Raw genomic sequence first — 142,802 nt, forward strand, 5'->3', positions numbered from 1 at the left:
TATACTATAAAGAACAACTATTAAATTGTATTGATTTTTTTTTTTTTTTTTACAGTAGACTATGTAAAAATATATAAAGCTTAAAGCTACACTGTGTGTTTTTTACCCCCATCTAGCGGTGAAAAGGTATATGACCATCCAGTGAATATTAGTTTCTGTTCCTCTCAATTCCGATTTCGTTTTAACTCCTACGGTGGCCAATGTAGTCCAAGATTAACATGGCTTCCAGTTCGACCTCGTCCATTGTGTTCCTTCAAGTGATGAGGTTACTTTAGAAAACTATTATAATTTGCAGTAATTTAATTTGTCAGTTAACATATAGGTTATGACATCTATGTAAAATGAATAATAGTTTTATGTTTTCGTTATTAACATCAGCTATCAGGTAACTATTGGAAACTGATACAAATTTTCATGATTCTTTGATTAATAAAAAATTAAAAAGAAAAGCATTTATTTACAAACTAAATATTTTGTAACATTACACACGTTTTAATGTCACCTTTGATAACTTTAATGCATTCTTACTGAAAAAAAAAAATCTGACTAACCAACACATTTTTGAACGGCAGTGTACATTCAGTAGGTTATTATTTATTGCAATATAAACACTGTCAGAGTGATCAACAAGGTATCTCTTCATTTACCAGTCGAAGACGGAGCAACTTTCTGCTCTTATGTTTACTCCGTGCACTGTCAAGGTCTTCATCATATTTGTCGTGGTACCGGTCTTTGCAGCATTATTTTACCGCAAATACTGAATCGCGCGCTGTTGGCATCGAGCCTGGAGAAATGTACCCACACTTTTGATCGACTTTTCCACATCTTTAAGGTATCATGTCAGTGTGCTCGCGTCTCAAATGAATATGTGCGCGGATAATTTGTGTGTGTGTGTGTGTGTGTGTGTGTGTGTGCTCGCGTCTCAAATGAATATGTGCACGGAGAATTTGTGTGTGTGTGTGTGTGCTCGCGTCTCATATGAATGTGCGCGGAGAATTTGTGTGTGTGTGTGTGTGTGTGTGTGCTCGCGTCTCATATGAATATGTACGCGGAGAGTTTGTGTGTGTGTGTGTGTGTGTGTGTTTCTCGCGTCTCATTTGTCTTGTTGATTTGCCTGTTGCGTTGCCGTCTTAATTCTCTTTTTCGCTTCCTTGGCGACTCTGATACATATCCTCGAGAATAAGAGTAATCCTCCATCAGCAACAGACTTTCAAAAAGGCTTTCAGGTTTTTATATAGCAGCAGTCTCAAGCAATCCCCCTCTTCACATGTGCCGACACGGTGCCGTTCCATCGAGTGTTAAAACGCGAAAGGCGAAGCTTGAATTAACGGGTATGTCCCTCTTTGGCATAATGTACTTTCAAGATGGAGGGGCAACATGGCGACCGGCATTCGAACCCCCCACCCGTATGTATTTTCAATGGCATATTATACACTCACGAGAATACTTTATTACTTGAACGACATTAATGAGCACATATATTTTTGAAAGAACTAAGTGTTTTTAGCTAAGAATAAACTAAAAAAGTTACACAGTGTAGCTTTAACAAATATTTGGACCTGTGGATCATGTAGAATTTCGAAAGGAACTATTTAAAATATGTGTACGCCCATATATATATTTAAAAAAAAAAAAGTTTTATGTGGAATAAAGTGGCATTATAAGTGGGTTTTTCTTGTTTTTTTACTGCAGTACTTTCATTTCCTCTGAAGCTTGTCCAGACCAGAGGAAACAGAGATATTCAGGTCTGTCATTAAAGCAGTGTTCATCCTTTGCCTTAAGCGAAATGACATGTTTTTCCATAGTTCACTGAAACCTCTCTGCTTATGACCTGGACGCAGCTGTTCCCTGACACCGCTGGTTAGAAAATGAAAAGGATCAACCAAATACGAATTAAACCCAAAAGACTTAGGTGGCAAAATATTAACAGAAAACACAGTAGCTTATTTGCATTGGATATTTCCTCATTCATACGGTTGATCTTGTTTGCCTCGCATGACAGAAGTTGATCGTTGACGCATTTACAATGAGGCATGCTCCAATTAAATATTTCAGCAGAACACGCTTCAATTTGATAGCCAACCCAAACGGTTATGTCATTCTTGGAAGACCAACCTGAATTATCATTTAACTTCAGTTAAGACAAACCTGTCTGAATAATTTCCATCTAGTTAGTCAGCATAGCCTGAAGCTAATTCCCACATACAATAGTTCCCACAATCACAATTACTCTTACACTTCCCCAATAGGCATGCTAATACTGGTTTATTTAAAAAAAATATGGTCTGCTAGTATGGATTTATAAAACAAACAAAAAATCTAGACAGATTTTGCTTCACAAAAACAAGAAATGAACCAAAGTGACATCTTGTGGCTACATACATAAGCACTTTACTACTCAGTAAACATCACAGATCAGCATGATAAACACTATAGATGCTACTAATACATGTAAGGAATTATGTATTTAAGATAAGGATAAAAAAATATCATGTGGCATAAAAAAGCAAATGATAGATGTTGTGCTAGAGGCGTTTTCTAAGGCAAGCAGCTCGAATCTGTTTTTCAAAACCCCTAACCGTAAGCAATAAACTTGTGTTGGGCATAAATCACGCCTCAAATTGTGCATTTAATTCAACACAAATATTATTGATGATAATTTCATCATGACGACATTGCAGTGAACTATACTGCCCTTTTTTGCACACCTAGCACAACTGTCAAGCATTATAAGGACAGATTTGTTGTTGTTGTTCAGATGAAATGAAAAGCTTAATCCACTTATTAACTTTAGGCTAATTCATGACTCATGCTAAAACGAAAACAGGGCAGGGATTTCAAATACAGCTACTTGGAAGTCACACCTTAACAAACTAACAGATATGGAAATTGTCTCAGATTGTCTTTGTCTAATTGTCTATGGATGATTTATGCATTTTAAACAAAGAGACCAATTAACAAAGAAACCCATTTGACACGTTCCCTAACCTTAACGTTTTTACATTTACAGGTGACAATTGCTTAGAGAAGCCCATCTTTTCTCAACAACCTGCATAAAATTGGAGGCATCATATCCGTATCCCAAATAAAACGGGAAGTGAAGCTTATTAGGAACTAACTCTATGCACATTAGTAATTTGTTTGGAAAGTATGGATCCTAAATCTGCCACAAAACACTCCAGGGCCCTGTTGACTGTTTATCAAGCATGTGCATCAGCGATCACACCCAACTGAGGGCACGTCATCCTTTATAAGCACAACTGATTTGCATAGTGCGAGATCTAACAGTGACATGAAGATTTGAAATGCTAATGGCAGACCCGCTGTAATCCACAACAACCTCTTATTGTCCTTCTACAGACGAATCATTGCATGCCAGCGTGTCCCAGCGACCGCTTCAGCACAAAGCCACTGGGTTTGTCCGCCTGCCATGCTGAAAACAGTGGAGTCTTTCTCTGCCATGTAAAGCAGTGTGACGGAAATGACCTAGAAGCATCGCGCCCCCAAGAGCTGTTTTCACACTCATTTCAGATTGGCAAGTGTTGCTCCACAAAGTCTCCTAAAAGAAGGACAATGTGAAGACTACAACTTATTATTTGCATTTTTTGCCTTCTAATGCATGGTATCCACTACTGTTTGGGCCATTCAGAGTGCGATATGATATGTAAATTACTATGGATGATTCTCACAATTCTACAGTGCATCTTTATACTGTATCATTGTGATTTTTATTTATGACAGCACAAATACAGCAACATAGCAACAACGTTGTGTCGTTAAGTTTTTGGTTTTAGGCCGTTTCCTTGAACTCTTGGATTGTATATTCTTGTTTTCCTATTTTTGTTTATTACGGTAATAAAGTCTACAGCATGAATACGTGACAAACATGGCATTTAGTGCAGTCAAATTTATTAATCGCATCTAACATCAAAGTTTGGGTTTATATAATATACATGTATGTGTGTGTGTGTGTGTGTGTGTGTATATAGATATATCCACAGCATGTATTATATAAACAAACTTTTATGTTAGATGCGATTAATCATAATCACTATATAGGCCTGTGTGTGTGTGTGTGTGTGTGTGTGTGTGAGTGTGTGTGTGTGTGTGTGTGTGTGTATGCACAGCATATATTATATAAACAAACTTTTATGTTAGATGCGATTAATCGTAATCACTATATATATATAGGCCTATATACATGCATGTGTGTCTGTGTGTGTAGATATGTATGCACAGCATATATTATATAGACAAACTTTTATGTTAGATGTGATTAATCGTAATCACTACAGGCCTATATAAATGTGTGTGTGTGTGTGTGTGCACTGGCCACTGTGAGTGCCTGTACCCATGACAACCGGTGTAGAAAAGCAGAGCATGCAGCATGTTTTATAAGGGTAAAGGCTTTACTAAGCATTTCTGGGACTATCTAACTACTACATGCTGATTTTTCTCACAGAAGGAATGTTTACAGGATGTAATCTGTCCGTGTGCCTGTCCCTCATCTCTTCAGTGGGCTCAGAGGAATGCATGCAGGGGATGGAGTTAATCTGAAGGGGGAGTGCCGCAGGGCAGAGTCTATATATATATGTGGACCCTGGGAGGCTGCTGCTTTTAGGCACAGTTGGACTCTGTTGGAACATAGAGAACACATCTATACATTTCACCAGACTAACGGTGAGTCTCCTTTTTTGTTGCTCTTTGTCTATTTCCATTCATTATCCATCCCTTTCTCTTTTTTCATCTTTTGTAATTTTATTTGCACAACTTCAAAAACTTCATAGAGCCAAGGATACTCAAAAATACTCAAATAAAAATAGCTGGCCAGTGATCTATGCTTTTAATTATCATTTGTCATGAACAGTTGGAGATGGCACTTTGTGAGAATCATTGTGATGTAGATGATAGTCAATATTGACTTAAGCACCACATCCTGCCATATTATGTCCAAATAATACTGGATGTTGTGCGTAAGTCAATATACTGCCACGAAGCAGCATTAGGATAGAAAGAGACGTGGCTATGAACTTAAACAGTTCCTCTTTTTCAGAATCAGTTGGTTGGTTCCTTTCCTTTTTTCACAGAGTAGAACGATCAAAAACAGGGTCTTCTTGTACAAATTGCTAGACTGGATTACTTTTAAACTATTTTCCTACATTTTCATTTTGTTTCTGAAATCGGATACATCCCGGAGTTTTAATTTCAAAGCCATCTTAATTATTCTTACAAAGGAGGACTTGAAACAATCAGGATCATTGTATTGTTCAGTAAGTATTGTTTTGCTCCTAATTCCATTGAGATCAGAATGCTCTTTTAAAAGATGAATTGTTGAGTCATAAATTCCAAATATGAGTTCTACATGCTTATCCTTCATAATAATAACAACTGAATTCTCATAATTGTTCACATAATCCACTAAATCATTATGTAAGACATTATTGAACAGGAGCCAAATCTTTGAAATATCAAATGTCAGCTTTAGTTTTGTTTATTTATTTGTGCTCATTTATATGAGAAAATCTGAGTCATTTTGTTGCCTGCTGTAGAACATGGTTTCACCGCAGGACAAGTGTATTGGTTTCAGATTTTCTCAGATCAGGGTGTGCCTTTTTTTCTGTATATATTGAGTCTTGGGAAATTAGATACGAGTGTGAGATCATCTCCCTTGTGTAATCAAAGTGCCCAGAAATTTCCTGAAATGCTAGCTAAAGCCATCAAATATATTCTCCCACCCAGTAACCCCTCCTGAAAACATCTGCTTTGCTAATACATATGGGGTTTAAATGCTGAATTATTCTCCAAAGAAGAAGAGAGAGCAGCTCTCCTGTGTGCGACTGTGTGCTCATAATAATAATAATAAACTATACTTTGAAGAACAAAAAACTTTTAGCATATTTGCTTTTAATTCTTACAGTAGACACCTGATCTTAATGACCTGCCTTTATTGTTGTATAATTTGCCGAGACTTAGCTGGCGGGTTGTAAGGTGGAACAGGACATGCCCGAACAAGACTAGAATTTTTTTTTTTTTTTTTTAAATGGCTTGAGCCCATGGAAAACATGTATAAATGTACAAACACTCTTATATTTCTTCCCCTGTGGTCTGGCTGTTCAATTCATCTCAGGTTACTGTTAAGGTCTCAACCTGAGCAAACAAATATGACCCTTAGAAATAGCTGCATTGATTTCAGTATTGATTTTTATATTGTGGCTTCCACTTTATCATATATATGCCTTGATCTGTTACAGACAAGGGTAAGAAGGATAAGAAGGCCTGTCTGCTTTGATCCAGGATGAATCGGGTGGAAGAATGGGTTTTGGAGAACAAGGACAATATCGAGAGAGGAGTGGAAATCATGGGGCAAGGTTGCGAGGTTTTAGCAGCCACTGTGGGACAGTTCCACCCCATCCTGGAGGCCGTGTTTTTGGCCTCGGCCGAGATCCTCGGCAACCCGGATGGGAAGGAGGCCAAGTACCTTGCTGAGCAGTTTGAAAAGATTAACCAGAAACTCGAAGGTATTCAAGATGAAATCGACCAAATCGCTTTGGAGATGCAGCGGACATCCATGAACAAGCAGAACTTTGACCGCGAGGCGAAGATAATCAGTCAGTATGAGAAGTTTCAAGAATTTGTCAATGCTAAGCCCAAGTTCAAGGAGAAGAAGAAGGAGAAGTTCCTAAGCCAGTATGAGAACACAGGTAGCGATCTGAACATTGATGCCTTGTACAATGCTGTAACTGGAGAGAATATGTCCGGAGATGCCATACTGGACACGGTGGTGACCACAGAGCAAAGGAGCAGAAAGCCAGTGGAGGAGTTCTGTGCCAGGCTAAAGAAGATATTTGTCATGGGAATTATAGCAGTCATGGGTCACGCCGCCCTGAAAGAGGGAGCGGTAGGCGAGGCCATGGTGAAGAAATGGCAGGATCGCATGGAAGACGTAGAGACACGCATGAAAGCGGCGGTGGATGACTGCATTGAGAATTTCCCCTTGCAGGCCAAGACGGATGTGGAGCATCAACTTCTGGAGCGACAAGCCAACGTTGACCCAGAGTTCGCAGGATTAATACTGGATCTCCTTGAGAAGAAATACTACTGGGTTTCTTGGTCAGTTCGGGTGTTCAACCACAGTGGCATATTCTTCTGGAATTGGCTCGCTGGCAAAAAGTACCATGGAAGCGGTGGAGGTGGCAACTTTTTTGATCTTCTGACCCCAAACAGCATCAGAATCGTGGTGTCTTTTAGTGCAGACCCGAAACCCCTCAACAAGAGCCAGATGCTAGATCAGATAGAGGCACAGAAGCTGAAGGGAAACATGCAGTCTGTGGCTCAAGAGCTGTGGAAGACTCTTCCCGACACTTTGGTCCACGCCATTAGCTGCTATAAGAAAGTAGAAGAGAAAAACAACTTCCAGCCAGAATGTTTCTACTTTGCGAGGCACAAAAAGGCATACCTGTGCATTCATTCTGAATAGATGTGTGAAACGGCAATCAGTCTTCTCTATATTTCTGATTTAAACAATTGTACCAAATTATCCAGCATTAGGTAAAGCAAACTGATGACCCAATTGTTGTTGTGGACATACAACGAGAAAGTATATTATTGCTGGTTCTTCACTTTATTTCTGCATGTCAAGGCAAAAAAAGGAATATAAAGATAAATATATGTCTGTGACCAAACATAAATGCATTGATTTCAGAAGTAAATTGTTTTTTTGTACTTCAGAATGCTTTTGAGTGGCGAAAACGTCAACGGTAGACAGATTGTGGGGGTTTGTTGTTAGTCGTGGTGTTTACAATCAAAAATCTTTTCATTTAAACTTTAGATTGTAGTTTTTTCTGGAGAAAAATTATTTCCAAATGAAAGATTATAGTAAGTAATCTAGTTATTCTCTGTAACCCAAGAATCATGTCCATTTCATGTTTATGATATTATGTATCACAAATAAAACAACTATGATCTAGAAATTTGTTTCAAAGTATCAACAGTTTTTTTTATTAAAGTTATGGACCTTAGATATTCTAGCCTACTTTTTATTAAATGTACTATATTTCAATAAGTCAGCCTTGTTTTCACTTGCAAAAATAAAATGTTTAGCTGAATAAGGTTCATATTTAAAAGGCAATGTAGGCTATAGGAGACTTATACAAGAGACTGAATATTTTAAATACTTTTCCTTTAAAAAAAACTTACTATGGTAACCATAGCAAAAATGAAAGGACAATTAACTTAAATTCTTTTTACAATAATAACAAAAACGGAACTATGGACTTTTATGTGTTGGATACTGTGGTAAATTCTAAAAAAATAAAGGACAATAGCCTACTTCATTCATTATCTTACAATAGTAGGCTAACAAAAATTTTACTATGGTATTTTAGTTTAAACCATGGTACATTTTGTTAAAGGTCAATATTTAAATATTTCTCTTACACCATAAACACAAAACATACACAGGAATTTAGCTGGAAACAAAAATGGTTAAATTTGTAAGGGGTAAAGGACAATACTTGAAATTCCTTCAGTGTAGTAGTTGAAGGGTGTGCCACGAACTTAGAGAAGGACCAGCACATGATCAGACGTCGAGCCAGACAGATCAGCGTGAACTTTTGCTTTATTTTATCCTATCCCATTTGTGACCGATTGGAAGGTAGAAGGTGAGTTTGGTTCATAACAGTGCTAATTTGTTAGTCTAGTCTAGACGTCAGTTCAGTTTAACTTCGGTTTCGTTGGTCTCTGTGCGTCGGGGTTTCAGTTTTTGCTCATGAAAAGTATTTAGGGCGTTTCTCTTCACAGTCTGCTGTGCAGTCCAAAGACATTTTCACCAGCTCGACACATCGGTTTGTTTTAAACACGAGCGAGTTGCTAACCGATCGATTGTTCAGGCAAAAAAAGTATCTTCTCTGTAATTTAAACTCATTTGTTTTCGTTCAGAAGAACTCCGAGGGTTTGTTTGACAGTGATCGGTGGGCTGCAGTCTAAATCAGGAAGTGTTTCTTATGTCAACAATCATTGTATTAACTTTGCCAGCCTGATATTTGTACCTACATTTTATCTTAAGGGAACATTTCTGCATATGTGCCGGTAGAAATGTGGTTATGATATAAGTGACTAAATCTGTATTCTGAGGGGAAAACCGAGAACAGATTTACCTTTCTGTCAAGCTTGGTGCAGGTACGGGACATCTTTGAGTCAGTCCGACGTTATCGCAAAATAAAGGTCTCGTATCGTATCTTCATTAAGCCGTTTATTTTGCGAAAATTACCAACTGTCATTATAAGTTTAAGTTTCACTGTCCCACGTATTAAACTAGGAATAATATTAGCTACTTGTGAATATTCGAATCAAATTATTTGTAAAGACGACGAAAAGCACAATTAGAAATCAGAAATGTAATAGAAGAGCAGTCAGATAGATACCCTGAAAACAATATTTGTTTGATGTTGAGTGTAGGCTACATCGGTTGTAGACTCGTTATTGCGGTGCATTGTGGGATGGAATGAGTTCACTCAATAACGTCCACTATGGTTTCGATCACCACTACAAATGGCTGTCCCCTCAAATAGTGCCCTATTTAAGGGTATAGGGAGCGATTTCGGACACGGCCCATGAATAAACCTACACTGAATAAAAACCCAGACAGCAACATAGTGTTGGCCCACATCTGGTACACGTGGATTCCACATGGCCAGCACTATGTAGCTGTCAATCAACTTGGATGTTTAACTAATTTGAACTTAAATTACATTTAACAGACTTAAAAAATGAGTTGGATCTTGTATAACTTGTAAAAATGTTGCTTAAAAATGGCTTAACGTATTTTGATTAGTTAAAGCAATATAAAAAATTTGTTGTCATAACTTATTGATCATATAATGGTTTACAGATTAGTTTTATCTGATGTCTTATAGGTATGCGAATGTTCTTGTAACATATTTTCAACTACACTAACTATAGCTATAACGATGAAAAACGAAAAAACTGATAATTGGAATAGTGCTATTTTGATTTGTAACCCACAGGACTTTTCATATGTGTGTTAAGAGTTCAGGTGAGGATAAAAGCTAATGGCCCCACTTAGTGTATTAAATTAGTCATTAATTTTTTTATGATCCATTGCATGCCAACATATCTTTACAATTGTAAATAACATTTTAAATATGCATACAAGTCTATTTTGGTTTGTAAGCAACATAATTGCTTGAATTAGTGATATTTTGTAACACTGGAATTTTGTAGCTACTGCCCAGTCAAAAAGAGCATAATGTGTGTGTCTGGCGAGAAGCTGACATGGTGTTTTTCTTGTCTTGTTTCCATGGTTACTGCTGAGGTGCTTTGGAAAAAGGTTCTTGCTCAGCTAGTTGAACTACCCTGTTAATTATTCCCACACCTGTGTTGGCACTAGCCAGAAATGTTAATGGAAAATCATCAGTGGTTTTGCTGGATATTACCTAAAGAATCTTGCAAGCACTTAGCTATTTTCCCTTTACTTAGATTGCACAACAATAGTGATTACTGATATAAATGCAAATAAAGTTTTTACTCAGGTTTTATGTAAAAATACAATACAATACAATATACAATATATCTTACAATATATCCACCGCTCTGTATTGTATCGTAACTCCTGTATCGTGATACAAATCGCATCGCCTGGTTCTTGGTGATACACAGCCCTAATTAATGTACCATTTTATGGTATATCAAAAACGTTTATTCAGGCAACTTTATGTAAGAGAATAGTGTATCAGCATTCTGTTTATTTAATGTTACACAACCAGTCAAAAGTTTGCACTAATTTTTCCACGTTCTGAAATAATGCAAAAAAGATTAAACAACAAAATGCATTTTGTTTAATAAAACAACTCATGTAAAGCACAAAGCTTTAGATCACAAGACATTAAGTCAGTCAAGTATGTCCAAACGTTGGACTTTTAGGAAGTTATAATATGACCTAACAAGCTATTTAACACAAATAGTGTTGCATCATCATTATTATGGAAAAGGGGAAATTCATTCGAACTGTTTCCAAATGAAATGGTTGTCCTCTCTGTTGTTGCGTACTGTGTGACTAATTGTTCTTGCATTATTTGCCAGTTCGTTTAGTGCATGTTTGAATTGAATGAGTGCATCTGGCCCATGTCTTTTATGTAAGTGAAGGTGTGGTTGTCAAAACGAGCGAGCTTCTTTTAGCATGTGTACATACACCTGGTGTGTGTTGTTGAGGTTGTGTTGCTGCTTTTATGGTTTGTATAAAACATTTTGTAAAGTAGGAAAGAGGCCGCACTATGCATAAATACTTTTATTTGCACAAATTCCATGTTTGGAAATAAATTCCTCACTTACTTATTGTATAAAACATTTCTCATTTCCTTTATCTTTTTTTAGCAAGCCCACCCTGATTCACACTGACGTTTAAAGATTCAGAGGAAACGAAGACTGACACATGTAAGTTTCTTTCTGTATACCAGTCTCAGGAGACAAAGACCGTTATTCACTTAAGGTTTGCATGTATAAAAACGTGCAAACTGGATAGCATGTGCACAAATGTCCAAGCTTAGTCTTTCAAATGAGAAGCTATGTCATATCCTGTTTTTGACCCTCTCTTTTGAACACCTTTTAGATGGGCATGCCGCATTCAATATTTGGAAGTAAACGCCCACTGATTGGTTAACAGTTTTGCATAATAAAATCCTTTTCAACATCCCCGCCATTACACGTGTGGAATTGTTTTAAAAACTTTTAATGTTGAAAAATCTTGGTTGTGGCAAATAAATCACATAAATGATGAAAGAAAGGAAAGAACAGCCAATCACAACGATTCACAGTTTGACTGCAGCACTACTGTATAAATACTCAGTACATATCAAACAATCTGTATCAGACAAAGCAATAGTGACACATGGTAAAACACTGCTACTCACACTTTTGTGTTGCGACATTACTGTCGGATCCAATGTAGTCTTCACTGCATCATCTTTTATTAATTATTCATTCATTTTTTTATTCAGTCTCTCTGAAAAGCCTTTAGGATCACAATGAAGGCAATGCCAAGACTTTGTTTTTGCACAACTTGCCAATTCAAAACGTCTTGTAATCCTCAGAGGGGTCTATATTGTTTTGTTGCTAAAGTAAATCCTGTGTTTGCGTCTCTCGTATTTACTACATGACATGCGTGAATCAGTGTGCGGGCCTAAGAAGCAATGACGTAGAAGTAGGCGTTGATCTTCTTCCACAGAGGCGGTCTTTCGTTGTAATAATGTGACAAAATCCAAAACAAGTCGTTTTCTGAGCTTGGCTTCAATAGAAGCTGTTTTTTGACTAACGTGGAAGTTTTAAGTTTGGATATTTTGTAGTTGAATGTTCTCTTTGAATGTTGAATGATCTCTTATATGTCAAAAGATCAAGGAAAATTAGATTTCTCAATTCATGACCCCTTTAAATGGTACATTTCTAATTATGTACTGATCTTATTTTACACAGAGACATCTTGCTATTGAAACTGAAAGATGTCCGAGCAGCTGCAGAAACTTGTTGCACAGAAGAAGGATGTTGTCGAGACCGTGATGGAAGTGTTTGAGCAGGGCGCAGAAGTGTTGGCCAGCATTGCTGGAGATCTCTTCCCTGTGTTCTCCATCGCAGCTCCGATTGTGAAGCTGGCGCTGGATAACGTGGAAAGCAAAGAGGCCGAGTTCATGAAGGAGCAGTTCCAGAAGGTGCGAGAGCGCCTGGAAGTTGTTTCTGAAGAGGTCCAGCAGATAAACCAGGAGATCAAGAAGAGCGGGATAGATGCCACCTACTTCTCCGTGGAGGAGAATCTGACCAACCAATTCCGCAAATTCATGGACGTCCTGAATGCGAAACCTAAATTCAGAGATGTCAGAAAGAAAACGTTCCTGGAACACTTCAAAAGGACGGGGGGCGACAAAAACTTGCACACTCTGTATAATGCCGTAACCGGAGATAACTTCTCAGGAGAGTCTGTTCTGGAAATCACTCTGAATTACGAGCAGAAGAGCCGCAGGACGGTGGAGGATTTCTGCGCTACGCTCAAGAAATTGTTCTGCGTCGGTTTGATCGCCTTACTGGGACACGCGGCGTTAAAAGGCGACGACGACGAGGAGAAGTTGCTTCAAGATTGGAGCGAGAAGATGAATGTGGTCCAGTCTAAAATGAACGTCGTGATTGAAGACTGCATCAACAGCTTTCCGTCGCAGGCCGAGCTGGACGCCAAACGCATAGTGAGAGACCAAAGCGACAAAAGCAACCAGCAACTGGCCGACATGCTGGTAGAGCACCTGAAAAAGAAGTACGACTGGGTGTGCTGGTCAGTCCGCATCTTTAACTCCCCCACGGGCCTGTTCACCAACAAGAAAGACTTCCAGGGATTGACGGGAAAGAGTCGCTTTCAGGTGCCGGCGTCGGATGACAAGCTAAACGTTGTGGTCTCCTACAGCGCCTCGCCTGAACCCGTCGATAAAGCCCAGATACAGAGCCTGGTCTTGGAGCAGAAGAAGGTCACGATGACGCCGATGGCCGAACTGCTTTTTGAGACAATCCCTCTCTGTGTGGTCCACACAGTCAAGACCTCATGCAAAGATTTGGGCTTCTCCAACAGCTTCTCTGATGAGCTGCACTTCTTTGAAGAGTTCAAGAACTTCTATGTCTTTCTTCATTCTGCTTAAACTAGGCAGGGAAATAGAAATACTATGATTAACAGCTAAACAGCTGTTGGAGGATATGTATACACACACTATAAAGAGTGTTTAAACTCTCTAAGGTTGACTTTTAATGACCAAAATCAACCAATGTACTATTTTTATGTATTTTTTCCTAGTCTTAGCCTTTATCTAAGATATAAATGGACACTTAATATATCGAATTTGTTTTAAATATCAAATTTGGGCTTTTACTCCCTTGTTAGTGTATACTGGGTAACATAAGTAGAGTAGACTGTCCACGTTCCCTGATTGTATGCAAAATGTTTGCACAAATGTGTTTAAAAGTTATGAACACTTTGAGAAAGAACTAATTACTAGATTTGACAAAGTTCTCCTAGTATATAGCCTTCACATCTTTGACAAAAACACTTAGGTATCATCTAGATATTCTTAACCTTGAGCTTATAAGGTTAACCTTTATATCTGTTTTGTTTTTTAAATACTTTATTGTAAGTTTTTAACATAATGTACAAAGCAAGGAACACACAAACATATCAACACAAATTAAAAATATTGTAGCTAAATAAATGAAATAAAATAAAAAATAAAGGTGGGCTTACATAAGCAAAGCATAGTTTTGTTTAGTTTTTTTCATCACAGGAAGAACTTTCTTTTTTTGTTTGTCTGAAATAATCAGTACTATTTTATTTATTAAATTTTTTTGGACCGGATTTATGATTGCTAAGTCTGAACGCAGTGTTCTGCTTATTTTGAATGTGTTTTCTTTGTGCATTAAAAAAAATCTGATGCAATCTATTATTGTGCTTTTTGCTGCCTTCAAGTGCAATCGGAATTATTGTAAATACTTGTTTCCTAGGTAAAAACCGGACATTAACACCATCTCAAGTCATATTTACCACTGGGAAGCTCGGGGATCATTTTGATACCCAAAGTTTCCGAGTTGGGCGTGCCATAACTTGAGAACGATGCTGTCGCTATTGTTTATTAGTTCTTTTTTTCCACAACAGCTACATCGCCTTGTCTTGACGTTAAAGTGCATATTTATATTTATGAATAATCATTTGAAACGTATTGTATGTTTTATACATAGTGAAAATAGCCTGTATTTTACTGAAATTCCAGAGTTGTCCGCAAGCTGACAATGTCATAGCAACAGTCATAGCATTTGTTACGACAACAAAACATTTGAATGCGACATGCTTGGACGAAATGGGAAGTAGCAGGACATTTCCAACAGCACTTGAAGGCAGCATAATCTATTTCAGATTTACTGGCCCCTAAACGACATGTAGGCTACATGTGGGTAAGGTCTCGTTCTGTCTAGCTCATAAGTTGCCAAGTAACTAGACACAAGTGACAGACTCTGTTCCTAAACTGAAATGTTAAAAACTGTGGGATCAGTAGTCTACATTTTTAAGAAATTAATACTTAGCAAGAATGTATTAAATTGATCAAAAGTGACAGTAAATACTTTTATAATGTTACAAAATATTTATATTTCAAATAAATGCTGTTATTTTGAAATTTCTATTCATCAAAAAGCTGCAGCACAGCTGCTTTCAACATTTATAATAATCCGAAATGTTTCTTGAGCACCAAATCAGTTTATAATGATTTCAGAAGGACACTAAAAATCCAGCTTTTAATAAATACGGCCTTTGTGAAAATAAGAGACTTCTTGCAAAAAAAACATGAAAATCTTACAGACGCCAAACTTTTAAACAGGGGTGTGTTTGAATGATAAATAATCTCTGCTTCTTCATTTTAGCGCTGAACAGCAATAACATTCATGTAGTCTAATAAAATGCCGTCAAAGCATCAAAGTCGACATGAAATCAAAATGGACTCTATACTTCACTAGTGGATGATTCCAAATGAAACTGTCAAAGTAAAATGGGTCAGATGTTTTCTATGGTGTCTACAACATAGAAACATATAGAATATATAAAAACAAAGCATTTGGTTGAGAGCACTTATTGATGACATGTAGTATACAACCTACATTTTTCTTCTGATATTGTTTAATAAACAAACAAACAATCCATCAATCAGTCGACTTTTTTTGTATTTGTGTTTGACGTCCTCACTGTTCAAACTTTTATGGCAGAGATACAGAATCCCCCCTCCAGCCACCACCACATTATTGGATTTGGACACATCAAAGATTCTGTTACACACTGTTTCTGATGAAATCTGATCACTTGAGCTCTCACAGATAGCGAAAATATTTCTATACATAATCTGTTCTGCATTTCTTACAGTCTTTGGAAGGCATGCACTGATGTTACTCGAACATTACGCTCAGGGTTTGTTCTTAACCAAACACCAGGAAGTGTTTTGTAGATTGTTTAAGTCTTTGATGTGCTGTATTATTGTTTTGTACATATTTATGGAAATATTTGATAAAAGTTTGAAAGCCTCCCTTAGACTGCTATGTTCAGCAGTTAAAATTTAACTAGAGTGATCATGACCTGCATATGAATAGTTATTGGTATTGTATTTCTTGCATTGAACTATAGCCATCTTTACACTGTACAGTGACTCTACAGTTGATTCCCGTGTGCAGCTGACTGATGATGTGAAACGATGTGGCATTTAATTTACACAGAGCTAAGGCTGACATGCAAGCACTATTCTTTTGCTGTCTTCACAGCACTGTTACATTTCCTTCTTAAAATGCCAATCCAGTTCAGTTGAAGTCGCATCAGTTGTTATACACGAGACAATAACGATTAAAACTTCAGTTTTTCATATTTTTCATATTTTCTTTTAGACAACAAACTAGTCGTTGCTGGACAGTTGTGATGTTGTACGTCCTCCTTTCAACTTCACGTTTCACTGTAGAAATAGATTTACTGTGAAACATCAAACCCTGTAATTATGCAGAGGAGCCACACAGATCTATTATTATCTCAGGATTTGTCCCACCCTGTAACAGTGGTAGAAAACAAACCTAGAATAGAAAACAAAAATTCCAAAGCTTTTTATATTTAAAAGCAAAGACAATATTATAACTGAACAACCTACAAATGTATGAAAACACTGCTAAATAACATTTAATGTATAGACAGAGGTGTTGTAAAGAAGACCAAATTTCTGAGACAAGACCAGATAATTTAAGACCCAAACCAATAGCAACCACCCTGTTGAGGCCCCGTGGGTCTGATCTGGGTCTGCTCTTTGTCTTAAAGGATCTGGTCTTGGTCTCAGATGTTTGGTCATGAGTCATGACTACAATAGATAGGAAAATGTTCTAAAATACTTAATTAATGATTGTGAAGAAAATCAAGACAAAGCATAAGCAATACAAATATTTAACAAATGCACACCTTCAAATTGAAAACTGAAATCGAACTTCAATCAAGGCAATAATTATGATAACTATTATGCACACTAAATTGTCGACGTCTCCTCGCTGAAAAGACCTCTACCCTATTGCACAGCTGCTTCATTGGTCACAGAGGAAGACATCTCCTCGTCGTCATGCACATCTGGAGGGAGAGAGTAAATACTGTAGCAGATGTAGCAACTTGTGTTAGTGGTATTATAGCCAATGGCCTTTAGTTTACGTCACTGCCCAGCAAAACCACACTTGACAGCTTGTACCACGGACAGAAGCTATGAAGATACTTTCAAAATCAATAAATCCCATCCATTTCCTTCTCTAAAGACACACCAACAATCCATGATTTGCCATTTGCAATTGCTTGTCAGAAACACGTGGTATTTAAAATGTAGGCTGAGGGACAATCTTATTATAGAGTGCACTTTTTTTGACTAAATATTTTTTATTTATTTGGTAACATAGGCAACTATCTTCTAAGGCAGCATCCAAACTGCCATTAAAGGGATAGTTCACCCCAAAAATGAAAATTCTGTCATTAATCACTCACCCTTATGTCATTCCAACTTCCAATCTCGTAATACTTTCGTTCATCTTTGGAACACAAATCAAGATCTATTTGATGAAATCTGAGAGCTTTCTGTCTCACCATTGACAGCTACGCAACTACACTTTGACACTCATAAAGAGATTGTAAAACTAATCCATATGAATTGAGAGGTTTAGTACAAATATTCTTAAGACTCGATCGCTTTATATGATGAAAAGATTTAATTTATGGGTTTTATTCACATATAAACATTAATCAGCAAACATAAACAGAAGCTCAACCGAACCTGCTTGATGCGCGAGAACAAAACTCATTGGTTCTTGCTGAAGCTCAAACGTGCTGCGTAACACGAGAATGAACCTCATTGGTTCTCGCTGAAGCTCAAACGTGCTGCGTAACACGAGAATGAACCTCATTGGTTCTTGCTGAAGCTCAAACGTGATGCGTAACACGAGAATGAACCTCATTGGTTCTTGCTGAAGCTCAAACGTGCTGCGTAACACGAGAATGAACCTCATTGGTTCTTGCGGAAGCTCAAACGTGCTGCGTAACACGAGAAATAACCTCATTGGTTGTCGCTGAAGCTCAAACGTGCTGCGTAACGCGAGAATGAACCTCATTTGGATCTCGCACGTGCTTGAGCTTCTTTTCACCACAACTAAATAGATAGTTGATGAATGTTTACATGTGAATAAAAATCTTTAAAAAAGATGCTTTAAAATCCTGTCTACATAGGAAAGCTCAGAAGATTTTAGAACAGAGCTACAGTTTTGTATCTCAGTTTATTTCAAATTAATTTGTGTAGATCCTCATGGTGAAAAATAATCTCAGGTTTTCACATTTAATTTTTTTTCCCTCAACTTCCTTTCACTTCTACTCAGCTAAAGGGTATGTGGGATCTCAGAGGGACTTATGGGTCACTGGTTTATTTCTGTGCAGTCTTGCATCATTATGCAGGCTTAGTAAGGGTGACTTGCTTGTTTTCAGGCTTTATTGGAGTTCCACACAGTCATAGTGTTTGGCTCCATTGGCAAGAACACAGGGCCTCAATATGACCTCTAGCAACAGAACGGCAGCAGGCAACAATATAAAAAGTTATGTTTAGGTTTTTTTTTTTTAACCAAGCAAGTCAGGTAATATAGAGTCATTTTTTAAAGAAAATGGACCTATTAGCAAAGTTCTTTCCTCTAGAAATATGCCCAACCAATCACACAGAAAGTGTCTGACTGCAGTCTGCTCAACCTCGGGAGGAGCATGAACTTAGTCTCCTAGTAAATAGCTTAGGAGACTCTTTTAATCAGAACAAAATGACTTTTCCATGAATATGATTTGGCCACAGTGCCTCACATTGAGTCCGGCCCCATCAGGTGACCTCAGGAACGCAGAAAAACATCACGTGCGTCAGGACGGTTTCTCGTGAGATGCAAAAATACATTGTGCAGCCATTTATCGTCTCAATGTTACCTTAATTCTTCCTTAATGCGGTCTCCATTGAAATAATTTCATTTTGGACCAATTTCACCCTGAAAAAGATCCAATAAATGTTTATTAGGTGAGTGGCTCCAATAGCACACAAGCTCACCCAACAGGAATGGATGCAGATGTGGAAAATCCTCAAGATCCTATGATTCTTCCTGGTCTAATAAACTGAATACAGAAAGGATAAATGTCTACATAGAGAATAAACAGACAAATAGAGAATAGAGACAATGGCTCTTGTTCAGAGTGATATAGCATGTAGTCATCAATAGTGAATAATTAATTTTACACTGGAATATCAAGTTCAACATGTCAGTAGACCAACAGTAAATAACCAATCCATCCTACACACATTCTTAAAACCACCCACAGTTCACCCAAAATAAAAATGATGGCATTATTTACATTATCATGATGTTCCAAACAGAAAATGTATATGTCATGAATCAAAAATATAGAGACAAATAATAAGGCGCCAAGCACCAAAACACCCATTTAGAAAGAAAAAAACGAACCTCATTGTGCAATTTAAAAAGTGCAATATGTAAACTTGGCAAATTCATATTTATAAAACAAATGTATATTTATACTATCTGAAAGTCCTCGTACCTTTGAAACTCACCGTGCACACACTATTCTCTGTCTATCATTGCTGTCTTTCCAAGTACTGAGGTTTGGCACAAAGTCAGAAGCTGATTCTGATTAACCGAAAGGAAAATGGCCTTTAAAATAAGCTAAGAAAAACAAATAGTTTCTTGATTCAAGCATTCAACAGCTTAAAATCCATCTGGACTATAACAAGATCACAGAGCACACAGACTGTGTAAATCATCACATCATTGCTAAAATGTAGAAGTGACAGCTGTAAATGAACTGAACTTGGAAAGCACATCAAAGCAAGGAAAAGTGCATTATGAAATCACTATATTCTGAAGCTCTGACTCTTGATGACAGTTTCAGCTGTTATGAATTAGTGAATCTTCTGCAAGGAACAAAAGTGTCAGCCAGTGATTCAGCAACACTGTAATCCGCAGACGTACCTGTGGAAGGAGATCCGGAAGGACAGCTGCATTAATTCCTGTTTGTTCCTGGTCAAGACTGCTGACATCCCAGTGACATAAACTAATGTAAGCGAGAGGAAGCACAGGTAACTGATTTCTACAGCACGCCTAATTATATCCCTCTTATATCATTTCAGTCTTCTCACAAAAATAATTTCAACTCATTCAATATTCTTTTTTTTTCATCTTTATTTAGTGTCAAGTCATCTGACAGTCAGACAATTATTATAGCAAAAGAAATGTGTCCATTTATTTTTTAGTGCAATATAGAATAAGGTGCGCATGATAAGTAGGTGCTGAAATGATAAAATCACAAGAATTGATTTGCTCTTAGCATATTAATCTTGTCAAAATTAACAAGTAAAAGTGGAAGTAAACGTAGTAAATGTAAGCCCAGTCTTGAAGGAATTACATTTACACACCATCAAATAGATCCATTATGTTTATAGCTTTTCAATTTTGATATTTAGGGTTTCGAGCTCTTATGGGGGAAGTGTTCATGGTGAAAGTTTTTCCCACTTTTATAACATATAGCTTAAATTTCTTTACATTAGCATTGGCACAGCTATACCCTCTCTTAATGGAAATGATTTGCACAACACTTGAGCATTTTAACACCACCTGCTGGTGGAATCAGCAAATAGCCAAATATATACTGATAAATCAGGTCAAGTCATTGCTGTTCTGAATGTGTTGTATCTTTGCATAAGTAAAAGGGTCTTGATTTCAAGATCCTCTAAAAAATGAGAATTGATTGAAACTTGCAATTATTTTAAACTTAATACAAAAGGAACAAATATATATAAAAAGGGGTGATGCCAAAAGTTCTCACGTCATTTATTTCAAAAAGCATGCCTTATTTTCTAGAAGTAACCAAAAGTTTAAGGAAAACACCTTATAAGAATAAACATGCATCAATGTATAATCTGCTTTGAATCATCCGAGTACTATATTGAGAGGCGGTGTATATGCTGTATATATTTGTGGCTTTGCATGTTCTCTCTCTCTCTCTCTCTCTCTAATATGCAAGAGCGACAGCGGCATCTTCCAGGAGCGGCTTGTGAAGTTCTGGATCCTCCACCGACTGCAAAACCACAAACAAACATGAACACACAGAGCAGCTCTCAGAATCGGTCATGATCACAGTGGATTTGACTGATAGCGATGATGATGATGATGATACAGTACCTTTGCATCTTCATCCTTCTTGCACAAAGCTTTCCCAGTCAAAACACAGACACTGATGGTCACACAGAGCTGAAGGACCGACAACACTATCATCATGATATCTAGTCCTCCGATGATCATCTAGAGGTGGGTAAAGATCAGTGTCACTTGAGGAAAGAAATACCGTAGAAACACAAACATTAATCCAGTTTGAAATACAATTCATTCATTCAACAACCCTCACCCTAAATTGTAAATATAATCATAGTTGTATATTTTCAAATATATTACCTCTTTACCCACTTGAAGTATAGATAATTACTTTGTCAAAATATTAATTTAATTAACTACTTTAGTAGCTTGTCAAATTACGAGCCTCTCCAAGATTGGAATTTAGATCTTCCACCATTTAATAAATAAAACAAATAAAATAATTACCTGAATTAGATATCTGTAGTGCATGCAGATCTCTGTTCTCCTTATCTTTTCAGCGGAAGGTGTTGCAGGGGTACTGTAAGACGAATAATAATAATTGTTCTCGCAGTATGGATTATTTCCCTTAGCCAGGTCCACTGAATACAGCACAACAGCTGTGATAGCCAGTGCACCACTGGCGATGTTCAGAATCATTGCAATAACCAGCTGTAAAACACAAACAATAAACTGGTGACGCTCAAAAGTATTTTTCTAAACCAGAACAGTCCAAAAACATGGATGAAATGTATGATATGGATTTGATAGACACTTACCAGACAAGGACTGGGAAACTTAGCTGCAAGAATAGTCACGATTCCAACTCCAAGGACCTAAACAGCAAACAAATAAAAAGCACAGTGCATCCAAACACAGTCATTCAAATGAAAGGTAGAATTCAGGTTTAGTGACCCACCGGATATTCATGTTCTCCTGAACAAAATCATTAAAATGCAGAATTAAGGACATGCAACACAAGCAATTACATGACAAAACTATTTTACTACACATGAAAAGATTTAGAAACATAAGTAAAATTATTCTTACCACACCACCGATCCAAAAAGCAGCCCTACTATCTGTAATGATGTTCCATGCCCAAACGCTTTGAAGCAAAATCCCAAACACAATATTGATGACTCCAACTATTATCTGCATAGTCTACGGAATAAAAAATAAACAATTTTGTTTGCACGCCTCGATTAAAAAAAAAAAAACTTTACATGCAAAAGTCTTCATATGAATACATCTTAAATATGTTTGATTCACCCCAAGAGCTGTGTGGACGTTCGTCAGCTTTCCTTTCATATTCTGAGATACGAAACACACTGGACTGCAGCACAGAGAAGCCAGAATCTGACACAGTACGGGCCATTTGCTCTTTGGGTTTGAGGAGACGGTGATGACCGTCAAACCCTCACCCTTACACACTGTCAGAGACATGATGCAGACGGAGGAGATGGACTTCAACCTTCCTACAGGTGATAAAATCCAAACTTCCTGTGTAAAGAGAGATAAGCAAATAATCATACTAGTAAATCATATTTAGTATCAATACATCAATTCAAACCAAGCGTTAGAGGAGAAACAAACAAAGATTGTTCACCCAAAAGACACCTTAAGTCTTGACAATGTTTTTGCCCAGGACAAAAAGATACAATTCAGTGCACAAATTATGACATATAACCCTTAAGGTGTTCCAAACCTGTATGAGTTTCATTCTCCTGCTGAACACAAAATATGTTTAGAAGAATGGAGGGGGTTTGCTGGCATTGTTCAATCTACTAAAATTCATACAGGTTTGGAACAACTTTAGTGTGAGTAAATTGTGATTTTTTTTATTTTTGGGTGAACTTTAACATTTTAACTGGAATACATTTATGATAAACAAAATTCCAAAAATGGAACGGACAAGCACTATTTGTCCTACATAATTTTCAACTAATACACTGTATTCAGTTATAAAACAGAGACAACCTGCAAGAGACGAGTAGAGTTAACGTTAGTGTAACTGGACTTTTGCATCCAAATGTGTCAACTTGTCCTAATCCTAATAGAATTCCTAGTTAAGAACATTTCCCACCACTTTTGGTTCTCCTTCCCAGACAAATTCTAAAATGCATTGGATTATTGGCACAGCTGTAGTTTGTTGTGTTTATCGACCAGAATTGAAAACTGCGTACGAACATCTGTTTTACTCCCTGCGTGACGCAGAATTTATAATTTCTTTTTAAATATTATTTCAGAGAGCTCTTAAGAAACAACTCAGACTTACCCTGTGACTAACAACAGTCCAAAGTGCAGGAACTAGATTTTAGAGAAATGTCGAAACTTAAGAAAAAGTGTTCGACAGCATAAATGAACTCTACAGTACTGACCCAAAAAAACAGCGATGTCGGTGAATCGTTCGTTTGAGTCGGATCTTTTTTATGAATCTTCTGAACCGGTTCACAAAAACGATAGTAGCAGACAAAGATTCATTCACGAATCAGACTAAACCGTCGAGAGTCTTCCAAATAAGTAAATAGTCGTTTATTGCATTTTATTTGAACACAAGAACAAAAATATTTTCATCCAAGAGATGTACATTCATTTTAGCATTGTTTAATGTGAATACAAATTATATTTAGGTTGTATGTGGGACGTCATAGATCACGTGCTGACGTAGAACGCGATGACATAAATGAATCACTGAATCTTTTTTTTTGTGAGCCGGTTCTTTAAAATTTACTGTTCGAAACGGAACAACTTCCCATCATTACCATGATCATTACCCTCCAGCCTAGTTTTTCCCGATATGGGCGGAGCTGTTTTCCTGACAGTGTTCTTGCTGATACCAAACTTAGGATGGCATACGCACCAATGTAATAACTACGCCTCAATGCTGTAGGAAAAATAAACAGTAGGCCTAACAATAATAAAAAATATAGCCACATAAAGGTCGTGACTCGTAAATGATTTGAAAGGACGTTTAAAGACTTTGAACATTTTAGCTCACGGTTCTGTGTGGGTGGCAGTCTAGGGCCTACCGTTATTTATCAAACATTTTATTAGGCTCTGTTCTGCCTTCACACTTTCTGCAACTGACTTGTATGTGATACAAGCCACCTGGTGGTGAAATCATGCAAACCTTTTCAGAGAGATTTTGTTTGTTTGTTTGATGGTTTTAGTCTCTAACTTTTTTATTGGCCCCTATTTTAATATAGACACATCATGCCATTCGATTACAAAAAAAACTAAAACTAAAACTAAGCTATGTATATATGTTGTGTTTCGCTGTCATTTACTTGAACTTAAAAAAATTAATTGAGCAGAATGAGAAAGTCTTACACCACAGAGCCAAAAAAGCAGCACTGAAAATTGAGGATCAAGTCAAAAGAATGCAATGCAATGTTTAAGACTCCAATAATTATCTGTACAATCTATAAAATAAAAGAACAATATTTAAGTTAGACTGACAGTTTTATTGTCAGGAATTTCAAATGTGACATCCAAAATTAAAAACACTGCTGAAAAAACCTATGAACGTTAAATCATGTTTAAAACTGACATCAAAGAAAATATCTCATAAGTCAAGTCACATTTATTTATATAGCGCTTTTTACAATACAGATTGTTTCAAAGCAGCTTTACAGAGATAACAGGAAAATAATGCAGAAGAAAAAGTTTGTTTCCAGAAGAAAATAGCATCACAGTCCAGCTTAAGTAAGTTCAGTGATGTTTCATTTTTGTTAAAAAAAAAAAAAGATTAATTTTGTTAATTTATATGTATGTGTCTGACTCACTCCAAGTGCTGTGTGAACATCCACCACCCACCCTTTGATATCCTGAGATACAGTGCAGAACACACTGGACTGCAGCACAGAGAAGGGTTTGAGGAGACGGTGATGACGTCAAACCCTCGCCCTGAGACACTGTCAGCTCTGATCTACAGTAAACTGAAGACTGCAACATATGCCTGTGGAGGAGTTCAACCTTCTTACAGGTAATAATGGCCAAACCTCCTGTGTGTTTATTGCATGAAAATCTATATGGCAAATGTTTGCCCTATTTCTGTAGAGTCAACAAGGAAGTCTCATGAACAAGAAAATCAATTAGTTATGGAAATCTTTAGTTAATTTCACAGATCTTCAGAAACACAGTATCAGACTTGCTTTATGTGTGATTCTGTGCAAGCTAAGACTTTAGATATACCAAGATGGTTATAGATATACAGGGGTGTTGTAAATATGGCCACCGAATGAACAGACTGTCCTTGAAAGGGATTTTGGTGTAAGTGAAGTTTAACTCTCTCCAGGATTGTTGAAGACGGAGCTGACGGTGGTTCTCGTAATGCTCAAGTTTTGTTCAGTCAATCTAAATGTTGCTGTTCTTGACATTTAAAGAAACCAAATTTATTGTCTGATGTCACTAAAGACAAACAACATTGCTGATGAAAACAAATATTTTTCATATATCACCATTTTCAGTACGTTGTGTCTATGGTTATGATGTAACAAACCCTCAATATTAGTATTTTTTCTTTTAAGGTACGTTTACATGACAACAATGTACTAAAAACGGAAAAGTTTTTCCTTTGCATGTTTTGTGTACAGATTACAACGTTGTCAAAATGATCCCAATTCACACGGACCCGCAAAAACGACAAAAAACGCAGTATCATTCTGCCAGGCCAGTAGTTGGAGATGTCACTTAGTAAAAAAAAAAACCTGAACACGTAAAACGTAACATGCATGATGTCACTGTTTTCACAAATTCACATTTTTGTAGATTATGCAAAGACAATAACAGTAAAAACTTTTATATTTTCAGGCACCACAATGCTATTGATGTGTAAATGAGTGGCCAAATGCATTAACTTTTCATTAACTTTGACCTGGTTGTGTAAACGGCCCCTAAAACACATTAAAACACAATAATCAAGTTAGTTGATCAGATCTGTCATGTTAGTTTATGCTGCAAAGCATTGAATCAGAGAGCATGTTTACATGTACACCAATACGCTGATATCGCACAAAAGTCAGCTTAATATAGTATGCATACAAACCAATAACCCGGCAACACATGTAAATCACGTTTACAAGACTATTAATAAATCAGTTTATTTCCCGGTATTAAAAACGTAATCTTGGCATAATTGTCTGTGCATCAGCTAACAAAAAATATTTCAAACAGAATCATTTATTTTAAAGAGCATAAGCACACTTTAAAAGCACACTATTACACAAAAAGAAGTCTGCAAAGTTTTAAATGATAAAACAATATACTGTTTAAAGTGTTTGGATACTTTCTGGTCAATTGATGAATTACACATGTGGCTACTCTGCTTGGACAATTTTAAATGTTCGACAAAGAGCAGGAAGGTTTGACCTAAAAAAAAGATATTAAAAAGGATGTGTGATCTACAAAAGAAAAAAAATGTGATTGATGCCAAAGTCAAAAATATAATTTATTTAAAAAGCAGCCCTTTTCTTTCTTAAAGAACCAAATACATTTGTGAAAATATGTAACTTCACGTCTAAAGGCGGGCGTACACGGTGCGATTTTTGCTGTTTTTACGAGCTCGCAGATGATTTTTTCACTTGGGAGAAATCGAGTGCAAATCGGTGATGCTCGCATGGTCGCGGCTCGCAGCGTGTGAGAGGAATTACGAGCCGAGCACGTTATGAGCACCTCCCTGTAATTTTTAAACATGTTTTAAAAATTCGTGTCGGCCCCATTTTCACCAGCGTATAGGCTGTCCCCTATTGCCAAATCATACACAATCACAACCACACACACACACACACACACACTTTCTCTCTCATGTTTTTATGTTGAACGGAATGGCTGTTATCTGCATTTGCACAAACATTTCTGTCATTTTTCTATCAAGTTCTAGCCTACCTTCTAGCGGTCTCTGTGTTTAACGCGAAAGCTCACGTGATTGCCGCCGGCTCAGGATAAAATTCGTGCAGGAGGACAGTCATGCCGTGTACCAGCTGCTTTGACGCTATTATCAGTTTAACTGACTCATAACGTGTGCAATATCTCACGACCTCCCGAGTGTCCAAACTCGCACCGTGTACGCCCGCCTTAAGGTGCAGATGGCAACATGAATCATTTAAAAAATACAATTACAAAAACAAAGAAATGTGTTCAAATAAAAATGTGTTTGTGTTTATCTTGTCATGCAGCTCCGGCAGTGGCGTCTTCCAGGAGCGGCTTGTGAAGTTCTGGATCCTCCACCGACTGCAAAACCACAAACAAACATGAACACACAGAGCAGATCTCAGAATCGGTCATGATCACAGTGGATTTGACTGATAGCGGTGATGATGATGATGATGATGATACAGTACCTTTGCATCCTCATACAAAGCTTTCCCAGTCAAAACACAGAAACTGATGGTCACAAAGAGCTGAAGAACCGACAACACTATCATCATGATATCTAGTCCTCCGATGATCATCTAGAGGTGGACATCAGTATTATTAAAAAAAAAAAATTACACATTTTTTTTACACTATCTGAAAAAGATAAATAAATCAAATCATTACCCGATTGAGATCCCTGTAGTACAAACAGGTCTCAAAGTTACTCTCTCCTTGGGCACGCTGATAAGATGAATAATAATAATGACCTTCAACACAGTCTAAACTGTTTCCCATTGCCAGGTCCATTGAATACAGCACACCAGCTGTGATAGCCACGGCAGCACTGATGATGTTCAGAAGCACTAGAAATGCAAGCTGTAAAACACAAACAATAGAAATGACTGATGCTCGGTAAAAAACAAAACACAACAAAAAACTCTTGATTCACACTTACCAGCCTAGGACTAGGAAACTTGACCGCAAGAACACACGCGATTCCAACTAAAAGGAACTAAAAGGCAAATAAAACAAATAAAACTTTGGTCCATCCAAACATGCTTGATTTGACATTATTCTAAAGAAAGGGAATTATCAAAATGTGAATTACAACTTCATTCTAGTAAATATCGTATGAAAATAAATGCAGAAATAAATGTAGGGCATTCTGAAAGCCACATGTCCTTTACCAAGATCAATGTAATATCATTTACTTTTTAAATTAGCTCACTCATTGTACTACATGAACTCATTAAAAAACATAGAAATGATCAGAATGAGAAATGTCTCACCACACCACCGATCCAAAAAGAAGAAACAATGCCAAAACAACCCATTGTCATATATATGACACCGATTATCATCTGTGGAATCTATGGAATAAGAGAACAATGTTCGTACCAGTTTTACACATGACAAAACCCCTGGTATGAACCATTTTGTAAATCTGATAACATCAAAAAAAATATCTAAGTATCTAACTCACTCCAAGTGCTGTGTGGGTGTCTGCCAGCTTCTCTTTAATATCCTGAAATACAGAATTCATTGGACTGTGGCATAAAGTACAAAGAATCTGACACCGTATGGGCCATTTGCTCTTTGGGTTTAAGGTAATGGTGTCAGCCGCTCACCTGAGACACTGTAAGACTCATGTTACAGCTGTGAACCAATGGAAATGGATATTGGCATAGTCCACTTCTGGTTTCTGAAGTTTTTTTCTCCACCAACTGTAAAACCATAAACAAACATGAACACAGACGCAGCTTTTTGAAACGGTCATGATCACAGTGGAGAAATGATAGCTACTGTATAATGATATAACGATAACCATACAGCGTCCACACCAACAGACTATAACGTTCTGTTTATTATAAGCGCATACTGTGGTATGTCTTCTGCTGCTTTCAGTTCTCAAGCTCTTTAAAGAGGACCTATAGTGCTTTTTTACATTTTCATCTTTCTGTAGTGTGTAATGTTGTTGTTCCAGCATCAAAAAGCTCTGCAAAGTTAAAGGGATACTTCACCTCTGGAAAGATTAATGTGTATTTAAAATGGGTCATTTATGTAGAAGAAATGTGAAATTATTTTTGAATTTGGAGCCTTCTAGACTGAGAAAAGCCAGAAAATTTATTTTTGGCTTATGGGGATGAAAGACAACAACTCCCAGAATGCACTTGCTTCGCTGCCCTAGGAGGCCACTCCCAAGCCACGCCTACCGGTAAGAGATCGCAGTAAACAACAAGGCTAGGCTAAGGCTACTAGTGAGTCTCCGTGAGTCTGCCCAGTATTTTGATGTCGCCCAAAATGTCCAGGATTCGGCTTTTGCGTTCTATAGTCGCCATTCATCATGTTTACTGCGGCGAGCAGGACGAGACTGACGGCCGCGGGAGAACGACGCGAGGCCGGTGGCGTGATTGCTGATAAGCGGCACCTGTGAGACACACCAATCTCGTATCTCTCACAGAGGAGCGGGAATTTTCTTAGCAATGCTAAAACGCACATCAACCGATCACTTGTTTAGCGTTCATGTAAACACTACATTCAGATTTACCAATCGGAATGAATTCAGTTAGATTGAAACAAAAGGTGTGCGTGTAAACAATGAATGGCGACTGCAGAAAGCAAAAGCCGAATCCCGGGACGATCTCGACGGCCGGACATGTCCGGGAAAAAGAGGATGGTAACCCCTATTACTCAGCTTTCTCCACAGAACAAGAGCCTGTTAGCTTAGCTTCCAAATAAAAGATGGCTGACACTATTTGTACATTCTGTGAGTGAGATCCCACCCTCTATGGGCGGGTTGAAAACATGCGGATCTAGCGCCTTCTACTGGCTGTAGTTTTAAGCCTCTGGCTAAAAAATCCTCATATGACGTATGACGTTTTTATCATTGGGAAAAAAAATTGTTCTGAAAGTGATTCCAACGATATTGTTCCTCTTTGTTGCTATTGATACAGCAGTGGTTTCAGACTTTCCCATTCTCATAGATTTAGAATGATCAATACATTTTATAGTTATTATCGTCATAGTTATTGTGCTTGGTGTGAGCAGGCCTTAATTGTGGTGATGATACGGTACCTTTGCACTCCCACCCCTCTTGCACAAAGATTTTAAAGTCAAAACCAAGAAACTGACAGCCACGGAGAGCTGAAGAACCGCCAACACCATCACTGTCATATTTAGTCCTCCAAAGGACTCCTAGAGAAAAAGATCAGTGTGTAAAGTCATTAAACGAAAACCAATTAAAATACAGTATGAACACTAGCTCTAATCAAGGCAAATATGTGAATTTAAACAATAACATAGTCATTACAAACACCTGTGACTATTTCTTTCAGTGTGGAGTACGAAGAATTTTACAAATAAGGAAAGTAAAGGAGATGTCCTGTCAAAATCCGAAATTTAGGGGGGGGAAAAGTATCATAAATCCAACTAACAGACCAAAAATTAGGTTGTTATTCAGTAATAAATGATGACATTACAACTAGTGGTTCAACAGATCACAAAACTCACGGTTCGGATCATATTACGGTTTTTGAGTCACGGATCATTTTTCAGATCAGCAAATGAACTAATTATAAGCATTGACAAATACAATATAACAAAGTTACAAATAAAGTAAGGTAGCTCGCACATCACGCCCAGATCACACGCACACAGAAACATTCAGTAGCGCAGAAACTTACTGTCAACACTGTTCTGTGATTTATCAATAAAATAGCTTAGAAACTGAAAAGTTCTAGCCTATATTTCTTTGAACTAAAACCCACAGCTTCACTAGTAGAGAGACGCTGCCAGGTATAATTAATTCACTCTCAATTGCTCTCACTAATGCATTCATATAAATGTAATCTTTACTGTGCTACTTTATCTGTATATGATTTAGAACGAGCCGAAATATAACAACGCAAAGACAAAAGAACGTATGTAGCCTTGCGGCAGCCCTGAATCTTACACCATATGTGTACAACACAACCCGTTTTACAGTCTCAGCTCGAGGTTCAGGCTTATTTGCTCATTAAAGACGTCATCAGCGACTAGTCGACGACGACTCGACTTTAATCACATAAATGTCGACTTAAAAATATCTTTGCTCAACCCCTTTTGTGCGGCTGTGCGTAGAGAAAACAGTGCTCGAACACTGAATTGAGTTATTTTTCCTTCTTTCTTGCGCTGGAATCGTTTACATGTGTAAATTGCTGAGACAAAACATGCAAATTATAAATGTTCACTGTATGATGGTTAAACTTTGCAATTAATCAGTTAATCAACAGCAAACTGCAAGCCGCAATTTAAATTGTATTCTATCTCCTAACCTAGCCTACACATCACAGAAAACGTTATGCTTTTTTTTTTTTTACATTTTCAAAAACAAAAAACATAAATTTAGTATGATTTATAAGCTGTTTTCCTCATGGGGACCAAAAAATGTCTCCACAAGGACAAGGATTTCAGATATTCCCATCTTTGTGGGGACATTTTGTATACCTGAACCACACACACACACACACATTTTACAGCATGAACTGATTAATAAACATAAAAATCTTACCATCCTGCTGGCCCATGCAGATGTCATAAAAAAGAAGATGAAGCCAAAACATCCCAACACAAAATTCATGACTGCAACTACTATCTGTACAATCTATGAAACAAGAGAACAATATTTGTGCCAGTTGATGGACCTCCAGCGTTTAAACTTGATATGCCAAATCAAGTTTCTCACTCACCCCAAAAGTTATCTGGGTGTCTGTCAGCTTTTCTTTCATATCCTCAGATACAAAACACAATGGACTGCAGAACAGAGAAACCAGAATCTGACACAGTCCAGGACATTTGCTCTTTGGGTTTGAGGTGATAGTGAGGACCGTCATTCCCTCAACCTGAGACACTGTCATAGACATGATGCAGATGGAAGTGATTCTTCTACCTGCCCGTAAAGACAAGATAAACAAGTAGGCTCATGCACCAGAAATTCACAACCACCCAAATTAAAATTTTCTTATGATAGTTATGTGAATTCATAACATTTAATTTCACCTTCTCAAACAAGTTCTGGAATATTTATAATTATTCAAAAGCATATTGTGACTGTCGGTTTCTCGTCTGTTTTTTTGTTTTTGTTTTAACAAGGAAGTGAACTTCCACCTGCAAATGTTTGCTATAAAAGCAAGCTGTTCAGATTCAAGTCACTGTTAACTTTTTTTACATTGTACTTTTTTAAGTGAATTTCACAGATTTTAAGAAACACACAAAAAAACTCACCTTATGAATAACTTTAGTAGGCTAACTTCCAGTCCAGACTCCAGACTGAGAGTTGACTTTCCTGATTTGATAGAGGTTGGGTTGTTTTGTCCCTGTCAGTGTTTCACATATTCACATTTCCTTGTTCCTCTTGAAATTTAAATAACAATCATGACGTCACTAAAGACATAAAAAAAACCTGTTGACATTAACGAATATTAAGGCCCTTTAAAGTAGTTATGAAACTTTTACTCAGAGGCTCCAATGCAATTCATGTAGCCTACGCATTGAGGCTTGTGCCTTTTTCAAAATCACATGATCTTTCTGTTCAATCACTTGCGCGTTTCTCTGTGGTTGTCGGAAATTACAAGATGCACCTTGCCTCGCCTGAAAAGTAGGCGAGAGTAAACGACTGCACTGCAGTGAGAGGGGAAGTGAGAAAAGTGCAGGCAAGACGAACAGATCTCTCTTCTCGCAGTGGATCAGACACCTGCGAGATCAAAGACGGATATCGCGGGATTCTCTGGATTCACGCCATGATTCACGCTTGTGCACGGTTTTGCTAATGAACTGGATGTAATTTAAGTTCTGTTGCTTTTATAATTATATGAAAATAAATATAATGAACAAGACAAGTACAGTACTTGTTATTTAATTACATACCAAAGACGTGTTTATCAATATTTTTTTTACTTTGATTACAGACATGTTGTAGCCTAGTTTTTATAAATATGACAACAACAATCAAATAACCCAGATCACACTGTCGGAGAGTTTGGGAATAGGCCTACTCACACATACATAAAAACTAAATATCAGAGTTTTTAATTCAAACATTTTAAAAGAGAACAATACACGGTTGTTTAAACCAATAAGCATTAAAGGGATAGTTCACTTTTAAAATGAAAATTCTGTCATCATATACTCACCCTTAAGTTGTTTCAAACCTGTATGAATTTCTTTCCTCTGCTGAACACACAGGAAGATATTTAGAAGAATGTCAGTAACCAGACAGTTTCTGGTTCCCATTGACTTCCATAGTAGGAAAAAAAATATACTATGGAAGTCAATGGGAACCAGAAACTGTCTGGTTACTGACATTCTTCTAAATATCTTCATTTGTGTTCAGCAGAGGAAAGAAATTCATACAGGTTTGAAACAACTTAAGGGTGAGTATATGATGACAGAATTTTCATTTTAAAAGTGAACTAATCCTTTAAGCGGTGTCATCAGAAAGTTTTTTCCCATGGTGCTTTTGATCAGCAGTCTGCACGCGACTGCAGAATCCGACACGGGCGCCTTGGCTCACAAGAGTTATATTAAATTGCAGATTAGCCGCGCCTCCATTCCGCCCCCGTTACCACTTTACTGTTGTGACACTGCATGATGGCAAATGGGAATAGGCCTACTGGTCTGGTACTGTATGTTTGAACCAGAAACTGATACAGAAGAAGAAATGGAAAAGTGAATTATACAGGCTTGTCTAAGTCGATGTATCAGAATGATAATGTGTTTTATCAATCTTGGATGAAGCCTATAACGGTAATTAATATGATTAGCATTTTGCTTTAGCTACTATGTTATCAAGCAGCTAATAATGTGTTGCTAATGTTACACAAACTTCCCATTCACCATCTCAGAGTCAGACAGCTACCTTCTAAAAATCAGCATCTAGAAACGCTTTAAACAACTCAGAACTTCAGTGGAGAAAGGCATAGTTCATCGTAACATCGTAGTATACGTCATATACATAATTCACTCGCTATATTGCTAAATGTACATGATTTTTCATATCAACAGCAAAATATATCGGGATATCCTGGCTTCTCTTGAGACTCCCCAGCTGTTAATGATATGCTAAAGCCGGGAGCCCTCGTGACGTGATTGGTTACAAGGTAGTTTGTGACGTAAGAAACACAGGTGATTTCAAACCGCGTTTTTTAGACTTCTTCTTTTAGTCTTATTTTCAAGGACAACACACTCAGCAATGGTTTTGACTTATGAATTTGCACACGGTTTGTCTTAAAGCATAAACACCACATAGACAAAAAACAACATTAAAAACTTGACTTTCACCACAGATGGCGCTGTTGTCGATGCTCCGTGGCTTTGAATAGTTTCTTGTGTCCTCAGAGCTTCATGAGACATCATTTCCCCATCTAAACCCTGTTCTGGATTTATTTAGTTCATTACAGGGTTTAAACCCACACAACCAAATTTTTTCGCCCGCAAGTTTTACATAAAACATTTTTTAAATAAAAAATAGGTGCATTTAGCCTACTCAATATTTTTATTTTCCATACAAATAAATGGGTATACTATTTTAACTATAATTAAGGTAATCTGTTAATTTTAGGTAATCATGTTAATATTATAAACAAAATATAAATCAAAATCTGGTTTATGTTCAGATAAAATATTTAGAATAATGTTTTTATCCATACAATGTTAGTGGAGTCCAAAATAACATTTATATAGGATTGATTGTCATGGGCAAACAAACATATTTAAAAAAAAGTTTTGACTACATGAGGGTGGGTAAATAATGACAGACTTTTTTTTGGTGTACTTGGTTGCTTTGGTTTGATTAAAAGAGGTACTACAGACTTTAGATATTCTTGAAAGGGACTTTGGTGGTACTTGGCCTGAAAATGTGCAAATTACTGCTTTAGATAAAAGCATCTGTGAAATAAATACATATAGTTTTTTAATTGTTCTACAAAGTGAAAGATATAGGGAAGTTGTAATGAATACACAAAGAGGGTTGATGCCAAAGTGTTCCAATCATTTATTTTTAAAAAAGAACAGCCCTAAAGATCACAACAAAATTGACACCCATAATCTATATAGAAATCAACTTTTTAAAGGGGAAAAAAATAAGTCTAATTAAACATGTCATTTAATGAGTATGTTGCAGATGGAGTGCATCTGCTTTAAATCATTTCACTACAATATTGAGACATCTAATGCCATTCCAATTACAAAAAAGAATAACTGTTTATTACATGTGAGTTATTCTTGTCCCTCTAACATGCAGGAGCGGCAGCAGCGTCTTCCAGGAGCGGCTTGTAAAGTTCTGGATCCTACAAACATGAACACACACAGCGGATCTCAGAATCGGTCATGATCACAGTGGATTTGACTGATAGCCGTGATGATGATACAGTACCTTTGCATCTTCATCCTTCTTGCACAAAGCTTTCCCAGTCAAAACACAGACACTGATGTTCACACAGAGCTGAAGGACCGACAACACTATCATCATGATATCTAGTCCTCTGAAGGCCATCTAGAGGTGGGTAAATATAAAGATTTTAGATACACAAAGATGGTGCACTCATATTATTTATGAATGGGAGAAAGTGCAACATGCAACATGGAGTCAATTGTCAACTGTCCCAAATGACTATAAACTATGCACTTATACATGTACATGCACTATGTACTCAGCCGTGTAATGTATGAATTTTATAAGGTTATTTCGTCAACTGGCATTGGATCAGAGTCTGATAGCCCCTCCCCCTCCGCTACGTCATTAAAGCCAACATTCCACACTTCGTTTTTTCAGTTAATTAAGTGCATTAACTGCATTAAACTAGTATTTAAAGTGCACTTTTTATTTTTGGAATTTTCAGTGAACACACTTACACTAATTATACTACAAAATGGCATATAATAGTGCACAAGTACCGGTATGCGAATTGGGACGCACCTAGTGTTCTGAGTTTAGGACTGCACGTGTGCATTGGCTGGTCTAGCCTGAAGAAATAAGCTTTTTTTAACACTATTTGAGCACAAGAAACAACATTTGTGGGACAGTTAAGGTCAGATTTTGTTGCTTATTTGAAATATGTTTTTTAAATGCGAGTGTTGCATGTAGTTTTTAGAGATTTCAGTAGATTTATGTAAATAGGACTTGGTCTTGGATTCCCAAACTTATAAAACTTTAAAGTTAGACCTAGTGTGAGCTACAAGGTTGTTAATCGATGGTATTTGCTTCTGTCGGAGCCGTCAGCCCACATTATTGCAACTTATTTTGAAAGTAATCGTTTTTAACAGATGAATCCGTGGTGAAAAACTACATTACCTTTGATGACCTATCAGAGAGTAGAAAAAGACAAAACACTCCAAAACAGCTCTTTAGCTCCGCCCACTCCCATGAAGCACTACGAATGACTAAACCGAGTCGGTCTCCCTACGCTCTAAAAAATAATTAAATATGTATATATCTGCATATTTTGCAATAAACTTAAAATATATTATTTTTATTTATATAATCTTAAAGGGATACTCCACTTTTTTTGGAAATAGGCTCATTTTACAACTCCCCCAGAGTTAAACAGTTGAGTTTTACCGTTTTCGAATCCATTCAGCCGAACTCCGGTTCTGACGGTACCAGTTTTAGCATAGCTTAGCATAGATCATTGATTCTGATGGGTCCAGTAGCATTTCTTTCTAAATGACCAACGAGTTTCAATATTTTTTCCTATTTAAAACTTGACCCCTCTGTAGTTAAACCGTGTACTAAGATCAACGGAAAATGAAAAGTTGCGATTTTCCAAGCCTATATGGCTAGGAACTACTCTCATTCCGGCGTAAGAATCAAGGAACTGTGCGGCCGTACCATGGGTGCGTGCAGGCGTAATGATATGACGAAGCACCTGAAAATTGTCCCCAGCTCGGTAACTTCCAACATGACCGGGACTAAGTTTGTGTAGTTTTTAGGTGGCAAATTAGGTTTCCTGTGCGATTAGTCATGGTTCTGTGCGTAGTAAAGGGCTGTGATAGTAATGTCATTTAAATCGTCTCTCACAAATGTCTCCATGCTACAAGGCACGCTCCCTGTGCAAGCAGGTTGTCACGTTGGTTTGTTGACGGCAAGTGCTTCGTCATATCATTACGCCTGCTGCACCCATGGTACGGCCGCACAGTTCCTTGATTCTTACGCCGGAATGAGAGTAGTTCCTAGCCATATAGGCTTGGAAAATCGCAACTTTTCAATTTCCGTCGATCTTAGTACACGGTTTAACTACAGAAGAGTCAAGTTTTAAATAGGAAAAATATTGAAACTCGTTGGTCATTTAGAAAGAAATGCTACTGGACCCATCAGAATCAATGATCTATGCTAAGCTATGCTAAAACTGGTACCGTCAGAACCGGAGTTCGGCTGAATGGATTCGAAAACGGTAAAACTCAACTGTTTAACTCTGGGGGAGTTGTAAAATGAGACTATTTCCAAAAAAAATGGAGTATCCCTTTAAATGAGTAGTTTTATATTTTCTCCACCGTTTTTGATTATACTGTTCACAATGCTTCTACGAATTGTAATTCTTTCCCTCATTAAAGAAGTTAAGAACACAGTCTTGTCCCTTTGTACTTTTGTCTGCTTTTCAAATACTTTTTTTGCTTAAAATCAAAGTTTGTATAATGTTATGATTCACCTCGTAGTTGTTTGACTTGGTTCATGGCTTTATAGCTCTTTAACAAAGACTTTAAAAAATCTGAGAAATTAAAGGAAAAAATACTTCTGGAACCAGTGGTGCTGAAAAAGTGGACAGGCTTTGTTACACTATAGTTGGCCGGAGACATTGCAAAAAGGGCCGCGGAGTAAACAGACTTTCTTTGAAAGGGACTTTGGACTTTTTATTGTCAACTTATTACAAGTAAAATAGAGTTTTTCTATTTTTTTCTTTTTCATCCATAAAGCCTGTAAGAAATTAAAATCCCTATTCAGAAGACCTTGAAAATATAGTGCATAATATATTAACCACTATTATGGTGCTTTTTGTCATTTTGGAGCTTGGCATTACATGGAAAGAAGGGACAAGGAAAAACACTTTTTGGAAAAGTACTAATCCTTAAACTGAGTATGTTTGGAAGAAGATTTGATGAACACTAGCTTGTCTTACCACCATCTAAGGAATCATTACCTCAATGAGATTCTTGTAGTACAGACAGGCCTCAGTTTTACTTCTATCTTCAGGGGTAGGTGTATGGTAGATTCTATAGCCTTCATAGCCTCCATAGTCTGAATAAGAATTGTGGTTTTCGGGACAAGAATTGTAGTAGTAGTCTCCAGGATGATCAGTTACAAGGTCCACTGAATACAGTGCAACACCTGTGATAGCCAGTGCAGCACAGACTACATTCAGAATCATTCCGATGACCAGCTGTAAAACACAAATAATATATTATATTATATATATATACATTTAAACTTTTAGTCCTTTAGACCTATTTAAGCAAAAATGGAACTGTCAAAAACACAGATTCCTTTGATAGAAACTTACCAGACAAGAAGTGGGAAACTTAGCTGCGAGAATACACACGATTCCAGTTACAAAGAACTAATAGACAAAAGCAAACAAACAAAAACCTCTGTGCATTTTTTAAAATTTGCTTAAGATTTTGGATAAATCAAAATAATGATACAAAATGAGACCCAAGTCTTACCATACTGCCGAGCCAAAAGGGTCCCATGGCCATCCTATACATGCTCCAGTATAAGCCAAGGCATATAAACATGATGCCCACCACAATATTAAGGACACCAACTATCATCTGCACAATCTATGGAAAAAGAAAACAATATTTGTTATGCCACCAGCTATCAAGAATCTTAAAATAAGAATATAGCTAGATTATAATGACATTGTAAGCCAACCAATCAAATATTTGCTTTTGCTATGGACAGGCGAATTACTTTTTGGAAAATGTTGTAAGCATTATTGTTTGAATAAATGTATAGCTTGCTTAAATATATTTGCAGATAAAATGTAACTTTTCTAAAAGTTGTAGCTTGGTACTAATAATTCTGACTAATCAAAAAACTGCATGTTATATTTTTGTTTGATTTAGGTGTTTTAAAAATGTTTCTAATACATTGTACATACAAAACCAACTGCAACCAAATCGTGAAATGTTGTAAAACTTTTTTAAGCATCTTAAATCTTAGGTATCTTTCCTATCCCCGGTTTCACAGGCAAGTCTTAAATCTAGTCCCAGACTAAAATGCATCTTTGAGCTGTCTTAACTGAAAGCAAATTGCACTGACAAATCTTAAAAATATACAGTATAGTGCCATTGTTCTGTCTCAAGATGCACACCAGTAATGTTTTTTTTTTCTTTCTAAGGCATATTTTTAAAAGCTACTAAAATGCCCTAACTGAACCAAGGCTTAATCCTGGCTTAATCTAAGCCCTGTCTGTGAAACCAAGCCAAAGTGTTTAAATTAAATCTATCCAAGGTAGGCTAAAATGACAAGGCCTGAAAATCAAGGTGTTTTGCAATTAATCTAAGTGTCTGACTCACCCCAAGAGCTGTGTGGATGTTCGTCAGCTTTCCTTTCATATTCTGAGATACAGAGCACACTGGACTGCAGCACAGGAGTCTCAGAATCTGACACAGTACGGGCCATTTGCTCTTTGGGTTTGAGGTGACGGTGATGACCGTCAAACCCTCACCCTGAGACACTGTCATAGACATGATGCAGACGGAAGTCTTTTCACAGGTAACAATGGCTGATCCTCCTTTTTGTTTACTGCATGAAACAATAAGTACAACAAATGATTACTGGTCTAATAATCTAAATAATTTATGTACATAAATTCATTATATCAGGTTTGGAGGATACAAACAAAGCATAGACAATTATAAAGATGATAGTATGTAAATGCAATAGATTAATATGTTTAATTATCGAAACACATTTAGACCTGAATCAGTTAGGAGGAGGAAACACTGCTTATGTTTTCTATAAGGAAGTTGTGGTTCTGCAGGCTGTTTAACCATTCACAGTTTGTTAATTGATATTACAATTATTAGGGCCCAAGCCCTGAAAGGGCGAAGGCCCTATTGTTTTTCTTCGGATTATTATTCTTCTTTATTATTATTATTATTATTTTACTACCTTTTGGGCACTTTTGGGGGCCTTAACGTGCTCAAAAACTCTTGAATCTTTGCACAAATGTCAGAACCTGCGGCCATCAGGGCCCGACTGAAGCTGGGACCCGGGCGTGGCAGGGGGGCTCGCCAGCGCCCCCTGGAATGGGATTCAAAAACATGTCCATATATCAAACACGCTTGCATGTAATAATATGAAACTCGGTACACATATAGATCTCATCGGGCCGAACAACTTTCGTGCTCTAAGTTTTACGCCAGTCCAACAGGAAGTCGGCTATTATGGGCTGTATGGAAACGCATGTTCTGGCATTTGAAACACTTGTCCTAGAGAATTCATCGGATGACCACGAAACTCGGTGTGCATGAAGCCAAGACATGGAGGATGCTAAATTGCGAGGGGATTTTTGATATCTCGAACGGTTTGGCCGTGGCGAGGAAACAAATTTATGGCGAATATTGGAAACAGGAAGTGTGTTATAACATCCTCATACATTAACTGATCTTGATGAAACTTCAGCAGTGTGTTCGCTGTAAGAGGCCGATCACATGGATGTGACTATTGTGAGTCAAAGTTATAGCGCCACCAACTGGCAGCAGGAAGTGTGTCACTTTCAAAATGCTTTGAAATCACCCTCTTATTTTTACCCGATTTGCTTCAAACTTCATCTGTATAATGTAAACACACGGCAGATGTAGACCTGTGAAAGGATTATTGATATCTTAAATACTGTTGCCATGGCAACGCATCAAACTTTAATATTCTTTTTGGGTGCATTTGAGGCTCTTAACATGCTTCAAATTGCATGAAACTCAACATGCATATCAGATTTATTAGGTACTAGGCATGTGTGAAGTTTCAGAAACGGGCGCGGTGGAGGGGCTCAGTAGCGCCACCTTTAGTCAAAAATGGGGTATTAGTTTTACCTACAGTAACAAAAATCGGTATTTATATTTATCTCCCCGAGCCGGACAACTTTCTAATTGACAGTCATTAGCTCCGACCAACAGGAAGTCAGATATTTTGGTTTGAATGTGATTTGATGGGAATTTTGCCAGTCTCTCTCAGTGTCTGTGTGTGTGAGAGAGGAGGGGGGGCTTTATTTTAACCCTTTCTCTGCTGTGTGGGACTTCTCGGGCACTTTTGGGGCCCTTAACGTGCTCGAAAACTCTTGAAACTTTGCACACAGGTCAGAACCTGCGGCCATCAGGGCTGGGCTGAAGCTGGTACCCGGGCGTGGCAGGGGAGCTCAACAGCGCCCCCTTGAACGTGGTCCGAAAAACTTGGTCCATATATCAAACACGTTTGCATGTAATAATATGAAACTCGGTACACATATAGATTTAATCGGGCCGAACAACTTTCGTGCTCTAAGTTTTACGCCAGTCCAACAGGAAGTCGGCTATTATGGGCTGTATGAAAATGCAAGCCCCTGGAATTTGATATACTCCTCCAAGAAAAATTATCTTATCGCCACCAAACTCGGTCAGCATGAAGTCAAGACATTGAGGACGCTAAATTGCGGACGGATTTTTGATATCTCGAACGGTTTGGCCGTGGCGAGGAAACGAAGTTATGGCGAGAAAAGAAAAACACAATGTGTTATAACGTCTTCATACATTTATTGATCTTGATGAAACTTCAGCAGTGCGTTTGTTGTAAGAGGGCGATCACATGGATGTGACTATTGTGAGTCAAAGTTATAGCGCCACCAACTGGCAGCAGGAAGTGTGTTACTTTTAAGATACTTTTGACTAAAGTGGGTGGGTTATTTTTACCTACAGTCACAAAACTCGGTCTGTATATTGTGCTTATCGATCCGAACAACTTTCTCATTTACAGTCATTAGCTCCGACCAACAGGAAGTCAGATATTTTGGTTTGAATGTGGTTTTGTCTCTCTCTGACAGAGTTCCCCCTGCCATTCTCTGTGTGTGTGTGTGTGTGTGTGTGTGTGTGTGTGTGGGGAGGGAGGGAGGGAGGGCACACACACAGACAGCCCCCCCCTTTTCTGTGTGTGTTTGGAGGGGAGCAGAAAGACTCACACTAGAGTGCGGATCGGGCCAAATTTTTCAGTCCGAGCCCGGCCCGCGTCCGACAGAGCAGTAACCGAACCCGACCCGAGCCCGACAGGCATAAAGATATTTATGTTCGAGCCCGACCCGAGCCCGACAGTTAAAATCCCATTTTTTTCTCATACTAATGACAATTGTACGTTTTTTTGTGTGGAAAGCCCGCTTTTATTAAGCAACTGTAGGAAGGCAATCGGAAATGTCAACAGGACAAGCGCATCAGCGCGCGGAGCAACAAGCGCTCTTGACACCTGGCGCGCGCACATTATGCACGCGTTTCGTTGTCACGGCTACATAAACAAATGTCCGCACACAGGAAGACGGATGTTATGGTAATATTTTACATGTATTTTAATCACAAAAACGAACGTTTGCATCAAGTGAAAGCATCAGGCACATCGGCTACCTACATAATAAGCTGTTTTAAATTTAAAATGTTCAATGCCTTATCGCGCTGATGTGACCGAGCCCGACCCGAACCCGAACATCATTTCTAAATATCTGTCCGAACCCGGCCCGGCCCGTCGGGTACCGGCGGGTCTCGTCGGGCTCGGGTCGGGTATCCATCCTCTAACTCACACTGATGCAAGCTCTAAAGCAGACTTCTTCTCGACAGTCAAAGCGGGGTTACGTTATTGCCCGTCGTGCACAGGAACCCGAAAGACAACGGGGTGGCGGCTTTATATATATATATATATATATATATATATATATATATATATATATATATATATATATATATATATAAATAAATATAGCTGCAAGCAGCGATGGAGGGCCCAAGCCGGTGGCAGCGCCAGCCCGGTGCCTTTAGTGTAACTAAAGGCACCAGGGTGGCGGTGCCACCGGCTTGGGCCCGTAATCGCTGCTTGCAGCTATATTTGACTTTTTGTTTTTGTTTTTAAATTAATTATATTATTGTTCATTATCTTAAGAAACAGAGTGTTAACTCAAACTCACCTTTAATGGCACGTCTATTCGAGTCTCAGTTCAGAATAAAGATGGCATGACTCTCTGCTGGTGTTGTTTTTAAGGCGGAGTTTTGTTTTTTTCCCGTAAGTGACTTCCTCATAGCGTTCAAACAAGTATAACAGGAATGTTCTTGTTCATGATGACTTGAATTAGCCTACTGTTTGATATGGGAGATGTAAGCAATGTTATTAGTGTGTTAATAACCAATGTTACCATCACTCCACAATGTTGAATCATATAAAATAAAGATTTAATGGTTTTAGGGCGAATTTGAAATGCACTGTCTGTAAATAATTGATTATTGTACATTCAAACAGCGCCATCTATCTGCTGTTTATTGCTATTACGGCAGTAGAGCGAGACTGGGGGTTCACAACACATGTGACGTTTCCAAGTGGTCAAAATAGTAGGCTAGCTATAATTTACAAATTAGTACTACATTGGTGGCTACATTTAGCCTTATAAATTATTGCCTTGTTCAAACAATGCATTTAGTGTGGATTATTTGTGTTTTGTGTAAGGCTCACTAATGTGCGCCAAACAATAAGCGTGCGTGCGTGTGCGCGCGCGGGCGTTCGTTCATTGTGTGCCCGCGTTCATTGTGTGTGTTCATTTGCTACCTCCAGTTATTATTTAGTCTATTTTGTTTAGTCATAGTTGTCAGCTTTTTGTTTGTTATCTCTTGTTGTGTGTTTGTGTTGTGTTGGTTCCTTCCCTGCATCCTGTTCTTCCCTGGTCATCGAGACTCCTATCCTGGCGAGCCACTCTAGTGCTGTTTCATCACCTATGCCAAACCTCTGGTTCCTTGAGATGCTGTCAAGTTTCCACTGTTGTCAAAGAGCCTGGAGTTGTCTCATCCCTGACCAGCCTGTGTTCTCCAGTTGTGCCCTCGACCTACCTGTTCTCCAGCTGTGTACCCTGCCCTATTGTTTGGACTGTTCCTAATCCAAACAAGTGGATGCTGCACATTGGTGGTGGTTGAGGAGATTCCCCCTTCTATGTAAAGAGCTTTGAGGTCTCAGATAAAGCGCTAATATAAATGTAACAAATTATTATTATTATTATTATTCATGCCTCTTGTCTGTCAATAAATATCACTCCCTGTTCATTCTGCGCCTGGGTCCTCCCTTCTCTGAATCCTGACATTTCCAAATCGTGCCCCTTTCGTTCATGCATTACTGTAATAAAGTGATGGAAGCTAATACCAAGAGCATGCATTTAAAAACGTAGTTAATTATGGTTTCATGTTGACTTTTCAACAAAAAGCTAATGAGCCATTGAAATTGCAATGCTTTATTTAGTTCAGAAACAATGATCATACACCAAATCAGACAGTAAGAATGTTAAAACGACACACTGATCAGTAATTGTAATCATCAATTAATCAAAATCAAAACTTCTGGTAATTGTTGAGCTGTAGATGTTTTGCCCATGTCTATTTTTTTTGGAGATTTTGTCATCAGTCATCATTTACTCAAGCCTTGTTGTGTTCCAAACCCATGAAACAACAATGATTTTCATCAAGTTCAAGGCTTATTGAATTTGATGACCATTTCAATCAATTTAAAACCTGGAAAATCCATGGCTATGATCCCAAAACAAGGCTTGGGACTCTTTTTAAATTCATTTTCAAGATGCTTATACAAAAAAGGATTAATTTCCTTTGCCAATTTTTTTGGCAATAAACGAAACCCCGTACCTAAGCTCGTGCCACTCGAGTAGCTCAGACTCAGAGAATCCGTTGTTGATTGACAGTGCTCAGCAGCTTCTTCCAGATGCTGTTTAATCTTACTCTCTTTGTCTTTGACTTTAGTTACTTTATAGTCTCCTTTATTGTCAGTTTCATTCAACTTAATACCCAGTGTAAAGGTGTTTTTCTGAACAAAAACAATCTTTCCTCTTACTTCACCAATCGTCGGAATTGACGGCTTAACCCAGATATCTTTATCATTTTTAATCATGTTTTGGACTAAATTCAGAACTTTTCCCTTCATAGGAAAAGTGGGCTTAACTCTGAGAAGCACTACCTCAGTTTTGAATTGAGTTAAAAATGCCCTGACTGTGCTGAGAACTTCTGACAAGGATGTATGTTGGTAAATCACTCCATGCATAATTTTTAATCCAAAGCCAGACACTCTGAGGTCGAAGTATCCCAGCCTTTAGCTGGTTCTCTAGTGACCATGCCTGACATTCTGCTAGTTCTGTTCCATGAAGAGCCAAGGCGTCATGGGTACCAGGAATAGTGAGAGTAGAGATGAGCTTGTTATTGTCCAGAGTTTCCATCCACTTACTATTAGTGTCAGGTGGACTGGCTGTTTTGCATTCACTCCATATTTGTCTTTCGACCTCGTTTTCTTCAGTGTCCGTAAGGTCACCATCTGGTTCTTCTGAATTTTGCCCATTACTCTTGAGCAGTCTGTGGAACAAAACCAGAATATCAAGTTAACAATGTCCTTGTTAAAAAAAAAAATATATTTTTAAAAAGTGATTCTTCATATCAAGATGCATAGAACTACAGTTTTTAACTATATAAGCAACAATGGCCCAACATCAGCCGGTCCCCTCAATGATACACTGCATGATACAAGCATAAACTGACCATCAGTTGTTCAGGTGATAACATGCAGAAATTATGACAGCCACGCCTGTGGTTAAAAGGCATTTGAATTTGAAAGAAATGTCACATGGTCAGATAATATTTATGGTCTTCTTTTATCAGTGTTTGGTGAAGATTAGTTGGAAATGCGAGCCAGTGGTCAACCTCTGCGTAGCCTTGTTTCGATAAAATATTTGTATATATTAATAATAAAAAAGGAATCCTCAATCCTTGTTTCTGTTTGTTTACAAACCAAATTTTTCAACAAGTCTGCAGTCATGAAGCAGACGTACTCCTTATTCGATTTTTTCATACAACAGCATCAGAATACACAGTTTTCCCAGTAATTATCTTCATCTTTACCTGTGATTATCAAAGAATGAATCAATACATTAGTAAAAGGTGTATCTCTATACAGAAAAGTGAATTTAGAAGGTTCCCCAGACAGTAAAATTAAATATACTGAAATTATGTTTCTTAGTTTTTCGCAACTGAGAGAGAGAGAGAGAGAGAGAGAGAGAGAGAGAGAGAGAGAGAGAGAGAGAGAGAGAGAGAGAGAGAGAGAGAGAGAGAGAGAGAGAGAGAGAGAGAGAGAGAGATTGTTTGATCAATGTCTTTATTCCCATTTTGACCCAAAATTTAAATCATATTTTTTTTCTGGTTTATTTTGATGGTCCACTTTAGACATTACTAAAGTAACCTTGAAACTAAATGACAACTAACTCTCATTAGAGTATTAGAAGATTAGAAGATAGTTCGGGTTAGTGGAATAGTTGACATGTAGTTGCAAAGTTATTTGGTTACAATAAGGTTTAGATAATATTAGTTAACTACTAATAATGACCTGCACTTCTAGCATTTACTAATATGTGTCATGTTAAAGGTGCTGTATGGAGTTTTCAGCGGCATCTAGCGGTGATGTTTCAGATTGCAACCAATACGTTTACAAGCGAGTGCTCGTGCGCGTGCTTTATTTTGTTTTTTATTATTATGTGGAGTTTGTGTTGGAGTCTGTGTTGTGCTAGTCGTTTCCTGTTATTAGCAGACTCCATGTCATAAAGTTGCAGTGTCGTCGCTGTTGAGTGCAAAGTCATTAGACGAGGCGAGAGGCGAGTTGCTCGGGAGCGCGCATGCAGGTGCTTTCAGAGGTAATAGCAAAACTCGCCAAGTGGATAATTTTATTGTGAGATTACAACCCCTTCACACACAGGTAATAAAAAATGGATTCATTTTAGTAGAAAAACTCCATACAGCACCTTTAATTTCAACATTAAGTAGGCTAATACATTATTAAAATCCAAAGTAGGCTAGTATTTGTTAACACTGAAGTAACATGAACAAACAATGAACAGCTGGACTTTTATTAACTAACATTAACGAATATTAATAAATACAGTAACATATTGCTCATGGTTAGTTCATGTTATGAATACATCATCTCATGCATTTTAACTAATAAAACCTTATTGTAAAGTGTTAGTTATTTAGTCAGTATAGTCAAAAGTCTGTTGGGAGCATCAAAATAAAGTGTTGGCAGATATTAGACAGAATGAATGCTTGACATATTGCAAAGTTACCAGAATATCTAAAGATACTGAAATCAGTCACCCCTTGTTCTTCTTAACAGAATTTGGTTTGTCAACTCACCTCAATGTATCAAGTGCTATATTTAGCTCTGTTTTAAATACTAGCTATTTATTGAAATGAGAAACCAATCAGAGTAAAAATGTTGGGTAAACAAATGGTACAACAAAATAGAAAAAAACTCACTTAGATGGATAACCAGAAACCCCTTTGAACTTGTTGAGCCGTTGGCACAGCACGGTTCTGATAGTTCTGCATAAAGGACTTATAAGTACTACATTTTATGCAAACATTTGGGACATCCAATTGGCGGTTTTCTTGATATGTTTGAACATTTGCATATTTCATATTGATCCTTTTGATGAATGTGTTCGATCCATTCTAACAAAGTCAACATTTAAACTTAGGCCATATTTGCTTGACAGTTTTATATAGCAACAGTTAAACAGGAGAAAATGGCATATAATTAAATTAATGTAACGTTCTGTTGTCATTTTATACAAGCCAGCCAACTAAATGTCAGTAAATAGGCTATATGAGGACCCTAGTGAAAAATAAATATACAACATAATTTAAATAAATTGATTTTATGCTAAGTATACTATAAATACATTTACATATTTATGTAGCCTACTTAATATAAATACCCTGCAATTGTACTTTTAGTATACTAAATTGGTACACTTAAAGTCTGCTAAGTTGGAACAACTAATTTAGTACTATACGTAATATACTTTAGTTATTCAGAAATAGTGCTGATCCAACTAAAGATACACATGCTGTGGAACTATTGCAAGTATACACTTTAAATATCTTGCATTGAAAGACTGATGTTATAGATCATATCCTTACTATAGATATTGAAACACATTTTAGAAATAATATTAAGAAATGTGCATTGTGCAATAAAGTTTAAATATAACATTTATATCAGTAAGTCTCAAGCGAAATGTAAGTAAATATGTTAATGAGTTTGTAGTTTACTGTTGTACCGTATTATATCAAGTGCAATGCAATTACCCTGACTACTTATCTATTGTAGACACCTTTTTGTTATATTAGCCAATGTACTGAATATGATGCATTGTGCACAATGTTGTTATTTTGTTTCTAAGAAATACCTTATACTGTATTGGCAGAGATGTACAGTAATTGTTAGCTATTTATGTGTGTGTGTGTGTGTGTGCCTATATCTATGAGAAGGAGGAGCAGAAGTGTGATCATATGTGTGTGTGTGCTCAATGACACAAAGAACTGTGGTTCTACTCCTAGAACCTTAAAATGAAATCAGCCATCTTGATTGAGTTTTCTGGAGTGCAAGAAAATGAAAAGGCGGACAGCTTGCACCTAGGAGGCATTGAGAAGGATCTTGGAAACTTTTTAAAAGTTAACTTGCGTCAATCAAGAAGAACCTAACTTCGGTGTGAAACAACAGGAGTATAAAAGACTGATGAGCTGATTGCCTTTTTGGATTCTGATACGTCATTAAAACCCCAACAAGCCCAGAGATGAAGACAAGAAGAATGCCATTGCAATGTGTTTTAAAATCACTAAAAGTGTGTTATCAGTATAATATTAATGTTCAATACTCTTACAGTGTAATTGAATTGCAATTGTAATGTTACCAAAATACATTTGAAGGTTTTACTGAGTGAATTCTGCATTTTAAAACTTAAATACAAGAGTAGGCTATATTTAAAGTGTACCTAAGTAGCCTATACTTGGAATAGTTCCACTTTAGCACAAACAAGTATTAAATACAACTTTAGTTGCACTTTAGCACTACTTTTGGACAACTAAAATGCATTTAGTACAAAATTAAGTTTACCAATACCAAAATTTAGCAGACTTTAAGTATACCAATTTGTGGCATAAATACACTTAGTTATACTTAATAAATTGTACTTAAGCTATATTTTTTCACTAGGGATGTGAGACACATTTGGATAAATTGTATTTTTCACTGACTCTCATGTAACCTAACATTAGCATGAAAGCCACTATGTGATGAGGCTTTCAATTTGCAGATAAATAATGTATATAACATGCAGTTTAGTTTTGGTATTGTGTCCAGTGTTCAGTCCCTATCACCCTCTCTGTTTATTTAAGCCCTGAGTTCTCTCTGTCCTTGTTTATAAAGTCACACCGAAATGTGACAATAATAGCATAATGGCTGCATTTCCAGAAACATTACATCACATGACATTAATAACAATGGCATTTAAACTATTATTTAAATATATTTAATAAGCCAGCTTTTATTTAAACTGGATGTCGTTGCTCACAAAAGTTTTTTTGCAGTTAACTACCGAGAGCAACTGTGGCCAACTGCCCCCTCCGTGATAAACGTCATGATAAAAGCTAAAACTGACAGTCCAACTGCTCTTCAGCGATAACATGCAAAAATGAAGAATGAACACACTTGCGATTAAAGGGGACTTGAATTTGACAGAATGTTTTATGATGTTGTTTTATCAAGGTTAGTTACCTCAATTCTTGAACTGAAATTGTAATTGTCACCACCATATCAATGAATACGGGTTAATGGAAACAGTGCAGTATAGAAACCACGAGCAAATACTATCACTAAAGGCAATAGCATATGTCGGTCTTGAAGCTACTGATCCTTGTGTAAAACTGCCATTTTCAAAACTGGTTAAAACAACATTTTGAAGGCCCAGATCACACAGCAACATTTTTATGCAGAAGCTATAACACACACAATTGTTGTTACTCTGAAATGAAGCAAGTAATAAAATGCATACATTTAGAATAATTATTTTTGATGAATCATGACTGAAAATATGTGCACATGCATGGTTAATATGTTTTCTGCTTCTGAATTACAATGCGTTACTTCATGTTGAGTTCTAATGGAAATTATTATTATTATTATCATTATTAAAAATACATATTACCTAGGTTATATTAAAAAAAAAAATTAAACATTCAAAAACTATATTGATCTTGCTAGCACATTTTATTACAGTAATTATATCAAAACGTTTGTTGAAAATAATATGCATGACATTGTGACATCAAACACATGAAACCAACAAAAAACACAAATTACAAAAAATAATTGACATACTCATGCTAATATTGTTCCAAACCCATAAGACAACAAAGAATTGTTATTTTTGAAATAACACAACACACCTGAAATATTTATTTTATTTTATTTGCCAGTTTAAAAATGATCTATTATCTGATGAAAGCAATGAGAACATTCATTTCTTGATGAACCCATGTGGAAAAAGTAAAGACTGAAAAATCTTAGGTAGGGCTATTGAAATCGATGACCTTTTGAATCAAGTCAAAACCTGGAAAGTCCATGGCTATGATCCCAAAACAAGGTGTGGGTTTCTTTTCAAATTCCTTTGCAAGATGAGCATACAACCAGGGATTGATTTCCCTTGCCAATGTTTTTGGCAATAACCAAACCAACATATATGTACCTAAGCTTGTGCCACTCGAGTAGCTCAGACTCAGAGCAGAACCCGTTGTTGATTGACTCATACATTGGTTAGCAGCTTCTTCCAGATGCTGTTCAATCTTTTTCTCTTTGTCTTTAACTTTAGTTACTTCATAGTCTCCTTGTTTGTCAGTTTCTGACAAAATAATCCCCAGCGTAAAGGTATTTTTCTGAACAAAAACAATCTTTCCTCTTACTTGACCAATCTCTGGAATTGACGGGCTAACCCAGATATCTTCATCATTTTTAATCATGTTTTCAACTAAATTCTGAACTTTTTCCTCCATAGGTAAAACGGGCTTAACTCTGAGAAGCACTATCTCCGTTTTGTATTCAGTTAAAAATTTCCTGACTGTTTTGAGAACTTTTGACATTGATGTAAATTGGTAAATCGGTCCATGCATAATTCTCAATCCAAAGCCAGACACTCTGAGGTCGAAGTAGCGTATCCCAGCCTTTAGCTGGTTCTCTAGTGACCATGCCTGACATTCTGCTAGTTTTGTTCCATAAAGAGCCAAGGCGTCATGGGTACCAGGAATAGTGAGGGTAGAAATTAACTTTTCATTATCCAGAGTTTCCATCCAGCCAATTTTATAATTTGCAGGGAGATTGAGTGTTTTCTTATCATTAAACACTTCTTCTTGACTACTCTTGTGCAGTCTGTGGAAAAAAAAGTCAGAATACCAGGTCAACAATGTACTTGTTACAAGTTCTTCATCATCAATAAAATGTATAGCTTGAATGCGCTGTAATTTGCTTTGGATAAGTGTCTGCAGAGGGCCAAATGAATCAATGCAATGGGAAATACAGTAACAGACGAGTCAAAAACTAGAGGAATCCAAAAAGAAATCAAATTTAGTTTGGCATGAATGGCAGGCAGAAATTCTGACATCAGTGGTGCACAATGAAATTTGATGTGAAATCCTTTTGCTTTTTTACAACATCCCAATGGAGTGAACCTCACAGGGGCAAGGACATCATTACATCATCACCCTGTCTACAGGAATACACAATGAATATGTACTTGACATAACACAGTCACTATGTTAACTTAGGTACCATGCTGTCACTAATGTTTGTTTGTTGCCTCTGTTTTTATGTTTGTATTGCAAATGTAATGCGATTTGCAACTAATCGCTCATTACTTGGACTGGGCAAATGTCCCTTGTCCGTTTATGTGTAAACTGCTTGTTATTTACTATTGTGAAGCGTCCTTGAGCTTGGGAAAGGCGCTATATAAATTAAACTTATTATTATTATTATTATGTAAGAAACTGAAAGCATAAGGACACATGATAAGACCTGTAAAAATAGCTTTATATTAAATTCCTTACTGAGCACTTGTGGTGATCAGTATTCAATATAAATATAAAATAGCAGTCCCTTTTTTGTATTAACCAAACCCCAACAACCTACCCAATTTGAGAATATTAAAATACATTATACATTAAAATTGTTATACTTACAGCAGCATCAGGATACACAGGATGTTCCCATGAACTCCCATCTTCTAAACTAACTGAGGTTAGCAGAATAAAACAATACATTAGTACAAAACTGCATTTACAAAGGGGTTTAATGTGGTACAGAGGTGATATCAATGGATTTACACAGAAATTATAGTTGGAGGAAACAATGTTTATTATTTTTATTATTACAATAATTATTATTTTATTTTTTTACTGAAAAAGTACATTAGTTTAAATTTAATGACTACATTAAAGGACAATTCCGGTGCAAACTGAACCTAGGGCGGGGTTAATTAACACATGGTTACCGAGTCGATCGTTCTCTGGGATGTGTTTTCATGATAATCGAATGTATAGAGTTTTATCTCTAAAAACTGATTAGCTTATAACGCTAGTATATGGGGCATAGAATAACTAAAAAGAAATCGCTATTAATACCACTAACAAGGCTCAAAATAGCCTCACACTAACACGGTAGCATAATGAGCGTCCTTACATGCAAACCGAAGCATTGAGAACTTTGTAAGTGTACAGACAGTTTAATAAGAAGATACTTTATAAAGACAGTATTACGCGTATACAGGCAGGAGCCAGTGCCAGAACTTCTTGTTCAACCTCGATACCATCTATGAAATGCAATTTCTCATGCAATTTCTCAACTAACAAATACTTTAGTATCATGAAACTATGTACAGTTGTCTGCTGTTTCCTATATTATCAATTGCTTATGTCAAGTTGATCAAAATATATTATTCTGGTTTTATGTTCAATATCTTCTGGGGTCGGGAATTCAACATATGCACTGTAAAAAAAATGTTGGTTTAACTTAAAAAAGTAAGTTACCTTGTTGCCTTAAAATTTTTAGTTTGTTAATTAAAAATTTGAGTTAATACAATGAAGAATGGTTTAATAAACAGAAACTCAAAATAGTATGTTATCTTCACACATTAGTTATCGAAGTTGATTTGACAAAAGATAAAAAGTTGTGATAACAAATCATGAAAATAATTTTTACAGTATCATTCATTTTCCTGTTATTGCTGAAAATACAATTACAGATGAAGCGAAGCTTACCCTTTCCTTCCGTCTGGTGTCAGCACTGGTTTCTTCTTCTTCCTGCTCGTCGAGATGCTCGTGTGCTCTTCTCTCACATTAAAGAAAGCGCCTCTTCTTATAGTCAGTGTAAGTGAGGTGCTGACACACACTTCCCCTTGAATCGGATCTAAAGGCGTGGGCAGGGGTGAGCTAGTGTTAATCTGTTGTTGTTGTTTTTTGTATGATTTGTGCATTCAATCTTGAGGTGGGCTGTGTGTTGTGTTTTCTTATTTTATTGCACATTTTATCTAGACGTTTCATTCCTAACTCTCTAAAAAAAATGTTGGGGAGTTTACAAGCACAGCGATGCCTGAGTTTCAGGGTCCTCTCACTGTCGTTGGTCTAGTTCAGGAGTATTCTGTTGTGTTGGTAACCAGTTCTTCATTGTTATCTGTTGTCGTAATACTGTTGTAAAGTGATGCTTGTGCGCATGCTCCTGAGTGTGCCGGATTCTGTGACTGTTAGAAAAGTAAACAAGTAAAGTTGCGTTTGGTCAAAGCACTGTGTGTGTGTGTCTTTTCCTGGACATAACATTTGGCGACGAGGATGGCTTTATCTTTGCCTCCACCTGAGCCATTTCTGCCCCACGCTGGTGAGCCTGTCGTGCCGTAGGAGCGCTGGTATGTGTCATTTCAGACGTACCTGGTTGCCGCGGGTTTGGATGATGTCTCGGATGAGAGAAAACGCGCGCTTCTCCTCCATTGTCTCGGAGTAGAGGGATTACGGATCTTCCAGTCACTCGGCACCGCACAGACATACTCTGACGCTGTTGCGCGATTAAAGGGACATTTTCAAAAGACTCAAAGTGTGCTGCTAAAACGCTTAAACTTCAGACAAAGATGCCAACGATCGGGTGAGTCAGCCAGCCAGTTTATCGCTGATTTAAGAAGTCTCGCTGAGCCGTGCAAATTCGGTGCTCTCCGTGATGAATTAATTAGAGACCAACTTATTGAAAAAACAAGCAGAAGTCTCAAGTCAGAGAGAGACTGTTAATTGAGGATGACGAACTTACACTGGATAAGGCTCTCACTCTAGCACTCCAAATTGAAGAAGCTACTCAGTGTGCAGCTAAAATAGCAGAGAATAATGCAGCTAAAACGAATGTTACCACTGTACTCGCAAATGCAGTCACTGATGAGGGGCTCCAGCCTGCAGGTGCAATCATCCAGCAAACGCAGCCTCAATCAAGCCAACAAAGACGGAGGTGTGGCAACTGTGGCTCCATTCGTCATGCCAACAGGTCACCAGACTGCCCAGCTATCAGCCAAAAGTGTAGGCATTGCGGTAAGCTCAACCATTTTGCAAGGTGGTGCAGATCAAAGTCCAGCTCAGGCTCACTTCCCACATCTCAGCCCTCACCAGCAGTAATTCACACAGTTGGCCCTCACTCAGTCACTTTCTCAACGTGTGGTGTACAGCTGAAAGACTGTTGCATTCCACTGCTTCTTGACACAGGAGCTAAAGTGTCATTGCTTAATATGGCCACCTGTTACAGTTACAACCATCGCCTATGAAACTCTGTGGTTATGGTCAAGCCAGCATTGTAGTGACTGGATTAATTAAGCTGCCGGTACAATACGGAAAGAAACGTCTGTTAGAGTTCCCGTTCTACGTCACACAGCACGGTGCTAATATTCTGGGTCTGGACTTGTTCATTAGTCTTGGGTTTTCTCTGCATGACAACAGCGGAGTGACTATCCTTCAGGTGGACTCACCATGGCACACACAGTTTCCCAATCTATTCAGTGGTTTAGGCTGCCTTTCTGCTTTCGCCCACAAACCCTTGCTTAACCCGGATGTACCACCCGTCGTCCAGCCACTACGAAGAGTGCTTCTCGCCATGCGTTACCAGGTCTCCACGGAACTGCAGGGGATGTTAACAGCAGACCTCATTGAGCCCATCGATGCCTCCCCTTGGGTTTCAAATCTTGTGGTTGTGAAGAAACGGTCAGGGGGCATACGTCTCTGCATTGACCTTCGGGGCCCTAATAAGGCAGTGGTGCCGGACAGATACCCGCTGCCGACAATTGAGGAACTCACAACACTTTTCCATGGCTCCTCAGTGTTCACAAAGCTGGACCTTAAGTAAGGTTATATGCAGATACCCCTGCACAAAGACAGTAGAAACCTGACTGCATTCGTGACTTACATGGGGGTGTTCCGTTTCAAGAGAATTCCTTTTGGCCTTAGTTCAGCACCTAGCTGCTTTCAGAAAATCATGGCCACTGTCCTAGCAGGGCTCCCGGGTACGGCTGTGTACTTAGATGATATTGTTGTACATGGAAAGGATGAGGCCGCTCACAATGAATGCCTGAGACAGGTGTTCACAGCTCTGTCTAGACACAATCTGACACTGAACGCAGAAAAATGTGTGTTCGCAGCCCCAGCAATAGACTTTGTTGGCCTTCGGGTGTCCAGCTCGGGTATTACACCGCTGCAGTCCAATGTGGAGGCCATTCTCAACCTTCCTGTGCCAGCCTCAGCTGGAAAGCTTGCATCCTTCCTGGGCATGACTGCTTACTATCTCAGATTCTTACCTCAGTATTCAGCAATCACTTTACCCCTGCGACAGCTGCTCAAACAAGACACCCCCTGGGCATGGACAGCAGAGTGCGAACGTGCTATTCAACAGCTCAAGCACCTCCTCACGTCACCACCAACACTAGCTCATTTTGAACTCTCCAGTCCTACCCTGGTGACATGTGACGCATCAGCGGTGACAGTCGGAGCAGTCCTGTCACAGATGCATGGCGGAAGTGAAAGGCCTATTGCTTTTGCTTCGCGGGCTCTGAGTATGACGGAGCAGAAGTACTCAGTGGGAGAGAGAGAGGCACTGGCGTGCATTTGGGCATGTGAACGCTGGCACATGTACTTCTATGGACGATCCTTTACTCTCAGAACAGACCACCAGGCCCTTACTGCCCTGATGTCCTCTACGGGAACTGGCCACAAGCCACTCAGGCTTCACCGATGGGCTGACAGGTTGAATCAGAACAATTACCAGCTGCAGTTCACCCCTGGAAAAGACAACGTGGTTGCAGATTTACTGTCACGTTCAGCTGTGGAGTCAACCACCACAGCCAGGCAGCCGGAGTCAGACATTGAGAGTGACCTTGTGCAGTTAGTGTATGAGCCCTTACAGACCTCAGTGTCTCTTGAGGAACTTCAGCGGGAGTCTGCAGAAGACCCACTCTTCATTACTCTCAGCACCTACATTCGGTCAGGATGGCCAGCTCAGGTGAGCTCTGACCTGATCCCCTACTCACGAGTTAAGACAGAGCTGACATGTTGGGCTGAGTCATGCATTGCAAGGGGGCACCGGGCAGTCATTCCTCCGCCCCTTAGAGAGCAGGTTCTGTCAATGGCGCACAAGGGTCATGTGGGGATAGTTAAACTGAAACAGAGATGTAGAGACTTGGTCTGGTGGCCAGGGATTGATAGAGAGCTAGAAGCTCTGGTACGTGACTGCACACCTTGTCTGCTTAGTGGCAAAACAGGAACTCCAGCCCCGCCACCCTTGCAGCCTGTCGACTGGCCCGTGAAGCCATGGGAGCATCTACAGATGGACATCTGTGGGGAGCTCGTCTCTGTTCCCCACCATCAGCGGTTCCTAGTCGTGGTGTATGACCTCCACTCAAAGTGGCCTGAGGTTGTGCCTATGGGCTCAGTTACAGCTTCCGCAATGGTCGATTTCCTGGAGCAGCTCTTTTCCCGTTGGGGCATTCCGCAGGCTATTACCACAGACAATGTGCCACAGTTTACTTCCAGTGAGTTTTCATCCTACCTGTCGGCCAAAGGAATAGCCCACATGCGTACTGCCTACTACCATCCCCAAGCTAATGGTGGCGTTGGAAAGGTTTAACCAAAGTCTGAAGAATGGCATATGCGCACACCTTGCCCAAGGTTTTGCATTTAAAGCTTCTCTCTCCCAGACACTCTTGCATTATCGCGCCACTCAGCATACCACTACAGGAGTTTCCCCTGCCAGTCTCATGCTTGGCAGGGAATTAGAATTACCTTTGACCAGGCTCCGGCCACCTCATCAGCTCCCAGGGAACTCTTCGGCCCGGGCACGGGTTCATCAACGTCAGTGCAACATGAGAGCCAGATATGACCGCAAGCATAGTGCCAGGCCTACCCAGATACGAGCACAGGATTGGGTAAGAGCCCGAAGGCCACACCGTAGCAATAAACTGGGCTCTTTTCTGTCCGAGCCCATCCAGGTCAAACGGCAGTTAGGGCCAGTCACTTTTGAGCTTGCTAATGGGTCACGCTGGCATGCAAGTTGTCTTCGAAGAGTGCCAACGCCTTCCGTTAGTGATGAAAGCCGAAACCGTTCTGTAGTCATGGACTCCATTCTGCCCCCACTGAATCTGAATCCTGAGGAAGTCATCAGGCAGGAAGTGGGAACTGATCACGGTCAAAGCTCTCAATCTGCTGATGCCCCTGTGTCAACTCGTCCTGTGAGGGCGAGGGCACGTCCTGCGCACTTCCAGGACTCTGAAGCTACATTTCAATCGCTTTATTTCCTTCCGAGTGGAGGTCCAGACAATAACATTTTCTATTGTCCAGTTTTGGTGAGCCAGTGTGAATTGTAGCTTCAGTTTCCTGTTCTCATCTGACAGGAGTGACAGTGGTGTGTCTTCTGTTGCTGTAGCACATCTGCTTCAAGGTTCGACGTGTTGTGTTTAGTTTCTATAGTTTCAGTCATTAGTTACACCTGTCTTTTATTATCACTGATTTCTCTGTGTATTTAAGCTTGTGCTTTTCAGTTGTGTTTTTCTGTTTGTGTTTTGGATCAGGTGTTCCTGGATGTTAATGTCTTTTCACGTGGACTTTTTTCCCGTTTTCTGCCTTTTGCTATGAAAGTCATGCATGTGGATTGTCTCTCCACATAGTAGGCTATCTCAGCACCCGTCACAGTCTGGCACCAACCATGCCACATTCAAAGTCACTTAAAGGGTCATGATACCCCCCTCTTTCAGCTCAAGTCTAGCTCACAAATTTTTAAAAAAATGCAACTTAGTGTGGTATGGCACAGCAGGGATAACTGTCATTGGCCAGTGGCTCATGCATATCGACTGTCATTAAAAATCTGTGGTAAAACGTGAGTAAAAAATGCTTGCTTTTTTTATAGCTGGCAAAGTTAAAGTCTAATGAAATACACTGACACCTTATTTCTGTCCTTTTAAAAGTAATTGAATGCCCTGTAATTGAATTCTATCGAATAAAACATATTAATATACATGTATAATTATAATGTCATTAAAAAATATATAGTTGTTTATATACACACTATAAATGCATTTGAAAATACTCAATTTTCCGTTTAAAAAAAAAAACGTTCCGTGCACGAATTAAGCATACAATTGAGGTATTATCGAAATATATATTTTTTTTAATAACGAGTGCTTATTTAACAAAAGGCATGTAAAACAATTAGGGTTACATTTTAGACACACACATACCTCTGAAGGGATAGAAAAGTCCTCGGGACTTTGTACCGCATTACTCGCAAGACGCAAATTGCATTTGTCGTCAACAAGGCCGAAGTCCACCATTCTCCAGTTCTCTAATTGTTTTTGCTGCACACATATAGTTAAGATGTGTCCGTGGTGTATGGCCAACCAACCGCCCGGAGCCAGAGTCTAGCCCTGGCAGCATCGCAGGGAAAGATATGCAACGCACTTGAACTATTGCACCACGAATACAAACACTTTCGTCCCATGATTGCCTCACTCATCGACTACTACGCAATATCACAAATTGACAGGTCTGTCATTGGAAAGATCCACGTGGTGTCATGAATAATTAAGAGACAGTGTCTTCTCATAAGACATGAAAGCTCAGTCTCATTAATAAATATGAGAGACCGATGAGTCATCAAAGCACATACAGTGCACTGCCACAATGAAGATTTTAAACCCGGAAGACGAAAATAGCGGATAAAAACTCAAATTTAACCATTTCCCCCCTACTATTAAATCTAACAGATACTAACATTGTCTTCAATGGTGAACAACACCTCTTTTTTTTCATTTATGCCTGCTACCCCTCCTGGGGCATAGGCCGCCAACAAGAGCTCTCCAGGCATCCCTGTCTTGGGCTTTTTTCTCCAGCTAGCTCCAGGTGTATCCAAGTTCTTTGGTATCAGCTGCCAGATCTCGGCGCCACGTATTTCTTGGCCTTCCTCTTTTCCTTTTGCCTTGGGGATTCCAGGTGAGCGCTTGCCTGGTGATGTTGGGAGCTGGCTTGCGGAGCGTGTGGCCAATCCATCTCCATCGTCGTTTCAGGATCTCGTCTTCTGCAGGAAGCATGTTGGTTCTCTGCCAAAGGTCCTGGTTGCTGATGGTGTTTGGCCAGCGGATCTGGAGGATTCTTCGCAGACAGGAGTTGACGAAGGTCTGAGCTTTCTTCATCGTCGCCACTGTTTTCCTCCATGTCTCTGCACTATAGAGAAGGACCGCCTTGACATTGGTATTGAACAGCCTGACCTTTGTCCTTAGGCCCAGTTCCTTTGAGCTCCAGATGTTCCTCAGCTGTAGGAAGGCATCTCTTGCTTTGCATATTCGTGCCTTGACGTCAGCGTCTGTTCCACCCTGCTTGTCGATGACACTGCCCAGGTAGCTGAAGGCCTCCACTTCTTCTAACGCCTCTCCGCCCAACTGGACTGGGTCGTTGTTGATGTTATTCACCTTAAGGATCTTTGTCTTCTGTTTGTTAATGTTCAGACCTAGTTGAGCGGAGGTGGCAGCTGTGCTGTTTATCTTTTCCTGCATCTGCTGTCGGGTGTGAGATAGCAAGGCCAAGTCGTCCGCAAAGTCCAGGTTGTCGAGTTGTGTGAAAGGTGTCCACTGGATTCCTGTTCTTATACGTGCCGTTGTAGTCTTCATTATCCAATCGATGGCTAGCAAGAAGAGAAAGGGCGAGAGCAGGCCTCCCTGACGAACCCCGGTTCTCACTTCGAAGGTCTCCGTAAGCTTCCCTCCATGGACCACTCTGCTGAGTCATACCGTCGTACGAGTTTTGGATGATGTTGACGATCTTGGCTGGCACACCATAATGCTATAGAAGGTTCCAAAGGGCACTTCTATCCAGGCTGTCAAAAGCCTTCTCGTAGTCTATGAAGGTAATGTAGAGAGAAGAGTTCCATTCCAGTGACTGTTCAACAATGATACGCAGGGTGGCGATCTGATCCGTACAGGATCTGTCTTTCTGGAAGCCTGCCTGCTGGTCACGGAGTTGGGTGTCCACCTGGTCCTTCATTCTATTCAGGATGATCCTATTGAACACTTTCCCTGGAATGGACAGTAGCGTAATCTCTCGGTAGTTGTCAGCATTTTGTCTGTGTTAACAGCAACAACTGCAGCCGTCAACTCCATACGTGGAATGGTGGTCTGTTTCAATGGCGCCACGCGCAACTTCCCCATCATGAAGGCACAATGTGTGAGTCCATCAGTGTTTAACAGTCTGAGGTATGATACAACTTCATACCCCACTTCGCTAGCATCTGAGAAGTGATGTAGTTGCGCGGAAGTTGAAACTCCAAAGTCAACAGGTTTTATACATCTTGGCACACTGAAGTCAGTCAATTGATTTAGCCCTTGTAACCAGGCAATCCACTTTTCTGCACACTGTTCTGGAATGTCATCGTCCCATGCAAGCTTTTCTTTGCACAACTGCTGCATTAAAATCTTTGATGGCAATATGACAGGTGCAAGAAACCCTATGGGGTCGTAGATGGAGCTTGTGACCGACAGGATTCCTCTTCTTGTTACAGGTTTTTCTTTCAAGCCGATTTTGAATTTGAACACATCTGAATTGACACACCACAACACCCCTAATGCTCTCTCTCTTACATCTTCAACTCTCTCAGCTTCCGAAACAGAGGCTAACAATACACGACTGTTGCTTGCCCATTTTGTTAGCCGAAATCCACCGCTCGCACAAAGTTTTAGTGAGATCATTGTGCAAGGCAATTGCTTGAACATGACTTGAAACAGACTTTAAGCAGTCGTCTACATAAAAGTTCTTGAGAACTGTGTTGACTGCTTCAACAGATGACTTGCTGCGATTTTCTTCTGCTGTCTTCCTAAGGGCGAAATTAGCTACACTTGGTGATGACTTTGCTCCAAAAAGATGAACAACCATCCTGTACTCATCCAAGTTTTGATTTACATCTCCATTTGGCCACCATAAGAAGCGGAGCATGTCACTGTCTTTTTCAGGAACTCTCACCTGGTAGTACATGGCTTCAACATCTGCCATCATGGCAACTGACTCTTGTCTGAAGCGAGTGAGCACTCCAATGAGTGAATTTGTCATGTCTGGACCCTGTAGGAGCTCACTGTTCAAAGATATTCCTTGGAAACTTGCAGCACAGTCAAACACCACCCTCAGTTTCTTCTTCTGAGGGTGGTACACCCCATGGTGAGGTATATACCACACTTGACCATCTTGACGACTTAAGTGTGATGTAGGCACCTTGACTGCATGACCTTTGCTTAGCATGACATTCATGAAGTTTTTGTACTCTTCATGAAAGGAGTGATTTTTTTGGAATTTTCTTTTGAGATTTAGCGCTCGCTGGACAGCTGCACTTTGATTGTTAGGCAGTTGGACAACAGTTTTCTTGATTGGGAGGTCAATGTAATGATGACCATCAGAAAATTTTACTGAATTAGATACAGACTCTAAAAACTGGTGATCTAGCTGTGATAATTCAGCTTTGTCATCGCAATTTCTTTCAGGAAAATCATGATTGTACTGTTGTATCAGCATCTGTTCCACACTCTCAAGGGAGATTCTGTTGACTGTAACGCTTGTTTGTGCATAGCCATGCATGCTGTCTTCAACAGGTTCTCTAAGAGGACCGTTCAAAATCCATCCAAGGGCAGTCTTTACAGCATATGGCCCATTGTGCTTACTATTTATTACTCTCCATGGTTCCAGAAGCTTGAACTCATTGTTCCCTATGAGAATCTCCACTCCAGCGTCAATGTGAGGCAACTTCACTTCACTGAGGTACGGCCATTTGTCAACTTCGTGTTGTTGTGTAACGTTTTCTATTGAAACTGGTATGCTCTTTTGTGTAAACACTTTGGAAAGTTCAATGAAGTTGTTCTCTTCCAATCCACTCACTTCCAAGTCAGTGAGCACATAACTTTCCACTCGTTTCCTTGAGTTCATGGTGCTTAGCATCATGTCGATCTTTCTACCCTGTACATTCAACCGTCTTGCTAGTGCCTCAGTACAAAAAGTGGCAGAGCTGCCTGGGTCCATAAAGGCATACACTTCCACGCACATCACTTTTCTTTGACTTTATCTTGATAGGTACTGTTGCAAGAACACAGTCGTCCCCGGCCCCATGCACTTGTCTCATGACTCATTGTGGTAGGTAAAGTGGTAACTTCAGTTTTATCAACTTTTACCATTTCCTTCTCAGGAATCTTGTCTTGTGTGGTTAAGTGCAACATGCTAGGATGTCTCTTTGAACACAGCTGACATGTACTTCTTCTGTTACAGTCTTTGCTTAAGTGTCCTTTCACTAAGCATCCAAAGCAAAATCCATTCTTTCTTATAAAGTCTAATTTGTCTTTATATGGCTTGGCACCAAACTGATAACATTGCTCCAATGTATGGCCTTTTTCACAGAATGCACAAGGTTTAGTGAAAGCACTGATAACTGGTGCACTGTTGCTTTTCATCATTGTCAAGTCCTTTTGAGTTTCACTAACTTGTTTGCAGTCAGTTACAAAACTACTACTTCCTTTTCCTTCTCTTTTCAGCTTATTTCATTGAAGAGACTTGTTGGTGTGTTTTCTATCACCTGCCAAAGCATCCAGATCTCCAAAAAGTTGGTTTGATATTACCTTTGCTTGACGGTCAACAAACTCAACCAACTGAATGAACTTGGCTCTTCTTCTGTTGTGCTCCTCATACTCATAAGCATGGGCTCTCCATCTTTCACGCAACTTGTAAGGCAGCTTTGAGATAATCATCCTCATGTTGGTAGGATTATCCAGCACACTCTAAAAACTAATTCAGAGGACATTTAGTCATTACTTAAATATATATATTGTTGTGAAATAAAAAATCAAGTTCTGAGATACTGTTAGACTTTTTACTTGTAATTGTTATTTTATTGAGCTTGGACGACACAAATTATGCCTATTGATTAAATATACTATCATGACTTGTCAGAGTTTAACATTTTCAGTTAATCAAAAATAATTTAATTTTAAGTTCTGTTAATGTAAAATACAATTTGATGACGTGTTAACGGCCCACAGTTTCCGCGCGCATGCATGTTCAATGCCAGACGACGAGTGGGACCACACAGTTGAAACTCAATCTGGTGAATGGTTAGTAATTTTATGTTTAATTACACATTTGCTCAGGATTCTGTTGGTGATAGCCTACTGTATAGTAACCGAATACCGAAATCTCGAAGTCCTTATTCTGAAATTTGAGTTGAGTGTTGATAGTATATGTAACTGTGCGTTCACACCGGACACGAATAGCGCGTCAAATTCGCGCCTGCCGCGTCTAATTTGACGCTTGAACATTCTGAATGCATTCGCGCGTCCAAAGCGAAATGGACGCGCATAAAAAGCAAGCGTTTGGAGCGAAATTGACGCGCGTCCGAGGCGAAATCCGCTTCTTCTGGGAGAGGCAAGTGCTGCGGGAAATTTAAAAATACTACTGTTATTGTGTCTCGAAATGTAGTTTTAAGAGTTGTTCAGTCGAGAATGTAGTTGTTTAAAGCTCAAATCTGTGGTTTATTTATAACGATAGCGCCTATTTAAAAAATTTGATCTGACGGGATGTGTGAGACCCAGGGGATCACCGGGTGCTCGAGCTCATGTAACCGGCCTGAACAGCCTTTACCTCGGCTAGTCCTCCTGACGCCTGCCGCTGGTAAACGACTCGAGAAATGTTTAAATTCACAATATATAGCTTCTGTTCTATTATATGAAACATATAATTTAAAGGACATTGATGACTCGTTATAACGTATGTCAAACGACTTCTTTAATTATGTTAATATTATTATATATTAATATTATTTCATTTAAATGTTTTGAAAGGGAAATATATTAAAAGATGAATGTTACATGTATGTTTAAAAGAGAAATATATTACAATTTAAAAATGGTGCTAAAAATATAAATAATGATTGGAAAGCGGTTTAAAAATATACATAATTCCTTATAAAAGTCAGTCATTTCATTTGCGTTATTTAGAATTAGGGCTGGTCCGAATACTATTTTTTGAGCTTCGAAGCTTTATAGGAAAAAACTTATTCACCTAACTTAAAACATTATGTTGAATCAACTTAATTACTTGCATTCATGTTGAAAATTATTAAGTTCATGTTACTTAGAAATGCGTTTTTATTGTGGACTAAAAGGTAATTCACCATACTCAAAACATCGCTTTGAATTAAAGGAGAACTCCGGTCAATTTTAACATTGAGCTCAATTTTTAGTAAATTTGGAGTGCTGTCAATACAGAGAACAACGACAAAAATCGGTGTTGCCTACACTGTGTTATCCTATTTTTAAAATTTGCACCCTGTTGACTTCAATGGGGCAAGTTTTAAACCTGCTTTTATCCTCTTAACATATTTGATGTGTCATACAAGTGCCCAGCCATGTTGAGTGATTCCTTAAGAGTGAACACGAGTGAATCTGACTGCAGTAGATGTGAAAAATATGAATAAAAATGATGTTATATCAGCCAGCGCAAATACCTGTATTTAGTTCCTGTTTTCGGTGGAAGTCCAAAGTAGTCGATTGTCGAGTTCACGCGCGTGATCATAGTAACTAAACCTATGCGCGTGAACTCGACAATCGACTACTTTGGACTTCCACCGAAAACAGGAACTAAATACAGGTATTTGCGCTGGCTGATATAACATCATTTTTATTCATATCTTTCACATCTACTGCAGTCAGATTCACTCGTGTTCACTCTTAAGGAATCACTCAACATGGCTGGGCACTTGTAATGACACATCAAGGATGATAAGACTAAGAACTGGTTAAGTTTAAAACTTGCCCCATTAAAGTCAATAGGGTGTAAATTTTAAAAAGAGGATAACACGGTGTAGGCAACACCGATTTTTGTCGTTGTTCTCTGTATTGACAGCACTCCAAATTTACTAAAAATTGAGCTCAATGTTAAAATTGACCGGAGTTCTCCTTTAATGTAATTATGCCAGCAGTCTTAATTTAAAAATTCTAGTGGAAAACGTTAACATATTTTTTTTTGTTGACCCAATGTTTTATTTTTTAGAGTGCACATCCATGTATTCAATGTCCTCCATTACGTTGCGACAAGTAACCAGGAACAATGAAAAGGCACTTAAAGATTTTCCATCTTCAGACTTTATTTCAGGCCATTTGAAGGCCTTTTGCATTAAGGCCGTCGCAATTTTCAGCTCATTTCCAAACTTCTCATGCAAGAGTATCATTGCTTCTGCATAACCACGATCATTTGGCATGTGCTGGCAACTTTTTACAAGGTCTCTGGGCTCACCTCTAGTATACTGCTCCAGAAAATACAACCTGTCAACACTACTGTCAGCTCTGGAGTCAACCGCATGTTCAAACGCCTTCAGAAAAGATCTGAACTCAAGTGGATCTCCATGAAACAAAGGAAACATCACGTTGAGGTAGACAAGACATCTGTTGGTTCTTCACAAGCATTGCTGTGATATCTGTCTGACGTTGCATTACTCTTTGAAGTTTTGATGTATCAGTATTCTGGCACAACGTTTCATTGACTGGTGTTGACCATTCATTTGCAGTGTTTGTTTTCTTAGGTCTAACACTTGCAGGTATACTTGAGTGAAATGCTTCAAGAGGTGATAACATTTTACCATGCTTTGATCTTACACTGTATTCATCATATTCATAATGCTCCTGTTTTGGAATGACTACATCAGCTGCTTGGATAGCCACATTTTGACCTGCATTCTGTAGTTGTTCTTCACAATCTTGATACACTTTAATTTTAGCATTAGACATTGCAAGAGCTGTTTCTACTTCCAACTTTTCCTTTTCCGCCTTTAACTTCGCTTCTTCATTTCCAACTCCTTTCTTTTAAAGTGGCTGCTTTAGCCAACAAAGCTGCTCTGTTAGCTTCTTCCTTAAGACGAACTGAGGATACTGTGGATATTGAGGATTTTTTGGAAACAGATGTTGCTCCACTTCTTGACTTATTAGAAGCAACCATCTTGGATTGTTTCTCAGTTCATATTTCCTATTATCGACTATGCTGATATTGTTTATCAAAATACCTACGACATTTATCTTAAGCCTCTTATAATGTTGTTTATAATTCTTTGTGCAGATTTGTTTTAAGGTGTCCATATCGTACTCATCATTGTCATATGTATGAATTGCTTAATTGGTTGCATCCTAATTCTAGAAGACAATTCCATTGGTTTTTGTTTATTTTTAAATGTGTTTATTTTGTCTGTCCTCCTTACTTGAATGAATTTTTGATTCCATATAGATCTCCCTACTCTCTTAGACATGTGCAATACCCTTTTTTCTGTGTTCCAAAAATTGTCAGTGTAGCTGGACGTATGTCATTCCTGTATAAAGTCGTTTTAGGTTATCCTTATTATCTTATCTTAAAATAACTTGTGTATGTTTTTGAGTTTGTTTTGATCTTGTTTCTTTCTGTATTTTAGATTAATTTGAAGATCTTTTGCTAGTATGTGGCTCTATGTTGATATTGCATGATGCTGAGATTCTGTACTGAAACTGGTGTGGGTGTGGGAAGCCCATAAGAATGTGGGAAGCAGGTTGAGCATTTGTTTTGTTTTTGTAGTTTTGTCTTGTACTGTGGTTTTGTTTGATGTTGTCTTATCTGTGTTGTATACTGCTTGTGTTTCTAGGACCCCCTTGAAAATGAGATGTTACATCTCAAGGGGCTATCCTTTCAATAAATTCAAATATGGATGACACACTGACACACTGTCCATTGGTGAGACTTCATTGTCACAGATTTGAGACATCTTAATGCACTGTTTTGTTTCCTCAATCCATGACTCCACTTTTTTCATGAAATTTTTGCAGCATAATAATTTAGGCTGAAACCAGAAATCCTGATCAGCATCATGCTCTTCATCTTTCAAATACAGCAACACTGATGCATTACTTTCAACAAATTCTTCAAACATCCGTTTGTAGAATATAAACTGCTTGTTTTCAACATCATTCAAGTTTTCCATAAGCGATTCAATCTCGTTTGATTTTGCAGTTAATTGTCTCAACTTGCCTCTTCTGGCGCTTATCTTGTTGTGAAGCTCCTCTTCCACAGCCTTGTCCGTTAGCGCCCTCTTGCGTTCAGACCGCGTAACAACATCTTTGTCATCGTCGTCTTTGTTGTCCGCCATTTGTGAAACTTCAAGGCGTGCAACTTCACTTACGATCAAAGTTGCACAATTAACACTTCTTGCAAGCGGTAATATGATCGATCTTCATTCATTCACAACTCCAATGGACACAATCCTGCACAGCGCTGTTTGGCCACAACAAGCGAGTCCTTCTGACGTCGCAAGCACGATGTTCCATTAATGTGCAGTAAAGTGCGCACTTGTAATAACTCCTCTTGATTTAAACAACGGAGAAAGCTTTTGACTTACATGTATGGGACATGTGAATGTTTCTTATTTATTCCACAAGTTTTGACGCGTATATTCTTGTCTTGTATTCACACTTGAAATCCATAGTTCCTTTATCACTGTTTATTTTTCCAAGTCAATAAAGAATCACATTTCTTACATACAGCATAATCCTCTTGCCCAGCGATGTCTTCTCAACAACTTATTTGTAAAGATACTATACTTATGTGGCAATGTATGCTATACTATAATAAACGGTCAAAAGCTTTGTGTTCTCCCAATGTGCGTCTGCTCTTATAGCATGTGCTGAAAATGGACTATAAAGGAGGAAGGATCAGATGGACTCGTTGCTCTTCCTTGCTAACAAAGATCTGGATCTCCAGCGTGCCAGATGCAAGAAGCCATTGAAGCCTAGCTAGTATCTATTTGTTAGTTAGTACTCTATTATAATCTTTAATAAATATTCCTTTTTCATTTGATTCTTTTAATAATTATTGTTAAACATTTACTATAATCATCTGACTGGACCTTGGATTTTTGAGTACGAGTTTTTCTTCTGCCTGGATCAGGGAAATCCTGCTTGAAGAGAACTACAAGAGGGTGAGCATTCTTATGATAAAAAGAATAATCACTATGAGATTTGATTAATCATTAAGCCTAGCCAAAGAGGCAGCGTATAACAGTATATATGTATTGAGATTATATATATGATTGTTGTATAGCGAACAAAGGTTTAAGAGTACCATAAAATGTAGACTTATAATACAGAGGGGAAATCTATTATCTTTATAATAGAACACAAATCCGTATAGACTGATCACAAAACTCTTGAGGACACGACTATAAGTGGGCTTTATAGTTACCACGGGATTATCTATATATCTTGAATAGGATGTATAATAATTTGGAATGGTATTAATCGTGAGATCCATCGCAACATCTAGAAAATTACAGACCGGTATCCCTTCTTCTATTCGTCGCAAAAAAACACTTGAACGAGTTGTTTTCAACCAGATCTCCTCCTTTCTTATGCAGAACAACCTCTTGGACAACAATCAGTCTGGCTTCAAAAGCGGACACTCAACTGAGACTGCTCTGCTCTCAGTAATTGAAGCTCTGAGACTGACAAGAACAGCTTCCAAGTCCTCAGTTCTCATCCTGCTCATCTGTCTGCTGCCTTTGACACAGTTAACCACCAGATCCTCCTGTCAATCCTAAAGATTGACTCGGGAACTGCACTCCTTTGGTTCAAGTCTTATCTCTCGGATAGGTCCTTTAGGGTGTCGTGGAGGGGTGAGGTGTCTAAGACCCAACATCTAGCTACTGGTGTGCCTCAGGGCTCAGTGCTTGGACCACTTCTCTTCTCTTCTCCATCTACATGACATCACTAGGATCTGTGATTCAGAAACATGGCTTTTCCTATCACTGCTACGCTGATGACACACAACTCTACCTCTCATTCCAGCCTGATGATCCGACGGTAACCGCTCGCATCTCAGCCTGCCTGACAGACATTTCTGGCTGGATGAAGGACCACCACCTTTAACTAAACCTTGCGAAGACAGAGCTACTTGTAATCCCGGCTAACCCAGCACTTCATCACAACTTCAACATTCAGGCTCGTCATCCATAACTCCATCAAGATCAGCCAGGATCCTTGGAGTTGTAATTGATTACTAATTGAACTTCACAGACCACATTGCTAGCACTGTCCGGTCATGCAGATGTGCCTTGTACAACATCAGAAGGATCAGGCCCTTCCTATCAGAGCATGCTACACAACTCCTTGTTCAGGCGCTTGTTCTATCCAGACTGGACTATTGTAATGCTCTCCTGGCTGGTCTCCCAGCTTGCACTGTCAAACCTCTGCAACTGATCCAGAATGCTGCAGCTAGAGTGGTCTTCAACGAGCCGAAGAGAGCACACGTCACTCCTCTCCTCACAAAATTGCACTGGTTGCCGGTTGCAGCTCGCATCAAATTCAAGTCACTGACCTTTGTCTACAGAACAACCACTGGCACTGCTCCCTTGTACCTGAACTCATTACTTCAGACTCATGTGCCATCCAGAAACTTGCGCTCTGCAAGCGAGCGGCATCTTGTGGTGCCATCTCAAAGAGGCAAAAAATATCTTTCTCTGACCTTTACCATGACTGTTCCCTGCTAGTGGAATGATCTGCCTAACTCAGCCAGAGCTGCTGAGTCCGTAGCCAATTTTAAGAAACTGCTGAAGACGTATCTTTTTCGGCAGCACTTGATCCAGTAATACTAACACTTTCTCCTCTATTCTATCGAAAAAATTTTTTTTTTAAAGTACTACGTTAGATTGAACTGCGAAGGGTCATAGCACGTACATACTGTAGTCCTCCTACTGCTAGTTTAATTGCTTCTATTGTTCTCATTTGTAAGTCGCTTTGGACAAAAGCGTCTGCTAAATGAATAAATGTAAATGTAGCCTACTAACCCCATCCATCCATCCATCCATCCATCTTCTTCCGCTTATCCGGGGCCGGGTCGCGAGGGCAGCAGTCTAAGCAGAGATGCCCAGACTTCCCTTTCCCTAGCCACTTCCTCTAGCTCTTCCGGGGGGACACCGAGGCGTTCCCAGGCCAGCCGAGAGACATAGTCTCTCCAGCGTGTCCTAGGTCTTCCCCGGGGTCTCCTACCGGTGGGACGTGCCCGGAACACCTTCCCGGGAAGGCGTCCAGGAGGCATCCGGAACAGATGCCCGAGCCACCTCAGCTGACCCCTCTCGATGTGGAGGAGCAGAGGCTCTACTCTGAGCTCCTCCCGAGTGACCGAGCTCCTCACCCTATCTCTAAGGGATCGCCCAGCCACCCTGCGGAGAAAGCTCATTTCGGCCGCCTGTATCCGGGATCTTGTCCTTTCGGTCATGACCCAAAGCTCATGACCATAGGTGAGACTAGGAACGTAGATTGACCGGTAAATCGAGAGCTTCGCCTTGCGACTCAGCTCTTTCTTCACCACGACAGACCGGTACATCGACCGCATTACTGCGGAAGCTGCACCGATCCGACTGTCAATCTCCCGTTCCATCCTTCCCTCACTCGTTAACAAGACCCCAAGATACTTGAACTCCTCCACTTGAGGCAGGAGCTCTCCACCAACCTGAAGTAGGCAAGCCACCTTTTTCCGACTGAGGACCATGGCCTCGGATTTGGAGGTGCTGATTCTCATCCCAGCCGCTTCACACTCGGCTGCAAACCGTCCCAGTGCATGCTGAAGGTCCTGGTCTGATGGGGCCAACACGACAACATCATCCGCAAAGACCTACTAACCCCCTAAAATAAATTCTGTTTTTGAAATCTGGTGTATATCTGGTTTAGGCTCATGCTAGGGATATTGTCAATATTCTATAATATGGTGCTTGGTATTGTTGGACCTTTTCTGCTTTTATTTAAGCCCAGGACTGTATCTGTCTGACAAACACAGAGGTTACATGACTTCTTTAAACCAGAAATAACACACATTTTTTTCACAAATTCTGCCTAAACTGTATGCTTTCTTTTATCCCTGTGGCATGAAAGAACACCACGGACACAAAACTCAACAACTTCAATACTCAATGCACTCTGATGACTCAGAAAATGTATAATATACCCATACCATTTATTTATGAGAGCCTTAAATTAGACTTGTGCAGCCAGCAATAGGTGTACTATTAGGTACCCAGCATGCATTGCAACATGAAGCTTTTCATTTGAGTGTCACCATTGTTGAGATTCATATGCTGATTGTTGATGTCTACGTGTGATAAAATAACATGGCATTAAAAAAAAAAAATTCTGCATCTTTTTACAATTGTACAAATTATAACAATTCTGTTGGAATTCCTGCAGTAAAAATCACAGGACTTTCATATCAATCATATGGAAAGACCCAGACAATAAGACAATCAACTCTAGATGAAGTGAGGTGCTATTATCTTTATTGATGACAACATCAATATGCAGTCATAGTCACTGGACCACTTTACTCTTGGCTTTTTTGCTATAACAATTGTGCCTTTTAAACTCACAGGTAAAGAAGCCAGAGAATTACTAATGTTCAAATGTCAAGGGCAAGAGCCCAATTATGGTGACTACAAATGAAACAATAATTCATCAACATCTAAACCTCTGTTAATTCTCAATACCTTCTGCTACCGAGGCCTGTGCGCGTCCCGCCAGGTGTAGAGCCCCTTGGACGCACGTTAGGCGCACTTTTCACGTGACCAGGCAGGTTTTTGAATTTGCCCCCTCCCCTTCCTTATGAAACTAAACATACCAAGTTATCTCTGCTAAACCTGATTAGTGCAATGAATCTTTCAGCTAAATAGTACAAACAACTAATGTTGTTTAGTAATGATAGCAGGTTTTTACTAAACATAAAAGAATAAGTAATGATAAGTTAAACCCTGCATTATGAGGATTTTTTTGTACTTGTGGGGACATTTTTTTTGGTCCCCATGAGGAAAACAGCTTATAAATCATATACCAAGTTATGTTTTTAGAACATTTGGGGTATGGGTTAGGAGAGTTATGTGACATCCGTGGCCCCCAAAGGTTTTCCTAATTCATTATTTCTTTTCTTTCTGTAATTTTTTAATAAACCTAACCCTGTTATTCTGGTCTGGTGACCACACAGTATTAGCATGTATCTTTCGACCACTCTGAATCACTTAAAAGTAGTGACAGTGAATCACAAAGCAAGTGGTTCCTTCCCTATATTGTTAAAGGCAGAATAAAGACTTGAATTACAATGGCTTTAAAGTAGAGTCAATAAAAGATTGAAAATAAATATAGTAAATAAAAATTGTACTTTCATTGTTTAAGCCTAATGGAGTTCCATGTATAATCAATAGGAAAGTAAAGTAGAGACAATCACAAAGCAAGTTTAAGTTATTACAGAGGTTAACTTTACCCCAGTGACTGTGGTGGTTAGCAGAGAAATACAATACAATACAATAAAGCAATACAAATATTATACTAGTTGTTGTGTGTGAATCAAGCCACCTGGTGGTGATACATGCAAACCTCTTCTTATAAGTTAAAGAAAGATGAAGTTCCATGTTAGCCTGGGTGCCAGCCCGAACCCCGCCCACAACATTTTTTGGTCGGGAAGGCCAAAAAATTAATTTATTTTCGACTGAAGAAAGACATGGACATCTTGGATGACATGGGGGTGAGTAAATTATTAGCAAAAGTTTTTTTTAAAAGTGAACTAATCCCTTTTATACCATGAAACAGAACACACTGGACTGTAGCAGAGAAGCCAGAATCTGACACAGTCCGGGGCGTTTGCTCTTTGGGTTTGATGTGATAGTGATGACCGTCATTCTTTCACCCTGAGACACTGTCAGAGACATGCTGCAGACAGAAGTGACTTCAACCTTCCCACAAGCTAAAGACAAGTTCTGTAGGAGGAACAATTAAGGCTTATGCATCACATAATGATGGCCCAATGATAGTTTTGTAAATTCCTAACTTTGTGTTCCCCCTTTACAAAATAGTTATAGAACATGCATGATTAATAAACAGCATTTTAGCAATTACGTAAAAAAAATTATAGTATCGCAACTTACAGTGACTGAATATATTGTATATTGTATGCACTGCAAGTATAGTATTGTATAGTACTGAATGTCTGTAAATTCAGCACTTGCATACTGCAAAAATACGTGTTACGTGTTAAAATTTACGTGTAAAAATACGAGTTGTTAACTGCAAAATCAAAGTTACAGTATTACTCTCACGTCTTCGTGTTAGGCCGGCCTGACTTTGTCCTCATCACAGGCAATGTTTTCTCTTACTAGGCAAATGGAAAAATCCTCTAGTGTGCCAGATCCAGCCTGGAAAACACTCCACATCTTGCTCTTCCTCTTCCTCATCCTCCTTGCCAACCACCTCTTCACAGTGTTTCCATTTATTGTTGGTATCAGCATTCAGTGCATCTGTGCTCTCTGAACTGCCTTGTACAGTTGGTTTCATCCCATCATTAGAAATATGTGTGAACAATTTTGAGTCGTTGTGTGTAAATGTGTGAAAACTGTGTTTACAGTAAATCACAAAGGAAGTGGTTCCTCTATTGTTAAAGGCAGAATAAAGGCTTGAATTACAATGGAGAAAATACATTGGCCTGTGTTTAGCATTTTGCAACACAATTGCATCACAGTGAAATGTGTTTTAGTGAGTGAGATTGAGTTCTGCAAATGGTGTAGACAACTGCTGCCTGAACTTTTTAAGATTTTACAGAAAGAGTGATTTATTAGACAAATTGGTTTAGGTTATTTCGAATTTGGTTGAGAGAATGATGTTTAGTGTATTAGCAATTCAGAAAAACTGTAGTTTTGCGTTTAAGGTTTTGAGAAACTGTGATGCATGGTTTTAGCAATTGTGTTTGAGCAATTCGGAAAACTGTAGTATTTGACAAATAGTTTGACAATATTGTTTTTAAAAGTGTTGAATTATTTTTAAAAGTGTAAAAGTGACACACACACACACACACACACACACACACACACACAAATTGTACATTCCTTCCAAAACATATCAATGCATTGAAACTTTGCATACACATTTAAATTCATTCATGCATGTCCCTCAATGATAAATATTTGCAAAATTTAAAGAAAAATCAAAAGTTTAAGTTAACCAGTATGCTATTTCGAGCAGTTTGAAAGTATAGTGTGGGTCAAATCGACCCCAACACAAGATAATTGATGGAAGCTAATTTATAAGACCATCAAAAATACTTTTTCACCTTCAACGTGAAGCAAATTGATCCACTTACTATTATTGTGTGTTGGCCTGGCTGTCGCACAATCATTAAATGGTTTATTTTTCTAGTCTTCTTCAGCATCTTCTACAACTACATGCTGCACATTAGGTGCCAATAACCGCCAACTTTGAGTGATTTCATACAGCGAGTGCAGTAAGTGAAGTCGATGACACGCCACACCACCAGAGGCCGCTGTGGAACAGGCGGCGTTTGGAGCACTTTTCCCCGATGCTTGTTGGTGCGATGATGTAATGAAGTAAAAGAAGAGTAAAGATGGCGGAGAATAGCGGCACGGATCCTGCCGTGGAGACGAACACTGAAGAAAATGCCGCCGCTAGCGCGACTATCATTAAGGTCACCGTCAAGACACCGAAGGATAAAGAAGAAATAGCCATCGCCGAAGATTCATCTGTCGCACAGGTGATATATTTCGCGATTTCGTGTTGTTTGTGGCACCCGGGCGTTCGTTACACCAGCGGCTAACAGCTTTAGCCGGCGAGCTAACGATTGACGACGAACAGCCAGAGCCGAAAATCTTCGCAGTGTATATTTAGAATGACTTTCACTTTTGTTATTACTTAAATGCGGTTATTCTGAGAATCTCATTTATTGTTTTTTGTGTTTTATAACGCATGTAAAGTGTGGTTTTCTAACTCGCGGTTGTCGTTAAAGAAACGGCCTGCTCATGTAGAAGGTTCTAGTCTGTCATCTTTGGTCGCGCTCTTTCTGTTTTGCTTAGTATTTTTGACTTCAGAATTGCATGGATAGACTAAACAGCGTGTTAAATGACTTTTCATTTACATATGGTGCTATGCTGCAATGTTTGTGTCAGTTTATTTGTCTAATTGCCGTTTTAGGCTGGTGTTTACGAGCTTAGGCTTAATAAAAGAGACCTTGATGTTATTCAGAAGTGAGGGTGAATTGATTTGATTTAATGTGTAACATTATAACCCGCATGTTTTGACCTCTTAACAGTTTAAAGAAGAAATCTCCAAAAGATTCAAGGCGAAGCAAGATCAGTTGGTTTTGATTTTTGCCGGTAAGATACTGAAGGATGGAGACACTCTCGGTCAGCATGGCATTAAAGACGGACTCACGGTTCACCTGGTCATCAAAACCGCACAAAAGTAAGAGAGAGACCTGCTTTTTAGGGTCAAAACAGAACCTTTTTTTCATATGCAAAGCCATATTGTGTTGTAGGATAATGCATATGCAGTTTGAGTGGCTCAATTTTAGGGTGTTTTGTGCTTGTAGGACTTCAGGTGCTGGTAGTTCGCAGACCTCTGCTTCTTCTGGCCCTGGACCATCAGAGGGCAACAACGATGGAAGTGCTTCCCCGAGCCCCGCGGGCAACCTGGGCACACCCCAGAGCGTTGGGACGTCCCCGACCCCGTCACAGCCAGCCAATATACTAGGTGAATTATGTTTTTAAGTTTGTATTATTGAGTCTGTTTTTAATGTAATTCCATAACATTGTTGTAGTGTTTTGTGTTGCGACTATTTTTTATTGTTAGCTAATCTGTTAAAAAAAAATTGTTAATTTAAATAATTCTGAAATACAAACATAGGCTATGTATAAATTTTAATCTTTCCTTGGCAGCTGACTGAAAGTACTAAAATGACTAAAACTGAAATATAAATGGAAGCTAAATACATAAAAATGGCAAAAGCACTTAAACCTATTTCAAAACACTAAGACTTTAATTTAAAAATATAAAATCTTTATTAATACTGTAATAGCATATAAATAATTCAAAGTTCCACTGGTTGCACCATTCAAGAGAGAATGTTTGTTCTGTATGTACATAAATACTAGATGAATGCTGTTTTAAATCTTTATTTCTAAATCTTTATTTTGAGGGATCACCTTATTGTCTCTGTTTTTAATGTAGTTTTCTTGCAATGTACATGAGAAGAATTTGTTCAATTTATTAACTGACTGTTTTTTAACCCCATAATCTAGTTCCTTTCATACAAATAATTGTATGAAAGACAAATGCTGTGAATCCTAATAGTTCATTGTAAGAAAATTCTGCCCTTTTATCTTGCTTTTGTTATACTCTGGCTGTCCTTGTGTGTTTTCAGCTGGGTTTGGTGACCTGTCAGGCCTGTCTAACCTCGGTATGGGATCTGCCAACTTCATGGAGCTTCAGCAGCAGATGCAGCGACAGCTCATGTCTAACCCTGAGATGCTGTCTCAGATCATGGAGAACCCGCTTGTGCAGAGCATGATGTCTAACCCTGACCTGATGAGGCAGATGATAGTAGCCAATCCACAGATGCAGCAACTAATGGAGCGTAACCCAGAGATTTCACACATGCTTAATAACCCAGAGCTCATGAGACAGGTATGTAATTGGTCATGTACTACAGCCTGGAAATGGACACAGTAGTTTAGCTTGATTTGATTTTACAACAGTTTTTTTTTTTTGCTCTTTAAGACAATGGAGTTGGCACGGAACCCAGCCATGATGCAAGAGATGATGCGTAACCAGGACCGGGCGCTTAGTAACCTAGAGAGTATTCCCGGGGGTTATAATGCTCTTCGGAGGATGTACACAGACATTCAAGAGCCAATGTTTAGCGCTGCACGTGAACAGGTCAGATACATTTATTAACCCTCTGGGGTTCTTCGGACCAAATGGTCCCGAAGCTTTTGAATAAACATTTTTCAAAAATCATAGCTTCATCGGAATGGTCCGAAATTTGGTAACTTTGTTGGTACTTGGTATATGAACACCCAAAAAAATTGGCGACAGGATTTGAATTGTCTAAGTGGTTGTAAAAAAAATAGTCACACTCAAGACCTTCGGGTCCAAATGGTCCCCCATAGGAAATGAATGGGAAATTGGCAAAAATGTGAAAATACAGAGTTTTTTTGCGCGTACAATCTACAAATCAGCCACGATCCAGAAAAAAAGCACACAACAGTGAAGGGGTGAATCTATAAAACATCAAGAGTGCAAAACAGACACATCCACACACACACACACACACACACAAACACACTTTTATACACATACACACTAATAAATTCAGATTACATAAATCTATTTTGAATTTTTAAAAATCACAGCTTCTTCGGAATGTTACGAAACTAGGTGACTTTTATGGTATTAGGTATGTGAACACACAAAAAATATTGAAGTCATGATCCAAGCATGCTATGTGGTCATCACACTTCTGCTCTTTGGTCAAAAATGACCCTCTTAGGAAATGAATGGGAAATTGTCAAAAATATGAAAACACAAGAGTTTTTTTGTGCATACAATCTACAAATCAGCCAGGATCCAGAAAAAAAGGACTCAACAGTGAAGGGACGAATCTCTAAAACATCAAGAGTGCAAAACAGACACACACACACACACACACACACAAATGAAAGCTAATTTGACTGTATTATAAAGTAAAACTGGCACTTCAAATTACCATTTAAACCAACCAAACTAACAAAAAAAGACAAAAATAGTCTTTGAGAATCTGTTATTATATTTTAAAATCAATAACCTGAAAAAAAATTGGCAAATATGTGCAAAAATCACTAGAATTTGCAAGCCTTTCTACAGAAATCTGTAAATCTATCTAGTGGTAAAAATGTGCTATTGCGTGATAAAAATGCTCAGTGTATCCACCAGATGGCACCAATCTAATTAAAAAAAAATTTTTCATGAGGCCTAGGCTTGACTCTAAAATGAAATACAGCTTTAATAAAAAAAAAAAAAAATTACATATATATAAAAAATTTATATTATATTCAATGGGGAAAAATGGGTCATAATTATTGCATAAATATTAAACCAACCAAACAAACAAACAAAAAAGACAAAAAATAGTCTTTGAGAAACTGTTATTATATTTTAAAATCAACAACCTGAAAAAAAATTGGCAAATATGTGCAAAAATCACTAGAATTCGCAAGCCTTTCTACAGAAAGCTGTAAATCCATCTAGTGGTAAAAATGTGCTATTGCGTGATAAAAATGCTCAGTGTATCCACCAGATGGCACCAATATATTTAAAAAATTGTTTTCATGAGGCCAAGGCTTGACTCTAAAATGAAATACAGCTTAAAAAATAAAAAAATAAAAATTACATATAAATAATTTTTTTATATTATATTCAATGGGAAAAAATGGGTCATAATTATTGCATAAATATTAATTACAAATCATAAAATTATCTCAAAACACCAAAAAAGAAAAGAAAAAATATTATAAAAAACAAGTAAAAAAACATTTTTTTACATTTTTTTTAATAAATATTATTCCCACCCTCCCGGACCATTTGGTCCCGAAGGTCCTAAGTGTGACTCTGAAACGAAGGACACCAGAGGGTTAAAAGATTATATATTTATAGTAAAAAATAAAAATGGGTTGTTGCCTAAAATATTAACTCTAATTTTAATATTAACAGTAAATGTTATATTGCATCATCATTTGAATAGTTTGGAAATAACCCCTTCTCGGCATTGGGTGGAAATGCTGAAAACTCTGGAGTGCAGCCCTCCAGGACAGAAAACCGAGAGCCCCTGCCAAATCCCTGGGGCCCCCCTGACACCAACTCCACCACCACCACCTCTGGGACGGCTACCACCGCCAGCTCCACCACAAGCTCAACCACACCCAGTGTGTCCAACCCTCTGGGCATCAGCTCCTCTAGCCTAGGAAACGGTAATAGCATTTTATGTAAACATTCGTCTTTAACTGTAAAGCAAGCTGCATGAATTGTTTTGAGGATTTGTTGTGGAGAATTTGCTAGCAGATAATTTATGTGCACAGATTATTTTGTCAATAAATCAAATTAATAAATGATTTATTCTAGTCAAATACTGCATAAAAGGGTGAAATTTACATTGCTGTGTAGAATTACAAAGCATCTCAAATGAATTGATTTCATGTTCAACTTTGTGTATGTATGTGTGTGTGTGTGTGTGTGTGTGTTTTGTGTGTGTGTGGTTCACTGTTAGGCATGTTCAACAGTCCTGGCATGCAAAGCCTAATGCAACAGATCTCTGAGAACCCTCAGCTTATGCAGAACATGCTTTCTGCTCCTTATATGCGCACTATGATGCAGTCCCTGTCTCAGAATCCTGACGTTGCCTCACAGGTATAGCAAGACCATCATTTGGTAGTTCTCAAAGTTTTGTTATGATATTCTGATACTAATAAAAATGCATTTTTCAGGTATTGATGAACAACCCTCTGTTTGCGGGAAATCCACAGCTGCAGGATCAAATGAGACAGCAGCTACCTGTATTTCTGCAGCAGGTGTGTCCAGTTGGGATTGTTGTAGATTGTGCTTTTATGTGACTGGATTTGGGTTTCATGTGCTAACTGACTTGTTTTCTGACTCACTTACAGATGCAGAACCCAGAAGCCCTTTCTGTCATGACAAATCCTCGAGCCATGCGAGCCCTAATGCAGATCCAGGAAGGACTGCAAACTCTTCAAACCGAAGCCCCTGGTCTCATGCCCAGGTGCAGTTTTGATTTGTCTACCACCATTAAAAAAAAACATGAAACATGCAGGGCAAATGTAAAATACTATTTTTTTTTTAATGATAATCCAAATGAATCCCTGAATTGGATTTTTAAATTCATATATTTAATTGCATAGTTTGACGGTTTTTTTTATATTTCCAGCTAAATCTTTTTTGAAATTGTATTGCTTAGCACTAGTATTACAATCTCTACAGAGTGAGAACCCTTAGAGAACACATCCTCTTTCTACTAGTTATTTCCCTCTTGGCTTTGTCCCCAAGTAAATGCAGCTTCCTCTAGATTACAGCGCACATGTTTGCCTTTTAAGCAAGTTTGTGTTATTCCATTTATGTAAACAATTAGTTGTCAGATCCAACAATTAAACAAGCAGTATGTCCATATCTGCTCTTTCCCAATTAAATGTCTTTTTTGTAGTCTGGCGCCTGGTGGACTGCCTGGTGGACTGCCTGGTGGACTGCCTGGTGGGATGCCTGGTGGGATGCCTGCTGGGATTCCTACTGGGATGCCTACTGGGATTCCTACTGGGATGCCTACTGCCCCACTGCCCACAGGTGTGAATGTGACTCCTGAGAATCCTCCGCCCTCAGGCCAGGGCCCCGCCCCCACCCCTGCTGCTGGAGCTAGTCCCGCCCAGCAGCAGCTCATGCAACAGATGTTACAGATGTTTGCTGGAGGGAGTGCATCGGTACTCTTGTTTCTTTGTTACTGTTAATTACACTTCTTAAGAGTATGGTTGGTTGTACTCACTTTGTTTTGCTTTGCAGACTCCGACTCCAGAAGTGCGTTTCCAGCAACAGCTGGAGCAGCTGAGTGCCATGGGCTTCATCAACAGGGAAGCCAACCTGCAGGCCCTCATCGCCACCGGGGGGGACATCAATGCCGCCATCGAAAGACTGCTCGGCTCCCAGCCTTCTTAATTCCATCAGCTGAGAGCGTGCGACAAGAAGTCCTTCATAGTCCTTCATCACATAAAATCTGACAAGCCCTACATAGACAGAATTCCAATTACTCCAATCTTGTTTTTCATTTCCTTTTTTTTGTTTTGTTTTTGTTGCTTCGATCAGTTGATCTCTGAATCAAAGCAAAGAGGTTTCAAATTTGTTTCCTTGAACAAAAAAAAAACCAAACCAGAATCGCTGTGGAATGACGTCACACTAACCCCTCATCACTAGTAAGATGGGACAAAGCTTACATTTGCTGAACCAAGTTTAAGTTACCATTCCTTACAATTAGAACATGCTCACCTGAGGCACTACTCGGTGGTTAGGAGAATAAAATCCATCCGCTTGAATTCTGAGGCCGGAGAGATTCTTGTCTTCTGTGAGAATGCTTGGTTTCCTTAATTTCTCTATTTCTTCTAATTCATGCCTGATCAAACCAGTATTTATTGCAGAAATGTAGAGCTTACCCTTTATTCCCTTTCCACCTTCCTCGGTTGACGTTGATTTGAGCGTTCCTTGACATTTGATGTGTTAATCAAAATCTAATAGACATGAACATGTTGGAGCACTATAACACCTTGACTCTTATTGCTTACACTTCAGCTATTTTAGAAAAAAGGAATGAATTTTGGAGATGAGATTTGGAAAAGATGTTCAGTCATCTCTTTAGTCGTTTGCCTTTGTGAGGAGTGTACCTCAATTGACCATAAAGGCTTGTCATATGGGTAAGGCTGTAACAAAGCATCAATAAAATATTTCTCAGCTTAACGAGCAGTGGCGAACGCAGAAACCATTTGTTTTGACCATATCTTTATGCTTTGACATAGGAGTATTCTAGTGCCTGGAACACACTTGTATTGTATACTGGAAACATCATCCTCAAGTTGCTCTGGCAAATCAAAAACTGGTTACGGCATGATAGTGATGCTAGCTTCTCTCAGTGCTAACCAACAGCTATATACTAACAGAGATTTGATGTGAATTAATTTTTTTTGCTGCACATCCATAATCCACTTTTTATTATACTTGAATTACAATACAGAAACATACATTAATTGAGGTTTGTATTTCCTTTAAGCCAACATCTGATTTTGTCGTGTCCAATGTGAGTCACTCTGCAATGCTTTTTGAAATGGTTTACAAATAATGGTTTAAGGATTGCATGATCATGTTCTCTTATAACCACAATGTTTTTAATTCACCTGAGGGTTGCAGGTATTGTTGAATTAGGGGAGGTCACACAAGTCATTTGTTCATCTTGATACATTGTACATGCATTTATTTCTGCTTTAAGCATTAAGATTGCTACCTTAAATAACATTGGTAATGTACTTTGGCACCCAATATGATGAGAAGTTGGCCTTTGAAAACCTGGAATTTAAAAATTGTGAGGTTTGATAAGTTATAAGATTTACCATATAAAAGCTGTGGTAAATCTTATGGTGAATTTAGATTATGTTATGCTCAGCTGTACAAATTGTTTTTTTGTGGGTGCAGTTACTATAAAAATGATTTTTAAAAGATAATTTAAAAATTATGGAAGTTCATTGGAAGTTCAAGTCTCGAAACCGTGCACACAAAATAAAGATGTGAAGACCATTCATAATCTAACATAACTGTTTCCCCACAATAAATAACCTTAAGTTTAGTGCATTGGAAAGGTTCTCTATAGAAGCCAAATAAAAAAATCTTTATATTTAAGAATGTACATGTAAATTATAAACCGGTTGTGACTTATTGGGGCGAGCTAGTTGCAACAAACCTTTGACGTTAAAAATCCCTTAGTGATATTAGCCTCACAGTTTTAATCAAGGGCTCTACTTGTTGCTGCTGTCCCCTGAAGGCCCTCACTCCCCAAAGGAAGTAAAGACTAAAGGTTGGGAGGTCTCTAAAGTATATAGTGTATTTACATGCAAGTATAACATCGATTTAAAAAAACATAGCGGTAAAAGCACACTTTACTCAATAGTAAAGAAAGCGCATTTGCTTAAGCCAAATTAGCATTATACCTTAGTCCTTGTCAGACCGATAAAAAAAGTACTGACATTATTTATGATTTTATAACACATTTATGCATCGCCAATATACAAGAAAATGTTTTAGTAAAAGCTTTAAAGTATTAGTTTATGTGCGCCCAAAAATGCCTATAAATCCCCTTAAAATAACATTTAATAAGAACACTGATTATGTGGTTTTTTTTATATATATATATAATGCTCCGAACACATGTAAATAAATCATCCGTGCTTTGTTCAGTTTTCTGGGGGGTTTTCTCTCTCCAAGTCTAGGCCACGGGTTTGTAGTTCCTAGGCACTACCACGACACTACATTTCCCATAAACCATCAGCGCGGAAGGAAGAAGTCAGCTGATGTTCTTGTTGTGGTCCTGGAAGTTATTGCTATAATCTCGCGTACATTTAAAACGATTATTAGTATCTTTCCCTATTTTCATTTGAATTATGTTGCGTCCTAAAGCATTAACACAAGTACTTAGTCAAGCAAACACCAGTGGAGTTCAAAGCACACTGTAAGTATATGAAATTCAATCTTTGCTCATCTCAGTAGCTTTAGCTGCCAGATACACTGGTGTACATTTCTGTTATTCAAAACATGTTCAATTAAGGTATTTTGTGTCCTTGGGTTTTGTTGGGTAATGTTGTCTTGCATGTTAAATCATTAACAAATGTCATATTCGTGCAGTAGCTCCGAACGTGATTGGAGACTTGAGTAATACTTAAAAATATCGATATGTTTTGCAATAGATTATTAAATATCAAATCAAATTACATTTATTTAAAACATCGTGTATATATAGAGAGGGAGAGAGCGCACACACTTAAGTAAATCATGTTTAAATTATGTCACACAGTTATTTTCTGTGTGAACTCAAGGATAACTGATCAACATACATCCACTAATAACCACCCAAACAACAGTTATTTAAAAAGTCACTGAGCAAAAATGATTAATAAAACTGAAGTTCTGACAAATTTTGATTGCTGATGTAATTTGGTGTTCATATAATTTTTGGCTTCTTTACGAGTCAAAGTCATATAATATGAAGTGTTTTTGTGGTGTGTTTTATATCAGGTTATTGAACAACGAAGGCTCCCTGTTGGCGTATTCTGGATATGGAGACACCGATGCAAGAGTCACTGCAGCTATTGCCAGCAACATCTGGGCGGCTTACGACAAAAACGGACACCAGGCCTTTAATGAGGACAAACTGAAATTCATTCTGATGGATTGTATGGTAGGAATGAAATTGTACAGTTGGGTTATAGTTAATGATTGTGAATGTTGATCTTTGAGATGTGCAATAACATATGCATTATACAAGATATGCACAAATTTAGCACCGCAGCTGCTTTAGGCCATTGCTTAACACATGGGTTATAATCCTTTTTTTTAGAAATGAAACCATACCAGAAATAATACTAACATGATGAACTACTGCTGTTGCAGGTGTTTATTTTTCTTTATAATGCATTTTATTTTCTCTGTCGTTACAGGAGGGAAGGGTGGCCATTACACGTGTTGCAAACTTGTTGCTTTGCATGTATGCCAAGGAGACAGTCGGATTTGGGATGCTTAAAGCCAAGGTGTGATGTGGTGTACATGAACTCTCAATTACTAAGGCTCAAGTTTACTTTTTATGTTTTTTCTTGAACAATCATAAATGTTTTTTTATGTTCACAGGCTGAGGCTTTAGTGCAGTACCTCGAGGAACCACTAACACAAGTGGCAGCGTCGTAGGATGTACTTTTAATGTGTGGAATTGAGTACAAAATAATATCTATGCCTTTATTTATTTGCATACTCCAGTTGATTGCTGTATCAAATTATGTGGCGGTTAAACCCAAAATAAGTATTTGCATAAACATGAATTAATACATTTGAACTGCATTTCTCTTTTTTTATTTTATTTTCCTTTTTGTTTTGTTTTATTTATGTCTCAGGACTTTTTACAGTCAATGATCAGGCTGTGTCTTATGAAAACTTGCTTCTGCCACATAATAAAAACACAAATAAGGTAATTGCGATTTTGTTTGGTTTTTTTCAATCTCACATTGCTGACTTTTTTTCTTCTTTTTTTCAGAATTGCAGATTTATATCTAGCAATTGTGAGTTAATAACTCAATTTTAAGAAGAAAGTCAGAATTATGAGAGAAAAAAGTAAAGGAATTTTTCTAAAAAAGAAAAGAAATTCCTCTCTGAATTTCTCCAAATAAATCACAACTGCGAGTTATAAAGTCTGAATTGTAGATATAAACTTGCAATTGCAAGGGGAAACAAATCTGAATTGTGAGATAAAAAGTCGCAATTACCTTTTTTATTCCGTGGCTAAAACAAGCTTCCATAGTGTTGTGTCAACCATATGAAATAAATAATTTTTTTGTTACATGTTGTTGTTGTTTTGACTTATTTAAATCGCTTTTTTTATGTCTGAAACAATATTAATTGAAACAAAAACTTACAGAATCAGGAATGTTTTATGTGTTTTATTCCCCTAAACATTGTATATATTGCAATGTGTCTAAAGATATATTTTGAGTAAGTCAGTTATATTGAGTAATAATATTTATGTTTCAAGCGATGTTTCAACCATGTAAATCAAAATATGTACCATGATGGGAGGGGCTCTTCCATGGCAAAATGCCTTCCTGATCTTGGGAGAGACTGCTTAAAAGAAATTGATTGGTTGTGTATGGTGTGTATGTCGTCTTTTCATTGGCTGAGCAGGTGCACGATTGCACCCAGTTTCATGTGACTGCACCTGTTCTCGCCTTACCTGTTTGACCTGACTTGAGCGACACTAAAGTCACGCCCACCTTCCCCAGGTACGGCACATCTCATAGCGGAACTGCCAGGCTAAATAACAGAGCTAGTTCCTTGTACAAACAAGTGAACTGACCACCATAAACAGTGGGATTTCATTTATATTTAGTACCGTTTTTCTGCTCTTTTAGGTCTGCCTCTGTATCATAGAGCGAGGAGGAAGCTGTCATTCTTGATTCTCCTTGGGATTTTGACTCATGCAGCATTAATCTAGATTAGTGAAGATAGATCTGCTTACAAGAGTGGCATTATGGGGTCTGATGAGGCCTACAACTTTGTTTTCAAAGGTAAGATTTGACACTTCTGTATAGTTACAGTGGTAATGCATGATAAACAGAACTTAAACTGTCTTTCAAATGAAGTTTAATTAGTTTCATTATCAGTATGCATTCATCCCACTGTTTTTGCTGTACTTGTAGAGAATGTCACTTACTTTGCACATTGTTATATTATACAAAAAAAGTTTTATCATTGGTTAGAAATACCTGCAATTGAATTCCTCCTTTTAGTAAAGCTCTGAGGGTTGGTTTACCACTAAACAAATGCTGTCCTATAGGTTGGTTGAAATCTGATTTCCATGACAACAAGGGTTTGTTTACACAAGATTAGTGAGGTCTTGTTACTCAATATAGGAGGGGAAATAGTTGTACCTGTTGAAGAAGCCCATTGTGAAACTGTGATCTGCACAAATGAAACCAAACCACAGCGACTACTTAAAATGACCTGCATTGGGTGTTGCGCGATGCAAGAACAATGTGTGTTGCAAGAACACGGAAACAATTTAAAAGAAGCAAAACCGTGATCATTTGAAGGGCCAGCTTTAGTAAGTTTATCACCTGTCCTGATGGTCTAATCAAAAATGACATGACAATATCAAACACTTTCAATACACACATATAGTTGTGCATGAGTACTTCTTATAGGCTACTCTAATATACTTAAACCTTGTGTATTTCTCGTTTTCTAACACTTTGATGTCAATAATTGTCCCATTTCCTGACATAAAATGATAAGTTAATGTCATAATTGCCCTACATGGGTGGAGTGTTGACTTTACTTCTGACTCGTTTGAGTCATTCTTGTTTGCACCTACAATTACCAGGGTTTTCATAAAGTCAAGTGTTAGACTGGGACTGACACACTGTTCATCCAGAGTGGGTTTTTTTCTAGAAAATTAATGCAAGGATTAGATCTACTTCTGTCGCAAGTTTTAATGAACAACAAGCCTGTACAATTTCCTCATCAGGATGCCGATGTGTGATTGCATAAGACATTAAAGGCAGGATAGGCGATTTGTTCCAGAAGCATTTTTTGTAATGCTGGATGAAAGTCTCTTCACGCCCTAAAAGCGATCACTAAGTTAAGTGGTCTAAATATAGTTATATGTAGAAACAATATCGTCTGTGGAAGATGTAGGACGATAAAATGTTGTTCAATCATTGAATTCGGTCTGAATGCAATGATACGACATCTTACCTGCCTGTCAACGTATGTATTTTCATACCTCCTCGCACCTGCTCGCGCAGACATCACACGTCATCAGAGCGTTTCATGTTATGAGTTAGACGACAGTCACCGAGCACTGCAACCGAAACAGCAGCCGCCTTTAAAGGAACACGCCGACTTTTTGGGACTTTAGCTTATTCACCGTATCCCCCAGAGTTAGATAAGTCCATACATACCCTTCTCATCTCCGTGCGTGCCGTAACTCTGTCTGACGCTCCCACCGCTAGCCTAGCTTAGCACAAAGACTGGAGGTAAACGGCTCCAGCTAGCACACTGCTCCCAATAAGTGACAAAATAACACCAACATTTTCCTATTTACATGATTTATATAGTCACAGCGTGTACAAATAACAAGGTCACATGAGACACATCTTCTAACTGTATACTGGGATCTATATTCTCAGAAGGCGAAGCTCTGCTACTTCTGCGGAGCCTGAGAAGCCCCGCGGTGAGGAGCAGAGAGTTCGCTCAGAGTGTTGCGCTAATCACTCCGCAGAAGTAGAAGTGCTTCGGCTTCTGAGAATATAGTTCCCAGTATGATATGACCTTGTTATATTAGTACATGCTGTGACTATATAAATCACAATATGTAAATAGGAAAATGTTGGGGTTATTTTGTCACTTATTGGGAGCAGGATGCTAGCTGGAGCCGTTTACCTCCAGTCTTTGTGCTAAGCTAGGCTAGCGGTGGGTGCGTCAGACAGAGTTACGGCACGCACAGAGATGAAGAGGGTATGTATGGACTTATCTAACTCTGGAGGATACAGTGAATAAGCTAAAGTCCCAAAAAGTTGGCGTGTTCCTTTAACAATTCTTCCTGAACCAAAACAACAAGCTTATGCTGCGTTCACGCCATAATTACCGTAATTTGGAAGAGATGGAGACCCGCGACGTTATACTCGGAGCGGTTTGTAACTCAAATTTATGCGTTTCAATGGCAACACTATCCACGCCGAAATGAATCTGCAGCAGTCAGGTGCTACAGGTCAGTGCTCATTAAGTTGTTTATGTTCATTATTATTCTAATGTTATGTGTTTGAGACATGAGGTAGTTTAACACCGTCTCTCTTGACGCTTTTGTTTGCTCCCTGCTGTACGCGTTCATGAGGCTTGGCTTTGGAAGCGTTCTGAAGGGAGGGTGGGATCTTATGCTTTCAAAGCTAGCTCGCTATTGCTAGCCTCTCCACAAATCGCCTACCCTACCTTTAATGTTGCACTTTAAAAGAATAATACTTACATTGAAACATGACTTGGTGTAAAATGGTGGAACATTGTAAAGATAAATAACCCCTACTTTAATTTCTCACTCTGTAAATGGCTGAAATGAATTAAATAATGTTTATGACATTAGGGAGAAGTGGTGTTAACGTTTCTCACTGGATAGAGATGCATTTATTCATTTGGCAGAAGCTTTTATCCAAAGCAACTTATCAATTTGTTTGTTCTCTGGGACTTCAACCCATGACCTTTCACTCTAAGATAAGTCTGTAAAAATAGGGCCCATATATCGTGTTAATATGACGGATTTTTCAGTTGCACATTGCATGTTCTTTTAGGTTAAAGGAAATGTCTGTAAATTTAATGAACAATGTCCTGGCAGAAAAATACCATGTGCCAATTCCATTCGTTTTCTTTCAGTGTGTTTCTGTGTGCATTTATCTGTATTTTACAACGGCTTTATGGTTTCCTGGCATTTGTGTAACAGAGTATGGCTCTTGCAATGCCAAGGTCATGAGTTTGATTCCTAGACAATGCATTAAATAATAATCTTGAATTCAATGTAAGTCACTTTGGATAAAAGTGTCTGCCAAATACGTTAACATAAATGTTTTGAATGTGGCTTATCCAATCAGAATTTAAAGTCAGAATCACTCCTTATTATCAAAAAATTTCCCAATATCTTGCATTCAAAAAAGTCCAAGACAACACATATTACATTTTGGACAATTGCATCACGAGTCTGTAAATGTCTGGTCCTTTAATCCGCAACTAATCATCGATTTTACACAAACAGTGTTGCTAAAGAGTGTAGAAATGCTAGCAACCAAGACTTGCTATATTGTCCTCTTGCCATAAGGCACCCATTGAACCGACCCATGAAAAATTTGTGATTAACACCATGATTGTTTTGCAGTGTTTACTGAGTTCACTAAGCAGTGTTTGTGTTTAGTGCAATGAGTGCCCTATGCCAAGAGGACACTATAGCCATGACACCAAGTCTTAGTTGGCAGCATTTCTATACACTCCTAGAAGAAAAGGTTCTATATAGAATCTTAAAGGATTCTGTCAAGCACTTCATGGAATCTTTTCCCCTTATAGAACCGTTTTTGGCATAAAGTAAATAAATAGAATCTTTTTATTTAGAACCCTGCTGAATCTTTTTTTCTAAGCGTGTAGACTCTGTGACTCATATGCCCCTCCATGTTTTGTTGCAGTGGTTCTTATTGGAGAATCTGGTGTTGGCAAGAGCAACTTGCTGTCACGGTTCACCAAGAATGAATTTAGTCATGACAGCAGGACGACCATCGGAGTGGAGTTCAGCACAAGAACTGTGAAGCTAAATGGTCTCACCATCAAAGCTCAGATCTGGGACACTGCCGGACTGGAGCGGTACCGGGCCATCACTTCTGCGTGAGTTTTGCATGCAACATTTAAGGACCTTACAAATGGTGCTGCTAAACAAGCAAATAAGCCCCTAATTCACCAAAAATGGCAATTCTGACATAATTTGCTCAGCATCATGCCATGGTTTACTTTCTTCTGTGGAACATAACACTTTATTTTTATTTTTTATAAAAGTTAATGTTGACCGTAGCTGTGGAGCTCAAAAATAAATAAATAATAATAATATTTTACTCTATTAATTATAATATAAAGTAAAGTAAAATAATAAAGTAAAATATTTGTTTTAATAATTTATAATATATATATTTGTTGGTAAGATTTGTTTTTAAACAAGTCTCATATGCTTATTTATTTAAAAAATACAGTAAAAAAAAAAAAAAAATGATTACATTAAAAAAAAAACGTTTTCTATCTTAATAAAGAAAGGTACATTTTCAGCATCATTACTCCAGTCTTCAGTGTCACATGATCCTTCAGAAATCATTCTAATATGCTGATTTGCTGCTCAAAGAACATTTCTGATTATTATCAATGTTGAAACCAGTTGTGCTGCTTACTTTTAGTGTATTTATTTCTAACAGCATATTTCAACACCTGTTGCTATTCAATTAATGTCTCACCTGTCATTCTAGTTCTGTCATTCTGCTGCATGACGTAATGTTTTATGACAGTGTTCTATTCATTCAGAAAAGGAAGTAAATCCAGTCACCTGACCTGATATGATCTGTGCTTCAGATATTATCGAGGAGCAGTTGGAGCCCTACTAATCTACGACATCTCAAAGCACTTGACGTATGAAAGTGCCGAGCGCTGGTTGAAGGAACTCTACGATCACGCAGATACTCATATCGTAGTGATGCTTGTGGGCAATAAATCGGACCTGGCAGCAGTACGGTCGGTTCCAACAGAGGACGCAAAGGACTTCGCAGGTCATTTTTGAAGACTGATTTATATATACAACTTTACTGTATATATGAATTGGCACCTCTGAGTCCAGACCTTAAATCAATTGAAAGTCTTTGGGATGTGCTGGAGGAGACTTTGCAATGCACCTCTTGGTGGAAATAAATGTTGTGATGTTATTTCCATCAAGAGGTTCATCAGTTTTTGGTCAAGATCTTGTATTGTCAATGCAAGAGTCCAGCACTCTGTAAAGTCTCCTCCAGAACATCCCAAAGACTTTGAATTTAAGATCTGGACTCAGAGGAGCCAATTCATGTGTGAAAATGATTCTTCATGCTCCTCACAGCCATTCTTTCACAATCTGAGCCTGATGAATCATGACATTGTCATCCTGGAATATTGCCATGATGTGTCTTCCTACATGAAGAAATGAAAAGCTACACACTCCAATTATGGTTAGAAGAACTGTTGCCAAACATAATAATCACTGCAATGATGATCAATCATATAGCATTTGCCTATTTAAATCCAAACAGCGACCTTTTTTTTTTTGACTGGGCAGTGTATATATGTATTCCAGCAACCACAAGTTGATTTTTATTAATAATCATAATTTTTTCTCCCTCATTTTAGAAAAGAATGGTCTTCTGTTTATGGAAACCTCAGCTTTGGATTCAGTAAATGTTGAGGCAGCATTCAACACTGTGCTTGCAGGTAGGCTATATATACTGTGTATTCTGAACACATCAGACCTTATTTACATGTACTTTACATGTGTTCCTCGCCCTCTGGATTTCTCCTCTTCAGTCGGGCTTGAAATAGGCCTGGTGTACACAAGCACTTGGCTTCATTATCATAATCATGTTGTCATTACTGTGTTTCTCAGAAATCCATAAAAAGGTGAGTAGCAAAGAAGTGACCCGAGGCTCCATCAATGCCGTGACGTTGTCCCAACCTAATGCTCCAGCAGACGACACACAGGAGAAGAAGGCCTGCTGCAAGAACATGTGAAAGAACCACATTCTGGATGTTCAGAAGGACTTCACGAGGGTCCCAATGTGGACTTATGAATTCAGCTTGTACTGATATTATTAAGAAAGAACCAGTATGGTAAAAAGCAAAAGGAAATCCATTTCATTGACTTACATAGCCATATTTGTATTCCTAAATATTAGGCATTTTAATATTGTCAAGTTCTACAAGGATTCATGTAAATTTTACATCATATTAAAATGTTTTAATTAAAAAATATTTTTCCCTATATGTTTCCTCGTAGTATAGGATATTTTAGTTTGTATTATTTTAGAAATGTCAAGCCAAACTTTATTTTGTATTTTTACTTGCATTAAGCAGACGCTTTTATCCAAGGTGACTTACAAATGAGGAATACAACAAGCAATTCATCTTACTCGACTTGTTGATATCAATATATGCTGCAGAAATAACTTTATCACTGTAATTACTTGATAAGATTGAGGAAAAAACATATTTGTCCCTTTACACAATTTTTTTTCACATTAGTTTTTAATTTGATTAATTTAACACGCCTAATGAAGATAATTTTAAAAAAAGCATAACTTATTTTTATTATTTAAGACTAATCAGCACTAAATCAATATTTTGTGTTATTAAAATATATATATAAAATATGTAAGCAAAGTGCTGATTTTTATCTGCATTAACTGTAATGAATGTTTGACATTTTGGCATGTTATATTGTCATTATCATTATGATAATATGATCACTGATGCTGGAGGTGTTATCAATTGCTGTTGTTGAAGCAAATAAAACAAAAAAAAATCCAGTATGTCATTTTCCCATAATAATTAAACCAGGACTATGAAAGAAAAAGATGTCTGAATTGTTTTTCCAACATGAATTTCAAGTGCAGTTTGAAAAAGATGCACCCCCCCACACACACACACACACACCATCTTAATTTTTTTTTCCAGAATATAAATACGATCTCAGATGTCAACATTTGTGAGATTAAGTCAAGCGAAGGAGTTTTGAGGTTAATTTATTACATTTTGTGTCTTTGGAAAATAGTGATCTATGACACTGTAATATGAATTGCCATGGTCCCAAGTGCCATGTTGTGACTACTGTTATTATTTATAAATGTAATAATTATTCCAATTAATGGGGTTATTATTCGGTATTCCATGAATTAGATGTACATTTCAGTCATCTTCCATTTCATTAAAACCTATAGGTTAGTTGAGTGAAATCATTAAATTTTCATTCACAGTGTTGATATTATGACATCTTCAATTACAATATGCAATTAAATATGTAAATATTCATATGCCTATAAGTCACAGAACAATTTTTTATTTCAAATTAATCTCTTTTACTTGGATTATGATTTGTCTGTCATTGGTTGTTCAATTATTCAACTAAATTGTCAAAATAAAAATGTTAATAGAAGTTTATTTAGTATTTTACATGAATGACACTTTAAAATTTATAAATATTAATAAGAATTGTATCAAAAGTAATTTATACATTCTGTAAAGGTTTAGCCAGGGCAGGGCCTGCCAAGAGTAAAATGGCCTCTTTGAATAATTTTACATTTTGTTCTTTAACAACTAAATTAGCAAATGTTTCTATTTATTTCCTATACTAACACATGCATCATCATCCTGCATGCTAAACAATTTCATAAATTAATCGGAAATGAAAGGGCCAAAGGGGCATTCTCTGTTTAGTCACTGAAAGGTGCGCAGCCCTGCCTCCTCATTGCCTCCTACGTGGCATTTTCAGGCCCAATCATCCTCTGTAAAGCATGAGTGAAGTCACGCTGTGGAATGTGGAAGAACTCATCTTACACACACCTGTAACGCTTTCTTTTAAGCCATTTTTCAACTGTATTGACAGTCTACCTCGTGTTTTATTATACCGTATATTTTTATTTAAAGATGTATACGTTGTATTTGAATTTATTATACGTTGTGTTTTCCCGACAACTATAAAAGACACACCTGTGACGTTACACACCTGTGCGGAAGCCCAGTCTAACATTTCATTGGGTGACAGAGGCACACTCGTGTGATAGAAAGTTTTTCTGGCCAATCAGATCACCAGAAAGGCGGGGCTATATCTCAGCATGATGACGTAAGTGTGTGCCTTAAGATGAGACAGCAGGGCGAAACTTGGTTGACGTAGCACAGCAACATCGTATCAAAGTGTAATTTAGACTTATCAGGGATCTGTTTTGCTTGACGATTACATTATATATAACTGTCGACAAAAGGATATATATTATATAATTTTGTTTTTGATTCTGACTGTCTTAAACGTATGAAGTGCGCGCGTAATGAAGTGCTCGTGATCAGCTGATGCGTCTCATAAACAAAGTTTTTTTGGCCTTGTAATAAATATAAGAGCACATAGTGGTTCTCAAGAAGAGCATTACGTCTTAATATTTGAAAACACGGAGTTCTTATTAAGCCGGTAAGAAGATTAAAGTCATGACGGGCAGAGAGGACGAGTATGACTATCTCTTTAAAGGTGAGTCTACCACGTTACTACACTTCCAGAACAGCTGACTTTCAAATGAGCTCCTGCATGTCGTCTTCATAGGCTGCATGTCTCTATTTTGTTATAGGAAGTCTGCTTTTTCTATTCTAAAACACAGTTTAGCATATTCAACCTGTGGTTTGCAACATGGCTACTGTTTCAAGCTGGTCCAAGTAGGTCAATAGCTGGTAGACCACCTTGGACTAGCAAAAAAACAAACACCTGGTCATACCAGCTTAAGGTGGACAAGCTGGTTTGTGGGACATGGTGGCAGGTCAACCATCTAATGCTCATCTTACAGCAGGGAGAAGCAAGTTACCTGTTCCACTACCATGTTAATATGGATTTTAATGGCAAATACTTAAAAAGGCATAAACGTATACATTTTAATTATTTCTAAGTGTTGTTTTTTTGCTTGATTTTATATAATACACCACATGATTGGCTTCTCTTAATGTGATATAATTTAATATAGATAAGATATTTGATCTTATGATATGGAAATGGACAATTTGAATAGGCTATTTAATGCAATTGTCACATGGAAAAGGAAAACATTTTTGTCTTGTGTGTGTAAAACTGAGTTTGAGGTTTCATTCAATAGTGTGAGCAGATAAGCACAGTTAAACTGGTAAGACCTGTATAAATCAGGTCTTTCTCCGGATGGGTTTGCATTCAGGAGATTTTTAAAACTATCTTACCCATTTGATTCCTAATACAGGGAAAACTATCTGGAAGATTAGATCATCCATTTGTCTTAAGAATTTCTCCATAATAATTGATTAATCCGAATACTAATGATATTGACCTCTTTAACTTCTGTGGTGATTTTGTCCTTGGATTCGACACTTCCATTAGTCGTAGTTCTGCCCTCGACCTCCGTGTGTGTTTAAGATGTCCGTGCACCTTTGGCTGTTTGATCATGAATCAATCAGTGCTGTTCAATCACTGCTCTGCTCTTTAAACATGTCCTTCCACTAGTTTCAAAACAAGCAAAGTCTTTGTCAAAGTGCATTCCTGTGTGTTTAACGCAGACCATTATCATTAGAACAAATGTTAATAAGTTGACAGCATTAGCCAAGATTGGTTTAGATTTAAGTGAAATGGAAATTGTCTTTATTCAATCACCTTCAGGTCATATTCTGGTCTTGTGAAGTTATACAATAACTTTGGGTGACGAAGATACTGAAATACAAGTTGTTATTGATAGCCCTTGCATACACTGAAGCTTTCAAATCTTATTGACTTCCACGTTCAGAAGTAACAAATTCAAAATTCTTGAAGGCAAAAACAATTGGTTCTCGCATGTCCAAACTGAACGTCACATAATAGTTTGTAATATACAGATTTGAGAAGTGTGTGTGTGTCTGTCTCATTTATGTCGCCAGTCTTTATATGAAAAATAAGATTAACCCCCGGTTTCAAAGACAAGGCTTAAGCTAGTCTCAGGCTAAAATGCATGTTTGAGTTGTTTTAACTGAAAGCAACTTGCACTGACATATTTTAAAATATGTCAGTGCCATTGTTTTATCTCAAGATGCACACCAGTAATGTGTTTTCTAAGGCAAGTTTATAAAAGCTACTTAAATGTCCTAATTGAACTCAGGCCTAATCCTGGCTTAATAAGCCCTGTCTATGAAACCAGACTGATGATTCACTTTTTGTGTTCTATGGACAAGTTTGGAAGGACACAAGGGTTGGTAAATACATTTAAGTTCAGAAACCTCAGGCACAAATTATAAACTAATGTTCAAAAGTTTGGGGTCTGGACAATTTTTAAATGTTTTTGAACATGTAAAGAAGTCTCTTATGCTCACCAAGGCTGCACAAAATAACAAAATTGTCAAATATTATTACAATTTAAAATAACTCTTTTTCTAATTGAATATATATTTGAAACACTAATTTATTCCTGTGATGTCAGCTGAATTTTCAGCATCATTACTCCAGTCTTCAGTGTCACATGATCCTTCAGAAATCATTCTAATACACTTATTTGCTGCTCAAGAAACATTTATTATCTTTATTAATGTTGAAAACAGTTGTGCTGCTTCATATTTTTTGTGGAAACGGTAATGTTGGAAATGGAATGTTTTTTCCAGGATTCATTGGTGAATAGAAAGTTCAAAAGAACAGCATTTATTTTAAACGGATCAAATTTTTACATTGTTATAAAAAATTCTATGTAATGCAACCTTGCTAAATAAAAGTATTAGTTTCTTTAAAAAAAATCGTACTGGCCCCAAACTACCTGAACAGTAGATTAACTGTAAATATAATTTCTTAATAATATATTACATTTTTGCCTCTATCAGCGGAAGAGAGACATTCCCAGTATTTCATAAGTCTGCCTGTGTGGGTGAAGAAGGGAGTTGCTCATTGGTCTTGCCCTTTTCACTCTTTGTTAAAAGCTTTGTGGAAACACACCCTCTGTGTGTGAAACATTTGACTCTAATTGCTATTGTGCGGTGGAGTCATGGCGGTTTTAACCCGCGCACAAATGCAATCCGCTTGAAAGAGCTCTCACAGAGTCATGTGTGTCTCCAGGGTCAATAACACGCATATAAAAGCACTATAAAGTTGAGCCAGTTGATCTCACGCACCGGTGTCCTTGTCATCCGCAGTGGTTCTGATTGGCGACTCTGGTGTGGGCAAGAGTAACCTGCTCTCTCGCTTCACTCGCAATGAGTTCAACCTGGAGAGCAAGAGCACCATCGGGGTGGAGTTTGCCACACGCAGTATCCATGTGGAGGGCAAGACCGTCAAAGCCCAGATCTGGGACACGGCTGGACAGGAGAGATACAGGGCCATCACATCAGCGTAAGTGTCTTTATAAAAGCAGTCAAGACATCAGATAATTTATGTCCTTTTTTACACACACACACACACTCTCATGCACACACACTGACACACTCACACTCACACTCTCACACACGTAATGTCTCTATTACCTGAGAAATCACACCTAACAAAGATCTGTGGGAATGCGTGTGCTGAACCTTAAAAATGTTAAATAACATTTGGAAAGTATACGCAAATAGAGACAAAAAGCATAATTTAAAGGCCATGTTATTACACGTTTTTATGATTTTTTTCCCATTTTTGTGGCACTTTCATCATCTATAAAGATACAATGTTATGTCCCATTTGGCATCCTTGATGGCAAATTCTTTCATGTGCTATATGAATCATTTTAATTAATTCTGATTTTAAACAAATCAGTTCTGTTTGTAGGCATTTCAGTTCAAAAGAAAAGCTATAAATATGACTTTTCAGGTCCATCTTATTTTTCAGCATAGAAGCTATTTTCTGTATATGTGCAAGTGCAGTAAACGGTAAAATGATATAACAAATACCACCTTCAAAATCGAACAGCATAGCAGACTGTAGCACACCTAACATAACTGTAAGCGACTGAAGCCAGAAGCCTTGCACATTCAAGTAAAAAATGACCCGCTCTTATGTTTTTACTGTATAGTAAGTAATGGGATGCCGTAGACTCCCGAGTACTAAGGGGCCGTTGAGTGAGCTTGTGCTTGATGTACGTTCAGATAAGATGAAGACTCTAATAACAGTAATAATCACATGAACATTCTTCTTGGTAACCAGCACTTAGGTTGTAGAATAAATTGTGTATATTTTAAAGCCTAAATAAATGCATCTTTTCAATGTGTGTATTCAAAGGTATTACAGAGGTGCCGTAGGAGCCCTGCTGGTGTATGACATCGCCAAGCATCTGACCTATGAAAACGCTGAACGCTGGCTGAAGGAGCTGCAGGATCACGCTGACAGCAATATTGTCATCATGTTAGTAGGGAACAAAAGCGACTTGCGCCATCTGAGGGCTGTTCCTATGGATGAAGCCAAGGCGTTTGCAGGTTAGTGCTGGGGGAAGATAGTTAGAAGTGAACTAATTCTCATGCAACTCATTATTAAGATTTTCAGTTGAGTCATTTTCTGGCAAATCGAATGTATAATTGATTAAGTTACACCTAAATACAGTTTGAATAAAACTACACCCAAGATACATAGTAATTAATGGTTGCCTTTAGTTAGACATTTCAATATAAAAAAGACCTAATGTCACGTGGGGAAAGAGACTTGTACACTACTGTTCAATAGGATGGGGTCAATAAGAGTTTTTGACAGTAAAGACAGTAAAGCCGCACAACTGTTTTTCAACTTTGATAATAATAAGAAATGTGTCTTGAGCAAAACAGTATATTAGAATGATTTCTGAAGGGTCATGTGACACTGAAGACATGGGTGTTGTTATATTTACTTAATATATTTTCAAATAGTAATTGAATTGAACCCATGACATTGGTGTTGCTAGTGCTATGCTCTTAACCTATTAACCTTTTTCTCAGTTATCTCAAGTACTGAATGTTAGTAATCATTTTTATAAATGTTGCATGCTACTTTTTTATCTCAGAAGAATTAGGGTTTGCTAGCTGGCATATGTTCTGTCTAGATATTTATTTTTAAAAAATTATTTGATAATGTATTTGAGAAGCAAGATATAAAGTAAAATATATATATATATATATATATATATATATATATATATATATATATATATATATTTGTGTGTGTTTAGGAGATGTGAAGTGCTCTGTTGAATTGTGTGTGTGTGTGTTACAGAGAAGCATGGACTTTCTTTCCTGGAGACGTCAGCGCTGGACTCTTCTAATGTTGAACTTGCCTTTCAGACCATTCTTACAGGTCAGTCCCGAGCAAATCATCTAAAAGCGTGAATCTCATTAAAGATGTCATGTTTCGTTAAGAACATTCTCATTACTTTAATGAGAAAAGTAGTGCTTGAATAGAATTTAGATGCATTGTCATAATGAGAATTTGGGGGGCATTTTTAAATGACGTTTATTATTATTTACATTTTAGGGTGAAATGTGACCTAGATATATTGTCATTACTATGTGAAAAAATCAAATTCTCATTGTTGTAGTACAGAAATAAATCATCCAGAAAGGCTTTTAAGTTTTAATTAAAAATACTAAAGCATAATAAATACAATCGGCTACTTTAAAAATGTAAATTGTTTTAAAAATATTATTATTTTGTCACATCACATTAATGACAATTTGGGGTTGAGAAAATCTGCTTTGTTAAAAGTTTCTGCTTGGTCATGAAATGTATAAAAAAATTAGTATAATAGAATTGTAATTTTAAAAAAAACAGGAAACATTTTTCTTTAAATAAAAAAAGTGTGAAAAGGTATAAATGTGACATTTGATAGAATCTCACAAAAACTGGCAAATGTAGAATGCGTTCCAAAACCAGTGCTTGTCTGTTATTCATTATTGCCTCTAGATGGCAGCAAACTCCCAGCCACAGAAATCCTCAGCTATTCCTGTGAATGAGTGAAACTGTGTTTTGAGGTCAAACTTTAAAAGTGTGACCTCACAGAAATACTGGTTTGCTTTTTGCAGTTTTTCTTGTTTATTTTTGTTTGGCCTGGGAAGTACCTCTATTCAACCACACAGTGTTTCACAGTTACATGGTTCATTTCTATGCGTCACAATGAACCGCGACTGAATTTGTTCCACTGTCAATAACATACCTTGTTAGATCACTTTTATCAGGTCACTCTCCGTAACGGCGTTATCTCTGCCCGACTCTCTCTCACACAGAAATCTACCGTATCGTGTCCCAGAGGCAGATGTCAGGGCGTGGTGAAGACAGCTTCTCCCCCAGCTCCAAAGTGGTTCCCATTACTGTACAGCCTACACAGAATTCTGGCAAGCAGGGCGCCTGCTGTCAGAATAACTGAGCTGCTACAGCGCCGCCACGGGATCCGGGGGAAATCGACAACTTTTGTTGACCGTGACTGCGTTGTATTCCCTGCGCGTGGTGTGGTTAATGTATGTAACGGACTTACTTGGTTATGCCCAGAATCAGTGAGTAATAATCTTCAAAATTGGACAATAAGAGATGTTGAAATTCAATGGATCAAGCTTTTTCTCAGAACTAAGAGGCCATGCTTCTTGTTTCAGACTAATTCGAAATGAGCAGGTAGCTGGTGCGCTCAGACGTGGCTCTTTTTGTCACTGACAGTCTGCTTACAACCAATGGGCAGGAAGAACGAGAAAAAAGTGCTTAATGTGTAATGCTACCTTTAAATAACTCTTGAATGGTTTCTGATCACAATAGGGATTCACTAGTGAAATTATATATTTGTTCCTTCAGTGCGCCACCGCAGATGTAGTCTGACAACTCTTTCATGCATCTCTGCATCCAGAGAAATTCACACTGGTCATCATAGCGCCTGTTCGGTCAATTCTTACACAGACGCCGCTGTAACGGCTCTTTTGTATTTATTGAATGCAAACATGATCTTGTTTTACTGTGGTATTTTTGCTTTCTTTTGTCATGCTTCTGTGAATGTTTTTTTTTTCTTCCATCACTAGATTATTGATCAGAATTTCTCAAGGGTTTCTCCTAGTCATGGCACTCATTTGTAGAAGCGCTGGGAGTGGTTTCTGTGGATCAGAGTACTGTTAATAGGTTAAGCTAATCGACAGATGTACGTGCTGTGGTGTTCGAGTATAAGAGTGTCGTCTATTCAGGGTTGGGAATTGTTATCTGGTTCTCAAAAAACAAAACTCACCAAATTATATGTCTGTTATAAATTTTTGAATGTATGCATTCTTTTGCATCAGCATAATAAAATATGCGTACAATATATGCATCAGATCTGCATTAAACTTGTCGGATGGCATTGCGATCATTATGCATCTTATTTCTTGTCAGCTGTGCATTAAAATCAGCAGTAAACTCTGATTTTTTGTTTTGTTTCCGGCTTTAAAACAAGTTTGGAAACTCACTTTTTTTGGTATATATTTCTAATGTGAAGCCTCCTCCAAAAAATTATGATATATTTTATTACCGGTCTGCTGAAATGATCTAATAATTTTACAACAGATTTGTTATGAGGGTAAATAATGTAATATACATTTTCCAAACATTTTTTTGATTTTCTTTGAAAAAGAACCAGAATCACAAGGAAGAGTTCATCTATAAATTAAAAATGTTCTCAAATTATGATCACATTTTTGATTTTGTGTGAACCATTCCTTTAAATACCTACGATTCCCATCCCTACTCAAAGTACAGATGCGGGTCAGACATTAGTTCTGCTTTATATCTTTTTGTTGTGCTTTCTGTGGCTCACTTCACACTTGCATGATTATTCTTGCTTTAAGCTGACTTCTGGGTGTCGTCTTTGACTAATAGTCTTTTTTTCTGCTTGGAAAACGAGTGGCGGGTGGAACTGGGTTCTCTAAGCGGAGCTTCTGTCATTGGGTACATTGACCATATTATATTGCAAGGCAGGGAAACTGAGGGCTTGTGATGTACTGCTGAGGTTTTCTTACTGGAAGCGAATTCCTCTCTGGCCACCCTTGTTATCTGCTACATGTAACCCGAAGAGCAGCAGGTCTCTTGAGATCTCACTCACTGTCCCAGCTTTTCTGTCTTCTACGCTTTTGGTGTGGTTTTATCTTTGCGTACGTTTGCTGTGGCGTTTATATCCCCCTCGTCTCAGGATGGGCCTGTCGGGGTCGTGCTTTTGGCTTGGTATATAGTAGTGTTGTAATTTGTTCAAATACACGACACAAGGTGCTTCCCTAAATGCCTTGCCGGAAAGATTAATGCTAATGCCATCAATCTGTTATGCTGAATATCAGCCGTTTAGCTGGAGACGTTGATAATTACTGCTTTGGGAAGATTTTGTCATCGTGCCTGTTCTTTTCCCAGTGGGACTCCTGAACAAAGGCTCTGAATACGACAAATACATTTATACATTTTTTCAATGAACATGGATGTTTATCAGCTGTTGGGTTTTTTAACGTGGGTTTACATAGACACTCGGAAGCTTGTGTGATTTTCAGGGTTCCCACATCTTTTGACCAGTGACTTCCATGTGACCTTTCCGGTCGTTCTTGAATACTGGATAAGCAAAATCATGGTATAGAGAGATTGCACTCACAACACGCAATTTCTAGTTGATGAAATATTTATGAGCGTTTTGAAATGTTATTAATTTCCGTGACTGTTCCAGGTGAATTTTTTTAAATTCCCTGATATTTCCATGAATGTGGGAACCCATGAACACATCTATTTTTAAAATATTTGGTGATTTTTCTGTGTATGTTAATGACATTTATGAATAAAATCAGTTTTGTTTCAAATCATCAGGTGTGAGACCAACAGAATTCAGGATAGCAGTGACCGATTATTCAGTTTGTTTTATTAGAAACATTTACAATACAATTTCTTGAAAGTAACCAAAGAATCAAAACTAGTATGGCATAGATACATTGATCAAATATCAAAAATGAAGGTCACAAAGAACATGTTCTAAGGAAAAAACCTGCAGTTTGCGTGCCCCGTGTAGACACGATACTGAATTATGAAATCAAAACGACTCGTGGAGTATCGGCTAGCCTCGTCTATGATATGGCAAACCCCTCGTTTATCAACAATAAATTGAACACTAGTACCAGGAGATGCTTGACCAAACTAATGCACTAATACCACTATGAGAGCTGTATGAAACACTTCTACTGTGCTGGAAGCTACCAAATACAGACTGTCGGACTGGAGTAACTCATCCCAAGCGAGGTCACACCAATGACCATCCTAAATCCCCCCCACCCACCCACCCCCCATGTTCCTGTCTGACTGAAATTGAAACCACTACACAACTATCATTGCCACCACAGAGCCAAAACAAAGTCGAGATGCGTGTTCACCATGAAGTAAGTATTGAGAGACTATGCTTCTCAGTGTAATCTTGTAAACAATAGTTCACCGCTTTGACGTGTTTGAGACACTCTCGGTAATAATGAACTAATCATCAGCCCTTGAGTGTAGTTTGTACATAAGCCTCATTTGTATGTGACAAAACAGGTTGCCAGTTAAGAGATGATACAAGTTACATGCAAATAACGGTATTACTGTGAGTGTGCTCAATTGCATTCCGTTCACATATCTGGAAACAAATATGACGGAATGTCTGATTTGCAGAAAAAAAGTGTGATTTTAGTTTTTTTTGTTTTTTTTTTAAAAGTTTTGTCATGCATATTTTTAAACGACTGGAAATCGGAACGTCATTACATGTAGTTGAATTTTGCTTGTATTACTATGCACAATCATTTTTCTGTTTCACCCTGTTATACTTCAGCCTGTTATCGCTTCATAACAATTGCATTTAAAAACAAAGCAATTTAATAAAAAAGGAAGGGACCCTTTATTCACTCAGCTATGAGGTGTTAAAGGACAGGTACACAACACTTCGGAGTGCTTTAGTATGCAAAAACGCGGTATTGAGGCACAAAGTTGAAGTGACTAAAATTCCCCCGAATGCTATAAAATATTTCTGCCGTCATCCCGTTGTTAATGCACACGGTAACACGGCACGTATCTGACGTTTTAAAATATAAGCCTTTGAAACCCCACCCCACTCGTTTTAAGCTGTCAGAAGTGTGAAGGATTTTTCTAACTTTCATAAATAAAAATTCTATAGTTTTAATCATTTTAGTAGAAATCAACTTCATGCGTTTTAGAAATATATTAACTTTTTAATTTATTAATTAAAAAACAAAACGTCTTGAAGTTACTTATAAATATGTTTGCTTCATTAAAGATATTCATAAATAACATCCAGATACTGACCTCTTCCTCTGTCTATGAAATAATAATGCATGTTAGCAAAATAGAATCTTACGAAAGAGCTATAAGACATTTTTTTTTTTTTCCTTTTAAGTTGCTTTGTATAAATGCTGTGAGGAAGAACCTAAACAAGATATGGTGGTATTTCTCTAGTCATGAATTTTGAACTTAAAGCTCACTTTTGATAAAGAAACAAAAGGCAAAATTAGACATTGGTTGGGTGGCCATTTTTACATTCAAATACATTATTTGCCCTTTTGTACTATACTGAAAGGCATTATAATTGCTTAAGTGCATCATGTATATGTTCTCTGGTGATTCTATGGAACGGATGCTGCAGTGTCTACAGATAAACACATGCAGCTTCGCTATCTGCTATGTTAGAACATATATATTGTTCGCCTAGTCGGGCGCATAGAAAATATGAACAAATCTAAAAATGCAAATATATCCGTTATGGGAATGCAGTAAGGGTACAGTTCAGCTCATAAATTTGCAAACCCCTTGACAAATTTTAAAATTGCATTTTATTATTTTTTATCCCTAATGCAGATAAGAAATTCCACAAGACAAAAATGGTTCACATGCCTTTGTTTAATATCACGTGTTTCCTCATCTATAGCATCAATGACTGTTTGTAATCTTAAGCGATAGTTTTGAGTCTCTGGTTTGTCCTGAGCGCACTGGTCTTGACAAACATCCCCCAAGTTCTTTGGTTTCCCAGCATGCTCTGCACATTTTGAGTTCTTCCCCACAGCGGATATACGATGCTGATCTTCAGCTTTGACACTCGGGACAATCGAGGGACTCGTGCAGCTTTCACAAAAGGCTGCAAACAATCATTGATGCTCGAGTATGTGAATTCTGAAGGGAATTATTATTATTAGTGTCAAATATTTTGTATATGGCATCATCAGGGCAGTACTAAAGACAAAATACAATTTTAAAATGCACCTACACAGATTCTGCTAGGGGTGTGTAAACATATGAGCAAAAGAAAACTGTACAAATTGGGGTATTTGTGCATTAGATACTTTATGTTGGGTAAGAGAAATATGTTTGGAAAAATAAACTGGTATCATTGTACAGCATTACATTTAAACACCAGCTGTAGTCCTCACTAAAGTTCTCTGTAGTACAAGTGGCTCTGTTATATTTTATCTACACAGGCTGTTCAAAGGTAAATAATGCTCTGTAAAATAATTTTCCAGCATGCACAACCAAAAAGAAGCGAGAGAAGCTGTTGAATTGCAACTATTTAACAACACCACGTAATTACTGAGAGAGAGAGAGAGAGAAAAAAGCAGAAGCGGAACGATTCACAGTGGTTCTTAATGTTAAGCTTCACGTTAGACAACACATTCTTGTTAAACCTGTTAGACCCTAAACTGGACCACTTTTCCTTGTGAATCTGTTGTCGCACGTTGTGACCACTCCCCCCTCTCGATCAGAATGGCTCTTTGCATGAGCAGTTATTATTTCGGATTAGGCATAACAGTAGTGCCCTTGTCATTCTGAAATTATGAAGGAATTTGCCAGTTGAAATTAATGGAATGAAAATGATTAGACCGTTCTGATATGCATTTTAAATATATTTTTTATTTCTTATGAGCTGCTCTTACATGCAGCGTGTCCTGTCGATAGGGTGTGTAGAAATGTTTATATTGTCATAACTGTATGCATTCAGTATAGGCATAGCAAAAGCTACAAACTAAACTATATATGAATTAACTGATTGTGATAACCCTAATTTTTGGTTATGTATTTTCTGAAGAGCTTTCAGATTTTGGGGCATCATTACCTTCACACTTTATTTTTATTTATTACATTTCTATTGGGATGATGCCTTACGTAATATTACAAACTAGCAAGTAGGCTATTAAAGACTATTACAATTGCTTATATAGTGAAATATATTCAATGATATGCCTATGGTAGTCAGTCTTTATTATATATCTCCCTAAATGTCAATAAATATAGTCTTATTCCTATCAAATAAATAATACTTAAAAAAGGTTTTGCTGTGATTGGCTGTATAAAGTCTTTGACAGTTAAAATGTCTCCCTTTCAAAGCCTGTCTTGAATAAAATCTCGCTCTGAATACTTAAACTGCACCTTCTCTATTGATTCAGGTTACATTCTTTGAACAATATCATCACTCTGAAGTTGCGACATTTGATTAAGAAACTAAACTTTTGAAGCGCTGCATTTTCAAATTGGGAAAGTCGTTACTGCTTATGTTTTGCTCTCAAAAAGGGCTTTAATTGTGTAAAATACAATGTGCATGGCTTTAAACAATTCTTAGGGTTATCAACCACTGCAAAGCATTTCTGTAACAGTGCATTTTCAGATAAAGATGAACTGATATCTTGTTTTATTAAGTATTAAGATAGTTATTGCTGTTTCCTGCGTCCACTGACCTGGTGACCTTAAAAGAGGCAGGAGAACAAAATGTGGTTTATAGCCAGACAAATGTTCTGAATCAGATTCTGAAATTCGAGCTATTACGGTTTGCATAATCAATTCCTTTTTCAAAATGCTTTTGGTTTTTATATATATTTATATATAAATGACCGAAATGCACAATCATACATTCCTTCAATGGATGAGCGTCTGTCCCTGATCAGTGCTGGGGATTTGAAGAACCAGAAAAAAAACCTACGAAAAACCTCTATTCACTAACGTCGTATTGGCGTCCTTTCATTTAAAGGAAATGAAGATGCTATTTCTAAAGACTGCGACATTTAGAAAAAATGCTAAGTGACTTGTTAAAAATGCGCTATCCGTGCAAATACAACCAACTAACCCAAAATATAACCTAAGTGCATTAATAACGGTAATATTTGCCATTTGAGAAATGCACTAGCTTTTCGATTGCAAATGCTGTTTGCGTTCTTAAAAATAAGGTGCTTTTAAGAGCTTTAATTTTTTAAGCCTTTACAGTTTCGTTTCTCATATCTGAGAGTTACTTAAAGGGACTTGAAATATATTTCGATTAAAGAAAGTACCTTATTACATTGACACTTATAGAAAGTACTTGTTCTCGTAAACAAAAGAGCAAAACAAAAACACTGTCAGGCGCCAACGCGGCCGTAATACATAAAAATCAGAAGAGGCGAAAAACTACTGTAACAGTCAAACTGAGCGTCAAAAGTTTTTCAGAAGTAATATTTAAGATGCTAATGGCTCAAAGGTAAATCGTTATAGTAAGTTAAATACAATCACAAGCTTACCCTAGCATATCTTCTAACACCGCGCACATGTGGCAATGGCGCAGAGAGGCTTGATGGGGGAAAAACTGACCCATTTCAAACAGAGTTTCAGTGGCTCCATTCTTTTGTAGTGGCCTTCTAGCGAGAGGGAAAAAAAGACAGTTTCCCAACCTCCGAATGCTCTAATCCCCTATTCCGAAATCCCCTAGCCTGCAATGAGACAGGCAGTGTGTGTGTAATTTGATTCAGCATGAGCGGCCACCAAATTGGGCGTTTCCCCCCCCCCCTGCTTTCTTGTCAATTACAATTGTCTGATTTCATTGTGGAGTTCAAGGTTGCTCTGCGATTGGCTGCTTGTGACCGTGCACTGGCAGGGCTGTCTCGAGGGGGTCACGACAGGATGTCCCGCACATGAAGGAAGACTCCATGGAAACTTCGACGGCCTGCCTATCGTGCACATTAAACGAGGAATTCGGTAAGTTGAATTAAAAATGCTTTGGGTCTATCTCGTCACTCTCTACCCAGAACGGCAGGATTTCTCTTTGAAATAAAATCAGCTCTTGAATTTTTTTTCACCCCGTGGCAGGACAAAAGAGGCCCCCTTTCTCCCCATTGGGAATACCAGAATGGGGAGAGCGAGAGAGAGAGAGAGAGGGCGATCGACAGGAGGGGCTCCAGCTGCACCTAGTTTAGCCCCCTGCGTGGCGTCCCGTCCATCCTCATTCACGCCACTGTACGCCACCCCTCCTTCCTACAGCAGTTGCTTTGCACCTGGACTCTGATGTATGGCTAATTATCAGCTCCTCCTAGGGCAGGCCATGTCGGGGCGCTCCGGGGATTGTACCACCACTGCGACAAAACAATATACTCTCTGGGAGGAGCTCTGTAGTCTTTACAGCGTATGATACACGGAGCAGCGAGTAGAATTAGAGTAGAATTCCCCCCCTGACAGCCCGACCTTTTAGAGGAAAAAAAAAAAAACCTTAATCTTAAGTACGATATGCAACACCTGCCTCGGTACAGACAGACAGTCAGAGGACGCTTTGCAACTCAAATGCAGGACCTCGTGAGTGGGTGATTTACATTGTACTGTAGCTCGAAGTCTTGCTTGCTTTTGTCTATTTGGTCTATTCAGGATCAGATTACAAACCCCCTCCCCTCAATCGCCCCCTCAGCTTTTTTTTTTTTCTACTTCATCTCATGCCCTATGCTTGTAATCAGTGTTTTACCAAATAAATGTGTGGACATTGAAGGAGGGGAAAAAAATCATAAACAAACTGAGTGCAGAAATTAGAATAAAAACCGTTAGTAAAAGGAACCTGGAAAAGACCTTTTCTGAACAACAGAGCGCTGGATGAGTTCCAAGGTCTTTTGAGCTGACCAATAAATTTGCTCTGAAAACAGTATTTTCTTTTCTTGTATTGTACCTAATAAGACCTTTTTAGATGCATCACGTGATAGGCTGACTGGTGCAGAAACAAAACCAAACCAAAAAAGAGAAACTCCCTGTTTTACTCGTCAATTACCCGTTCAAATATTGATTAGCAAAGCAGATACTAATTGTGTAATTGTGTCGTTTAGAACATGATCCAAATTTAAAGCCACACCGACATCAGGCCGTATATATATATATATATATATATCAGCCCATATTGGCCATTTCTATACCATCTATTTCGCATAGACATCTAGCAATGTAATGTTTTTGACAATCACTTTACATCAATTTTAAGGTGCAAAGATTTAAGATTCTAGTTTACCTTAAAAAAGAATACTAGCTCATTTGCAGAAGATGCTGGGATGAAAAACTATACTCCAATCTTAGGAAATAAACTTGTAATGATATTTGTTTTTTATACCTCCCCAGCAAAGGAAAAGTGTAAAATGTTCACATTATTTCTCCTGTTACTGTCCACACAGCATGTGGAAAAAAACAGCACCAGTAAAAAAATAAAATAAAATAAAGAAAAACTAAAATGAACATGCTAAGAACTACGTTCTTTCCATTTTTAAAAAAACTTTTATAAAATATATATGTATATATGTGTACATATAAAAGAAAAATCTGAAAATACTTCTTCCTCTTTTTTTTAGTAAAGCAAGCAGTGTGTTCTAAAATATCTGCTTGTTTTGGTTTTGTGTTTTCTGAAAAATAAAAAAGTGAATACTGGCCAAATAAAAAAAGATTAAAAGTAAACTGATACTACAGAGTAAAAACAAAGCACAAAAAAACGGGAAAAAAACCAACTCTTTAAGAGAATATTCGGATAGCCTGTGTGACCAGGGTGTGGCAGACAGGGCACTCTGGATGGTTTAGCTCACAAATTCGGATGGCGCACTCCATGCAGAAGAGGTTATGACCGCACGGGACCAGAGCGGCCGTCACTTTGCTCTCAAAGCAGGTCATGCAGTCCCGAGCCACGGCAGGCGGAGAATCCGGCACGGGGAGACGTCCGGTGAACGTGACCGTGGTGGCGGTGGGCTCGCTGTGGGCACGGCGGGCCTGGGCGTGAGGAGACCCCACGGCGTTGGAGTTGTTGGTGCCGCACGGTTCGGGCAGTCCCGGTGACAGTCTGGTCAGAGGGAGAGGCAGGCCTCCAAAGCTTTTGGAGCGCTGCTGGGCATAGTAGGCCACCTGTTTGGGATAGTCGGGATCGCCCCAGCTTTGAGTGCCCTCCGAGCCGAAGTAAGAGCATGGCTTGTCCCCGTTGCCGTGGTTGGTAAAGTCACCTTTACTGTAAATCCCTCCCCCTCCTCCTCCGCTACTTCCGATCATGGTGTCTGCGAAATTCTGGCGGTAGCTGCTGGCAAGCGGTTTGCGCGGGGCCCCCTGGAGCCCCCACACCTGCTGCAGGCGGCTCTCCAGACCCCCATTGCCACTGTCAGGGCCCAAGCAGTCGTTCTCATTGTTGTGGTCGTGCAGGCCACCCGTGCGGAAAGCAATGTGCGCCTCGATTTCCTCCCGAGCTCGTTCGGCGTTCCCAGGGGAGCCGGTGATCTCGAAGACGGGGTCGCGGTCGCGGCTCGGAGTTACGATATAAGTGCACGTTTGCTGCTGGATGCGTTTTATAGTGGAGCCTTTGGGTCCGACCACCAAACCCACGACGCGGTAGGGCACCCGCACCTGTATGGTGGTCTGGCCAGGGAGCGGTGCAGGTGGCGAGCCGCTGAACGAGACGCCCAGCTTGTTCCTGGAGGCCCGCAGCATGGAGAAGTGCTCTGCAGCAGAGATGATTTCACGTCTGGCCAGGGCCACGTCCTCTTTGCGGCCGGTGATGAGGAAGACTGGTTCTTCGCCTCTGACGGGGGTCTTGATGTAGGTGTTCGTCTTTGCACGCAAAGCTTTGATTTTGCAACCTGTTGAGTGGAGAAGGAATATTATAGTAGTGGCACTATTATTATATGTCAATTAACACTTATTTTGCTTGTTTGTTTCCAGGTCAAAAGGTCACCCATGCTCCGAATCTGCAGCAGAACTCATTCACAAACTTCTTCATGTTCTCCATCTCTTAAGTGTGATTTATTCAAACATTTTGGATAATTTGATTGTGTTTTCAGTTCTCATTAAAGGTATAGTTACTGTTTAACACTATTTGTCATTGACTGTTTTATCATTTTACCATGCTCGAATATACAAAATTCTGCAGATTCATTGCAAAAGTCAGCAGTTCAGTCTGGGCCTGCCCTTGCTTTTTCTATTGTAACCATTATACCAAACATACAAATACACAATTTTTTTTCCTCATGATAAAAATTAGCATTGGCTTTACTTTTTTTGTAAACAATATATACAAATAAAATTATTTGGTAATAAAAATTTGCAGTGTCTTTTTTTTTGTATACTATATACTAAAGTAAAATTTTTGATGATAAAAATTAGGATTGTCTTGCAATTTGTTGTATTTGATTAAACCCACTGAACCATATTTATAAACAGAATCAAATCTGTCAATCTTTTTTTCTTTGTCGTTTCTGTTCATAAAACTATTGATTATACAATGTGCACTGAAATTTCTTCTGCTCGTGTTTAATGAATGAGGCCCAAAGTGAATTTAGAAATGGCTGCTCACTCTTCTCTGTTGTGGTAAACGTACAAATCGATCAAAACAATGGCTTTGTTTTTTGCTGCATTACACTGTCTCAGTAATATTTGCGCTGTTTATTCATAATATAGAAAGAAATGTGTTGGCTTTAAATTATCTTAAGTATTTACCACCATAATAAATCCCATTTAGCATATTAAAAAGAATTGAATAGAATTCAAAAAACAAACCTGTGATTACAATAGCTCTTAAAAATCACTGTTGTCTGAATGACGTCTCCTCTGCAAGAGTGCCATGTGCTAACAGACAGTCACAGCACAGGTACTGTGATATTCAGCACTGAAACGAATGTGTTTTCAGATGTATATTCCGCAGCTATTCTCTTGCATTGCAAGCAAGCAAGCTAAATACCCCATAAAGTTATTGTTGAGATATGAATTCATAACAAGGTGTGGTGCTCCACAGCATCTGCCTCGTGTACAGCACCAGAGTATTTATTAGCACCTCAGTGGTGTCTTATCAAGAGTGGGGTGGCTTTCTCCGCCCAGGGGCCTGTTCAGTGGATAGATCTCTGCACACTGGTTTCATGCCTCATTGTGTAGAGCAGAAGCTAAAAAAATAACCTGGATGGACTGTCTAGCACTGACAGCGGGGAGCACAGATTCCCTCCCGCCGCGGAATCGTCCCCCTCGCTGCAGGAGCACATCTCCTAACAGGCATGGCAGCCACTGCAGGTGAACAAAGCACTGGAACCTCAGTGCTCAAATTCCCAACTAATGGCGATAACAAGGATACATAAGTGTGCTGCTTTTTTCGCCATCACTCTCGCTTGTTATTATCAGGCCAAATCTATTCATAGAAAAATGCAATTAAATTAACCTAATAAAGGCCAAACAAATGTCTAGTAATTCAGCTCAGGATGTGGCCGTTATATCAGTAACTAATGAGGTAAAGACCCCTTCTCAAATCCTCTTAATCAGCAACTTCCAATCCACGCGCTCACTGCATCCCAAGTTGGATTCAAGCGCTCACTTCTAAAACACGCAGGCCACTTTACTAGACAAAGTCGTTATATGCAGGGGGGCGTTTATTAGTGCATATTTCATCTGGGTAAGATATTACACTTTTAATGAATGGACAGTGTGCTCCATAGAGGCTTCCTGACCCCCTGCTTTGAGTGCAGGGCTGTTGTACTGGTAGACGGGGCGTGACTCTAATACAGTCTTTATAGTCTGTCTCTCCAGGACCAAATGCAACATGGCTTTCTAGAATACTGTATACTGTGCTTTCCATGTATCATGAAGTGACTTGTTAATCACAATGAGACAACAGTGTCAACTACACGAGATTGCCTCCTCAACTTATTCAAAATATCATCACACATTCAAAATAGAACTTTTCCGCCAAGTCATGTTTGTATTTTCCCGTTTCCCCCCCGCGCGAGCTTTGCCCTCAAAGCACACAAGGACTTTCACTTCTTTGTCTGACAACGCTGTCAGAATTTCAGCACTTTTAGTTGTTCACGAGACCCACTTTTAAGAGCTTCGCGATATTATGGAGATAAGCGGTGGACTTAAGTTACCCGACAAGTCCTCTTTGTCTGAGGTAGCCTAACATAAACAACGTGGTGCTGCTGCTGCTGCTGCATATGAAAGCCCGCAGGAACTACAGAGGCGCGCGAAGGAGCGAATGACACAATGTATCCAGTCAACAAAGACCGTTGACTGTTACATTGTATCCAGCGAGCGCACACGCGTTCCATTTTCTGTTTCAAAAAAACAGAATTACGCGCCCTCAGACGACAAAGGGAAAGCAGCGTGCTGACATTGAAGGCGTGGATGTGGAATAACGCCTTTGTTCTCGTACCCGCTGGTAACTTTGCTTAAAGCTAAGAGGAAATGCCCATGTATATGGCATCTACGCGCTGAAATAGTGGCACAGCTCGGCAAAAACAGACATGTTAAAAAGCATTACCACTCCCTTTTTCTTTGTTAAGACAGCTCCACACTTAGTTTGAGCCGCACACCCTGGATAACGAGTTTGAAAGCATGTGAAAGTGCGCATCGTTGTATTTACCTTGCCTCCCCACTATTTCGGCCACATGTTCGGAGCTTGGCACGGGGACGCACTCCGTTATGTTGCAGCCCCGTCCTTTGGTTTCGGTCGGCGAGCTCTCGTACAGGGCGCACAACTTATTCTTCCCTTGTAACATCCCTGATTCAGATGGGATGTGATTGTGGTGGTTATTGTTACTCCTGTCTTGAACTCCTCCACCACCACCCGCAGGAGCCCCGTCCTCGCCCTCTCCAAGACCCAGCAGCGACAGTTGGCCCAGCGCAACTCTAAGGGCACGGGAATCATCCTCCTCCTCCTCGGGCGGCACTAGGAGACCCTCGCTACCGAACCCGGAGCCGGCTAAATCCCCGCCGTAGCCCCCATTTTTCTCCATGATCCCTGCTAGAACCAGCAAGCTAGGCATGGCTAACAAAAGAGTGTGAGACAAAGACACTGGTAAGAGACTGGAGAAACAGCACCCTCGCCGCCACCCCGCCCCCTCCTGGTCCAAGTCCCCCCTTTGCGCTAGTCCCTCCCACAGACCAGCCCCCTCTCCGGTTCCGATACGCAGAAGGCGAACGGGACACAAGGATGTCTGCGCCGAGAAGGGCCAGGCTAACTGATGCTCCACCCCGTCTGGTTCGCTCAGTCCCCGCCTATGGCAAGCCGTTGTAGCATGTATTCCCTAGAATCAATCGATTTTATGACACTGAGCGATAATTAATTTTATTTTACGATACTGTCTTATTTTTATGTTTAAGTAACAATAAACAAAATTGTAATAACTGTTTTTGTTCCACTTTTTTAATAAGTAAAAAAAAAAAAACATAACAAAAATCAACAACAAAAACATAAGATGCATCAAATATACACATATTGTGATTGTTTTGTAGGGCCGGTCATGATCATTATAAAGGTGTTTAAACGACAAAAATACATCCACTTCTACATATTTAATAATCGGATACATCATAAAGTTCATGATACAATTAACACATTTGGGAATATTTTGAATAAAAAAGAAACAAAGGGATACATCTGTCATACCCAGGCTGTATTTATTTATTTATTCATTAATAAAATTAGAATTAATACGGCAACAAATTTTTTTAATCATTACTTGAACACAAAATATTGTTTTTAGACAATATGCATTATACATATTTTAACATTTTGTATTATTATTTTACTATTTTCCTTTATTGTTAGTAGTACTATTTATCCAGTTACATTTATGGGACTTTTTTTTTAAGTTATTTGTTTTGTGTGTGTTTTTTTTGTTTGTTTTTTGCATGGTGTAATTTAATTATTATGAAAGCTCAACAAGTGTGTTATCACCCGCAAGTGAGTCACCATCATTCATAAAAATATTAATGTGAACACCAGTGCAGTACTGCAGCATCACACATAAGACTACGCTTGTAGACTACCACTATGAAAATAGTTTTCTATTTTTAAATTCATTTATGTACATTTTTATATTGTGTTAGTATTTACAGTGCATTTTGATGCAGTCAGAGAAATATAAGAATAAATGTTCATTCAGCTTGCCATGCCCTGCCTCGCTGAGACAGTCACCATCCATCCATCTATCCATCCACCCATCCATCCATCCCGTTGCATTTCAGACTCCTTTGTAGCAACCCACAACTCACTCCTAATGAATAATCCAAAACATAATTTTATGCGTAAATATTAGGCTTCAACATCATAGTTCATCGCATTCTGTTGTGAGAGGCGTGCCAGAACGACAACACATGTGCGCCTGAAAACAACACCGTCCAGCTGCTTTCTATATTTTCAACAACATCAGTTCTTGTTATGATACTTGATCAATGGAGAGTCGCATCATAACCGACATTTTCCGGAGAATATTCGTGGTTTTTAAGCAGAGGAACTGAAACATCTGTCCCCAGTGTTTCCCCAGAATGAAAGAGTTAAACTGACATAATTCGGGGGTCCGCCCACCCTGTTTGCCGTTGGTTGCAGCGGGTCACTGAGTTGTTGTTTGGACTACCGTTGCGCATGGAGTGCTGTTACACTGAGAGGAAGAGCACACGGCCAGCGAGAAGAAGAAGAGACATGGGGAGTTATCACACAGACGTTGCAGGATCTGCACTGCACATTTATGGGAGAGAGAGAGAGAGAGAGAGAGAGAGAGAGAGAGAGAGAGAGAGAGAGAGAGAGAGAGAGAGAGCACGTGTCTAGCAACATCTCAGGCAAACCTTGAACAAAGAGCGTTCGTGTTTCCACCTCAGACGCCACTGTCCTCATGATGCCACGCCTGGCGGCAAAGATGAAATCTGGAACAACAACAACAGCAGCAGATATAATACTAATAACAGTAATGATAATAATACAAACACGATGTAGCTTGAATTATAGAACTTGTACAAACATTTTCTTTGTCAATATTAAGCACATTAATAACACTCGTTGTCACACTTTTTACCCCCAGTGAATATTTTCAGGGTGGGTTTATTTGTGAAAATCAGTTACTAATCTGTACTGACATATTTATACAATGAAAAAGCTTTTGGACGTAAAAATAAATATATAGGTCTATATAGTTTTGAAAAATGCATGTGAATGCAAAAAAAAAAAAAAAGTATTTAATTAATTGAATGTGTTGACCTTGAAGTAGGGCATCTATCACACTATATGGGGTAAGTTGTCACAGTCAAACCTATTATGATTTAGGCAAGCTAGGGTTAGGTAACAAAAATGTTGGTCAACAGAAGTTATAATTGACACATGTTGTAAAATTGCAACACACATATGTATACAGTAGGCTATATATATAAATCACAGAATGTCATGTTTCTTTACCGTCAAAGGCAAGCTCGATTAATTCCTTATGAAAGATGCTTAAGAAATTCTTCTCATTGCAAATATAGAGGCGATCAGCTCTCTTATCCTCTGCATGTACAGTTTTCTTTTTAATTGGCCAGTCAAACAGTTTGGCACACGGAGTTTCTTGCAGCATCAGTCGATCAGATGGCAACACTTATATGAGATGTACAGGACGGGTCTTTCTCACACATTCTGGATCAGAGCCAGCACCTCAGTGACAGTCAGTATGTCCAAAAGGTCATTTGCCTCCATTAATGGTGTCTACTGGGAGCCCAAGGCCTAAATCAATATCAACTATGGATAACAGATCATGTTTCCTGGCCTGCCCAGCCTGTCTGTGGGCCTGGGTCTTTTGTTTATAAAGTCCCCCTTTTGTCTTTCAACTGCTAATAACCTGCATGTCTAGTCGTTGGAGACGTCTTTTGAAGTCTGTGCTGAAGATTGTCTCTCCTCGCAGAAGCAATATGTTTGCATATTACTCATATTGTACTTACTACACCCACATACTGTAAATGATGACCTAATATGACATCATCCAGCAGAGCATTTGTCAGTACGCATGCCACGCCGTAATGTGGTGTCATATAACAATGAAATGAATCAGTCAGCATTAATACCTCAAACTTAAATAGAATATGTTGAAAACAAAATTTCTTGAATTTCTTGTCAAAACTGTAATTATTTTAATAAGAAAAAAAAGAATGTTTATCAACTAATTATGATTTCTTATTATATTATATTATCAGTTTTCAGAAATTCTGCTTGCATTATTATTTTTTATTATTTTATTTGTTGTTGTTGAGAATATTAAAAAGTAATAATGCAAGCATGTGGAATAAGAATTTCAGCATCTGGTCTGATACTGATATTACATTATATAAATTCAATATTAATCAATCTCACTTAATATGGATTATGCGATTTGTGTTTATATATTTGTAAATAATAATAAATAATATTGTATAATAATAATAATAAAATACTTGTTCTAAGAGATTCTAAGTCTAACTCCGTTTATGCCTTTTTATTTTCTATTTTGCAATTCCTTATTTATCATTTATATTTCAAGAGATATTAGTATGCACTCAGGTCTTCCTGCTATTGAACACTATGACTGACCCTTCCCCCTTCTCCTCTCTCTCTCTCTCTCTCTCACACACACACACACACACACACACACACACACACACACACACACACACACACACACACACACACACACACACACACACACACACTCGGGTCCTTACATTGAGTGTAAATGCTTCTCTGAGCTGGGAATATGAGTCAGGTGAGTATGAGCTCATCTCTTTTTCCTCTGCTATGAGGTAATGTATCTCTCCGGCACTCTTTCTCCTCTGTGAGCCAATCATTAGAGGTGCTTCACCACTGACACACCCCACTGATGATTCAGATTCTCACTGTCACATGATGCTCACACCCTCAGGTGATGGAAACCACTGCCAATACAATAAATGTTTAGGGTCCATTCTTTAAAAAAAAGTTAAGGTTGAATTATATCATTATTATATTGTGTATTATTATTATGCGTTTTAAAACTAATCTCAGCCTTTATATGAAAATGTGTTTAAGATCGCAAGAAATATAAATTGTCAAGTGTGTCCAAACGTTTGACTAGTAGCTAGTGTACAAAGAAATTATTTTTGTCACACTGGCAAGGTTAATGTTGGCTTTATTTTTTTTCGTAGACAATTTGATTAGTTAAATGTGATCTCTTTTATCGAAGTGAAATGATCATCAACTATTCACACATAATTATGTGTGTCAATCAATATAAAATCAAATGATATGATTTACTTTAAATTTTCAAACATATTTTCGTTCACAGCAATGCACCTTTAACTGAAAGAAGTTCTGCTGCTGTACAGATAAGCGCTCACACACTCCCTCTGGCGGCTGGAAAAACGAACTGCACTGCTAATTCAGCAGATAATACTTTGCATATGATTTTGTCCATAAATTTCAATGACATGAATATCCTCTAGATCATCAATTACAGGCCTACTTAAAATTGACTACAAAATGGGTGGTGTTAATTAAATTTAATGTAACGTAAAAACGAAGATATAAACTTGTGTATGGCTACTCAAAGTTTACTGTTACACTTAAAGTATACTAGTTAAAAGTATACTTTTATACACTAAAAGTGGGCCAATTTGGTCCCAAGTAGTATTGAAACAGTTCACTTATTCAAGTATACTTCTAGTAAATTGATATTAGTATACTTACTAGGCTACATAGGCTATAGGCCTACTTAAACTTTAGGCTACTTAAGCATATATACAATGAACATGGAGTATACTTTTTTTAATACTTATTTTTTATATAAGCGTGTGCTATAGAACTGATAAGCTAATTAAACACAGATGGAATCGATTAATATAAATACAAAAGTTAAAATGTTTTTATACATAGGTTTCTTGTATACAAACAATACCGGATGCGCGCGCATCCAAGAGGCAAGACCGCTATATGTTATGCCGAGTTCTGTAAAAGAACATTGTAATTAACGTAGATTTCGCATTGTTTGTAAATTCTTGTTGACTCAATAATAAACTGCAATTTCAGAGTTGAATATGTTTGCTTGTGTTTCATTTGCATATTAATATAACATTATGTAAAAAGTTAGTTAGTTGACTAGTATGAAATTGTCCAACTAAGTTTGCGAATCATAAAAACATGACATACCCTATGCATTTAGGTTAGTTTACAGCACAACAGCTCCGTGTCATCTCTGCTTCTGCTAGATATAGCCGTAAAGACTGTTGCTTTCTGCCTCTTAGATGCGCGCGCATCTACGTGATGACGTTGCACAGAAACCCGTGTATTGAAATGCAAGATGCTTTTTGGAACAATCAAGACAAGTCCAGCAATTCACCCATATATCCATTAATTTTGTAAGCCATATTTTTTTAGTTCTAATGTGTAATAGCTATTTGTCCATTCATTCTGTAAGCAATAAATAAATAAATATATATATTTAGTTCTAATGTGTTATAGCTTTTTCATTACACTCTCATCGTTGTGTTATGAAAAGTAGTACTGGAAACATGTTTAAGCCTCTGCTTTGTCTTCTGGGAAATGTTATCAAACAGTTTGGGAGACAAAAGACACATGCAAGAATGTACATAAGAATGCATTTCTTTTTAAACTGACAAGCTTCCTAAAACCTTCAAGAGAATTACACACCCATGTGCCTTGGGGGAAAAAAACAGCAACTCGGTTTTTTTCAACCATAGTCATGCTTATGATTAATGTTAGTATACAGATATGTAAAAAAAAAAAAATTATACTGTTTTTTTTTTCTTTGTCTATTACAACATCTACAATTATTAAACCAACTTTAATGAACTTGGATGAACATTATTTGTGACCAAACACACCCTCTAGTGGTTGAACTACAAACTGAAAGAAACTGCCACTGTTTTAAACATCCGAAACACACATGACATCTCTCCATGAAGTCTTCTGAGGAACATTTTATTACCAGAATAGTTTCCGAAAGTGAAACACCTATAGTATGTGTTACGATCCCTCTTTTCAAATTCTCAACCGATGTTTCAAATAGCTTTTTATTCACTTAGAAAAAGAAAAAAAACTCCTACATTTCACTCAATTCAGTCAAATATATATTGTTCGTTTTAATATGTTGGTTGATTAATAATTCGATTTAACTGAATTGAGTGAAATGTAAGGAGTTTGTTTTCTAAATTTAGAATAGTAATAAACTCATTGCCAATCTAAGCTTCGTGAGAATCTTTTAAAAAGCTATTCCGACATTCCCTAAAAGGCCAGTGTACAAAATCCACATTCTCCCTGCCTGATCAATCTGTCCTAACATCTGTGCCATTGTCGCTCTGAATAAAACGAGTCTGTTCACCATTTTAGAGGCCGGGAAAGCATATGGATTCATATTCAAGGCTGCAACCACATGAACAGAGGTGATGTTGGGAGGGAGTCTCGCTCTGGGCACGCTCAGGAGCTCTGCTAGGATCTTCCCCATCGCCCACACATCAGAGCGCTGGTCTCTGGATTTCCCTTGGAAAATCTCCGGAGCGGAGTAACACCAATTGCCTCCTTCTGCGCCAAAGCAATGGCCGTTCTTCTGAAATCTGGCGAGTCCTAAGTCAATTATGACGGCCCGATAAGTGGTGTGTTCCACCTGTGAATAAGACAGGTTTAAATGAGACACACTGTAATGACTGAGCTGTAGGCTATTATCCGATAATACTATTTTGGGATTTTTAGCTTGAGTCACTCATGATGAGAAGATGCAGCCAGTAATGCACTGAAAAACCATTCATAACTTTCCATATTGTGATACAATCTTCAGAATATAGAGCACATTAGACATTTAGGAAAGCAGATTGAAATAAACCTTTTTTAGAAAGATACATTTCTAGAGAAATATTCCTCAAAACATTTTAAATGGACTTAGTTTGAGGGGGAAACGTCATTAACCGTGTGTCAAACCCCTCGACACACGGAGCATCTCACCATGATGTTGTCAGGCTTGAGGTCCTGGACGATACTCTTGCTGTGCATGTAAGCGAGGCCTTCACACATCCATTAATAATGGTGATTATGATTGGCTTTGTTAGCTGCAGAGAAAGAAAAGAAATTAATATATATATATAATCCTTGAAGAACTGTTAAAGGGGTGGTTGAGTATGATTTCACTTTTCTAACTTTAGTTAGTGTGTAATGTTGCTGTTTGAGCATAAACAACATCTGCAAAGTTAATGCTCAAAGTTCAAAGCAAAGGAAGATATTTGCTTTTACAGAAAAGGACTACAACAAACGGCTGGTTGGGACTACATGACATTCCTCCGGGGTTAGTGACATCAGCAATCCTAAAATTTACATAAGCCCCGCCTCCGGAACACACAGTCCATATTGAGAAGAGGGAGAGTTGTTGTAGTCGAGCACATTTGTGAGTCAGCTCAAACTTTAGCATCCATCTTTTCACATGCAATAGAAAGTCACTCTGTGTGCATCTCACAACAGTTCCTATACGAGCGATTTATAGATTATCATGACAGAATATGCTAATTGAAGATAGTTAACTCCACATCAGCAACATAAATTCATCAACTAACCATTCAGAGACGTCCTTCTACATGTTGTCACTTCTTTTTGAGTCTCTCCATCTTTGTCTGACTCCATTTTAACATTAAATGCAGAACAGTTTCTGTCATTTTAGTGTGTCTCTGCCTGAGGTAATTGGAGCTGCTAACACACACAATGCAGCTCATTTGCCTGCATTGTGTCTGGCCCTGCAAAGGGCCAGACACAAAACGGTGTGTTTTTGCTAACCCTCAAAAAGTGACAACTTTAACATGCTATAAAAATATCTGTAGGGTATTTTGTGCTAAAACACACACACACACACACACACACACACATTTTTGTTCATCATATGATGACCAGATATCACACACACACACACACACACACACACACACACACACACACACACACACACACACACAATGTTTTTGTCCATCATATGATGACCAGATATAAATATATTTATTTATATATAAACAATGATCAATTACCATTACAATTATATCACCTAAATGTTTGCTCACTGTTTTTACAATGGGGTAATTTAGTTGCTAAAAGGAAGCATGATTTCCAACTTTGAATTGAATAAAAATAAATAAATAAAAAGACAAGTTATAGGCTAAAGTATAATACAAATCAAAGTTACAAAGGGTAACCCTTTTTATGAGGGTGAAAGCTGTGGGAATGAGTTACATCATTTGTAGTTATTATCCTGGGCTGAAATTCAGACCATGTAACACTAACTTTGTTCAACCGGAGCGAATGAGATGAGTGAATGAGAGGAAGGTGTGTATCAACTTGCGGTCGGACAGAATCAAATTGAAACTCTGGAAAATGAGTATTGGAGCCATTTTAGATATTTCAGTATTGATACCTATAAAAATATATATATTTTTGACAACACTAACAAGCAGCACGCTAAATCTCTAACCTCTGGGGAATCGTACGCTCAACAGAGTCAGCTGGCAAAAAAAAGAGCTCGTAATAAAAGGCAATTTTAAATAAAACAAGAATCAACATTGGCTTAACATGTGAACTGATGGATAGAGGTTAATTGTGATATCTCTCTAACAGAGTTCAGTGTAAAGCAGTGTCTATCGTGAAGGGTCGTATTCACAGTCACGCAGACCTGAAGCACAACCACAACAATTTTCTTCTGTAAAATGCATGATTTTTTTTTATTTTAATTTTTTTTATTAACTGCTAAAGGGCCAAAAGTTACATAGTGTACCTTTAAGAAAATATTGTTATCAGTTACTGTAAAAAGCATGAATCTTTGCATTTTTAACAAAACAAACAAACAAACAAATAAATAAAATGTAATTTTACCTCCATGTATGACTGTGAGCTGAACATAAGTTTTTCCAGAGTTTTCCCAGAGATTAATTCCAAGGGAATATTCCACATACCATAAGAGTCCAGCCAGGGATCTGCCAGGAGCTTCACCACATTGGTATGACGCAATGACCTACAATAAGATCACAAAATATGAAATATATCATAAAAGGCAGTATCCAGGATAAATTTGGATGAAATGAATGCGTTTTTGAGTGTATATAGAAATACTCACCGATATATATTTTTCTCTTTCTGAATTTCTTCTTTCGTTACGACAGTACAGGGCACCTTCTTACAGTTTTTTTCGATTGCTAAACGACAGTGAGCACAACTGGAGCTACATGTGCAAAACTCTAACTACAGTCTGCACAGCAGCAGTTCATGTGGACCAAACTCTAGTTCGTTTTTCATTGCTTGAACACAGTTTTCAAAACTCTACACACTTATCCCATGACTTTAACCACAACCTGCACAACACTGTGGATTTACAGCACTTTGTTCAAATGCTAACACACTGGTGTCAAAACTGTGAACCACACATTCAAAACAGAACAGATTTCAGCCTTGTGCCTTTCAAACACTGCTGATGGCAACTTCAGCTGAAACAGGAGAGAGTTACATCCTTACAGTAAATGAGAACATTACAGGAATTTATTTTGTTTTGCAATTATAGAATATTTACACAGATATATATTACAGTAAGTTTGACTGTAAAATATAGTTTTACTGTATATACTGTAATATACAACATAACCCAAAGGCTGGCCCCAACAGGAGGAAGAGGAAACATATTTTCAGATGCGCAGGAAAATGCTATTGTCGCAGATTTATGGTTTTGTACCTGCCTGCATATTCACCCTTCCTCAACCCAATAGAGGAGTTTTTCTCTGCCTGGAGGTGTAAAGTGTTTGGTCACCACCACCCACATGACCAAATGTCTCTTTTGGAAGCCATGCGTGCCGGATGTGAGGACACGAGTCCAGAGAACTACCAGGGATGGATAAGGCACTCCAGAAGGTTCTTCCCCAGGTGCATGGCAAGAGAGAATATTTGATGTGATGTTGATGAAAACCTGTGGCCTGATGCTAGAGAGACGCAGGATTAGCCCCTCAATTATTTGTTTGAATTACATGTACTTTTAGTTTCTACCTTTTTTTCCTCATTACTGTAATTCTGTAAATTACTACAGACTATTGTGAAGCAAACTGCTAATTTTCATTTACCTTAAAGAATTGTTATGTTCTAAAAATGTACTGTAAATAAATCATGTGAAAGAATGTCACTCTTTTCTTTGAAGAAAATATTACTTTGTATGAAGTCACTGAAATTGTTCAAACTGTAAAGATGAAAACTTTGTATTTTCTGTATTGGTGTTTGATGCTAGTGTTTTTACTCTCAGTGTGTTCTGAGTGACAGTGTGTGTTATCTCAGTGAGGGTTGTGTATAGTGTTTGGCTGCACTGAGCCTGTTTTGAGCCATGTGTTAAGAGTTGTGTTGCTTGGAGTGCGTTTTGCAGGTGATGTGAACTGTTTAGCTCAGGTGACTGTTGGTAGTGCAGACTGTAGTTAGAGTTTTGCACATGTAGCTCCAGTTGTGCTCACTGTCGTTTAGCAATCGAAAAAAACTGTAAGAGCTGCACGAGTATTTCCAAAGGTGACTTTATACACCTTTCCAAAGTTTCCTTTACCATAAGTAGTAGCTGAAAAAGCCATCTGGAGAAACAATTAACATTTTTAATTAATTAATTGTATTGATGCTGAAGAATGTGTCATCCTGTTACATTACAATCAACATCAAAGACCATGTGAACTGACACAATGCAAGTGTGTGTGTGTGTGTGTGTGTGTGTGTGTGTGTGTGTGTGTGTGTGTGTGTGTGTGTGTGTGTGTGTGTGTGTGTGTGTGTGTGTGTGTGTGTGTGTGTGTGTGTGTGTGTGTGTGTGTGTGTGTGTGTGTGTGTGTGTGTGTGTGTGTGTGTGTGTGTGTGTGTGTGTGTGTGTGTGTGTGTGTGTGTGTGTGTGTGTGTGTGTGTGTGTGTGTGTGTGTGTGTGTGTGTGTGTGTGTGTGTGTGTGTGAGAGAGAGGGGAGAAGGGGGAACCGTCACTGATTTATTTATTTTCTTTAATGTTCAAATTAAACGATGTATCTTTAAGTGAATAAACTCTCGTTTAGACATTTCTACATTTATTTCATTTAAAGTGGCTTGTCATATAGTTTTAACCCCTCTGGTTATCAGAGTTTCTTAAAGTCTATGTTAAACTTCAAACACTAGTTACAAGAAAAATGTAAAAAAATTGTTGTCCCTCTTGTTCTTGAATTCTTGAATTGAATTTCCTTATCCACTCGGACAAGCCTCAAATCAGTTAGTAACTTTTGTAATTTTGTCATCTTTAAGACACTATATTTAAAGGTACTGTTGGGATTAAATGCTTAAAAATCAATTGTGTGGTATTTCAAAGAATTGTAAATGATCAAGAGCCAGTTATAGCCAATGATAACCAATAATAATAGAACCTCAAAAATTTATGAGCAATACATTCAATTCTATGGGTTTGTATACACCTGATTCTGTCAAACATAACAATTTCTAGATCAAGATGGGAAATTTACTTGTTAAGTAAATGTAATATATTATTTTAAAAAATAGTACAGCTGGTGTGACTTACCACTGCAAGTGCAATCTTCAAAACAAACGTCTTGATTCTTGACAGTCAGTCAGACAGAAAACTATCACCAGATGATCTCCACCCACTATCAGTCATCAGGCATCTAAAAGTCAAACAGAAAGTAAAAAACTTTGAAAGGCAAAACATAGGCCTACTAATGTTTTTTAGTTTTTAGTTATACAATAAACAGAGAATTTTAGTTACACAATAAACACTCAATTCATTAAAAACATTCACTGAAAGATCATTTATAAGCCATGTTGGTTGTTTTCTCCATAAAAAAAAAAATCTATGCATTTCAATGCAACTGAAGTCCAAAATGTGGATTCGACTGTCGACTGTAACCCTTTAAATTGCTTTTGAATGTCTGAATCGTATTTAATATTCATTTGGTTATGAATTTCATTAATTTCTAGATTTTTTGAGAATGTATATAATATATAAAGACTCAAGTAAATCCTTCCGAAAGAATTACTTATAATTTGGATCAGTATTCGAAGTGAAAAACATGATCATTCTAGTAAAGTCTGAAATCATTGTAGCTTTTAAAGTTTTTGTAATGTATTGGATTGTAATGACTCAAGTTTTACTACATCCTTCAGAAGGAACTAATTATTTTTTGTATCAGTATTCTGAAAGCATGCTTTTCACTTAATCCAAATAAGTCATTCCTTCTGAAGAATTTGGTAATCCTTGAGTCATTACAAGTGGGTTACCATGATCTTTACTTTAGGATTAATACTTTATGTATTATTCACATTAATTATGAACCTGAATATAGTAGTTCTTAGTATTTTCTCTGAATGATATGAAAAAAACAAACAGATTAGCCAATAGTGACATTCAACTGAGCGCTATTAATTACTCATTCCTTAATCAGAGTTTCTTGTTAGTTATAGTAGAATGTTAATATTGTGTTAATATTTGCTCCTGTGAAGTTATTCATTAATTACGGAGCAGTATTCTAAAGTGTTAAATATTCCATACTATTGTATAGTAACTTACTGACTGAACCTTTTTGTTATTGGGTTTGTAGTAAACACGGTCTTAGAAAGATAAAATTAAATTTAAAAAATCGCTACTTTTAGTTCATTTGGACTTCATTGCTTGTAAAGAAATATTTTTGGATTTTGTTTGACACTCTTACCAGAGAAAAAGAGTTGTGCTGTTCCTCAGGGTCACACTCACATCTATAAAAAATGAGTCGTGTAAGAGGTATTGATGCAGCTTGGAGTATGTTAAAGCATTTATATTTCCACAGGTCAAAACAAATCTTCCTATCCACACTAAAAACATATAACCCCATAAATATACATACTTGTTTGGTCCAATCTTTACTTTACATGTCTCACAGCGTTGACAGTATGTTGATGTTGCCTAAGAAAAGATCGAGAAAGGAGACATGAGAAATCGAAATGCCTTTTATCAAACATTTTCTTGTAGTAATTTGTATTTCTCTTTGCTTTTTATGTCATTTTATTTTAAATTACCAAAATATTATTGCAAAGTTATGAACAAAAAATGTATTTATATATTTTATAAACCATTATATTTTAGATATTTCTTAATTGAAACTGAACTGTTGATGATTAAATAAATGAAATAATATTAGATCTATGGCAAATTCATTTTATACAAACAAAAATAATAAAACATGCCAAATGCAATTCATTATTTTCTTACCATTTTCCTTGATGCTCTTCTTCAAAATTCTGAATGCAAACTGACTTTACTTGAGGTCATAGCATAGGCAATGGCACAATTCCATGCAAGTCTTTTGTAAATATTGTGAGAGCATTGTAATCAGAGAGCACTATTAAACATGCACACATGATATGAATATTAGGCAGGAGTCCTTGTGTTGTTGTTGTTTGGCTGATATATAAAAATGTCTGTTAGATGGCTGACTCTTGAGATCATGCACTCAAATGTGGCTCCCGTGTATCATTAACTGAAATATTTACTCGTTCAATCATTATGACATCACCATGTCACAACAAATTATTTACACTCACTAAAAAATGCCTCTTAATATTTCAGTAAATATATTTACAGATTTTCTGATGATGATGATGATGACTGTCAGGAGTATAAATGAGACTGAAATATCATTCAGAAATGGCAGTGTTTATGATATATACAGAAATATATAGGCCATAAAAATAAGTACATAAGTGTGACATGTGACCTAAAGCTAAATAATGCACATATCATTCTGGTTACGCTCTTCTTTCATGTCAAACAGGCATTACAGTAAACGTGTTTTTATTGCCTTTCCGGCATATGTTTATTTATGTCCATTTATGACATAATGATGTTATGATCTGAGTCCAAAGTCTAAATACTGCATATAATATTTTACTTTTGCTTTTGATTCAGTTTAACCAGTAGAAAAAATAATCACAACATTATTAATTCAGTCAGATGTGCATATATTTTCATCAATAAACAGTATATCCTCCTGGGACCCAGCCATAAATTTGTCCTCTGCAAGAGGATATCATATTTTAACAAATTTCTGTGAAACTACACAGTTTGAATGTACTGCAAAGAGCACACGCAGAGCTTTCTTTTTTTTCTTCTTCTCTGAAATACCAAAAGTTTGGAGGTTTAATCACGACAGCACTCTCTGCTTGCTCTTCAAAAATGACTGACATTGATTGAATGGATTCAGTACATTTTGGTTTGTGGTAAATAAACAGCTTAGCAAACTTTAGTGGGGTTTCAAATCAGAATATGACTTCATATTCTTATGAAAATGCTGCCAAGTTATTACTCTTTCATTATTGCACTACTTTTTTCATGCAAAGTAGATGTATTTACCGACTGGGAATACCGACCTATAGCCATGTTTACACACATATTCTGTAATGTAAAACAGTATATCAAATCATTTTCTAATATATTTCATAACATAGTTAAGAATTTTTGTACAAAGTATATGGTTGAGATGGAAGTTTACTGTCCTAAAAAGCCTTCCTGTTAAATGCAGGCAACAGTGTGATTACAAAATGCAAAATATAAAAATGTTCTTGTGTGGCAAACAATGTAATGATGTCAAAAACAAAACACACACACTTTTTGGGTCTTCTATTGATATTAATGAATCTGATATTAATAAAACTTTGCAAAAGTTAAAAATAGAAACTTAAAACTTTTTAAAAAGGTTTGTCTTTTAAAAATGATTGTAATTTCTTAAAGGGGTGGTAAAGTATGATTTCAGAGAGAGGGAGAGTTGTTGTAGTCGAGCACATTTGTGAGTCAGCTCAAACTTTAGCATCTGCCTTTTCACATGCAATAGAAAGTCACTCTGTGTGCATCTCACAACAGTTCCTATACGAGCGATTTATAGATTATCATGACAGAATATGCTAATTGAAGATAGTTAACACATCAGCAACATACATTCATCAACTAACCATTCAGAGACGTCCTGTTGCATTCAACATCTTTGTCTGACTTCGTTTTAACATTAAATGCAGAACAGTTTCTGTCATTTTAGTCAGTGTGTCTGCGTGGAGTAGGGTATAAACGGAGGTCGGAGCCAGCTGCAGTGGGTGGGTAGCAGCAAGTGGGTGGAGCTTTACCCGCAAGTGGGCTGTACAAACTTCCAGAGGATTTTGATTGGTTTATTTAGGATCACCTGTGTTGTAGGTAGTAGCTATTGGTTTATGCTCCACAGTTGGTGGCGATAATGTGTAAGTTTTTTTGCGATCCATCAGAAAACAAAGAAGAAAACCGCTTTCACATGTTGAGATGAAGGGGTAAGCTTGTTGTAGGCTACAGTTTTTAGTTTTGTAAAAAAGCATTATAAATTCACTGTTTTTAGTCTTGATGTATTACAAAAGAATAAGGGTAAAGTGTATCCAAATAAATTTCTGTCGTTTTTTTAGAAGCACACAAATTACAAAATCTGTAACGTGCATGACAAGATCTTTTCTGCATTCCATTTCTACAATTTGCTCTCCAGATTATTAGTTAGGGAAAGTTAGGCATTTCTTTGGCCAATCTGCAAAAAAATTTCTTACCAATAGCTTTTTTTACCATGTGTTCCTATAGGTGTCTAGTAACACCTCCCAATTTATCCACGGCCAAATCCTCGGGGAAACGCCTGGAGAGGCATTCAAAGTTGGGGTGCCCAGAGGGCCTGGGTACCAAAAAAAAAAAAATATATATATATTTTTTAACCAATATTAGCTTTTGAGATGTCTAACTATGGGTTTTTAGGGGTGCTGAATCTATCCCAGCCATTAGTTTTGAGTAAAAATGACTCCAAATCCATACAAAATCCATAAAAATATTTAAAACAATGACAAAACAAAACTTCCTAAATCAGTTTAAAATGTACCAAACCTCATCCAACTCCCCTGCATCTCCCTCACTCCTGTTATCATCTGGCTGGTTGATGTTCTGGCAAGAGTTACCATGACAGTTCCCACAAACAGAAATACACTTGACTCCTTGCTGCACCTGAGAGTGTCACAGTCCTCAGCACAGTTACAGCTGACAAACTTCAGAAGGTAGTCCGGTGCAATGGGTTATTTTGTAGGGACTGGTGCATAACCTTGTTCTCCTTGTTTCCATCCATACTCAAGGACATCCAGTTATGGACTTTGTCAAGTCAAGTCACCTTTATTTATATAACGCTTTTTACAATACAGATTGCATCAAAGCAGCTTCACAGTGATAATATGAAAATAATACAACAAAGTTTGCTTCTAGAAGAACATTGCGTCATCGTCCACCTTAAGTAAGGTAGATCAATAATATTGTTGAATATTAAATGTCCCCAACTAAGCAAGCCAACAGCCAAGGCAACAGTGGCAAAGAACCAAAACTCCATCAGTGACAGAATGAAGAAAAAAGCCTTGGGAGAACCCAGGCTCAGTCGGTGGCCAGTTCTCCTCTGGCCAATCAGAGGACTTCCTCTGATAGTAAAACTAGGCGTTGTAAGGTTATTTCGGGGAGGAGACGCATGTGTGCACAGTGTTCCGCTGACTGGGATTTATAAAGTGAATTCTGCGCAGGTTCTGGTATACGCACGGTTTTATAAGTCTGAATATTTTTGGCTTTCGAGGTGTACACCAATGCTCTGATGATGCTGACACTTCCATCGTGTGTGCATCACTAAATGAGGCAATAGAGTCCTCTGTTGAGGTGAGGGCCGAGGACACAGACGTTATGGTTATGCTGGTCATCATAGGGCAAACCACCCGGTCTTCCTCACAACAGCTCCGGGGGTGGCCCTCCCGGAGAGGTTCTGTTACATACCTGATCTTCCTACACAGCTTCTCTGGCTGCGATACCGTATCAGCAATTTCTGGGTTTAGCAAACCAACTTTGCTCACCAAGCTCTGCAAGACTGACAAAGCAGAGGGGGCCATGGATGTGTTCAATGACATCAGAGCCAAGAAAAGTGACATCATCAAAGCTGGCTGCGAACTGTTCAAGCTCATATTCTGCGGAAATCCACCTGAAGATTTGATATCTTCACAAGCGGGCCGCAGCCGGGAGCATCAAGCCTGAGAAACTGCTTCCGACTACAGGAGCTGCAGCACAGCACTCTCTGCGGGCATATCTCCAGACCAGAGATAGGCTACTGCTATAAAGTCTGCTACACTAGTCAACTAGTCTCTCTCCTGTTTACTGAAGTCAGCTGGATCCGGGCCGTATCCAGATCAGATGATGGACCTGCGCCTGGGCCCATCCACAAAGCATCCCTCATCAGCCCTGTGAAGGCCTCATCGACACGACAGCCATCAGCACTGATCCTCAACAAACCCGTCTACATACCGACGTGATGACTCCGACCTCCAACCAGATGGAAATGGATAAATGTTCTGATCCAATCTGACTTTGCTCACTAGTTTGTGTCATAACTGACCTGTAATGCTGCCTGAATCATAATCATACACTGTTCACTGATTGGCCAGAGGAGAACTGGCCACCGACTGAGCCTGGGTTCTCCCAATGCTTTTTTCTCCATTCTGTCACTGATGGAGTTTTGGTTCTTTGCCACTGTTGCCTTGGCTGTTGGCTTGCTTAGTTGGGGACATTTAATATTCAACAATATTATTGATCTACCTTACTTAAGGTGGACGATGACGCAATGTTCTTCTAGAAGCAAACTTTGTTGTATTATTTTCATATTATCACTGTGAAGCTGCTTTGATGCAATCTGTATTGTAAAAAGCGTTATATAAATAAAGGTGACTTGACTTGACAAAGTCCATAACTGGATGTCCTTGAGTATGGATGGAAACAAGGAGAACAAGGTTATGCACCAGTCCCTACAACAGAGGTGGTCCCATTGCACCGGACCACCTTCTGAAGTTTGTCAGCTGCAACTGTGCTGAGGACTGTGACACTCTCAGGTGCAGCAAGGAGTCAAGTGTATTTCTGTTTGTGGGAACTGTCATGGTAACTCTTGCCAGAACATCAACCAGCCAGATGATAACAGGAGTGAGGGAGATGCAGGGGAGTTGGATGAGGTTTGGTACATTTTAAACTGATTTAGGAAGTTTTGTTTTGTCATTGTTTTAAATATTTTTATGGATTTTGTATGGATTTGGAGTCATTTTTACTCAAAACTAATGGCTGGGATAGATTCAGCACCCCTAAAAACCCATAGTTAGACATCTCAAAAGCTAATATTGGTTAAAAAATAAATTTTTTTTTTTTTTTTTTTTTGGTACCCAGGCCCTCTGGGCACCCCAACTTTGAATGCCTCTCCAGGCGTTTCCCCGAGGATTTGGCCGTGGATAAATTGGGAGGTGTTACTAGACACCTATAGGAACACATGGTAAAAAAAGCTATTGGTAAGAATTTTTTTTGCAGATTGGCCAAAGAAATGCCTAACTTTCCCTAACTATATGGATTCTGAAGACCATAATAAGGTATTGTTGTGGCAGTGTAATTTTTGTACGTTTCAGGACTGCATTGATTTTCAAATTGTAAATGTCTAAACGTTTTGTAAATGGATTTGATATTAGAATACAACTCCTAACTTAATTGTACAATGCATGCAATTCTTTTAATACTTGTTTTCATTGTAGTTATGCGTTTTCTCAGCGTAATCCACAATGTAATGTAATTGAAACATTTGTTTTAATATCATATTTATTTGATAAAATATATTACTCATAACAATCAGTGAAATAAATGTGAAACGCATGTTATTGTGCTTTAGGTTCACTTATCAGTGAAATATGTGCAGGTATGCCTCAAGTGCACAACATTTCACTGTCCACTTTGTCCTAAGGACAATAAAAAATTTGATGAGAACTTCATCATAAGTTTTTTTTTTTTTAAATATTAAAAAATTGACCATTAATTCGATTTTTTTTTTTATAGTTACAAAAGTCTTTACTGTAATTTGTGATCAATGTAATGCATCCTTGCATTCAATTAATTTTGATATTGTACTTATTCTATTGCTTACTTTATTTGTTTTTGTTGCATGACAATCAAATTGTGGAAGACATGGAGAAAGAGAAAACGAGCTGTTGTAGCTGGCATTGTCAGCTTTTTATATTTTGCTGATATTGTTTTGTCAAATTAAAAATTATTGGATAATTGCATAACTTTTTTTTATTCTAATCCTCTTTCAGAAGAAAAAGAATGCTCTGCACTCCCTGAAACCTATTGGAAGGGGAAAAAAATGAACTTGCAAAAGTAAGAACTTTGATATGAAACAAAATACATACACTAATCTGGGTTTCAAATTATGTTACTATAATATTGGTCAGCTAATTTTAAATTACTTCATTTTAGCAGACCAAACCCAAGTCGTGCCCTCTGTTTTTAGCAAGGTATGCATACTCAATTTTAATGATGATTTAAAATGTGTATCAACAACTTTAATCCACTTATATTTTTCTTTAAGAATGAGCTGTTAAAAGACGATGACCCTCCATCATGCTTCATCTTCAATGTAGTTGGAGGAATAACGTTATATAATGTGCTTTTTAACATTTTTTAACGGCCTGTGCTAACTGTTGCTATCTTTTCAGTTATCAGGAGCGTTGCTGAAGAACATACTTCTTGAAGTTCTTCTTCACACCTGGTACGTTTTGTGTAAATTGGTGATGAATAAACTAGTTGTTAGTCTAAAGGAAAACTAAAAATCTAATTTTTAAAAGGAGTTTAAAAGTTCTGGACACCATTCACTTGCATGGCATGGACCTACAGAGCTGAGAAATTATTCTTAATGTTTGTAAATGTTCAATATCAACTATAAACCCTAGTTCTTGTTGTGCTTCTTGTGTATCCACCAGGTTATGCTGGGAAGGGAAAGCGAGGCGAGCTCCAGGGCATTTATTCAGAAACCTTCCACCCTGGATTTCGCAGTTTTCACTGCATGCAGATCAGTTCTAATGAGCTGATATAGTGTCCTTACAAATAAAAAAAGAAACTAAAAATACTAAAATAAAATAAACACTTTTGCAATCAATTCTGAGTGACTTGTACATGATTTTATTCATTGAAAAAAATTGTATCCACCCTGAGATTTAAATGTAATATATGTGTAACACGTTCAGAAGAACATTAGTCTGCTATTTAAAAAAAAAATGCAGTAAAGATGGATGGTAACTTTTTCTTTTTTTTTTTTACATTAGCCAAATGTTTTTCATGTATTTACACATTCACTTCACTGAGTCCAATTGCATCACATTTTAATATGTTCATTTACTTGATACTGTAGAATATGTCGCTAATATTCAGAAATATGCTTGAATAAGGCCTACAGCCTGATGAATTTAAAACACCATCACTTTAAGTAGGGTAAAAGGTGTAAAGACGTGACTTCATCATTGACAGTGAGTGGTATTGGACACACACAATAATAGCAAAGCTGTAAGAAATCAGACCATGATGAGGAACGTAATATTTGATCGTTTATTTTCATTACTGTCGGCTACATCCTGTCATACTCATTCACCGCCGTCCTGGATTAGATGTTAATGGTGGGAAATGTTGCAGTGACCAATTAAGTCATTTGTTCTAGCTTGGGGAAAATGATTTTTTAAATTGTGTTTTAATTAGTAAATATGTTTGAGTTTGCATTTGTACAGGGAACAGGTGTGTGTGTGTGTGTGTGTGTGTGTATGTTTTTACCTCGTTTGTACAGGGAATAAGACAGTCTGTTAACAAGGAAATTACCCTTTCACAGAGGAACTGCAATAGTAATATAGTATACAACCCTACCCTATAACAATATATATATATATAATTATGATTATTTTATCTTATCATAATTGGGGGCTGAGTCCACCTAAGATTGAAATCCTAATATTTGTTCCTGCAGACAATGCTGCTGCTGAAATTCATGGGGACAGAGAAGTGGTTCCTCTCTAGGGCATTTTTACATGTAGTTGATGTTTTGTTCCAATATTTTTTAGCATAAAAAAAAAAATCACACTTCAACTATGGGCACTTTCATGAGTTATTTTTGTTATATTCTTATAGTTTTATTATAAGATCATGTTAAAACTTTTTTTACTTCTTAAAAGTCAATTAAATCATGTTACTCGCAGTAAAAAAAAAAAAAAAGAGATTCAACAATAAGACCAACTTTTAACAATTTTTTATAATAAGTTTAATAATCATTTTTGAATGAATGAAAGGAAGCAACCACATGACATCTAAGGTTGCAGTTGCTTTTCCAGCACACCAGAGGAAGCTCTTTACTAAATATTAGATCAACCTTCATTTGATTCATTTGCTGTTTGGTTAAATAGAGCACATGCGTTTTCACAACTTTTCACATTGTCAGTATTGGTAGTTTTTGAGCAGTGTATTCGTCATTGTTTATTCTAATGCACCAATTTCAGCATACTCAATACACTGTGTGATATACAGTACTACAAATAATTTTTCATAGGAAAAAGTACACACATTTTTTAAATATTTTAAGGGTTTGTACTGTAGTTTACATCAATAGCAGACAAGCCCAAATCATTGATTAATGAACATAAACAGGATATTAACTAATGTAACAACTCAAGACCTATTGAGTATAGGTGTCCCTCCTATTACCCTATTTGATTACTGTAACTCATATCAAGTCAATTTATACTCCTATAATAACATTCTAACACAGAGTGGAAATTAACCCAACAGAGAAAAAACCTCAATCAACACAAAAGGTAAGTTACAAAGTTAACAATAGGATTTAGCCTATTAAACAAACAAAAAAAAAGGGGGAGGGGGGGGGGGTTAGTAGGCTACAATAAATGAATAGTGTATACCAATAAAGATTGGAATGAATTATCAAGTCTGATGTGTATTTTATTTTTGATAAATACCTCCTAAAATAACTGTTAAGTACTTCACAGTCTCAAAAAAAAAAGTACTTCACAGTCTCAGCAAATTGACATATCCTGAATTAAATGAATTTCACCTTAAATGGTATTGAATTACAGTGCCTTATAACAGCAGACACTGTATGAATGAGATGGGGGGGGGGGGGGGGTCACTAAGTTTTAGTGATTCACTAAAATCACTAATGCACTAAGTTCGTTTCAATAATAACACAAACAATAGTATAAAATAAAAAAAACAGCCTTGAAACAGCAAATGGCCTCCTCACTCGAATGAGCCCAAATAAATCAACCGATCACCTGAACGCCTGTTTTTCAGGCAGAGGAACTCTTGCGTGGAAGCGGTGGATCGTCCTGTAGTCTCGTCAGCAGTCGGCAGAATGGCGGCGCCCTTGTCTCCAAGATGACAGCGGGGTCAGTCTCGTCCTCTAAATAAACTTAACTCAGATGCCTATCTCACTCTGTCAAAATAACGAACAAAGCTTGGTGCTGCACTGGGAAGCAGGCTCAGAGGAAAAATAAATCTTACTTTAAACTCTTGTACAGAGTATGAAACACAAGCAAAACAAACAAAAGTCTTCAAAACACTTAGTACACCTAAAATGTAAGTTTAACACACTAATTAAGTGGTTATATTCGCTATTTTAGTCTTAAACTCCCAAGACTCACAGAGCTCTCTCCCCAATCAGAAGTTCACTTATATCCGCGGGAATAAGTCAAAAATAACCAATCACCAATAAATGAACAAACATGCTTGCTGGGCAAAGACACGTTTTTTTGCAAGTACATCCTAAACAAACTTTATATTTTATGGTAACTCTTAATTAAAGGGGCAGTACATGAGTATCAACTGAGCATACACTGTTATGATTTGAATCATAAAATCGTATAAATACCTCATTACTCTGTAAATAACTGTTAATGTGCTTAATAATGACCCTAACTGCACTGTAAAAAAAAATTGCTGCGATTATTTAGCACAACTTAAAATCCAACATTGTTTCAACTTTAAAAAGTATGTGTTCAAGCTTGACTTAAAATATTAAGTTTAGTTAACTTAAGTTTAGTTTGGTTAAGTTGGATATTTAAAGGAACACTTCACCTCTGGAAAGATGAATGTGTATTTAAAATGGGTCATTTATGTAGAAGAAATGTGAAATTATTTTTGAATTTGTAGCCTTCTAGACTGAGAAAAGCCAGAAAATGTATTTTTGGCTTATGGGGATGAAAGACAACAACTCCCAGAATGCACTTGCTTCGCTGCCCTAGGAGGCCACGCCTACCGGTAAGAGATCGCAGTAAACAACAAGGCTATGCTACTAGTGAGTCTCCGTGAGTCTGCCCAGTATTTTGATGTCGCCCAAAATGTCCAGGATTCGGCTTTTGCGTTCTACAGTCGCCATTCCTCATGTTTACTGTGACGAGCAGGAACGAGACTGACGGCCGCGGAGAACGATGCGAGCCCGGTGGTGTGATTACTGATGAGTGGCGCCGGCGCCTGTGAGACGCAGGCACCGGTCTCGTATCTCTCACGGAGGAGCGGGAATTTTCCTAGCAATGTTAAAACGCACATCAAACGATCACTTGTTTAGCGTTCATGTAAACACTACATTCAGATTCACCGATCGGGATGAATTCAGTTAGATTGAAACAAAAGGTGTGCATGTAAACAATCCATGCGACTGCAGAAAGCAAAAGCCGAATCCCGAACAATTTGGACGATCTCGACGGCCGGACATGTCCGGGAAAAAGAGGATGGTCACCGCTACTACTCAGCTTTCTCCACAGAACAAGAGCCTGTTAGCTTAGCTTCCAAATAAAGAATGGCTGACACTATATGTACATTCTGTGAGTGAGATCCCTCTATGGGCGGGTTGAAAACATGCGGAACAGCGCCTTCTACTGGATAAATGATGAGCTAGTGTTTGTAGTCTTAGCCTTATTCAAAGAAATTTGACTTCCTGCTTTTTATGACGCAAAATGACGCTTTTTGCGTCATAAAAAGCAGGAAGTGGAACACTTAAATCCTTATTTCTCCCATCTCAGGGGAAAATAAGGGAATAAACCATGACCATTCGAAAATGTGACTGGGTTTCTAAAGATACAAAGTCTAATGCAAATGGGTGAAGTGTTCCTTTAAGTTATCTCAACAAATTTTAACTAATCGCAGCCACATTTTTTACAGTGTGGGTTACGTTTTTAAGAATCTTTGGTTATTTGCACTTTCTCATATTTAATGATTCTCCCTCCCCTCGTGACAATCTCTTTATATTCTAGAGCTCCTTTCCCCTCAATGTAGCGTTCCTGAGTCACTTTTCCCGTTTCTGGGAGAGGGCAAGGAAATGACATCAGGGACATCTGATGGTTTAAGGCCTGACCTTTAACTGGGACTAATGCCTTTCCCATCTCTCTCTGTGGAGATGGATCCTGTCGATAATATAGGTGAGGAGATTTTCTTTCATCCATCTTAGGAACAGGAGCTGCTGGTGGATACCACTTATTTGCCCTCATTTCATTTACAAGTGTAACTGTAATGTCTTTTTCTCTGTGGATGTCTCTGTGGATGTCTCTTTGGATGTCTCTTTGGATGTCTCTTTGGATGTCTCTTTGGATGTCTCTTTGGATGTCTCTTGGGATCTCTCTTTGGATCTCTCTTGGGATCTCTCTTTGGATGTCTCTTGGGATCTCTCTTTGGATGTCTCTTGGGATGTCTCTTGGGATGTCTCTTGGGATGTCTCTTTGTCTGATGTCTGCCTGTTGAAGTGAACCAGCTCTCCTGATTTCTGCGATGACTCCAGCCATAGTAGTTCTGTTAGCGGGATTGAATTCCACCATCTTGGACACTGCACTACAGTATGGCTGGTCTTTGAGAGTTTCACGAATCTTGATGGCAGACACAGCTTGGGTGGGTAACCTGACCCTGGCACAGAGTTCAGCTATAATTTTACCCATGGCCCAAACGTCCGATCGCTTGTCCCGAATTCCCTCCATCTGCAAGACCTCTGGAGGCGAGTACGCTTCATTGCCCAAGTTTACGGCAGAGCTGAGTCCGTTTCTAGAGAATTTAGCCAGTCCCAAATCAATGATCACGGCACGATGGGTTTGATGCTCCACCTGAAATGGGATTGGAGAAGTTAGTTTCTTTGCTTATGTTCTAGGAAAGAAACCAATCAATTGAGACCAATTCAATTATTCTGTCTACCCCACAATGTTTAGGAGATTAAATGCAGAGACTTTCGATGGCAATATGAACTCAAAGATTTCTCACTGAATTATCCAATGGAAAAAAAAGAAACGATACCTAAAAGGTGTTTTTACATTGATGCCATAGAAGAACTTTATTCTTCTTATAGTGTGAAGAATGTTTTAATAATCTAAAAATCTTTTTCCACCATAAAGAAACTTTTGTGCAATCGAAAGATTCCATGGACGTTAAAGGATCTTCATGGAACCAAAGATGTTAGATGACAGAACCTTTATTTTTACTTAAATGAAACCTAGTTGAGAACCCCACTGTTTTTTGGTTGTTTTTTTTAAGTAACCTCTTACCAATAACAAATATAAACTCATTTTCTTGGCCCACTGATGAACATTTGTGTCTGGCTCACCATGATGTTGTCAGGTTTGAGGTCTTGGTGGACGATGTCTTTACTGTGCAGATAAAGCAAACCCTCACTCATACCAGTGATGATTGTGGCTCTCACTGCTGGCGTCAGCTGAAGAAGACACACAAAGGCACTCTCCATTAATACATAAACTAAACCGAAGTCAAGCATGCATTTTATTAAGATGTTTTAAAGCCAACAATGCAAATTTAGTCATCAGTCCTCATATCACTCATTTCATCCTCATGAAATAATGTGCAAAGTCTACTAATATATATATATATATATATAAGGATGAGTAAAAGGATGACAGATTTTCTGAGCTGTGTCACACATCTTTACCTGTATTTTAGAATGCTGAACTTTGAAGATGGTCGTCTCAAGATCTTCCCCAGCGATGAACTCCATAGGAATGTTCCACTTGGAGTCTTTCAGCCAAGGATCGCCGAGGAGCTTCACCACGTTTGTATGCCGAGCATTACTGTTAAAAAAGTGTGTTATAATTTTAAGCTCAGTATTTAAAAATGAAGATATATCAAATATATATACATACTGATATATTTTGTATTCTCTCTCCAGCTGTTGTCTGCTGATGATGCCAAGAGGAACTTTCTTCACAGCGGCCCATGTGTCTCCAAACTTCTCCCGGTATATTTTCCCAAAGCAGCCTGAAGCGAGTGTTTGTGTGGAGTACGCCATCTAGTGATGCTGTTAATACACAGCAATATGAGAAACTATAAACCCTCCAAACTCAAATGTCTTCAGTGTCTTCTTATATATAAAATATTTGACATGAGCTCTGAACATTTTCCCACTAAAGAACCCGTTGTGGAATGGAAAGATTCCATGGCTGTTAAAGTTTCTTTATGAAACCATGAATGCCAAAAAATAATCTATCTATCTATCTATCTATCTATCTATCTATCTATCTATCTATCTATCTATCTATCTATCTATCTATCTATCTATCTATCTATCTATCTATCTATCTATCTACAGATCTATCTATCTAATCTACAGTATCTGTCTACAGAACTATCTATCTATCTATCTATCTATCTAATCTACAGTATCTGTCTACAGAACTATCTATCTATCTATCTATCTATCTATCTATCTATCTATCTATCTAATCTACAGTATCTATCTATCTAATCTACAGTATCTGTCTACAGAACTATCTATCTAATCTACAGTATCTATCTATCTAATCTACAGTATCTATCTATCTAATCTACAGTATCTGTCTACAGAACTATCTATCTATCTATCTATCTATCTATCTATCTATCTATCTATCTATCTATCTATCTATCTATCTACCTAATCTACAGTATCTGTCTACAGATATTATCTATCTATCTATCTACAGTATCTATCTAACCTACAGTATCTATCTAATCTACAGTATCTATCCATCTATCTATATATCAATCTACAGATCTATCAATCTACAGATCTATCTATCTATCTATCTATCTATCTATCTTTTCATGCATGTGAAATGTATTCAAAACAGGAATGTCATGAAATAGACATAACCAGCAGCACATAAAATGTAATATGGGTTATCTGGTATGTTTACAGGAAATCCCCACCATTAGTCAACATATAAAATCACGTGGATAAGTCTCCATTGTAAAGTCATAAAGTCATACAGATTTTCTTCAGACTACCTGACATTTTAATTATCAATAAAGATGAATGCAAACCTTTACGTGTAGTGTTTTTACAGCTAAAAGACTCATTAGCACACATCCATTGACAGGGAGTTTCGCTGGAATTGCCTTTGGGCAAAACCTGCTTGCATAAGCCTGTATGTGCAGCCTGAAAAATGTTGTCAAACTGGATCCGGATAGAAAAATAAATCATGGCACACAGGATAAATCCAGTCATCTTTGATTTAATGACCGAATAGTTGGTGGCCTACATTACTTCCTTCCCATCCCCACCCCCTACCCCCACCACTGAAAACAAAATAGTTCCCGCATGTTTCCACACATACCTTCAGTGTTACCTTTATCTAATGATCACAAATACACTAGCAATTAGGCCTACACAAGACAAAATATGTGGTTCCTTGATAACTGTAATCCAGAAGAAACGGTAACATTAGCCATGCCATCACTATCATTGTAATAAAACAGATGTAATTGCTGTCCTTCATAATAACACAATACAATAAGAGTTTAATTCATGGGTCATTGAATGTTCTTACCTGTGTCAGCAGGTTATGTTGCTGATGGCGCTGACTGTGCTAAAATAAAACAGAAACAGTTCTTGCTTATTACCATACTTCCTTCTATAACCACACCCTCATTTCAACACTGGGAAGGACACCTGAAATCACCTGAGTCTGATAAGGGGGAAAAACAGTGTTGCTGGACAATGAACAATGAAAAGCTGAGACTGTGTTCTGTGAGATGTGGATGTATTGTATATTTATTTTCTTTTTCTATTTTCACAATGTGTCCGGAGGAGATGTGTAAACAGAATATAATAGGTTTAAATGGTTGAACTAATCAGCATTCTCTTGAAAGAAGAGCCATGTCAGTCAAGTCAGAACAAGACTGTGTTAAGCAAGAACAGACAGTCCTCAAAGATCATCTTGAATCTGTTTTGTTTCTGGGACATTAGGACTAAGAACATCAGAGGGGAATCATGACTGACTAATTTATACCAGGTGTTTTGCATAGATGGACATATAAATATGTTTATTGTTGGGAATTGTGTATAGATAGGTCTCTCTGGGTATTATTACATTGTGGATCATTCCTATATGCTCTGCATTTTCATGTTGATATCATAAATGTACTGGAGTAGCCTATATTGGATAAACATTTAAATTATTTTCTTTTATCAAAATATTTACATTTTAAATAAACTCCACTAAATTTATTAAGAAATATTCCAGGTGTTTCTTCTGGTTTCTTAATCATTTTCCTTCCTGTTTCAAACAATACATATTTTCCTGAGTGTATTATTATAATTGGTCATTATTTTATTCAGTGGGGAAAACCCACGGTGCCCTCATTGCCCTCTCCATCCTGTTAGTCTTTTGTAAAATACATCTAAATAAAGACCGTTCCTTAATGACATCATCCTACAGGAAATTATGTAGGGAACATCATTTTGGAAAGGAAAAACAA

The 142,802-nt window shown here is 38.0% G+C and overlaps 12 protein-coding genes, 1 long non-coding RNA gene and 1 pseudogene across 17 annotated transcripts in view; 7 read left to right on the forward strand and 7 right to left on the reverse strand.

Moving 5' to 3' along the window:
* The first annotated feature begins 4,610 nt into the window (after positions 1 to 4,610).
* Positions 4,611 to 8,010, forward strand: rpz5 (rapunzel 5). The gene is made up of 2 exons (XM_079626332.1): positions 4,611 to 5,270; positions 6,252 to 8,010. The coding sequence occupies exon 2, from the start codon at positions 6,296 to 6,298 to the stop codon at positions 7,475 to 7,477; it is 1,182 nt and encodes a 393-aa protein (XP_079482458.1). The 5' UTR covers positions 4,611 to 5,270; positions 6,252 to 6,295; the 3' UTR covers positions 7,478 to 8,010.
* LOC307005843 (protein rapunzel-like) lies at positions 4,613 to 15,740 on the forward strand. Of its 2 annotated transcripts, none has more exons than XM_079626337.1 (3): positions 4,613 to 4,680; positions 11,392 to 11,451; positions 12,487 to 15,726. In XM_079626337.1, the coding sequence occupies exon 3, from the start codon at positions 12,513 to 12,515 to the stop codon at positions 13,686 to 13,688; it is 1,176 nt and encodes a 391-aa protein (XP_079482463.1). In that variant the 5' UTR covers positions 4,613 to 4,680; positions 11,392 to 11,451; positions 12,487 to 12,512; the 3' UTR covers positions 13,689 to 15,726. The 2 variants fall into 2 exon arrangements, with proteins under 2 accessions (XP_079482463.1, XP_079482462.1); XM_079626336.1 differs by lacking the exon at positions 4,613 to 4,680 and adding an exon at positions 8,471 to 8,660 and having other exon boundaries at positions 12,487 to 15,740.
* A 4,561-nt stretch (positions 15,741 to 20,301) lies between these two features.
* Positions 20,302 to 23,703, reverse strand: LOC307005359 (uncharacterized protein). The gene is made up of 7 exons (XM_079625440.1): positions 23,534 to 23,703; positions 22,528 to 22,758; positions 22,306 to 22,419; positions 22,035 to 22,091; positions 21,724 to 21,927; positions 21,307 to 21,426; positions 20,302 to 21,202 (listed from the first exon to the last, which is right to left on the reverse strand). The coding sequence occupies exons 2-7, from the start codon at positions 22,699 to 22,701 to the stop codon at positions 21,137 to 21,139; spliced, it is 735 nt and encodes a 244-aa protein (XP_079481566.1). The 5' UTR covers positions 22,702 to 22,758; positions 23,534 to 23,703; the 3' UTR covers positions 20,302 to 21,136.
* Positions 23,704 to 24,704: 1,001 nt separating this feature from the next.
* Positions 24,705 to 32,834, reverse strand: tmem176l.3a (transmembrane protein 176l.3a). 2 transcript variants are annotated; one of them, XR_013799251.1, is made up of 12 exons: positions 32,377 to 32,637; positions 31,842 to 32,041; positions 31,664 to 31,756; positions 30,190 to 30,309; positions 28,743 to 28,838; positions 28,598 to 28,639; positions 28,404 to 28,484; positions 28,070 to 28,126; positions 27,799 to 27,990; positions 27,600 to 27,710; positions 27,333 to 27,489; positions 24,705 to 26,776 (listed from the first exon to the last, which is right to left on the reverse strand). XR_013799251.1 is itself a non-coding variant. In XM_079625439.1 (11 exons), exons 2-11 carry the CDS (start codon positions 32,013 to 32,015, stop codon positions 27,427 to 27,429), a joined length of 1,029 nt encoding a protein of 342 aa, XP_079481565.1. In that variant the 5' UTR covers positions 32,016 to 32,041; positions 32,377 to 32,834; the 3' UTR covers positions 26,685 to 27,426. The 2 variants fall into 2 exon arrangements, 1 of the variants encoding a protein (XP_079481565.1); XM_079625439.1 differs by having other exon boundaries at positions 26,685 to 27,489; positions 32,377 to 32,834.
* A 2,289-nt stretch (positions 32,835 to 35,123) lies between these two features.
* LOC307005779 (uncharacterized protein) lies at positions 35,124 to 43,433 on the reverse strand. Its single transcript, XM_079626229.1, has 7 exons — positions 43,290 to 43,433; positions 39,667 to 39,895; positions 38,809 to 38,925; positions 38,646 to 38,702; positions 38,286 to 38,525; positions 35,525 to 35,644; positions 35,124 to 35,438 (listed from the first exon to the last, which is right to left on the reverse strand). Exons 2-7 carry the CDS (start codon positions 39,838 to 39,840, stop codon positions 35,382 to 35,384), a joined length of 765 nt encoding a protein of 254 aa, XP_079482355.1. The 5' UTR covers positions 39,841 to 39,895; positions 43,290 to 43,433; the 3' UTR covers positions 35,124 to 35,381.
* Positions 43,434 to 44,827: 1,394 nt separating this feature from the next.
* LOC307006125 (1-phosphatidylinositol phosphodiesterase-like) lies at positions 44,828 to 50,343 on the reverse strand (annotated as a pseudogene). The gene is made up of 2 exons: positions 50,339 to 50,343; positions 44,828 to 45,717 (listed from the first exon to the last, which is right to left on the reverse strand). The product of its transcript is annotated as a 1-phosphatidylinositol phosphodiesterase-like (transcript).
* A 236-nt stretch (positions 50,344 to 50,579) lies between these two features.
* Positions 50,580 to 53,560, reverse strand: LOC307006267 (1-phosphatidylinositol phosphodiesterase-like). The gene is made up of 3 exons (XM_079627062.1): positions 53,500 to 53,560; positions 52,423 to 52,475; positions 50,580 to 51,616 (listed from the first exon to the last, which is right to left on the reverse strand). The coding sequence occupies exons 2-3, from the start codon at positions 52,461 to 52,463 to the stop codon at positions 50,758 to 50,760; spliced, it is 900 nt and encodes a 299-aa protein (XP_079483188.1). The 5' UTR covers positions 52,464 to 52,475; positions 53,500 to 53,560; the 3' UTR covers positions 50,580 to 50,757.
* Positions 53,561 to 75,006: 21,446 nt separating this feature from the next.
* ubqln4 (ubiquilin 4) lies at positions 75,007 to 82,906 on the forward strand. Its single transcript, XM_079626917.1, has 11 exons — positions 75,007 to 75,360; positions 75,916 to 76,067; positions 76,195 to 76,355; positions 77,026 to 77,288; positions 77,382 to 77,540; positions 79,384 to 79,609; positions 79,906 to 80,045; positions 80,123 to 80,206; positions 80,300 to 80,415; positions 80,854 to 81,124; positions 81,204 to 82,906. The coding sequence occupies exons 1-11, from the start codon at positions 75,214 to 75,216 to the stop codon at positions 81,354 to 81,356; spliced, it is 1,872 nt and encodes a 623-aa protein (XP_079483043.1). The 5' UTR covers positions 75,007 to 75,213; the 3' UTR covers positions 81,357 to 82,906.
* Positions 82,907 to 83,642: 736 nt separating this feature from the next.
* Positions 83,643 to 86,115, forward strand: lamtor2 (late endosomal/lysosomal adaptor, MAPK and MTOR activator 2). Its single transcript, XM_079626283.1, has 4 exons — positions 83,643 to 83,907; positions 84,471 to 84,633; positions 84,893 to 84,982; positions 85,080 to 86,115. Exons 1-4 carry the CDS (start codon positions 83,840 to 83,842, stop codon positions 85,134 to 85,136), a joined length of 378 nt encoding a protein of 125 aa, XP_079482409.1. The 5' UTR covers positions 83,643 to 83,839; the 3' UTR covers positions 85,137 to 86,115.
* Positions 86,116 to 86,219: 104 nt separating this feature from the next.
* rab25b (RAB25, member RAS oncogene family b) lies at positions 86,220 to 92,754 on the forward strand. Its single transcript, XM_079626282.1, has 5 exons — positions 86,220 to 86,506; positions 90,161 to 90,356; positions 91,086 to 91,279; positions 91,887 to 91,967; positions 92,140 to 92,754. Exons 1-5 carry the CDS (start codon positions 86,470 to 86,472, stop codon positions 92,262 to 92,264), a joined length of 633 nt encoding a protein of 210 aa, XP_079482408.1. The 5' UTR covers positions 86,220 to 86,469; the 3' UTR covers positions 92,265 to 92,754.
* Positions 92,755 to 93,947: 1,193 nt separating this feature from the next.
* On the forward strand, positions 93,948 to 102,989 carry rab11al (RAB11a, member RAS oncogene family, like). Its single transcript, XM_079626285.1, has 5 exons — positions 93,948 to 94,767; positions 97,401 to 97,596; positions 98,461 to 98,654; positions 99,421 to 99,501; positions 100,428 to 102,989. Exons 1-5 carry the CDS (start codon positions 94,728 to 94,730, stop codon positions 100,565 to 100,567), a joined length of 651 nt encoding a protein of 216 aa, XP_079482411.1. The 5' UTR covers positions 93,948 to 94,727; the 3' UTR covers positions 100,568 to 102,989.
* Positions 102,990 to 108,869: 5,880 nt separating this feature from the next.
* Positions 108,870 to 114,459, reverse strand: mex3a (mex-3 RNA binding family member A). The gene is made up of 2 exons (XM_079626284.1): positions 113,801 to 114,459; positions 108,870 to 111,038 (listed from the first exon to the last, which is right to left on the reverse strand). Exons 1-2 carry the CDS (start codon positions 114,201 to 114,203, stop codon positions 109,933 to 109,935), a joined length of 1,509 nt encoding a protein of 502 aa, XP_079482410.1. The 5' UTR covers positions 114,204 to 114,459; the 3' UTR covers positions 108,870 to 109,932.
* Positions 114,460 to 133,599: 19,140 nt separating this feature from the next.
* Positions 133,600 to 134,205, forward strand: LOC307005659. The gene is made up of 3 exons (XR_013799315.1): positions 133,600 to 133,659; positions 133,739 to 133,791; positions 134,003 to 134,205. It is a non-coding gene; the product is annotated as an uncharacterized lncRNA (long non-coding RNA).
* Positions 134,206 to 135,780: 1,575 nt separating this feature from the next.
* The window catches only part of LOC307005519 (uncharacterized protein), a 7,292-nt gene continuing 270 nt past the window's right edge, over positions 135,781 to 142,802 (reverse strand). Inside the window, exons 2-7 of one of the 2 annotated variants that reach the window (XM_079625766.1) lie at positions 141,872 to 141,910; positions 140,207 to 140,361; positions 139,996 to 140,134; positions 139,657 to 139,764; positions 138,232 to 139,162; positions 135,781 to 136,991 (exon numbers count right to left, since the gene is read on the reverse strand). In XM_079625766.1, the coding sequence (XP_079481892.1) occupies positions 138,248 to 139,162; positions 139,657 to 139,764; positions 139,996 to 140,134; positions 140,207 to 140,352 (1,308 nt within the window). In that variant the 5' untranslated portion in view covers positions 140,353 to 140,361; positions 141,872 to 141,910 and the 3' untranslated portion in view covers positions 135,781 to 136,991; positions 138,232 to 138,247. Of the gene's footprint in view, positions 139,163 to 139,656; positions 139,765 to 139,995; positions 140,135 to 140,206; positions 140,362 to 141,658; positions 141,791 to 141,871; positions 141,911 to 142,802 lie in introns of those variants that run through there. The other variant, XM_079625767.1, reaches the window with a different exon arrangement.

The sequence above is a fragment of the Phoxinus phoxinus genome, assembly GCF_949152265.1.
Source record: "Phoxinus phoxinus genome assembly, chromosome: 10".
NCBI classification, from domain to species: Eukaryota; Metazoa; Chordata; class Actinopteri; order Cypriniformes; family Leuciscidae; genus Phoxinus; species Phoxinus phoxinus.

Excerpts from the sequence above, each read along its gene's own strand:
- lamtor2 (XM_079626283.1), top strand. The coding sequence starts at position 83,840 with ATGTTGCGTCCTAAAGCATTAACACAAGTACTTAGTCAAGCAAACACC. Across the intron at positions 83,908-84,470 it reads AGTGGAGTTCAAAGCACACT|GTTATTGAACAACGAAGGCT; the intron begins GTAAGTATATGA and ends GTTTTATATCAG. Across the intron at positions 84,634-84,892 it reads TCATTCTGATGGATTGTATG|GAGGGAAGGGTGGCCATTAC; the intron begins GTAGGAATGAAA and ends CTGTCGTTACAG.
- mex3a (XM_079626284.1), bottom strand. The coding sequence starts at position 114,203 with ATGCCTAGCTTGCTGGTTCTAGCAGGGATCATGGAGAAAAATGGGGGC. Across the intron at positions 111,039-113,800 it reads CGAAATAGTGGGGAGGCAAG|GTTGCAAAATCAAAGCTTTG; the intron begins GTAAATACAACG and ends TCCACTCAACAG.
- LOC307006267 (XM_079627062.1), bottom strand. The coding sequence starts at position 52,463 with ATGGGAGTTCATGGGAACATCCTGTGTATCCTGATGCTGCT. Across the intron at positions 51,617-52,422 it reads CTGTGTATCCTGATGCTGCT|ACTGCACAAGAGTAGTCAAG; the intron begins GTAAGTATAACA and ends TTTTTTCCACAG.
- ubqln4 (XM_079626917.1), top strand. The coding sequence starts at position 75,214 with ATGGCGGAGAATAGCGGCACGGATCCTGCCGTGGAGACGAACACTGAA. Across the intron at positions 77,289-77,381 it reads ACCCAGAGCTCATGAGACAG|ACAATGGAGTTGGCACGGAA; the intron begins GTATGTAATTGG and ends TTGCTCTTTAAG. Across the intron at positions 77,541-79,383 it reads TTAGCGCTGCACGTGAACAG|TTTGGAAATAACCCCTTCTC; the intron begins GTCAGATACATT and ends TCATTTGAATAG.
- LOC307005843 (XM_079626337.1), top strand. The coding sequence starts at position 12,513 with ATGTCCGAGCAGCTGCAGAAACTTGTTGCACAGAAGAAGGATGTTGTC.
- tmem176l.3a (XM_079625439.1), bottom strand. The coding sequence starts at position 32,015 with ATGTCTATGACAGTGTCTCAGGTTGAGGGAATGACGGTCCTCACTATC. Across the intron at positions 27,711-27,798 it reads ACTACAGGGATCTCAATCGG|ATGATCATCGGAGGACTAGA; the intron begins GTAATGATTTGA and ends GTCCACCTCTAG. Across the intron at positions 27,490-27,599 it reads CTTTGTATGAGGATGCAAAG|TCGGTGGAGGATCCAGAACT; the intron begins GTACTGTATCAT and ends GTGGTTTTGCAG.
- rab25b (XM_079626282.1), top strand. The coding sequence starts at position 86,470 with ATGGGGTCTGATGAGGCCTACAACTTTGTTTTCAAAG. Across the intron at positions 91,280-91,886 it reads GGACGCAAAGGACTTCGCAG|AAAAGAATGGTCTTCTGTTT; the intron begins GTCATTTTTGAA and ends CCCTCATTTTAG. Across the intron at positions 91,968-92,139 it reads ATTCAACACTGTGCTTGCAG|AAATCCATAAAAAGGTGAGT; the intron begins GTAGGCTATATA and ends TGTGTTTCTCAG.
- rab11al (XM_079626285.1), top strand. The coding sequence starts at position 94,728 with ATGACGGGCAGAGAGGACGAGTATGACTATCTCTTTAAAG. Across the intron at positions 94,768-97,400 it reads GTATGACTATCTCTTTAAAG|TGGTTCTGATTGGCGACTCT; the intron begins GTGAGTCTACCA and ends TGTCATCCGCAG. Across the intron at positions 97,597-98,460 it reads TACAGGGCCATCACATCAGC|GTATTACAGAGGTGCCGTAG; the intron begins GTAAGTGTCTTT and ends GTGTATTCAAAG.
- rpz5 (XM_079626332.1), top strand. The coding sequence starts at position 6,296 with ATGAATCGGGTGGAAGAATGGGTTTTGGAGAACAAGGACAATATCGAG.
- LOC307005779 (XM_079626229.1), bottom strand. The coding sequence starts at position 39,840 with ATGTCTATGACAGTGTCTCAGGGTGAGGGTTTGACGGTCATCACCGTC. Across the intron at positions 38,926-39,666 it reads ACATCCACACAGCTCTTGGG|ATTGTGCAGATGATAGTTGG; the intron begins GTGAGTCAGACA and ends CTTTTTCCATAG. Across the intron at positions 38,703-38,808 it reads CCTTTTGGCTCGGCAGTATG|TTCTTTGTAACTGGAATCGT; the intron begins GTAAGACTTGGG and ends TTTGTCTATTAG.
- LOC307005359 (XM_079625440.1), bottom strand. The coding sequence starts at position 22,701 with ATGTCTCTGACAGTGTGTAAGGGTGAGGGTTTGACGGTCATCACCGTC. Across the intron at positions 22,092-22,305 it reads CTTTTTGGATCGGTGGTGTG|GTCCTTGGAGTTGGAATCGT; the intron begins GTAAGAATAATT and ends TTTGCTGTTTAG. Across the intron at positions 21,427-21,723 it reads ACTACAGATATCTAATTCAG|ATGATCATCGGAGGACTAGA; the intron begins GTAATTATTTTA and ends ACCCACCTCTAG.